The 140,150-nt window shown below is 47.6% G+C and overlaps 10 protein-coding genes across 15 annotated transcripts; 6 read left to right on the forward strand and 4 right to left on the reverse strand.

Moving 5' to 3' along the window:
• The first annotated feature begins 13,845 nt into the window (after window positions 1-13,845).
• On the forward strand, window positions 13,846-26,691 carry LOC117413349 (uncharacterized). Its single transcript, XM_058996663.1, has 8 exons — window positions 13,846-13,925; window positions 15,353-16,362; window positions 16,968-17,146; window positions 20,163-20,465; window positions 22,683-22,753; window positions 23,891-24,867; window positions 25,384-25,553; window positions 26,241-26,691. The coding sequence occupies exons 2-8, from the start codon at window positions 15,426-15,428 to the stop codon at window positions 26,553-26,555; spliced, it is 2,952 nt and encodes a 983-aa protein (XP_058852646.1). The 5' UTR covers window positions 13,846-13,925; window positions 15,353-15,425; the 3' UTR covers window positions 26,556-26,691.
• Window positions 26,692-29,034: 2,343 nt separating this feature from the next.
• On the forward strand, window positions 29,035-33,641 carry LOC117414115 (tissue alpha-L-fucosidase-like). Of its 2 annotated transcripts, XM_034023835.3 has the most exons (9): window positions 29,037-29,211; window positions 29,330-29,711; window positions 30,051-30,185; window positions 30,345-30,482; window positions 31,038-31,143; window positions 31,388-31,588; window positions 31,698-31,888; window positions 32,430-32,529; window positions 32,659-33,641. In XM_034023835.3, exons 2-9 carry the CDS (start codon window positions 29,353-29,355, stop codon window positions 32,797-32,799), a joined length of 1,371 nt encoding a protein of 456 aa, XP_033879726.3. In that variant the 5' UTR covers window positions 29,037-29,211; window positions 29,330-29,352; the 3' UTR covers window positions 32,800-33,641. The 2 variants fall into 2 exon arrangements, with proteins under 2 accessions (XP_058853300.1, XP_033879726.3); XM_058997317.1 differs by lacking the exon at window positions 30,051-30,185 and having other exon boundaries at window positions 29,035-29,211.
• Window positions 33,642-34,080: 439 nt separating this feature from the next.
• Window positions 34,081-40,384, forward strand: LOC117413892 (hydroxymethylglutaryl-CoA lyase, mitochondrial-like). 2 transcript variants are annotated; one of them, XM_034906146.2, is made up of 8 exons: window positions 34,081-34,254; window positions 36,194-36,280; window positions 36,394-36,501; window positions 37,003-37,247; window positions 37,410-37,473; window positions 37,757-37,945; window positions 39,264-39,389; window positions 39,753-40,384. In XM_034906146.2, exons 1-8 carry the CDS (start codon window positions 34,234-34,236, stop codon window positions 39,852-39,854), a joined length of 942 nt encoding a protein of 313 aa, XP_034762037.2. In that variant the 5' UTR covers window positions 34,081-34,233; the 3' UTR covers window positions 39,855-40,384. The 2 variants fall into 2 exon arrangements, with proteins under 2 accessions (XP_034762037.2, XP_034762036.2); XM_034906145.2 differs by lacking the exon at window positions 34,081-34,254 and adding an exon at window positions 34,950-35,152.
• A 939-nt stretch (window positions 40,385-41,323) lies between these two features.
• On the forward strand, window positions 41,324-47,222 carry LOC117413354 (UDP-glucose 4-epimerase-like). 2 transcript variants are annotated; one of them, XM_034022428.3, is made up of 11 exons: window positions 41,324-41,497; window positions 42,651-42,777; window positions 43,306-43,418; window positions 43,634-43,747; window positions 43,868-44,044; window positions 44,986-45,099; window positions 45,192-45,258; window positions 45,399-45,484; window positions 45,741-45,818; window positions 46,287-46,401; window positions 46,748-47,222. In XM_034022428.3, the coding sequence occupies exons 2-11, from the start codon at window positions 42,657-42,659 to the stop codon at window positions 46,810-46,812; spliced, it is 1,050 nt and encodes a 349-aa protein (XP_033878319.1). In that variant the 5' UTR covers window positions 41,324-41,497; window positions 42,651-42,656; the 3' UTR covers window positions 46,813-47,222. The 2 variants fall into 2 exon arrangements, with proteins under 2 accessions (XP_033878319.1, XP_033878318.1); XM_034022427.3 differs by having other exon boundaries at window positions 41,325-41,497; window positions 43,303-43,418.
• Window positions 47,223-50,994: 3,772 nt separating this feature from the next.
• Window positions 50,995-53,757, forward strand: LOC117412846 (platelet-activating factor receptor-like). Its single transcript, XM_058997321.1, has 2 exons — window positions 50,995-51,347; window positions 52,506-53,757. The coding sequence occupies exon 2, from the start codon at window positions 52,508-52,510 to the stop codon at window positions 53,588-53,590; it is 1,083 nt and encodes a 360-aa protein (XP_058853304.1). The 5' UTR covers window positions 50,995-51,347; window positions 52,506-52,507; the 3' UTR covers window positions 53,591-53,757.
• Window positions 53,758-58,929: 5,172 nt separating this feature from the next.
• Window positions 58,930-108,401, reverse strand: LOC117413346 (disks large-associated protein 3-like). 3 transcript variants are annotated; one of them, XM_058997320.1, is made up of 12 exons: window positions 108,173-108,401; window positions 84,945-85,089; window positions 67,504-68,546; window positions 64,594-64,817; window positions 63,966-64,065; window positions 63,344-63,563; window positions 62,229-62,644; window positions 62,058-62,140; window positions 61,443-61,807; window positions 60,948-61,039; window positions 60,478-60,621; window positions 58,930-60,094 (listed from the first exon to the last, which is right to left on the reverse strand). In XM_058997320.1, exons 3-12 carry the CDS (start codon window positions 68,485-68,487, stop codon window positions 59,798-59,800), a joined length of 2,925 nt encoding a protein of 974 aa, XP_058853303.1. In that variant the 5' UTR covers window positions 68,488-68,546; window positions 84,945-85,089; window positions 108,173-108,401; the 3' UTR covers window positions 58,930-59,797. The 3 variants fall into 3 exon arrangements, with proteins under 3 accessions (XP_058853303.1, XP_058853302.1, XP_058853301.1); XM_058997319.1 differs by lacking the exon at window positions 108,173-108,401 and adding an exon at window positions 85,493-85,877; XM_058997318.1 differs by lacking the exon at window positions 84,945-85,089.
• A 7,524-nt stretch (window positions 108,402-115,925) lies between these two features.
• LOC117413760 (gap junction alpha-4 protein-like) lies at window positions 115,926-117,954 on the forward strand. Its single transcript, XM_034023067.3, has 2 exons — window positions 115,926-116,095; window positions 116,739-117,954. The coding sequence occupies exon 2, from the start codon at window positions 116,753-116,755 to the stop codon at window positions 117,659-117,661; it is 909 nt and encodes a 302-aa protein (XP_033878958.2). The 5' UTR covers window positions 115,926-116,095; window positions 116,739-116,752; the 3' UTR covers window positions 117,662-117,954.
• A 5,420-nt stretch (window positions 117,955-123,374) lies between these two features.
• LOC117964608 (small integral membrane protein 12-like) lies at window positions 123,375-125,273 on the reverse strand. Its single transcript, XM_034908646.2, has 2 exons — window positions 125,180-125,273; window positions 123,375-124,149 (listed from the first exon to the last, which is right to left on the reverse strand). The coding sequence occupies exon 2, from the start codon at window positions 124,139-124,141 to the stop codon at window positions 123,866-123,868; it is 276 nt and encodes a 91-aa protein (XP_034764537.1). The 5' UTR covers window positions 124,142-124,149; window positions 125,180-125,273; the 3' UTR covers window positions 123,375-123,865.
• Window positions 125,274-125,624: 351 nt separating this feature from the next.
• LOC117413355 (peflin-like) lies at window positions 125,625-130,506 on the reverse strand. The gene is made up of 5 exons (XM_034022431.3): window positions 130,386-130,506; window positions 128,217-128,646; window positions 127,612-127,767; window positions 127,353-127,496; window positions 125,625-126,885 (listed from the first exon to the last, which is right to left on the reverse strand). The coding sequence occupies exons 1-5, from the start codon at window positions 130,401-130,403 to the stop codon at window positions 126,668-126,670; spliced, it is 966 nt and encodes a 321-aa protein (XP_033878322.3). The 5' UTR covers window positions 130,404-130,506; the 3' UTR covers window positions 125,625-126,667.
• LOC117413359 (gap junction beta-4 protein-like) lies at window positions 128,543-135,110 on the reverse strand. Its single transcript, XM_034022435.3, has 3 exons — window positions 134,746-135,110; window positions 131,946-134,084; window positions 128,543-128,646 (listed from the first exon to the last, which is right to left on the reverse strand). Exon 2 carries the CDS (start codon window positions 134,070-134,072, stop codon window positions 133,272-133,274), a length of 801 nt encoding a protein of 266 aa, XP_033878326.3. The 5' UTR covers window positions 134,073-134,084; window positions 134,746-135,110; the 3' UTR covers window positions 128,543-128,646; window positions 131,946-133,271.
• Window positions 135,111-140,150: the final 5,040 nt, after the last annotated feature.

Raw genomic sequence — 140,150 nt, forward strand, 5'->3', positions numbered from 1 at the left:
GCCTCCGGAAGGTTCCCATGGCGATGAGTTGCCCAGGCGCCTGGCGACGGGCTGGCACCGGGGGCTGGCACTCTGTCACCGTGTCACATCCTGTAGGCAGCCGAATGCCAGCGAAACTGGAGGCTTTGTTGGTCATTTCTATTGTTCTGGTATGAGGCCGATCGAACCCGGGCATGGATTCAATCTAAATGATGGCGGTGCAGCAGCCATAAGGAATAGCTATGGCAGCGCCATAAACGTTTAAGATTAGAATCAGATCAGGAATCCAGTGCTGTTCAGATAAACACACACACACTGAGACACAAACAAGCAAACACACACACACAGACACACACACACCACACACACACACAGACACACACACACACCACACACACACACAGACACAGACACACACACAGACACACACACACACACACAGACACACACACACACAGACACACACACACACACACAGACACACACACAGTTTGTTTTTCTCCCTGTGTCTGAACAATGTCAGGACAGGGTTGCGATGGTCTAGTGTGCTCAGTTTAGTCTCTAATTACGGTGTTCTGTTCTTGCTGATAAACTCTCTGTTTTTCTCATCCCTTGTTCCCCTCCTCACACCAATTCTTTTTTTTTTTTTTCAGTTAAATCCAGTGGATTGAAGATGATATTTTTGCTATACTACAAACGTGTTTTATAAACCTGCATTTTTTAAATTCTGTTATTTAAAAGATGAAAGAAGAGCAGTCATTTGTGACAGCAGCTCTTTAAAAAGAGACTTCAAAAGGTCTTTTCTTGTTTCCACTTTAATAAGCAACTCCAGAGTTATTTTATTGAAGTTTTTTTTTTAAATCCACATCCTCATACCGCCGACAACAACAAAAAACAAAACGAGCCAGTAACTAAACAAAACGAAATGAGAAAAACAAACAGCCGCTTGAGAAAAAATAGAGAGATCTGAGAGGCGATAAAAAGGACAGAGAGAAGAATCGAAAGCTGGACGTGAATGAAAGCGAGAGGCTGAGGCTCAGCTCCCCCAGCCAGCCACTTCAATCCCTTCTGTCCCACAACAAGGGTCTCCTACAATCCGGATTAGCAAATTAATCACACCCACACCCACACACTGACACACACCAACACACACCCACACCCACACACTGACACACACCAACACACACCCACACCCACACACTGACACACACCAACACACACCCACACCCACACACTGACACACACCAACACACACCCACACCCACACACTGATACACACACACTGACACACACACACCCACACCCACACACTGACACACACACTGACACACACACACTGATACACACTCTGACACACACACTGACACACACACACTGACACACACACACCCACACCCACACACTGACACACACACACTGATACACACACACTGACACACACACACTGACACACACACACCCACACCCACACACTGACACACACACACTGACACACACATACCCACACCCACACACTGACACACACATACCCACACCCACACCCACACACTGACACACAAACACTGATACACACACTGATACACACAAACATTTTTTTTATTTGAAAGTTTTTTATTATTTCAAATTGCATCGTTTGCTACATTCTGGGAATGGCATCGCTAGTCCATTCTTTACAACTGCAGGGATGCAAACAAGACTCCTATTGCACAGCAGTGTCACCCATTCCAGGTTTTACAAGTAGCCTGATCAGCCCCAGTGTGCACAGGTAACAAGCTCAGGTGTGTCTCATTAAACTCGTAGTTAAACACGAATGGATCGAACTGCTATGCAAAGGGAGCCTTGTTTCCATCCCTGCAGCTGTGCAAAAAACCTGAATGAACCTGCCCTGCAGAGGGAGGGGTGGGCAGTCCCTGGAACAGCACAGTGCTCTAATACCCATTCTCCACACTGAGACCTGAATGAACCTGCTTGCAGAGGGAGGGGCGGGCAGTCCCTGGAACAGCACAGTGCTTATCGAGAAAGGTAGACACTATGGATTCGTGTTGCTCAGCTTGCTGTGATGCTCAGTGCAGTGTCGCTATGGATTCGTGTTGCTCAGCTTGCTGTGATGCTCAGTGCAGTGTCTCTATGGATTCGTGTTGCTCAGCTTGCTGTGATGCTCAGTGCAGTGTCTCTATGGGTTCGTGTTGCTCAGCTTGCTGTGATGCTCAGTGCAGTGTCGCTATGGATTCGTGTTGCTCAGCTTGCTGTGATGCTCAGTGCAGTGTCTCTATGGATTCGTGTTGCTCAGCTTGCTGTGATGCTCAGTGCAGTGTTGCTATGGATTCGTGTTGCTCAGCTTGCTGTGATGCTCAGTGCAGTGTCTCTATGGATTCGTGTTGCTCAGCTTGCTGTGATGCTCAGTGCAGTGTCTCTATGGATTCGTGTTGCTCAGCTTGCTGTGATGCTCAGTGCAGTGTCTCTATGGATTCGTGTTGCTCAGCTTGCTGTGATGCTCAGTGCAGTGTTGCTATGGATTCGTGTTGCTCAGCTTGCTGTGATGCTCAGTGCAGTGTCTCTATGGATTCGTGTTGCTCAGCTTGCTGTGATGCTCAGTGCAGTGTCGCTATGGATTCGTGTTGCTCAGCTTGCTGTGATGCTCAGTGCAGTGTTGCTATGGATTCGTGTTGCTCAGCTTGCTGTGATGCTCAGTGCAGTGTCGCTATGGATTCGTGTTGCTCAGCTTGCTGTGATGCTCAGTGCAGTGTCGCTATGGATTCGTGTTGCTCAGCTTGCTGTGATGCTCAGTGCAGTGTCGCTATGGATTCGTGTTGCTCAGCTTGCTGTGATGCTCAGTGCAGTGTCTCTATGGATTCGTGTTGCTCAGCTTGCTGTGATGCTCAGTGCAGTGTCTCTATGGATTCGTGTTGCTCAGCTTGCTGTGATGCTCAGTGCAGTGTCGCTATGGATTCGTGTTGCTCAGCTTGCTGTGATGCTCAGTGCAGTGTTGCTATGGATTCGTGTTGCTCAGCTTGCTGTGATGCTCAGTGCAGTGTCTCTATGGATTCGTGTTGCTCAGCTTGCTGTGATGCTCAGTGCAGTGTCTCTATGGATTCGTGTTGCTCAGCTTGCTGTGATGCTCAGTGCAGTGTCTCTATGGATTCGTGTTGCTCAGCTTGCTGTGATGCTCAGTGCAGTGTTGCTATGGATTCGTGTTGCTCAGCTTGCTGTGATGCTCAGTGCAGTGTCTCTATGGATTCGTGTTGCTCAGCTTGCTGTGATGCTCAGTGCAGTGTCTCTATGGATTCGTGTTGCTCAGCTTGCTGTGATGCTCAGTGCAGTGTTGCTATGGATTCGTGTTGCTCAGCTTGCTGTGATGCTCAGTGCAGTGTCGCTATGGATTCGTGTTGCTCAGCTTGCTGTGATGCTCAGTGCAGTGTCTCTATGGATTCGTGTTGCTCAGCTTGCTGTGATGCTCAGTGCAGTGTCGCTATGGATTCGTGTTGCTCAGCTTGCTGTGATGCTCAGTGCAGTGTCGCTATGGATTCGTGTTGCTCAGCTTGCTGTGATGCTCAGTGCAGTGTCGCTATGGATTCGTGTTGCTCAGCTTGCTGTGATGCTCAGTGCAGTGTTGCTATGGATTCGTGTTGCTCAGCTTGCTGTGATGCTCAGTGCAGTGTCTCTATGGGTTCGTGTTGCTCAGCTTGCTGTGATGCTCAGTGCAGTGTCTCTATGGATTCGTGTTGCTCAGCTTGCTGTGATGCTCAGTGCAGTGTCTCTATGGATTCGTGTTGCTCAGCTTGCTGTGATGCTCAGTGCAGTGTCTCTATGGATTCGTGTTGCTCAGCTTGCTGTGATGCTCAGTGCAGTGTCTCTATGGATTCGTGTTGCTCAGCTTGCTGTGATGCTCAGTGCAGTGTTGCTATGGATTCGTGTTGCTCAGCTTGCTGTGATGCTCAGTGCAGTGTCTCTATGGATTCGTGTTGCTCAGCTTGCTGTGATGCTCAGTGCAGTGTCGCTATGGATTCGTGTTGCTCAGCTTGCTGTGATGCTCAGTGCAGTGTCTCTATGGATTCGTGTTGCTCAGCTTGCTGTGATGCTCAGTGCAGTGTTGCTATGGATTCGTGTTGCTCAGCTTGCTGTGATGCTCAGTGCAGTGTCGCTATGGATTCGTGTTGCTCAGCTTGCTGTGATGCTCAGTGCAGTGTTGCTATGGATTCGTGTTGCTCAGCTTGCTGTGATGCTCAGTGCAGTGTCGCTATGGATTCGTGTTGCTCAGCTTGCTGTGATGCTCAGTGCAGTGTCGCTATGGATTCGTGTTGCTCAGCTTGCTGTGATGCTCAGTGCAGTGTCTCTATGGATTCGTGTTGCTCAGCTTGCTGTGATGCTCAGTGCAGTGTCGCTATGGATTCGTGTTGCTCAGCTTGCTGTGATGCTCAGTGCAGTGTCTCTATGGATTCGTGTTGCTCAGCTTGCTGTGATGCTCAGTGCAGTGTCGCTATGGATTCGTGTTGCTCAGCTTGCTGTGATGCTCAGTGCAGTGTCGCTATGGATTCGTGTTGCTCAGCTTGCTGTGATGCTCAGTGCAGTGTCGCTATGGATTCGTGTTGCTCAGCTTGCTGTGATGCTCAGTGCAGTGTCTCTATGGATTCGTGTTGCTCAGCTTGCTGTGATGCTCAGTGCAGTGTTGCTATGGATTCGTGTTGCTCAGCTTGCTGTGATGCTCAGTGCAGTGTCTCTATGGATTCGTGTTGCTCAGCTTGCTGTGATGCTCAGTGCAGTGTCTCTATGGATTCGTGTTGCTCAGCTTGCTGTGATGCTCAGTGCAGTGTCGCTATGGATTCGTGTTGCTCAGCTTGCTGTGATGCTCAGTGCAGTGTCTCTATGGATTCGTGTTGCTCAGCTTGCTGTGATGCTCAGTGCAGTGTCGCTATGGATTCGTGTTGCTCAGCTTGCTGTGATGCTCAGTGCAGTGTTGCTATGGATTCGTGTTGCTCAGCTTGCTGTGATGCTCAGTGCAGTGTCTCTATGGATTCGTGTTGCTCAGCTTGCTGTGATGCTCAGTGCAGTGTCTCTATGGATTCGTGTTGCTCAGCTTGCTGTGATGCTCAGTGCAGTGTCGCTATGGATTCGTGTTGCTCAGCTTGCTGTGATGCTCAGTGCAGTGTCTCTATGGATTCGTGTTGCTCAGCTTGCTGTGATGCTCAGTGCAGTGTCTCTATGGATTCGTGTTGCTCAGCTTGCTGTGATGCTCAGTGCAGTGTCGCTATGGATTCGTGTTGCTCAGCTTGCTGTGATGCTCAGTGCAGTGTCGCTATGGATTCGTGTTGCTCAGCTTGCTGTGATGCTCAGTGCAGTGTCGCTATGGATTCGTGTTGCTCAGCTTGCTGTGATGCTCAGTGCAGTGTCTCTATGGATTCGTGTTGCTCAGCTTGCTGTGATGCTCAGTGCAGTGTCGCTATGGATTCGTGTTGCTCAGCTTGCTGTGATGCTCAGTGCAGTGTCTCTATGGATTCGTGTTGCTCAGCTTGCTGTGATGCTCAGTGCAGTGTCTCTATGGATTCGTGTTGCTCAGCTTGCTGTGATGCTCAGTGCAGTGTTGCTATGGATTCGTGTTGCTCAGCTTGCTGTGATGCTCAGTGCAGTGTCTCTATGGATTCGTGTTGCTCAGCTTGCTGTGATGCTCAGTGCAGTGTTGCTATGGATTCGTGTTGCTCAGCTTGCTGTGATGCTCAGTGCAGTGTCTCTATGGATTCGTGTTGCTCAGCTTGCTGTGATGCTCAGTGCAGTGTTGCTATGGATTCGTGTTGCTCAGCTTGCTGTGATGCTCAGTGCAGTGTCGCTATGGATTCGTGTTGCTCAGCTTGCTGTGATGCTCAGTGCAGTGTCGCTATGGATTCGTGTTGCTCAGCTTGCTGTGATGCTCAGTGCAGTGTCGCTATGGATTCGTGTTGCTCAGCTTGCTGTGATGCTCAGTGCAGTGTCGCTATGGATTCGTGTTGCTCAGCTTGCTGTGATGCTCAGTGCAGTGTTGCTATGGGTTCGTGTTGCTCAGCTTGCTGTGATGCTCAGTGCAGTGTCTCTATGGATTCGTGTTGCTCAGCTTGCTGTGATGCTCAGTGCAGTGTCTCTATGGATTCGTGTTGCTCAGCTTGCTGTGATGCTCAGTGCAGTGTTGCTATGGATTCGTGTTGCTCAGCTTGCTGTGATGCTCAGTGCAGTGTCTCTATGGATTCGTGTTGCTCAGCTTGCTGTGATGCTCAGTGCAGTGTCTCTATGGATTCGTGTTGCTCAGCTTGCTGTGATGCTCAGTGCAGTGTCGCTATGGATTCGTGTTGCTCAGCTTGCTGTGATGCTCAGTGCAGTGTCGCTATGGATTCGTGTTGCTCAGCTTGCTGTGATGCTCAGTGCAGTGTCGCTATGGATTCGTGTTGCTCAGCTTGCTGTGATGCTCAGTGCAGTGTCTCTATGGATTCGTGTTGCTCAGCTTGCTGTGATGCTCAGTGCAGTGTTGCTATGGATTCATGTTGCTCAGCTTGCTGTGATGCTCAGTGCAGTGTCTCTATGGATTCGTGTTGCTCAGCTTGCTGTGATGCTCAGTGCAGTGTCTCTATGGATTCGTGTTGCTCAGCTTGCTGTGATGCTCAGTGCAGTGTCTCTATGGATTCGTATTGCTCAGCTTGCTGTGATGCTCAGTGCAGTGTCTCTATGGATTCGTGTTGCTCAGCTTGCTGTGATGCTCAGTGCAGTGTCTCTATGGATTCGTATTGCTCAGCTTGCTGTGATGCTCAGTGCAGTGTCGCTATGGATTCGTGTTGCTCAGCTTGCTGTGATGCTCAGTGCAGTGTCTCTATGGATTCGTGTTGCTCAGCTTGCTGTGATGCTCAGTGCAGTGTCTCTATGGATTCGTGTTGCTCAGCTTGCTGTGATGCTCAGTGCAGTGTCGCTATGGATTCGTGTTGCTCAGCTTGCTGTGATGCTCAGTGCAGTGTTGCTATGGGTTCGTGTTGCTCAGCTTGCTGTGATGCTCAGTGCAGTGTCTCTATGGATTCGTGTTGCTCAGCTTGCTGTGATGCTCAGTGCAGTGTCTCTATGGGTTCGTGTTGCTCAGCTTGCTGTGATGCTCAGTGCAGTGTCGCTATGGATTCGTGTTGCTCAGCTTGCTGTGATGCTCAGTGCAGTGTCTCTATGGATTCGTGTTGCTCAGCTTGCTGTGATGCTCAGTGCAGTGTCTCTATGGATTCGTGTTGCTCAGCTTGCTGTGATGCTCAGTGCAGTGTCTCTATGGATTCGTGTTGCTCAGCTTGCTGTGATGCTCAGTGCAGTGTCGCTATGGATTCGTGTTGCTCAGCTTGCTGTGATGCTCAGTGCAGTGTTGCTATGGATTCGTGTTGCTCAGCTTGCTGTGATGCTCAGTGCAGTGTTGCTATGGATTCGTGTTGCTCAGCTTGCTGTGATGCTCAGTGCAGTGTCTCTATGGATTCGTGTTGCTCAGCTTGCTGTGATGCTCAGTGCAGTGTTGCTATGGATTCGTGTTGCTCAGCTTGCTGTGATGCTCAGTGCAGTGTCGCTATGGATTCGTGTTGCTCAGCTTGCTGTGATGCTCAGTGCAGTGTCGCTATGGATTCGTGTTGCTCAGCTTGCTGTGATGCTCAGTGCAGTGTTTGTATTTGTCGTCTGTGTTGCTTCAGATGTTTGTTATATATAAGAAACATGTGCGTGTCACCCCCCAGGGACCTCATTGAAAAGGGGATGGAGCCTATCCGGGACATCAATAAAACACAAAGCCTTTCATTGTGCCCCCAGCTCTCTCTAAATTGAGAACATGGGTGAAGTGGGCCCCAAAAAAGAAATGAAAACGGCTCTGGCCAATTTTAGGATTGAGACATAATTGAAAATAATAATAATAATAAAAAATATATGAACATAATTTAGATTTTTTATTTAAGATCATGTAATCAAAGAAACTACAAAAGATATTGCAAAAGCCGGAAGTCATAACAGCAGCACAGTATTTCCTGCTAGATTTCGAAATGTCACGCTTTTCAGTTTTTTGTTATCTACAGTATCTGGTAAACTACAAAGCGGTATGTAATTCAATACGTTATATATGGAGAGATGTCATCTCCCACAGAGCTTGGTAAAGCTCATAGTCCTATTACTGCCATGTGAGTGTGTGGGGAATAAGACTGTGACATCACTGGCCTGTCATCGATTACAGTGATGTCATCACCCCGTCAGAATTCTAAACAAGCCGAGACACACAAATGCATTAAAACAAACATTCATCACAATCCTCAGTAAAATACAGTGTTCAGCTTTACAGTGAATGAATGTTAAAAAAAAAAAATTCTTCAGCTTTACAATGTTGGAATTATCTCTGCTGGGCCCCTCAGCTCATCTCAAGCAAGCCTTCAATTCTCAACCCCCATGACAGCCTGACTGCTGAGGTGGTGGGTCTGTTGACCTTCCCGTCTCCCTAGTCCTTTACTACAATCGAACTGGAAAAGTCAGCGGTAGCGAGTGCTGGGACGTCCTGCAGGAATAATATTTGTGTGTGTGTGGAGGTCAGGAGCATTGTCGTGCTGGTCTGTCGGCAGCCGTAATGGATTGAGCCATTCTGTTTGGCTGAAAAGACAGAAACTGAACCTCCGTGGCCGTTCCTCTCCTCTTCCTCCCTCCCCCTGCGCTGTGTGGCACACACTCAGAGACCCCCCCCCCCCCAGCAGAGACCTTGGGGGGGGGACGTGTACACAGCCGACAAACACAGAGAACATAAATAAAGGAAGATGAAAAGCCAACAAGAGGAAGCAGAAAGACGCTTTGTGGGCCGAAGCGAGGCCTCGTTCAATCCCGTTCCCACAAGACAGGCTGCGGTGACTTTCACTGGTGCCTGATCCCAGACTGAGGGTCCCTCACCACGGAAACCAGAGTCTTCATGCAAGACATGTTTAGTGTTTGTTTTCTTTTTTTATCTCTTTAATGTGGCTCCTACACCCCCCCCCCCTCACGGAATGCCCCCTCTTCCATTTTTTTTTTCGTTTGTAGAGCTGTTTGTTAAGGAGACAGTCGTATCTTTGTCGTCGTGGTGTGGTTTACGTATTGCTGTTTTTTCAGCTTCATGAGGTTTTGGCACAAGTCAATCTTTTTTCAGGGCAACAAAACAAAACAAAACACGAATGCCGTGCGCATTCTCTCGTTCCCACGCTAAGTCAATTTTCTACTTAGGGGTTATAAATTATCTTTCTCTCTCTCTCTCTCACACACACACACAAATCTGGTTATAATTCTGGTCCTGAAACCAAGAAAGGATGCCCCAAAGACACGGAGCAAAGAAAAAAAAACAGAATTGAAAAAAAAAAACAGTTTCTATTTTTAAATGTCACAGAAATGCAGCTCTGTGAAACGACTGAGGAACGGAAACACGATGTTAATCAATTCATTGTGTCTGTGTCCTCCAACCACATCACAGAGAGCAATCTTATATAGACCAACACAGAAAGAAAGAATGCGCTCTGTCTCTCTCTCTCTGCAGCCCACGCGAGCGCAACAACGCGTTTCCCATCCTTTGAAATCTCCTTCACTGTGTCTCTGAGGCACAATGCTGAGGAGCTCAGTATACCCGCAGTAAAAGCACAGCAAAGTGTGGTAAAACATAGGTAAGCACTGTAAAGCCCAGACAGGTATGGTGCAGCATATTAATATACATGACAAATCATGGTAAACTATGCTATTTTTTTAATAAGGGGTTAACTTTGCATTATCAAAGTACAACCGCCAAGCAAACTTTTTGTGAGAGGAATGAAACCCTTTTACTGTCCAAATCCCACCTCTGTCCCTGACTGTGTGACCCTGAGCAAGTCGCTGAACCTCCTTGTGCTCCGTCCTGCGGATGAGATGTTAAGTCAATGTCCTATTGTAAGTGACTCTGCATATAATGCACAGTTCACAGTCTGCCTCAGTAAAGCACTTTGTGATGATGTTCCACTATGAAAGGCGCTATATAAAGATGGTATTATTATTATTTGAGTAGTGGAGGGGGGGGAGACCATGGCGAGGGACCCTCGCACTGGGGGTGTGCTGGTACCTTAGGGCTGTATTTAATACCTGCTGATGAATCCTTCCGAAAGGCGATTAGGAGCACGAGTCAAAGTACATGTATCAGCACAGCTCTCCATCACACACAGAGGAGATGCGGCGCACAAGGCAATCCACATCCACAGCACAGAAAGCGCTGAAGGATTCGGCTGTAGTTCATAATTGACAGATGCGTGCGGTTAGACTGCGTGCAGAGAGAGAGAGAGAGAGTGCTCGGGGCTGCTCTACAGAGCTGTCGCTGCAGCAGCGCTGTGTTTGAATATAATTATAATGCGGCAGAGCTTGATGATGCTGTTGGGTTGTAATTACCAGCGGTGCTCACGCAGCTGCGCTGACAGCAGACACTGAAAGTGACCACAGGCAAACTCACTATCATATTCAAACAAAGAGGAGCTATTTCAAACTGCCCGGAGACCATTGCAATACATACATACGCATATATAATGGCGGTGCATCAGCGTGCAGCGCCAGAGCTGTGACAGTGAAAGCATGCACAGCGCAGAGCAGGAAGGCGAGATGGAGACGAAAGGAGAACGGTAAACACTGTGCTGAAATCATCACTGAATTCATCCTGGGACAGGAACGAACCACCCCATAGTATTTAGAAACTCCAACAGCAATGTGTGTCACTGAACGGTTTTTTTTGGGTGTGTCTTCATGTTCCTGATTTTCAGCGAGCGCGTCTCTGTTTTCCTCAGTAACATTTAGATCGTCCTTTTCATTAAACTGCCAGTCTGTGTGCTGTGGTGAAGTCAGTTAAGATGCCCCCCGATCTGTACATAATAAACCTCATCATCTTCCAGCTGGTCATAATCAGACTGAAGAACGCCGGGAGTTCTAATCGATAATTCAATCTATAGGGCTGCAGACGGCTCCTACTGAAGATCTGTGATCTGTGTAAACATGTCATTTAAAACTGCACAGCGTTCTCCTTTCCACATTCACAGGAATGGGGCGCTTATTTAGCAGTACCGCGTCCATTGGTTTATATTTGATACAAAGTGTCATTCTGTGTGGAAAGCTGCAGGTGAAATGTATCAAACTGAACTCGAGGTTATAAGCATGCATCAAATCTGGGGAGATGTATTCAGATAGAAGCTGCGAAACATCCTGCAACCTCTCTCTCCCATGCTTTTTTTATTCAATGATCTGAAGTAAGTCTAATTTCCCTAGCTGCTACTCTGAAACGGTTTTAATAATGTGTGTTGTGTGCAGCCGTAGTTACAGCGTGCAGCCGGTTACAGGGGATTTCGGAAGCTGGCAGCGTTGGGTCAGCGTTAAAGCCTTTACACACTTCCAGTGCAAACGAGACCGTAACGTTACCCACTTGATATAACATGAGACGGAGTGGAACGACGTCGTTATAAACCAGCGTCGTGCTTTTAAAATCACCGCACTGCACATTGTGGATTTGAAGAATAAAAACGACGCTGCTTGTAAATGACTGCCTGTTGTTGTTTTTTTGTTCTTTCATTCGTGATACTGTTTGGGACACAGAGAGATCAATGTTGACACGACTTTGCCCCTCCTGCCCCAGGATGTATCTGAAATGACGGCCCTGACTCGGACTGGAAGTCTTTCCTTCAGTAAGAGACATTGAGAAATGCTTTTAAATGCATATGGCTGTTGCACTGAAACAAGCAAAACAAAGCAATACGGGTATAAACAGCAATGCAGTTTACTGCAGTAATGATGCGCTCTATCTGTGCAGCATCCCCACGGTTATACGGTGCATATGATTTCAATATGCTTTTCCATTCCTCTCTTTACACTTTGTTATACTATGGGACATTTTTATAAGGGTTAAGTTGTTTTTAATCTGCTTTACCATATCTCTGCTTTACAATGCTTCCCTATGCTTTACCAGACCTCTCTGTGCTTTACAATGCTTCCCTATGCTTTACCAGACCTCTCTGTGCTTTACAATGCTTCCCTATGCTTTACCACACCTCTCTGTGCTTTACAATGCTTCCCTATGCTTTACCAGACCTCTCTGTGCTTTACAATGCTTCCCTATGCTTTACCAGACCTCTCTGTGCTTTACAATGCTTCCCTATGCTTTACCATACCTCTCTGTGCTTTACAATGCTTCCCTATGCTTTACCAGACCTATCTGTGCTTTACAATGCTTCCCTATGCTTTACCAGACCTCTCTGTGCTTTACAATGCTTCCCTATGCTTTACCAGACCTCTCTGTGCTTCACAATGCTTCCCTATGCTTTACCAGACCTCTCTGTGCTTTACAATGCTTCCCTATGCTTTACCACACCTCTCTGTGCTTTACAATGCTTCCCTATGCTTTACCAGACCTCTCTGTGCTTTACAATGCTTCCCTATGCTTTACCAGACCTCTCTGTGCTTTACAATGCTTCCCTATGCTTTACAACGCATTGCTCGGGAAACGTTTATAGGAGGTGCCGTTGAAAATCGTGTTTACAATTCAGATTCTACAGGACAACATTATTTTACAGCATACAATATTTAAAAAAAAAAAAACATTTTAATAATGCATGCATGGTCTAAGAACAGAAACGAAGCGCTTAGCTCGACGCTTTCAACAAAGAATGAAAAACACGGCTCGAATCTAAACTAAAAATAGATAGAAAGGAAAAAGGCAGGAAGTCTCTCTGCGGTGCTGAGTCGTGGGGGGGCTCCAGTCTTGAAAGAGGAGATACCGGCCGGGATGAAAGCGAGCGAGCTTTTCGGTTTTAATGAAAACATTTCTGAAGGAACCCAACACAATAAATCTGAGCTTTCGTCAGTGACCATCGCGACGGAAGTCTGTGGTGCAGACAGGGCTCGCGTTATTATTCCCTTACCCGCACTCTAAAAGCAGCAATCATCTTTCAAGGATAAGAAAGGAAAAAAAAGAAACGTTCCAAATTAGAAATCCAAATTCAAATGGTAATTACAGAGGATTCGGGATGGCGGAGTCTCTGAGACCGCAAAAAGAGAAAAGCGACTTTCTGTATGGGAATGTAATTTAAAGAAGAGCGATGCTGTCTATGAACTTCCTGCCGGGGAACAGACGCTTCATTTACACCCCACCGGGGTTCAGTTATACCATTTATGACATGTTTGCGTGCATTGCACTGCAATATAACCGCGTTTCTTATCTCTGTATTTACTCATTTTAGAATGTATTCATTTTCTCTGTGCAAATAGTAGACCATAATACCGTATATATTTATATTTCAATTAGCCTTCACGCTCATGGTCCCAGAAATTCTTATCGATTATTATATAAACCAAATAAACCAAATAAATAAATAAATAAATAAATATAAACCACACACACACACACACACACACACACACACACAGATATGATACTGATGCGTCTTATAAAGCAATGGCAAATAACGTCAATGAAGTGTCCCAAGACTGCTTTTTAAAATCTATGTTCAATGTTTGGTGCACGAAAGGGTTGAAGCCGTGCTAACGTCCACGGGAGGTCTTTTCAGAGACGATTGCTCCCTCTGGTGGATTTAAATTGTCATTTGAAATTGCAAACACTGGGAAACACAGATCCACGGAGATGCGTTCATTTAGCTCGGGTGGGTGTGTTGCAGCCTCAACTGCATGCATTATCTTAACCCATTGAATCATTTACTAGCTTTCAAAGTTAAAAAAACACAAAAAACTACAAACCCAGAAGCCCCTGCGTCAGTACTCCATGCTGCGCGTGTCCTCAGGCTTTTTATGACACCGAACCGATCACTCTTCTAATCCCGCCCCTTGAGCCCGTCCCTTGTTTTTGATAGGTCCGTGGGTTTCCATTCCGGCTCCCGATTGGTCTGCGGCGTCAGTAGGTCCCGGAGGTCGCGCTCGCAGTGACAGGAAGACAGTTTTTTTTTTTCAGTGTGGAGGTGAGTGAAATCGCGTTGTTATTGTTTGCATTTAAATTTAAATCACATTTTTATTTGACAGTTCTTTTTTTTAATGAAACTTACACACGCCGTCCTGATTACACGCACGTTTTCCTTGTTAGTTATTTAAATACAGGAGGCTTTCTGTCGCGTTATTATTATTATTTTTTTTTTTTTCAGTATCCCTGTCAAGCTCGCTATCGTTACACGGGGCGCTGCACGCATTAGCTCTTTATAAATATATGTATAAATCTAGTTTTTAAAATATAAATAACGCCTTTACTTCATCACAGTGCATCACGAAGTGCGAGATTCGGTGAAAACTGCTTCGTAGAATGAGTGATAAATTGCACTAACCGCATATTGTAATCAAAAACAGCATTCCCTACGGCTTTATTTGAACCAACCGCTTCATGTGATCAACGTTTTAATGTTTAAGAGTTTTTCAGTGTGTGTCAAGTTTGTAAGCTTCTCAAAGTAAAACCATTGCAAAGTGTAATAAAGCACAGCGAAAAGCATAGGGAAGCATTGTAAAGCACAGAGAGTGTGGTAAAGCATAGGGAAGCATTGTAAAGCACAGAGAGGTCTGGTAAAGCACAGGGAAGCATTGTAAAGCACAGAGAGGTCTGGTAAAGCATAGGGAAGCATTGTAAAGCACAGAGAGGTGTGGTAAAGCATAGGGAAGCATTGTAAAGCACAGAGAGGTCTGGTAAAGCATAGAGAAGCATTGTAAAGCACAGAGAGGTCTGGTAAAGCATAGGGAAGCATTGTACATCACAGAGAGGTCTGGTAAAGCATAGGGAAGCATTGTAAAGCACAGAGAGGTCTGGTAAAGCATAGGGAAGCATTGTAAAGCACAGAGAGGTCTGGTAAAGCATAGGGAAGCATTGTAAAGCACAGAGAGGTGTGGTAAAGCATAGGGAAGCATTGTAAAGCACAGAGAGGTCTGGTAAAGCATAGGGAAGCATTGTAAAGCACAGATGGGCATGTCAAAGCGTATTTAAACCATGGTAAATTGCAGAATACTGTGCAGATCTCCCTGTGGTAAACCTGTTGCTGATGCTGAATCACTGGGTGCTTCAACACCAAGACTAGACAAGAGTGTTGCGATCAATCACCTCCTGGGAACTGGGAGCGCTGAGGGGCTGAACGGACTCCTCTCGTTCACAAAACACATGAAACAGGGACAGCGTGCAAACCAGGACTGGTGCTATCAAAGAGGCACGGTGTCAGTTTCCAGGGATGGGAATGAGACTCCTGCTGCGCGGCAGCTTCACCCAGTCCAGGTTTTACTACCAGCTCGATCAGCCACAGTGTGTGCAGGTGTGTCTGATTAAACTCACAGTAAAAGCAGGAATGGATGGAACGGCTGTGCAGTGTTAATGCTGTCTCCGTCCCTGATTTTCTTGTGTTCTCCTTCTCTGCAGTGTGCAGTGTCAGGCTGCTCCCCGCCCCCCTGCTCTCTCTGCCCGTGTGCCCGTGTTCACGCTGGCATCGAGGATGGAGGTCCCGTCGTACCAGTCTCGCCTGCTCGGGGAGCTGAACGAGCAGCGCAAGCGCGACTTCTTCTGCGATTGCAGCGTGCTGGTGGAGGGGCGCCTCTTCAAGGCTCACCGCAACGTGCTGTTCGCCAGCAGCGGCTACTTCCGCGCCCTGCTGGTGCGCTGCCTGCAGGAGCCCGGCCGGCCCGGCAGCACCGCCGTGCTGGACATCGTGACGGCCGACGCCTTCGCTCTCATCCTGGACTTCGTGTACTCGGGCCGGCTGGAGCTGCGCAGCGACAACGTCATAGAGGTCATGAGCGCCGCCAGCTACCTGCAGATGACCGACGCGGTCAGCACCTGCAAGAGCTTCATCCGCTCCTCCCTGGAGATCTGCAGCCGCGAGAGGGAGGGGCTGGCGGACAGCGGCACGGGGGGGGTCTCCGATGAGCCCGCGCTGCCGCCCAGCTCAGAGAGAGAGGGCTCCACCAGAGGGGAGGAGCTCCCCGGCTTTCTCCCCGTGGATCTGGCTCTGAAACCCCCTCCTGTCCCCTCCTCCTCGTCCGCGGACAAGCCCAGCCACTCCCCCCCCTCCTCCTCCTCCTCCCCCTGCTCCTCCTCCTCCCTGCTCCTCATGGGCCTGGCCAACCCCAAGACAGAGTTCGACCCCGACGAGGAAGGGGAGGAGTCAGTGGAGGAGAAGCCCCCGTTCCACGCCCCGCCCCCGGACTGTGACAGGCCCAGCCCCTGCTCCCAGCCCCCCAGCAGCGACGGCTACCCTGTGAAGCAGTTCCTGGAGGCGCTGCTGAGGGGCGGCGGGGGGGAGCCCAGGAGGGAGGAGCTGCTGCAGCACTTCAACCACAGCCTGGGGGGAGGGAGCAGCGGGGAGGAGGGGGGCGGCTTCTCCACGCCGTCCCTCATGGAGATCCACAGTGACTGGTATGGGGAGGACACAGGTGAGGCTGAGGAGAAGGGGAGTGAGGCTGGGGAGAAGGGGAGTGAGGCTGGGGATAAGGGGAGTGAGGCTGGGGAGAAGGGGAGTGAGGCTGAGGAGAAGGGGAGTGAGGCTGGGGAGAAGGGGAGTGAGGCTGGGGAGAAGGGGAGTGAGGCTGGGGAGAAGGGGAGTGAGGCTGAGGAGAAGGGGAGTGAGGCTGAGGAGAAGGGGAGTGATGCTGGGGAGAAGGGGAGTGAGGAGTGAGGCTGGGGAGAAGGGGAGTGAGGCTGGGGATAAGGGGAGTGAGGCTGAGGAGAAGGGGAGTGAGGAGTTGCTACATCTAGTTTGTTTTACTAGCTTAACTTTGTGCTGAAGTAAGAGTTTAGTAATTCTGTCTCATATTCCTGCTCCGGTGTTATTTAGGGATATTTGATTTGACATTGCAGCGTACTAAATGGAGTTGGTTTATCACTGTCATCCGTAACTATAAAGAACACTCAACAGCATGTCACTGAATACAGAATAAAAACACATTTAAACGTTGATTTGACATTGCAGTGCACTGAGTTGTTTGGGGAGGGTTTGGTTTGCAATGCGGTGTATTTAAAGTGTTGTGTGTTGTGCCAGGAGACGGCCTGGTGGCGTCGGTGAAGCTCCACAGGTGCCCGTTCTGCCCGTACACCGCCAAACAGAAGGGCATCCTGAAGAGACACATCCGCTGCCACACCGGGGAGAGACCCTACCCCTGCGAGACCTGCGGCAAGAGATTCACCCGACAGGAGCACCTGAGGAGCCACTCGCTGAGTGTGAGTACAGAGAGGAGAGGGGAGGGGCCACTCGCTGAGTGTGAGTACAGAGAGGAGAGGGGAGGAGCCACTCACTGAGTGTGAGTACAGAGAGGAGAGGGGAGGAGCCACTCACTGAGTGTGAGTACAGAGAGGAGAGGGGAGGAGCCACTCACTGAGTGTGAGTACAGAGAGGAGAGGGGAGGAGCCACTCACTGAGTGTGAGTACAGAGAGGAGAGGGGAGGAGCCACTCGCTGAGTGTGAGTACAGAGAGGAGAGGGGAGGAGCCACTCACTGAGTGTGAGTACAGAGAGGAGAGGGGAGGAGCCACTCACTGAGTGTGAGTACAGAGAGGAGAGGGGAGGAGCCACTCACTGAGTGTGAGTACAGAGAGGAGAGGGGAGGAGCCACTCGCTGAGTGTGAGTACAGAGAGGAGAGGGGAGGAGCCACTCACTGAGTGTGAGTACAGAGAGGAGAGGGGAGGAGCCACTCGCTGAGGGAGAGGGGAGAGGAGGAGCCACTCACTGAGGGAGAGAGGAGAGGGGAGGAGCCACTCACTGAGGGAGAGAGGAGAGGGGAGGAGCCACTCACTGAGGGAGAGAGGAGAGGGGAGGAGCCACTCGATGAGGGGGAGAGAGGAGAGGGGAGGAGCCACTCGCTGAGCGTGAGTACAGAGAGGAGAGGGGAGGGGCCACTCGCTGAGTGTGAGTACAGAGAGGAGAGGGGAGGGGCCCCTCGCTGAGTGTGAGTACAGAGAGGAGAGGGGAGAGGGGAGGAGCCACTCGCTGAGTGTGAGTACAGAGAGGAGAGGGGAGAGGGGAGGGGCCACTCGCTGAGGGAGAGGGGAGGGGAGGGGCCACTCACTGAGGGAGAGGGGAGAGGGGAGGAGCCACTCGCTGAGGGAGAGAGGAGAGGGGAGGAGCCACTCGCTGAGGGAGAGGGGAGAGGGGAGGAGCCACTCGCTGAGTGTGAGTACAGAGAGGGGAGGGGAGAGGGGAGGGGCCACTCACTGAGGGAGAGGGGAGGGGAGGAGCCACTCGCTGAGGGAGAGGGGAGGAGCCACTCACTGAGGGGGAGAGGGGAGGAGCCACTCGCTGAGCGTGAGTACAGAGAGGAGAGGGGAGAGGCCACTCGCTGAGGGAGAGGGGAGGGGAGGGGCCACTCGCTGAGGGAGAGGGGAGGGGAGGGGCCACTCACTGAGGGAGAGAGGAGAGGGGAGGAGCCACTCGCTGAGGGAGAGGGGAGGGGCCACTCGCTGAGGGAGAGGGGAGGGGAGGGGCCACTCACTGAGGGAGAGAGGAGAGGGGAGGAGCCACTCGATGAGGGGGAGAGAGGAGAGGGGAGGAGCCACTCGCTGAGCGTGAGTACAGAGAGGAGAGGGGAGGGGCCACTCGCTGAGTGTGAGTACAGAGAGGAGAGGGGAGGGGCCCCTCGCTGAGTGTGAGTACAGAGAGGAGAGGGGAGAGGGGAGGAGCCACTCGCTGAGTGTGAGTACAGAGAGGAGAGGGGAGAGGGGAGGGGCCACTCGCTGAGGGAGAGGGGAGGGGAGGGGCCACTCACTGAGGGAGAGGGGAGGAGCCACTCGCTGAGGGAGAGAGGAGAGGGGAGGAGCCACTCGCTGAGGGAGAGGGGAGAGGGGAGGAGCCACTCGCTGAGTGTGAGTACAGAGAGGGGAGGGGAGAGGGGAGGGGCCACTCACTGAGGGAGAGGGGAGGGGAGGAGCCACTCGCTGAGGGAGAGGGGAGGAGCCACTCACTGAGGGGGAGAGGGGAGGAGCCACTCGCTGAGCGTGAGTACAGAGAGGAGAGGGGAGAGGCCACTCGCTGAGGGAGAGGGGAGGGGAGGGGCCACTCGCTGAGGGAGAGGGGAGGGGAGGGGCCACTCACTGAGGGAGAGAGGAGAGGGGAGGAGCCACTCGCTGAGGGAGAGGGGAGGGGCCACTCGCTGAGGGAGAGGGGAGGGGCCACTCGCTGAGGGAGAGGGGAGGGGCCACTCGCTGAGGGAGAGGGGAGGAGCCACTCGCTGAGCGTGAGTACAGAGAGGAGAGGGGAGGGGCCACTCGCTGAGGGGGAGGGGAGGGGCCACTCACTGAGGGAGAGGGGAGGAGCCACTCGCTGAGCGTGAGTACAGAGAGGAGAGGGGAGGGGCCACTCACTGAGGGGGAGAGGGGAGGAGCCACTCACTGAGGGAGAGGGGAGAGGGGAGGGGCCACTCACTGAGGGAGAGGGGAGGAGCCACTCGCTGAGGGGGAGAGGGGAGGAGCCACTCGCTGAGGGAGAGGGGAGAGGGGAGGGGCCACTCGCTGAGGGAGAGGGGAGGAGCCACTCGCTGAGGAGGAGAGGGGAGGAGCCACTCGCTGAGGGGGAGGGGAGGGGCCACTCACTGAGGGGGAGAGGAGGGGAGGAGCCACTCGCTGAGGGGGAGGGGAGAGGGATGGAGCCACTCGCTGAGGGAGATGAGAGGGGAGGAGCCACTCGCTGAGGGAGAGAGGAGAGGGGAGGAGCCACTCGCTGAGGGGGAGAGGAGAGGGGAGGAGACACTCGCTGAGGGAGAGGGGAGGAGCCACTCGCTGAGGGGGAGAGGAGAGGGGAGGAGCCACTCGCTGAGGGGGAGGGGAGGGGCCACTCACTGAGGGGGAGAGGAGGGGAGGAGCCACTCGCTGAGGGGGAGGGGAGAGGGGAGGAGCCACTCGCTGAGGGAGATGAGAGGGGAGGAGCCACTCGCTGAGGGAGAGAGGAGAGGGGAGGAGCCACTCGCTGAGGGGGAGAGGAGAGGGGAGGAGACACTCGCTGAGGGGGAGGAGAGGGGAGGAGCCACTCGCTGAGGGAGAGAGAGGAGAGGGGAGGGGCCACTCGCTGAGGGAGAGAGAGGAGAGGGGAGGGGCCACTCGCTGAGGGAGAGAGAGGAGAGGGGAGGGGCCACTCGCTGAGGGGATGGATTTTTGGAGCTGGGAGAGGGAGGTGCCCATGTCATGCTCAGGTTAGGGTTGGAGAGGAGAGTACCGGTACTGACCCGGTGTCCTTGTCTTTATGCAGGTGCATCGCTCCAGCTGGCCCATCGTGTGTAAGGGTTGCCGGCGCACGTTCTCAGGCGCTGTCTCTCACGGGCTGAAGCGCTTCGGACTGTGCGACGGCTGCACCTGCGTCACCACCACGCACGAGGACCCTGCCCCCATCAACCTCAGCCAATCAGAGGGGGCCGAGCGCAGCGACGGGGACGGCGATTGGCCGGTCTACATCGGGGAGTCGGGGGAGGCGGAGCCGAGGGGAAGGGAAGGGGAGGAGCTGGATGACAAGCACCAGCTGCACAGGCAGCTCTCGGAGTGCGAGGGGTTAATGTAGGAGAGCGAAGTGAGGCACGGAGCGGAGAACAGAACATTCATCTACACAACTGTGCCATGTGAACCACTAGAACAACATGGACGGTACTCAGCTCCAAATATAAGAGCAATCTCTGAAAAACGGTCTGTTCAATCCCAAACCTAATAATGAAAAGAGGTTACAAAAAAACCAAATCGTGCTATTACGTGAAAAAGCTGGACACAGTTCTGTTCCCCAACCCCAAAACTACGAGGTGTAGAGGAGAGGAGAGCGAGGGAGGGAGGGGGAGGGGGAGGGGGAGGGGGGGGACGGAGGGGGAGAGAGCTGAGCTGCTCAGGGGTTATGGGATGAGGTACGCTGCACAGCTCTGCCTGCCTGTCTGCCTCTCAGTCAGCTGTATCCTGATTACTGGATGAGGGAAGAGAGGTCCAGGGCAGGCTTGAGGCACAGAGACTGAGCTGCTCCCTCCCTCCCTCACCCCCTAAGAGAAAGGGGGCTCCCTCCAGTCCAGGGCAGGCTTGAGGCACAGAGACTGAGCTGCTCCCTCCCTCCCTCCCTCCCTCACCCCCTAAGAGAAAGGGGGCTCCCTCCAGTCCAGGGCAGGCTTGAGGCACAGAGACTGAACTGCTCCCTCCCTCCCTCCCTCCCTAAGAGAAAGGGGGCTCCCTCCAGTCCAGGGCAGGCTTGAGGCACAGAGACTGAACTGCTCCCTCCCTCAACCCCTTAAGAGAAAGGACAGACTTGAGACACCAAAATTTTGGGAAAAAAATGAAGAAATAAAACACGTTTAAACATTTCTTTTAGGGTGCAAGCCAAAGCTGCACACGTTTGATTTAAATCATTCTAATGAGAAGAGTGACAATGCAAAATGTTTGTGAAAGTACAGTACCGTGTAAACAACATTTAAACCGACTGAAAGTGAGCCTTGTTGTTTTGATATACTTTGTTCTGGTTTGTAATTCCACTGCATTATTCAAGGTGTCAGAGTTGCACATGTAGTTCTTGTGTGTGCAGCCAGACTCCTGCAGCCCGGGCGAGCACAGTGAGGTACAGCGTTATATGTATATACAGGATGTATTAAAAAGGGTCCTTTTGTCCATTTCCTGTGTGTTGGTTTGTCTGGAGCAATTGGTTTTGCACTTTTCAATAAATACAGTACCTTGATAAAACCGACCAGTTTGTGCATTATTATTATTATTATTATTATTATTATTATTAGGAGTAGTCGTATTAATAACTAAGTCTGTGTGCTATTACCCTTAACAACACAACCCACTTGTATTCTGCTTGCTTCCTAACCTGGAAACTTGTTTTGTTAAAATGAAACGAGTGAAAGTGTCCAGCCCATGCGTGGTCGGTAAGCTACTGGACTGGCAGCAGTCTTTACTGGGGACTCTGGTACTGGTAGTAGAATTTGTACTGGCAGTCTAACAAGAGACGAAACGCCGCTGCCCGTGAGAGAGGACCATGAGACGCACCGGAAACGGAGGAACCGCAGAACCCTTTGAAAATATCCGAACCGTTTAGAATGCAAAGAAACGCAAGGAGTTCATGCGAGTAACACAACAAGGACATGAAATAATAATAATAATAATAATAATAATAATACCATGTGTTTTTGTTTTCGTTATGTATGTATTCTGGTTTAACTGTAATGGACCCTTTCATTGTAACGACTCGACTGGGGTCTGTCTGCATGTCTGAGTGATATTTGTGGTTCGTTTTACTGAACTCCAGCAGGTGAACTGGTTATGTACTGGGAAAATAACACTAATAAACACAGTTAAAAAAATACTGTTTAACAAAAACAGTCAAATAAACGGGGCGAGACGTAAATTAAAGTGAAATAGCAAATGTTTGTATTTTCACAACTTGTCAAAAAATACGTTATCGCCATTAACATGCAAATCTCACCTCGTTTAAAAGTTTTTATTGTAATGGTTACAGCTTTACCCATACTTAAAAAAGTAACACGTGATTCTTTATGTTTCCTATTCGAACGAGCTTCTGTCTTAAATAAACAAATTATTCCAGGGCGCGTTTAAAATATTCATTTGGGGTAGTGAGGGGACTGACCGGGTAAGTGGGTGTCGCTGGCCCTTTAAATGGCTCGCAAGCCCTAGGGCGCCCAATGGAACACCCACGTCAGCGAAGATTCTCTTTGTCCGACAAACGGGTTCCAGTCTTTAGGGCTGAACAGGAACTGAAGTGAAAAATACCCTGTGCGCTCTACAGGGAGGACAACAAAAAATGGACATGCTGACAGATATGCGAGGAAAAGGGTCGTCAGGCGAACACGGGCTACAGTAAGCATCGATTATTACAGTCTGTGAGGCGTAATGTATAATAATCTTGGAGGGGGTGTAGGGCGTCAGCGGGTCTGGCAGATAATTAGCGCCTGAGCAGCAAGCAGCGAGCGCCGCAGAGAGTCTGTGCGTCTACCGCTGGGTATGGAACCAGGGCGGACGCGCTGCAGCGAAAGAACCGGGGCGATTTTAATTTTAACTATGGAGGGTGGAGCGGGTGATCTTGTGTAATTACCTCGCTACAGTGCTTGGGAGGCGGCTGGGGGGTTATTGAATGATTCTGCGTGTTTTTCTCTGTCCCTATGTATTTGATACACATTAAGCGGGCGTTGGTTTTGTCTTGATCATACCCACGGGCACCGCCTGCCTGCCTTGCTAAATAATGACGTCGGCTTAAAACATTGTTTTAAGATCTACATATAATATAGGCGCACAGCAATGTTATTAAAACCCCGCTGACGTGGAGCGCATGATGGCGTGTGAGCGCGGTGTTTCCTCGTTGTATTTGAATGTATTATATCTGCCCCGGGTTTATAAATGTGTTTTTTGGTTTTTGGTTTCATGCAGAGAGCGCCACACTGGTGCCAAACGTCGCGCCGCTGTGTGCCTGTGCTTCCGTCTCTAAACTATAACTAACCAAACAAAAACCGAACGCGAGTAATACGCAATAACATTTAAAAAAAAATAGAGAGATGTGCATTTTATTACTGAGCTAAATTTGCAACATAAAAAAACGGCTCTATTTTTTTGATATATGTGTGTTTTATTTGGGCTTGTAATGCTACAGAAGAAGACCCATGCGTCCTATAAATACGCTCCCTATTTTTGCTGAAGACGAGCTGTCTGATCCCAGGAGCCCGACTCTGGCGCGGGTCGGGTGTTGCTGATCCCCAATCAAATATATTTTTAAATGCCTCCTGACTGACAGCTCCAGCAGCCAATCACAGTGGACGCCGAGGCTGTCGCAGCGCAGCGCTGTGTGGGCGGAGACTCGATATTCTCACGTATAGCGTCCTGTGTTGCTGCCTGTGAATGCAGCTCAAACCTGCTTGTGTCAGTGCAGGGTTCTACGAGTGTTCTGGTTGGTCACTTTGTGTATCTGAATATAAAACCTCCCTCCCTGTCTCTCTCCCGCAGGGGGCAGCAGCGTGTGCCCTGCAGCAGCTCCTCCCCCTCTGAGATCTCCTCGTCCCACCAGAGCCGTCTCCTGCAGCAGCTGGACCAGCAGCGCCGGCAGGGCCTGTTCTGTGACTGCAGCGTGCTGGTGGAGGGACGGCTGTTCCAGGCTCACCGCAACGTGCTGTTCGCCAGCAGCGGCTACTTCCGCATGCTGCTGTCCAGCGGGGCCCAGGGTGGCGGAGCCCAGCCCGTCGGGGCGTCCTTCGAGGTCTTCTCCCCGGAGATCTTCTCCATCATCCTGGACTTCGTGTACTCGGGCCGGCTGGAGCTGCGCAGCGACAACGTCATCGAGGTCATGAGCGCCGCCAGCTACCTGCAGATGACCGACGTCATCGGATACTGCAAGGGCTTCATCCGCTCCTCGCTGGACATCAGCGCCAAGGACGAGAAGGAGGACGAGGAGCAGCAGCAGCAGCAGCGCTACCCAGCGCCGTCCTCCGGCCACACGGGGGCGCCGCACGCCTCCTTCTCCTGCGCCACCTCCTGGCGCGTTCAGAACGGCAGCGGCGCCCAGCAGGATTACCGCCACCAGCAGCAGCAGCCAAAGGACCAGCCCCCGCCCCCCTCCAAGCACCCCCTGCCCCAGGAGGGTATGGAGTTCAGGCCAGGGAAGCCCCGCTCCAGCAGGCAGCCCCTGCACACCTCTCTGGGGGGGCTTGAGGGCGACGCGGCGGTCCTCCAGTTCAGTCCTGGTACGGAGGGAGGTGGGGGGGGCACGGCGGCGACGGGGCGGAAGAAGAAAGGCTGGACCCCCGCCCCACCCCCTGCTGCACTTTCACCTCCAGACCACAAGGGGGCCCCCCCTTCCTCCTCCTCCTCCTCCCCCTCTGCTACTTCCTCCTCCTCCTCCTCCTCCAAGCCCAAGGCTGATAAAGCAGATGAGCTGTACGCTACCCTGCCGACCATTGTGGGGGTGGTGGGGCTCTTCAACCAAGGTGAGACAGGGAGAGGAGAGAGAGGGGGAGTGTGAGAGAGGGGGTCTGGGAGAGACAGGGAGTGTGAGAGAGAGGGGGAGTGTGAGAGAGGGGGTCGGGGAGAGACAGGGAGTGTGATAGAGGGAGAGGGGGTCGGGGAGAGAGAGAGGTGTTCGGGGAGAGTGAGAGAGGGGGTCGGGGAGAGACAGGGAGAGTCGAGAGAGAGGGGGTCTGGGAGAGACAGGGAGAGAGAGGGGGGGTCGGGGGAGAGGAGACATCCTACAAATCTTGTAGACCCACAGACCTGTTTCAGGGATGGTAATCAGACTCCTGTTGCACAGCAGTTTCACCCATTCCAGTTTTCCCACTGCATGCTTCATTAGCTTGATGGGAGCTCAGGCGTGTCTTACTAAACTCCTAGTGAAACCAGGACTGGATCAAACTGCTTAATTCCATCCCTGTACTGTTAATTGCACCAGTGAATTGAGTGGCTTGTTTTATGTGGTGGCTCACGCCCGCTCCTCTCTGTCCTCTCAGACGAGTGCCCGTCCATGCGGTTCAAGTGCCCGTTCTGCACGCACACGGTGAAGAGGAAGGCAGATCTGAAGAGGCACCTGCGCTGCCACACCGGGGAGAGACCCTACCCCTGCGAAGCCTGCGGGAAGAGATTCACCCGACTGGAGCACCTGAGGAGCCACTTCCAGACTGTGAGTCTGACAGGGTCTGTGCGTGTGCGTGTGTGTGTGTGTGTGTGTCACTGTGAGTGTGTATGTGTGTGTGTCACTGTGTGTGTCTGCAGCTGTGAGTGTGTGTGTGTCTGCAGCTGTGAGTGTGTGTGTGTGTCTGCAGCTGTGTGTGTGTGTGTCTACAGCTGTGTGTGTGTGTGTGTCTGCAGCTGTGTGTGTGTGTGTGTGTCTGCAGCTGTGTGTGTGTGTGTGTCTGCAGCTGTGAGTGTGTGTGTGTCTGCAGCTGTGTGTGTGTCTGTCACTGTGTGTCTGCAGCTGTGTGTGTGTCTGCGACAGTCTGTGTGTCTGCAGCTGTGACAGTCTGTGTGTCTGCAGCTGTGACAGTCTGTGTGTGTCTGCAGCTGTGATAGTCTGTGTGTGTCTGCAGCTGTGACAGTCTGTGTGTGTCTGCAGCTGTGATAGTCTGTGTGTTTCTGTCGAGGTTCTGAAATACAGTTTTGAGAACGCAGAGCAGCAGACACACACAAACAGGCCTTCAGTTTCTTGGGGCCTGTGGATATAAGACACAAGAGTGTGTGAGTCTACGAGAGATTTATCAATTGACAAAAAACTGTACCATGCACTGCAGCTGTGACAAGCAGTAATGACCGTGGAAGTATCCTCACCTAATAACAGCACTATCAGTAGTAATTGTGACCCCCCTCTCAGATTCACCAGGCTCAGAAGCTCATCTGCAGGAAGTGTAAGCGTCACGTGACGGAGCTGAGTGGGAGGGTGGTGTGCGAGGGGACGCGTCGCTACCGGCTCTGCAACGACTGTCTGCTGGAGACAGGGTGTGACACCCCCGGCTCAGCCAATCACAGCGCAGCGGAGCCCTGCTTCGAGGATGACGAGGGCCTGTCCTGGCCAATGACCGACGAGGACGAGCTGGCCGAGGACTCGGGGGCGGACCTAATCATCCAGGAAGTGGAGGACAGCGATGAGGAGATGGACAGGAAGGAAGTGAAGCCTGTCATCGGATAGAGCGCCCCCTGTCTTCAGGGAGGAGCAACTGCTGAAAGACTGTTCTGTGATTTTTTATTATTTTATTTAATTTGAATTCAATTGTATTTATTTACTTAATATTTAGAGAGGAAACAAAAAGGGAAACCAGCTGGTACCAGACTCTGAACAGAAGAGAAGGGACTTTGTGTTTGGACGATGGAAGATCACAGCACAGCAATGTGCAGTATATATAAATCTAATGAAATGCAATGGTCTGGTGCTGTCTGTTATACATCTCAGTGCATTCAGCTCATCTTTCTGCAAGACCCTTATCAGCGTCCCACAGGAAAAGCACAGCGAAGCGATGAAGCACAGTGAAAGCATGGTAAAGCACAAGCAAGCATTGCACAGGTCAAAGTGGTCTGGTAAAGCATTTAAAAACATTATAAACCACAGTGGAAATGCATAAGAAAGACATTTACCATGGTAAACTTTCATAAGAGGAGAGACGGGACTGCAATAAACAGAATGCATGGAGAGATGTGTTTGAAAAACCCAACGGTCTCAGAGGATGAGGCTTTGTTTGTAACTGTAGTTTTACACACCTGTATATAGTGCTGTGCTACACTGATAAACACTTCCTTCATCTCTGCAGAGCCCGCTCTGAGCGCATGCTTCTCTGAGTGGAGGGCGTGCTTCATTACACGCTGCACTGTGATGCAAACACACACACACACACACACACTGGTTATAGTGCAGGGTCACACACACACACAAGCACACAAGCACACTGGTTATAGTGCAGGGTTACACACACACACACTGGTTATAGTGCAGGGTCACACACACACACACACACACACAAGCACACTGGTTATAGTGCAGGGTCACACACACACACAAGCACACTGGTTATAGTGCAGGGTCACACACACACACAAGCACACTGGTTATAGTGCAGGGTCACACACACACACACACACAAGCACACTGGTTATAGTGCAGGGTCACACACACACACACACACAAGCACACTGGTTATAGTGCAGGGTCACACACACACACACACACAAGCACACTGGTTATAGTGCAGGGTTACACACACACACACAAGCACACTGGTTATAGTGCAGGGTCACACACACACACACAAGCACACTGGTTATAGTGCAGGGTCACACACACACACAAGCACACTGGTTATAGTGCAGGGTCACACACACACACACACACAAGCACACTGGTTATAGTGCAGGGTCACACACACACACACACACACACAAGCACACTGGTTATAGTGCAGGGTCACACACACACACACACACACAAGCACACTGGTTATAGTGCAGGGTCACACACACACACACACACAAGCACACTGGTTATAGTGCAGGGTTACACACACACACACTGGTTATAGTGCAGGGTCACACACACACACACACACACACACACACAAGCACACTGGTTATAGTGCAGGGTCACACACACACACACGCACACTGGTTATAGTGCAGGGTCACACACACACACACACACAAGCACACTGGTTATAGTGCAGGGTCACACACACACACAAGCACACTGGTTATAGTGCAGGGTCACACACACACACACACACACACAAACACACTGGTTATAGTGCAGGGTCACACACACACACACACACTGGTTGTAGCGCAGGGTCACACACACACTGGTTGTAGCGCAGGGTCACACACACACACTAGCCCCGGGTTTGAGCTCAGAAGTCCCCTCCTGCCTTGTTAAGGTATAGGATTGAAATGATCCGATCACACTTCAGGTCCTGAGTAAGTCTCAGCTGTGGGTCTGTGTTCTTACTATCGGGGGGGAGTTATTCATGCAGCTGCAAGGGATTTCCAATGTATTAACCTGTCGTTTAAATAGCGTGTACATTCGAGGGTCAAAGGCACTTCTCTACAATCATAATAAAACCATTCACAACAAGGTCTTCGTCCTGCTTTCCTTCTCCCTGAATGAGCACAGCTGCTCCTCGGACCCACGACTTCACCCCTCCCATCCCATCACAGAAGTGTGCTGTACCTGTGAGACGAGGCGGGGTTAAACAGTTAGGTATTTCAAAGAGGAGAGCCACGCTCCACCTGTCCTGTATGGAGAGATGGACTCGTGGACAGTGCAGTGAGGGAGCAGAGTCCCCTGCAGCACCCCAGAGGAAAAGCAATGCAACTTTGAGCAGTGAAAAAACAAACACACACACACATCACCTGAAGATCACACGCTTTTTATTGTATTGTTTTCCACTGGGTGTGCATGACGTGCGCTCTTTTCTGATTTGCAAGCAGATAGTGAATATTATGTAGTCGTTTCTATAGACTATCATATAGGTGAAAATCAGCTTTATTACACTAGTTTTCAGCTCTTAATCAGTTGCAGATTACAAGTTAGCTAGTCTGTAACATTTGTTTTAAGAACGTCCTTGCTGCACACTGTATTTAAATCGTACCCGGTTCCTTTAAAACACGGGTCACGTGTGAATCACATGGGAGGCGGGTGACCAGGAAGCGGAACAAATCCCCCCCAAAAAATATATCTATAAAAACCATAAATCAGAAATATGAAACAGAATCACAAAGCAGGTGAACTGGGGAAGTCATTTAATGAAACTGTGTGCAGCTGCAGGAAATCTTGTTTACGCAAGTCTACACTTCTTACCGTAAGCGAATAGAGGACGAATACACTTATTATTATTATTATTATTATTATTATTATTTAAAATTTCGGAGCGGTTTTCGTTCCTCTTATTTACTTTTCTCTTTTCTCGCTGTTTATAGGTATTTGCTCTCAGGCTAACTCAATGCCGTCTCTTGCCCAGTTGTTGTTATTGCTATGCGTCTGGGCCTCGGTCGACGCGTCGTGGGGTCCCGGGGTTCGGTACACTCCGGACTGGGACAGTCTGGACTCGAGGCCGCTCCCCGCCTGGTTCGACGAGGCCAAGTTCGGTATCTTCTTGCACTGGGGCGTGTTTTCGGTACCCGGGTTCCGAAGCGAGTGGTTCTGGTGGCACTGGCAGGGAGAACACAACGCGGCTTACCTCGCGTTCATGATGCTGAACTACCCGCCCGGGTTCAGCTACCCGGAGTTCGCCCCACAGTTTCGGGCCGAATTTTTCGATCCGGAGAGCTGGACCGAACTATTCGAAGCTGCCGGAGCGAAGTGAGTACATGGCAAATTGTGTGTGTGTAATTCAAATCAATCAATCAATCAATCGATCACCCAGTCACCCTACTGTCACAGCGAGTGCAATAAGACTCCCATTGCCTAACAGTTTGATCAATTCCTGCTTTACACTATTAGTTTTTAATAAGACACACCTGAGCTTGTTATCTATACAGTGGGGCTAACCCAGCTCACAGGAGTACAACCTGGACTGGGTGAAGCTGCTGTGCAACAGGAGTCTGATGTCCATCCCTGGAGTGTAGATCCAGTAAATGCACGCTTGGTTCATGCAGGTTATGTGGACCCTGTATCAGTTCTGTTTGTGTTGTGTGGCAGGTACGTGGTTCTAACCACAAAGCACCACGAGGGCTTCACTAACTGGGGCTCCCCGGTGTCGTGGAACTGGAACTCTGTGGACACGGGGCCACACCGCGACCTTGTGGGGGACCTGGGGGCCGCGCTGAGGAAGAGGTGAGGGTCCCGAGGCGCTGATCACAAGCGCCTCTCTCTCTGTCTCTCTCGCTCTCTCTCCCTCTCTGTTTTAGTTAACCTCCCTGCTAAGTGTAAAGTATAGACTTGGGTTGATTCCACCATCATTTCTGTCTCTCTGTCTGTCTGCCTCCCCTCCAGGAACCTGCGCTACGGACTGTACCATTCCCTCTTCGAATGGTTTCACCCGCTCTACCTCTCCGACAAGAAGGCGGGCTTTAAGACCCAGGACTTTGTCCGCAGTAAGACCCTGCCGGAACTCTACGACCTTGTGCAAAGGTGAGGCTCCTTATTAGCATTGCTACTGGTGTCCCTTTGAAGAACCCTGTTGGCTTCTTGGCTTGTTTTTTTTCTGCGAACGTCACTTCAGGATGTGTTGCAAAGCTTTCAAATGCAACAGTGTAGATAAGCAGCTGCATCCTGGTGCCTTTCCATGCGGGTCACATGGTCTGGCTGCAGCTGCAGCGTGAGCAGGAGCAACAAACCTGTCAGTCCTGTCCGCCTCGCCATCGCCACGGCTTTACAAATGAGAGCCACCAGCATGATGGCGATGAAGATGAGGAAGATGAGGACCTTGACTTCTATCAACAGCATTACAGAGCAGTGCAGAATAAGAGTTAGCAACGAAATGTTTCATCACAGTGTGACTCGCAAAAATAATACAGACCCCACACCCTAAACCTGCAGAACCTGATGTTCTCAAGTAACAAAGTAATGATAATCGCGTTGCGTTTATACAGAGTGGGACAGCCGCACAATGTAGTAGTGTGTTTTTGCACAGATGGGTGCTCTTTTGAAGGTGCTGCTGCTGCTGATCATGCAGTTGCCTCGCAGGTACAAGCCTGACCTGATCTGGTCGGACGGGGAATGGGAGGCGCCCGATTCATACTGGAACTCCACTGAATTCCTGGCCTGGCTCTACAACCGCAGCCCCGTCAAGGTGTGTGCAACACCAGCCCTGTCAAGGAGGCTGGCTCAACAGAGGGGGGGCGGAGAGGCAGGGTGTGGGGTCCAGTGATTAGAGCTGAGGGACTGGGAGGAAGGGAAGCTGTGTGGTCTAGGGCACACTGACTGCTATATGAAATCTCGCTGTCTGAGGGAAGGAACGCGGGAGCTCGTTCGTGTCTTTATATACAGTCTTTGAAACGCTCGGAGCTACAATCTGAGACCTGAGTTTCTTTCAGGACACAGTGGTTGTGAATGACCGCTGGGGAGCAGGGTGCGCTTGTAAACATGGGGGTTACTACAACTGCGAGGACAAGTACACCCCTGGGAAGCTGCCTGAGCACAAGTGGGAGAAGTGCACCTCCGTGGACACACATTCCTGGGGCTACCGGAGAGACATGAGGCTGAGCGAGCTGCTGGACCTGCCCACCATCATCAGGGTACAGTGGAGCATGTGTGTGTGTGTGTGTGTGTGTGTGTGTGTCTCTGTCTCTGTCTCTGCCTGTGTGTGTCTCGCTGCCTCACCCCCTCTCCCCTGCCTCTCTGTAGGACCTGGTGCAGACAGTGAGCCTGGGAGGGAACTACCTGCTCAACGTGGGTCCCACGGCCGAGGGGACGATCCCCGTGGTGTTCGAGGAGCGGCTGCGTGGCGTGGGGGCGTGGCTGCGGGTCAACGGAGACGCCATCTACTCCTCGCGACCCTGGCACGTGCAGAGCGAGAACAGCACTGTCCCCATCTGGTACTGAGGACGACATACATACTGTGCATTTACAATAGCTTACCCTGGTTTGCAAGGTTTTAAACATGCTTTACCACACCTCTCTGTGCTTTACAATGCTTCCCTATGCTTTACTAGACCTCTCTGTGCTTTACAATGCTTCCCTATGCATTACCAGACCTCTCTGTGCTTTACAATGCTTCCCTATGCTTTACCACACCTCTCTGTGCTTCACAATGCTTCCCTATGCTTTACCACACCTCTCTGTGCTTTACAATGCTTCCCTATGCTTTACCAGACCTCTCTGTGCTTTACAATGCTTCCCTATGCTTTACCAGACCTCTCTGTGCTTTACAATGCTTCCCTATGCTTTACCAGACCTCTCTGTGCTTTACAATGCTTTCCCACACCTCTCTGTGCTTCACCATGCTTGTGGGAATCTCTTCTAATGGAAGTATTGGATGCTCAGGTGTTTCATGGCAGTGCCTTGGTGTCCTGTGTATTCTGGTGCTCCCTGTCGTATCGCACCCCTCACCTGTTTCGACTCCTCTCCCATTCCCAGGTACACCAGTAGAGACTCTCTGGTTTACGCAATCTTCTTCCAGTGGCCAGCGGAGAACATGCTGGAACTGACCACGCCCAAAACGTCTCCCGCCACCAACGTAAGCTCTGTACTGACCTGTACTGTGTGTCTAGTGTGAGCGTCCCTGCAGTGTAAACACCAGGCTGGACCACTGCCTGTCCGAACCAGCCTGACGCCTGGGTTTAACTTTGTGTTCTTGTCTGGACAGGTGACGATGCTGGGGAGCCCCAAACCTCTGAAGTGGACCCCCCTGGGGGTGACGGGCCTGTCGGTGCTCCTGCCCCCACCAGGTCCTCCCTCTCCCACTGCCCCCCCGGCCTGGACTGTGAGACTGCAGGGTGTGGCCTGAGGAACCGGCTGTGTGGAGAGCGAGAGGGGACTGAGCAGAGTGAGAGTGTGTGTGTGTGTCAGTGTGTGTGTGTGTACCTGTGAGTGTGTTTGTGTGTGTGTGTGTGTGTATCTGTGAGTGTGTTTGTGTGTGTGTGTGTGTGTGTGTGTGTGTATCTGTGAGTGTGTGTGTGTGTGTGTATCTGTGAGTGTGTTTGTGTGTGTGTATCTGTGAGTGTGTTTGTGTGTGTGTGTGTGTGTGTGTCAGTGTGTGTGTGTGTATCTGTGAGTGTGTTTGTGTGTGTGTATCTGTGAGTGTGTTTGTGTGTGTGTGTGTGTGTATCTGTGAGTGTGTGTGTGTCAGTGTGTGTGTGTGTGTGTGTGTGTGTGTGTGTATCTGTGAGTGTGTTTGTGTGTGTGTATCTGTGAGTGTGTTTGTGTGTGTGTGTGTGTGTGTTTGTGTGTGTGTTTGTGTGTGTGTTTGTGTGTGTGTGTGTGTGTGCGTGTCTGCGTGTTGATCTCTTGTTTCCAGTCTTTATTTTCTCTTTTTGCTTTCAGATGACTGACAGAAATGTGAACACGAGTATTCAAATTCATAGTTTGATTTAGATTTTTTTAATTTTTTTTTTTTACACGTCGCTTTTTAATGAAATCTTCGGAAGCAATCAAGATATTTCACCAGCAAGAAATAACTGTGATGCACTGATTTGTAAAGATATAGTGGATGTATTAAATGTGAAACGGTCATGGATGAAATCAAGGGGGTGGGTTTGTTTAAAGGAATGTGCTGCCTGGTGCTGATGCAGTGTTTGTTGTAAGTGCTGGGAGATGCTGTTTCTCAATAAACACACAGTGATGCATTGATAGTGTTTGTGAGGGTGGATTTGTTAGGTGCAGAACGCTCTGTACACGCTGGCTGCACCCATATCAAAGTGCGCCCCACTCCGCCCCCCCCCCCCCCCCCCACTCCTCACATTCTTCTGGGGCTGGGCTTCTCCGCACTGCCTGGGTTCACCTCGTTTCTCAAAATATTTAAAAATCCATTTCCCACACTCCTTTTGCTCTTGCGTGACAAGCCCGTTCAAAGACTGTGTTTTTCCTGCTTGCTTGGGATCACAGACTCCTGTTTGTGCATCGCAGGCATATTGTGAAATAAAGGGGTCCTTTGCAACCAGATTGCTGATTACAGATGTAATCTTCGGCATAACTGATGTTCAAGAGTTGACCTAGCCGAGCAAGGTAGCTGGGTACAGCAGACTCCGGTTCAGTCCAAGCGGAATCCAGTGCCGCGTTTTTATCCTGGCCTCTCCTGTGTTCGGCTTCAAGACGCGTCTGTTCCATGGCAGAAAGTTGCATGTATTTATTTAAATAAACATTTCAATGTATATTTATATATACTTAATTTAACCGCGTAACTGTATGTCGACGACCGTTAGGACATAATGCGCTGTGGAAAATGGGAGCAGTTTGCACGCAGGTAAGTTGAAAGAGGTTTTATTTAATTGAGTCCAGTGTCGGTACTTTGTATACAGACAGTATAATTATAGTGTGTGAATACAGTGCTTTAATAATAATAATAATAATAATAATAATAATAATAATAATAATATGCAGTTATTATTTAAAAGGGTTGGCCGTAATAAAATAGGCACTCAGCATGAACTATAGCAGATTGGCTTTCCTAGTGTAGCTAATACAAGCATTGTTTCTTTGCGAGATGATGTTATTTTTTAAATAAATGGACATTATCTAGTGGTTGAGACGAGTGCTACATTCATTTACACGCAAAACCTCATATTTGTGTTGTTTTTTTAAATAAAATGCCAACGCCAAAACTCGCACTGTGAACTACAAACAGTACAGTTACTCCATAACGCGGAAACACTTCCATATATTAAAAAATAATAATAATAATAATAATAATTACACTCAAGCGATTACATTTATACATGTGTTTCAGCCGCTATGCTAAATTGAAACGGCTACGTGCATAACGTATTACCTGTTTTGGTGTGTTACTGTATTGTTATTATTATTATTTATTTATTTAATACTAGTCGTTTTATTGATCCAAAACTAATAAAAAAAAAACCCGTTTCTGTGCCTTTAAATAAAGCTTAAAGCCCCGTCCACATCCTCCTCCTGTCGGTGTTTGTTTGGCTGTTGGAGCTGGGTTCTGATTGGTCAGTCCGCTGCCAGTCAGACCGGCTCTCCAACAGGAGATGGGGGAGTTGCTCGATGACGTACTTGGAGGCGGGTCTGGTGGACTGACCCTGGTAAAGATGGCCACGGCGATGCGGGTTTGCAGAGCGGTGTATCCGTGTTGGGCGCTTCAAACCCGGGGACTGAGCGCCGCCGCGACCCCACCCGGAGCTGTAAGTCGCTCCGCTCGCCTGCGGATACACAGTATTGTAATCACCTGACATCAGAGGCCGTGTCGTGATTGCCGTGGACTATAATCGACTGTGGAAAGTGCCGTAGAGAAAGTTCACATATATACAGAAATAGTACATCCATTACTAAATACAATAGGAGGGGTTAGGATTGATAATCGATTGTGTGTATACAGTGCAGCAGTGTGGAGTAGCGGTTAGGGCTCTGGACTCTTGACCGGAGGGTCGTGGGTTCAATCCCCAGTGGGGGACACTGCTGAGCAAGGTACTTTACCAAGATTGCTCCAGTAAAAACCCAACTGTATAAATGGGGAATTGTATGTAAAAATAATGTGATATCTTGTAACAATTGTAAGTCGCCCTGGATAAGGGCGTCTGCTAAGAAATTAATAATATATATATATGCAAAAAACGTATTGATGTTACCTAGCGGGTGTACGTGTCTGATAAGCAACCAGGAAGAGAGATGGAAATCAATAAACCGCCTGTGTATTTATTTTTGCTTGTTTATTTTTGGTTTAGTTTTTTATTTCAATAGCCAGTGTGCTGCACAGCGCCCCCCTGCTATACATTTATAACATCGCAGGAATCCGCGAGTTTGTTTTTATCAGGGATCCCTTACCTGCAGACCGTTAGCACCACGGGTCACAAACACGAACCGCTGTTCTGACAAATACTGACCCTGCCAAAACAGAGTCTCCTGCAGGGTAGCGGTCGATTACTTATTTTCAATTCCAATTCCAATTCCTTAATACTGTCTCCAGCGCGACCGTGTCCCATTGCAAATTAAACTAAATACCAGTGTGCGATATATGGACTTGTGTTGCAGACAGCGCGGTACAGCAATCGCCGAGGCATTCGTTTTCAGTTCTGGTTCTTGTTGTCCTGTCTCTCCTTAATGAAGAAAATAAAAGCGAACAGTGAGTGCATCGGGGTGCGAGTTCTGCTCATTCTGTTGAGGGTAAGCAGGTTTTTGGTTGACAGAAACACTGATCTCCTGCTTCGTGTGTCTCTCCCGCACAGTCCGGCGTTTCAACCCCTTTGAAGCGGCTCCCGGCTCGGGTGAAGATTGTGGAAGTGGGGCCCCGCGATGGGCTGCAGAACGAGAAGGTACCGCAAGGGAGCGCTGTGTGTGTGTGTGTGTGTGTGAGAGAGAGAGAGAGACTGTGTGTGTGTGTGTATCTGTTTATGCCTCTCCCCTCCTCTCTGCTCTCCCCTCTCAGACTCTTGTCCCAGCTGAGGTGAAGATCCAGTTGATTGACATGCTGTCGGAGGCGGGTCTTCCTGTCATCGAAGCCACAAGCTTTGTGTCGCCCAAGTGGGTCCCTCAGGTATGCAGTGGGGTGCGGTGGGGGTTGGGGGTCCAATGAGAGAAACTCCCATTATAAAGGATGAAGCAGTGAGACAAAGTCCATTCTAAAAATGAAGCAATTTCAATGAGAATAAAAAGATTTTTTAGTTGAAAACAAGAAAATGCTTTGCACAGGTCGAGTCAGCTCCAAGGCCGCCTCGTTGCTTTATTGCAGAAACTGTTTGCAGTTGTGCTGCCTTCAGTGCTGCAGCACAGGGATGGGAATAAGACTGCATAGCAGTTTCACCCAGTCCAGGTTTTACTAGCAGCTTGATTAGCCTCAGTGTGTGCCGGTAACAAGCTCAGGTGAGTCTTATTAAACATAATAAAACCAGGACTGGAGTGAAAGTGCAAGGGGAGTCTCGCTGCCATCCCAGCTGCATGTCATATTCCATTCAGAGGACCGCAGGGAGCCCGATCCGATCCCAATGCAGCGTGCAGACAGTGCATTATTTCATTGCCTCTGTTCTGAGCCCCTCAGATGGCGGACCAGGTGGAGGTGATGCGTGGGATTCGGAGGCGCCCCGATGCCAGCTACCCCGTGCTGACCCCCAACCTGCAGGGGTTCCAGGCCGCGGTCCGGGCAGGGGCGCGGGAGGTGGCCATCTTCGGGGCGGTCTCGGAGCTCTTCAGCAAGAAGAACATCAACTGCAGCGTGGAGGAGAGCCTGCAGAGGTTTGAGGAGGTGACCCGGGCTGCCAAGGAGCAGAGCGTGCCAGTGAGGGGGTGAGAGCGGGGCGAGAGAGGGCTACAGGAGAGCGTGCACTGGTGGGGGTGCGGAGATGGTGGAAGGTGTGAGGGGGTGAGGGGGGGGGGGGCGTGGTTCGCTGTTAGGATGAATGTATTGTTTGCTCTCCAGACCGTTTAACTCTTCCTCTCTCCTCTCAGCTACGTGTCCTGTGTGCTCGGCTGCCCCTACGAGGGGAAGGTCTCTCCAGAGAAGGTCGCCCAGGTGAGTCGTGTTTTGTAACGATGTCCATGTAGGATAAAATAACAGAAGGAAAGCGAGACACAGGAGAAAACCAGAAAAACAAAACAAAACACCTAAAGGGTCTTAGTTGTACCTTGATTTATATAATGGTTGATTGATCCCTCTCCCTCTCTGGCCCCGCCCCTCCCCCTCTGTCTCCGCCCCTCCCCCTCTGTCTCCGCCCCTCCCTCTCTGTCTCCGCCCCTACCTCTCTGGCCCCGCCCCTCCCGCTCTGTCTCTGCCCCTCCCTCTCTGCTGCCCCCAGGTGGCGAAGCGGCTGTACTCCATGGGCTGCTACGAGATCTCGCTGGGTGATACGATTGGTGTGGGCACGCCGCGGGGCATGCAGGAGATGCTGACGGCCGTGAGCCGCGAGGTGCCGATCAGCGCCATCGCCGTGCACTGCCATGACACCTACGGGCAAGCGCTCGCCAACATCCTCGTAGCACTGCAGGTACACTGCCAGGGGGAGCGAGTGCGACAGAGTGTGTGTGTGTGTGTATCAGTGTGTGTGTGTGTGTGTGTGTGTGTGTGTATCACTGTGTCACTGTGTGTGTGTATCACTGTGTCTGTCTGTGCCAGTGTGTGTATCAGTGTGTCTGTGTGTGTGTATCACTGTGTCTGTCTGTGCCAGTGTGTGTATCAGTGTGTCTGTGTGTGTGTATCACTGTGTCTGTCTGTGCCAGTGTGTGTATCACTGTGTCACTGTGTGTGTGTATCACTGTGTCTGTCTGTGCCAGTGTGTGTATCAGTGTGTCTGTGTGTGTGTATCACTGTGTCTGTCTGTGCCAGTGTGTGTATCAGTGTGTCTGTGTGTGTGTATCACTGTGTCTGTCTGTGCCAGTGTGTGTATCAGTGTGTGTGTGTGTATCACTGTGTCTGTCTGTGCCAGTGTGTGTATCAGTGTGTGTGTGTGTGTGTGTGTGTGTGTGTATCACTGTGTCACTGTGTGTGTGTATCACTGTGTCTGTCTGTGCCAGTGTGTGTATCAGTGTGTCTGTGTGTGTGTATCACTGTGTCTGTCTGTGCCAGTGTGTGTATCAGTGTGTCTGTGTGTGTGTATCACTGTGTCTGTCTGTGCCAGTGTGTGTATCAGTGTGTGTGTGTGTATCACTGTGTCTGTCTGTGCCAGTGTGTGTATCAGTGTGTGTGTGTGTGTGTGTATCACTGTGTCTGTCTGTGCCAGTGTGTGTATCAGTGTGTGTGTGTGTGTGTGTGTATCACTGTGTCTGTCTGTGCCAGTGTGTGTGTGTATCAGTGTGTCTGTGTGTGTGTGTATCACTGTGTCTGTCTGTGCCAGTGTGTGTATCAGTGTGTCTGTGTGTGTCTGTGTGTGTGTGTATCACTGTGTCTGTCTGTGCCAGTGTGTGTATCAGTGTGTCTGTGTGTGTGTGTGTGTATCACTGTGTCTGTCTGTGCCAGTGTGTGTATCAGTGTGTCTGTGTGTGTGTGTGTGTATCACTGTGTCTGTCTGTGCCAGTGTGTGTATCAGTGAGTCTGTGTGTGTGTGTGTGTGTATCACTGTGTCTGTCTGTGCCAGTGTGTGTATCAGTGTGTCTGTGTGTGTGTGTGTGTATCACTGTGTCTGTCTGTGCCAGTGTGTGTATCAGTGTGTCTGTGTGTGTGTGTGTATCACTGTGTCTGTCTGTGCCAGTGTGTGTATCAGTGTGTCTGTGTGTGTGTGGTCTCTCCAAGTGGTCTCTCTTTTTTCAGACGTGTCTGAGTGTGTGTGTGCACTCTCTAACCCCCCCCTCTCTCCTGTCCCGCTCCAGATGGGTGTGAGTGTTGTGGACTCGTCCGTGGCTGGGCTGGGCGGCTGTCCCTATGCTCAGGGAGCCTCGGGGAACGTGGCCACAGAGGACGTGGTGTACATGCTGCACGGGCTGGGCATCCACACGGTGAGCCACGGGGCAGGGGGAGGGGGAGGCAGGGGGGCAAGCAAGCCACTACCAGTACTGGGCAAACAGCAGACACTGATCAGTGTTGGAAGTGAGACTCCTGTTGCACAGCAGTTTCATGCATTCATGGTGTTACTACGAGCTTGATTAGCCACAGTGTGTATAAGTAACAAACTCAAGTGTGTGTCTTATTAAACTTGTAGGAAAACCAGGAATGCATCAAACTGCTGTGCAATTGGAGTCTCGTTTCCATCCCTGCTGTTTCTCACCTGCCAGGCAGACCGATCACCACAGCAGACTGAATCATAATAATAATGATAGTGATGATAATAATGATTCACCCTCTCTCTCTGTCTCTCTCAGGGGGTGGACCTGCAGAAGCTGATGGATGCTGGAGTCTTTATCTGCCGCGCTCTCAACCGCAAAACCAGCTCCAAAGTGGCTCAGGCCTCCTGCAAGCTGTGAGGGAGTTCAGCATTGAGGCATATTAAAAGCAACTTCACTTCAGTGACAAACGGCTCCACTAGAAGCCTTTCTCAATGTCTTATACAAAAACAAGAGACGTGCAGGTAGTCTTTGACTAAAGACACTGAGAAAGACTTCTAGTGGAAACGTTAGTCATTGAATTTACACTGAAGACTCTGAGAAAGACTTCTAGTAGAAACGTTAGTCATTGAATTTACACTGAAGACGCTGAGAAAGACTTCTAGTGGAAACGTTTGTCGTTGAATTTATGAAGTTTCTTTTAGTGTTTCTGAATTCAGCTCTGTTGAGTGTTTTGATAGTTATGAATGGGAATAAAACACGTGAAGGAAATTCAGAGGCAGCAATGGTTTGAATTCTCAATCCCAAGTTAAATGTGCTTGTATTGAACTATTCAACCCTGTCTGCAGTGTGCTGTCCTCCTGTGTCCGAATACTCGCCTGGTTTGAGTTTGTATTTGTTAATTTGTATCTCTTAAATCCTAAATAAAATAATAATAATAATAATACAAATCTATCTATTTACTTTGATATGTGTTTAAGACTCTTGAATTGTAAAACCATATTTCCAGCTGTACTGTGAAAGCCAGTCTGTGAAATTCAATCTCATCTCGTTCCCAGTATCAAACTGGGGCTGCAGCCGGTCCCACCTGGAATCTGCAGTGTGCAATCCATACAGCCTGCCTGCATGCATCACCGTCTTGTGTAGTTGCTCTTTCTAAAATGAATTCACCAACCAAACCTCCAGTATTTCACTGACAGTAAAATATATGCAAACTAACTATACCCTAAAGTGATTGTTGGTTTTTTTTAAAATGTTTTGGTGGATTCATAAAGGTTTATATTCGTGAAACGTGTTTCTTTAACGTGGGTCAGCTGTGCATGTTTCACTTCAAAACGTTATGTCACGGTTCAAAACCGACGCTTTAGTTTAATTACAGTTGTAGAAATTGTGTATCTGTTTTAGAGAGAATTCCATAATCATCAGCTCTCTCTGTGCGAGGAGAATCGGGATGAAACAGGATACTCAGCAATCACGAGAAACACTCCATGGAGAAGGGGCGCCATTGAGAAACGGCGTGGCTTTCAGTTCATCGATTACTCTTCCTTATTAATTGCTTGATGTTTTCACGCCATGTCTTGCAGCCTGTTACATTTACACCGTTGTTAAAAGCGTTTTACATATGCAATAACAGGATGTGTTGATGTTTTGGCACGGTACAGGAACGCATTGTAATCGTATATAAACACAGCAGCATTTCCCTGTATAAAAACACTCGCGAATTACAGGTTTAAAAAACTTGCGATCACAAGACCTGCGCTGAACCCGACGGGCCGACGCGTCGCCATGGGCGCAGTTGCTATGGAAATAACAGCAAGAGCAACGTCACAGGGAGCTGGAGCCAGCGATCACGTCACCAGAGCCGGGATTCCACTCCCCTTCCACGTGTCCACGGAACAGGAAAGCCGAGTTTCTTAAAGGCGCAGGGGCACCCCTACCCGTCCACGTACTGGAATAATAACTGCGAGTCCATCCGAAGCGCCGGCTCCACACGAACTGACACGAAGGCAGAGAGAGGCAGCTGCACGGGAGCGAGCACAGCACAGCAAGGGCTAACTAAACAGGTACGTTTAGAGGCAGTTTAAAAGCAGGAGGAGGTGTATTTGTAAGAGCACTAAAGCGGTGTTGCAGACAATAATTTAATATAAACGAAGATCACTTCAGTGGGGTCTGCAGAACAGTGCAGTGTCAGCCGATCAGCCCTGATTTAGATTCGTACCCGGAACTGCATTCATGCATTAGACCTAAATACATCACGGTGCTGCTCATGTTATACAGCGTGCGGCAGGGAAGGGTTTCACCAAAGTAAAGACACTGTTCCCCAAAGGCTGTCTGCTTAAGGGTTACGTACTGTGTGTTTTTTTGTTCAGATTTCAAGCTAAGCACTTGGTAGTGATTGTGACGTGCTGGTTACGTATCCGATCATTCCGGTTTGAATGTATTGTTCACCGTCCGGATAGTAAGAGCACGGTAGATACTGTACGCGTGTACCTCTAGTGTCACTAGCGTCGGATCATATCGAGCTGTACCCCCTGCCTTTAGGACAGTTAGGACCCCAACAAATTAATACAAAGATAAACACAATCATTAAAGTTTAAGTAAAGACAACGTTAGCCTTCTCGTGCCCTGCAGTGGTGTATATAAACCAGCCACGCTGTATATATTGTGTGTGTGTGTGTGTGTGTGTGTGTGTGCTGCTAGTTTAGTATAAGGCAGTCATTGTATGGACTGTTTGAATGGCGCTGTGTTCTGTCTGTGCAACGCGACATAGGAGCTGCAGACGATTTCCTGTTTGTAGAATATCCTCAAGCCAAGGGGAGTGTGCGTGCGTGCCTGCCTGCGTGCGTGCGTGCGTGCGTGTGGCAGTGCCCTGCTGCTGTGATCACACACTGCACAGAGCTGCCATCGCTTCCAAACCAGTGCAGACAGGGTCCGTTTCAGCGCTCTGAATCCCACAGCGAGAAGGCATGCCAGTCACGTTAATATGATCCTGCGCACAGATCTGTCCCCCCCCTGCACAGGACACAGGACACAGGGCGTAGGTCTGCAATGTCTTAGCAACATGCGTATGGAGTCAGTGTGAGCAGCTCAGCTTTGCTGTCAGGTCCCTGTCGCCTCCAGACTGCCTCGGATGACGTGTGTGTGTGTGTATGGAAGCTGTGTGGAGCTGATAGAAGCACGCTGTGTTAATGAATGCCTCCCCGCGTGCTCCCCCAGGGCAGCATGGCGCAGAAGGTTCTGGTGACAGGGGGAGGGGGTTACATCGGCAGCCACTGTGTGGTGGAGCTGATCCAGGCTGGATACACGCCCGTGGTGATCGATAACTTCAGCAACGCCATCCGAGGTGAGAGCGGCACACCCTGCACCCCTAAACTCTGCACCCCTATACTCTGCACCATACACCCTACACCCCTACACCCTACACCCCTAAACACTGCACCCCTAAACTCTGCACCCTACACCCTGCACCCTATACCCTGCACCCTACACCCTACACCCTGCAACCCTGCACCTGCACCCCTATACTCTGCACCATACACCCTACACCCCTAAACACTGCACCCCTAAACTCTGCACCCTACACCCTGCACCCCTAAACTCTGCACCCCTAAACTCTGCACCCCTAAACTCTGCACCCCTACACTGCACCCCTACACCCTGCACCCCTGTGGCCAAAAGTTTTGCATCACCAAGAATTTTCGGATTGAGACACAATTAAAAAACAAACCAAAAAAACAACCCAACAATTTTGATATTTTATTTAACCCTCATGCAATCAAAGAAGTTATAAAATGACGCCTCTCTGTCTCTCGGAGAGGGGGGCGAGTGATGGATGATTAGGGTGCTGACTCTCTCTGTCTCTCTCGAGGAGAGGGTGGTTCCCCGGAGAGCCTGTGTCGGATAGAGCGGATCCTTCACACCCGGATCGAGTTCAGGGAGCTGGACCTGCTGGACCGGGCCGGGCTCGACGCCATCTTCAAGGAGGTGAGAGAGAGAGAGAGGGAGCTCTGTGTGTCTGCCTGTCTGTCTGTCTGTCTGTCCGTCTGTCCGTCTGTCAGCTTCTCTGCCCGTCTGCCTGCCAGTCTTTGTCTGTCTGAAGTCCATGTCAGTGTGTCTTGATGGCCTTAGCATTTCTGTACCTGGCTGTGTCTGTCTCTCCCCTCTCTCACTCTCCCTCTCTCTCCCCCTCTCTCTCTCAGCACCAGTTCTCAGCAGTCATGCACTTTGCTGGTTTGAAGGCTGTGGGAGAGTCAGTCCAGAAGCCTCTGAAATACTACCGGGTCAACCTGACTGGAACCATCAACCTGCTGGAGGTCAGTCTGGGGTTCCCCGGGTTATCTAAGGGTTATCTAGCTCTGCATTACATACACTTGCATTGCTCCTGCGTACTGTGCTCGCTGCGTGTTGACTGCGTGTCGTCCCGTGTCCCGCAGGCCATGCATGCTCACGGCGTGCTCAACATCGTGTTCAGCAGCTCCGCCACGGTGTACGGAGACCCCCAGCGCCTGCCCATCGACGAAGACCACCCTGCGGGGGGCTGCACCAACCCCTACGGGAAAACCAAGTACTTCATCGAGGAGATGATACAGGACCAGTGCAGGGCAGAGAAGGTGACGAGAGAGAGGGGGGGGACAGTGGAGAGAGACGGGGGAGTGGAGTCTGGAGAAAGGGGAGAGTGGAGATGGGGGAGTGGAGTCTGGAGAGAGGGGAGAGGGGAGAGGGGAGTCTGTAGAGAGGAGAGAGGAGAGGGGAGATGGGAGAGGGGAGATGGGGGATGGGGGATGGGGGAGTGGAGTCTGGAGAGAGGAGATGGGGAGAGTGGAGTCTGGAGAGGGGAGAGGGGAGATGGGATATGGGGGATGGGGGAGTGGAGTCTGGAGAGAGGAGATGGGGGAGTGGAGTCTGGAGAGAGGAGATGGGGAGAGTGGAGTCTGGAGAGGGGATGGGGAGAGTGGAGTCTGGAGAGAGGGGAGATGGTAGAGTGGAGAGATGGCGGAGTGGAGTGTGGAGAGATGGGAGATGGTAGAGTGGAGAGAGGGGAGATGGGAGAGTGGAGTCTGGAGAGAGGGGAGATGGAGGAGTGGAGAGAGGGGAGATGGTGGAGTGGAGAGATGGGAGATGGTGGAGTGGAGAGATGGGGGAGTGGAGTGTGGAGAGATGGGAGATGGTGGAGTGGAGAGATGGGAGATGGGGGAGTGGAGAGATGGGGGAGTGGAGTGTGGAGAGAGGGGAGATGGGGGAGTGGAGAGAGGGGAGATGGGAGAGTGGAGTCTGGAGAGAGGGGAGATGGGAGAGTGGAGTTTGGAGAGATGGGAGATGGTGGAGTGGAGTGTGGAGAGATGGGAGATGGGGGAGTGGAGTGTGGAGAGAGGGGAGATGGGGGAGTGGAGAGAGGGGAGATGGGAGAGTGGAGTCTGGAGAGAGGGGAGATGGGAGAGTGGAGTCTGGAGAGATGGGAGATGGTGGAGTGGAGAGATGGGAGATGGGGGAGTGGAGAGAGGGGAGATGGGAGAGTCTGTCGTGTTTGCTCAGTGCTGTGTTTCTCCTCCAGGGCTGGAACGCGGTCCTCCTGCGCTATTTCAACCCGATCGGAGCACACCAGTCCGGGCAGATCGGAGAGGACCCCCAGGGCATTCCCAACAACCTGCTGCCCTTCGTAGCACAGGTACCCAGCCAGGGAGAGGGGAGGGGGGCAACTCATAAGAGGAACAGCAAGAGTGATGAAGTAACCTCTTCCCTTTCCTCTCTCTCCCGCAGGTGGCTATCGGACGCAGGAAGCACCTCAGTGTGTTTGGGAAGGACTACGGCACCCCCGATGGGACAGGTAGGGTTCTGCTAACCCTGCTAACGGCACAAGCCAACTCGTTTGTTCTGCGATGCATCTGACAGATCTTTACATTGTGTGTTTTGTTAAGGAACGAGATTGATGACATACGTCTCTCCCCTCTCTCTCTCTCTCTGCAGGAGTGAGGGATTATATCCATGTGGTCGACTTGGCGAAGGGCCACATCGCTGCTGTGAAGAAGCTGGAAGAAAAGTGTGGCTGCAAGGTAGTGGATGGACCAGACCAGAACGAGCACGCTTCTGTCTGCATTTGAAATGTTCTCAAATGCTATGTTACAAAAAAAATCTAATACTGTAGGATGCTTTGTGCAAGCTGCTCTTACACCCTCTCAAGGTCGGAGTGGCCAGTAAGCCCACTGGTGGCAAAACCACTCTGACCTCTCGGGAGGTGGGGTGGGTAGTGGCTGGTATGGCACAGCACCCTTGACGATGCTCTGTCCTCTCCCCTCTCCCTCGCTGCAGGTGTATAACCTGGGCACAGGCACTGGCTACTCGGTGCTGGAGATGGTGAAGGCCATGGAGAAGGCTTCAGGGAAGGAGGTGAGTCTGTGTGTCTCCCTGTGTGTGCCTTGCTCGGCCGTGCTCTCCGCCTCTCTGTGTTTCTGTGTGTCTCCCTGTGTGTGCCTTGCTCGGCCGTGCTCTCCATCTCTCTGTGTTTCTGTGTGTCTCCCTGTGTGTGCCTTGCTCGGCCGTGCTCTCCATCTCTCTGTGTTTCTTTGTGTCTCCCTGTGTGTGCCTTGCTCGGCCGTGCTCTCCATCTCTCTGTGTTTCTTTGTGTCTCCCTGTGTGTGCCTTGCTCGGCCGTGCTCTCCATCTCTCTGTGTTTCTGTGTGTCTCCCTGTGTGTGCCTTGCTCGGCCGTGCTCTCCATCTCTCTGTGTTTCTGTGTGTCTCCCTGTGTGTGCCTTGCTCAGCCGTGCTCTCCATCTCTCTGTGTTTCTGTGTTTCTGTGTGTGTGTCTCTGTGTCTGCTCTGTGCCCTGCTAACCCCTGTCCTCTCTCCCCTGCAGATCCCGTACCAGATCGCTCCCCGCAGGGAGGGGGATATCGCCTCCTGCTACGCGGACCCCAGCCTAGCTGAGAAGGAGCTGGGCTGGAGAGCCAGCTTCGGACTCGACAAGATGTGTGAGTGCCGGGGCTGATACTGAGAACACCTGACATTACAAACCTTACTCTATACCTGACCTCACCTGCACATACCTGTATCAGTACCTGACCTCACCTGCATAGCACACACCTTTATCAATACCTGACCTCACCTGCATAGCACACACCTGTATCAGTACCTGACCTCACCTGCATAGCACACACCTGTATCAGTACCTGACCTCACCTGCATAGCACACACCTGTATCAGTACCTGAGTTCACACACAGCAGGTGAGGAGCTGGATTAACACATGTTGCGTATTTTATAATCTTGGTTTGTTTGTTTTGTTTGTTTGTTTCTGAACTCTCTGTCCTGTTCCCAGGTGAGGACCTGTGGCGCTGGCAATCCCAGAATCCAACTGGCTTCAGCAAAGGGGCGGAGTCATAACACAGGCCCCTCCCACCCTCCTCGCAGCCAATCAGAATGTAGGGAGGCAGCCTCCACAAAATCATGGCTTTGATGACCGATTGTCGAAACTTGAAGGAAGAAACTGGAATAATAAGAAAATAATTTAATACGATTTGTATCACTTTGATTAATTATTATTAATTGTTATTAATATAATACATTTTTAAACAGTGCCATTGTTATACTGTACTGCTGAAGCAAGAATATAGAAGGAGAATTTAGCAAGGGACCTAAAAGGACTTTCTGTCTGTCCGTCTCTCCGTCTCTGCTTGGGTGTGGGGGATGAGAATAGGGACTCCTAATGGGCAGACTCTGTACGTGTCTGTGTATCACTACAAATGATTGTGAGCTTGTCTACTTCTTTCTAATTAAACACTGTGTTGACAGTATGACTTGTGCACCGTGGGTATTTCTACAGACTCCTCTTCCAATGTACTGTAGGCTGAATCTGTTTCTGTTTTAGACCGATGCAGCTCCGTTCACACACTAAACAATGCTTGATATATTTTATGAGGATCAGACAGGACCGTCACTCGCAGTTACAGCAAAAGGCCGTTAGGTGGCAGCATTAGAATCTTAAAAGAAGGTCTTCTTCAAAGCAGAGTGGGTTTGTGTTTGGTAAAGCAGAGTGGGTTTGTGTTTGGTAAAGCAGAGTGGGTTTGTGTTTCATAATCCCTCCTCTCTTCAGTGGCATGAAACTCTGCAGTAAGATCCTGGATTCTGAACTCCAGCAATGTGAGCTCTGAAAAGGGAAGCTCATCTCTTATACAAGGTTAGACTGCTAGGCTGTCGCAAAAAGAGAGGTGGTGCAGTGGGCTAGTTCACGAGCATGCTGTGCTGCTCCTCCCCGGAGTACCGGGTTCGAATCCAGGTGAGTTCTTTGTTTTCAAATACTTTGTTAATTTCTCATATAGACAATGAATTGTATACTTTCCTATATAGAGCATGATAAAGCAAGCGGTGAGGTGGCACAGGGGGCTGATTCACTCGCATGCTGTGCTCCTTGGAGTACCGAGTTCAAATCCTGCAAATTTCTTGCTTTATTTTCAAAAAACGGGTTCATTGACCTCATAGCCAGCGTGCAGCAGAGCTTTCCTGTGGGAGCTTGTGGCGCAGTGGGTTACACCCACGGCCTCCTCTCCCTGAAGACGACGGTTCAAATCCTGGTCCCGGAGGTGAGTTCCTGAAGGTAAGTAATGATGTTGGTTGTGTTTCCACAGGAGGAGGAGAAGAAGAAGACCTGCCCTGTGGAGGGAGGAGGAGAAGAAGATGGAGAGAAGGTAGGAGAGGATCGAATGGGGGGGGTCTGGCCCCCCCCGCCTGGGAGGAGAATGTCAGGTGGCAGTGTTGCTGCCTGCGACAAGTGGAACTTTTGCTCTGAAAGTCTTTTTGTAAAAGTTACTTACTTACTTACTTACTAAATAGCTTTAAAAAAAACTTACATTATATCAGTGACTTGATAGTAAGTTATTTAAGGTCACTGATACAATGTTATTAGTTTTTTTAAGTAAGTGACTTTTACAAAAAGACTTTCAGAGCAAAAGTTCCACTTGTCGCAGGCAGCAACACTGCCACCTGACATTCTCCTCCCAGGCGGGGGGGGCCAGACCCCCCCCATTCGATCCTCTCCTACCTTCTCTCCATCTTCTTCTCCTCCTCCCTCCACAGGGCAGGTCTTCTTCTTCTCCTCCTCCTCCTGTGGAAACACAACCAACATCATTACTTACCTTCAGGAACTCACCTCCGGGACCAGGATTTGAACCGTCGTCTTCAGGGAGAGGAGGCCGTGGGTGTAACCCACTGCGCCACAAGCTCCCACAGGAAAGCTCTGCTGCACGCTGGCTATGAGGTCAATGAACCCGTTTTTTGAAAATAAAGCAAGAAATTTGCAGGATTTGAACCCGGTACTCCAAGGAGCACAGCACAGCATGCGAGTGAATCAGCCTCCTGTGCCACCTCACCGCTTGCTTTATCATGCTCTATATAGGAAAGTATACAATTCATTGTCTATATGAGAAATTAACAAAGTATTTGAAAACAAAGAACTCACCTGGATTCGAACCCGGTACTCCGAGGAGGAGCAGCACAGCATGCTAGTGAACTAGCCCACTGCACCACCTGTCTTCTTGTGTGAGGTTAGCATTGCAGAGAAGATCTTATATCAGCCTCTTCATATTATTTTTAAGCTTAAGACCACCAACCCCTTAGACTTGATTTTACAAAAAGGCCAAGTCTTTGAAAATGAATTGAAAGCACAGGCTCCTAACATGGGGTTTGAAGCCACTAACCTGGGCATCAGAGTCCCATGCTCTACCAGCAGAGCAAGCAGCCAGCTGGCTCTCCTGCTGCACGAAACACATTATTACATTGTGTGATGTGGACCTGGGGAGACACACTGATTCAACATTTCATTTGTGATTTGAAATGGAAGCCAAACCTTATAGGTCTATATGGTAAATGAAACAATAATTTGGAAAATTAGGGATTAACACAAACATCTCATGTGGGACCTGAACCAACTACCCTGCGAAGCAGAGTCCAGTGCTCTATTAACTGAGCCAGCGAGAGAGCTGCTTAACGGTGTTGTAAAATGCCAGCTAGTACTTGAATGAATTATTCATACACTATATAAAAAACATCCTCCCAGTGCACAGATTCTCAGAAGGGAGCCCCTGCCAGTGAACGACGCTCCTACAGAGAAGCGGGTAATGCACACATTGAAAGTGTAGGAACTATACCCTGTAAAGGGTCATTTGAAAGAACTGTTTAAAACGAAGACTTTTATGACTGTTGCAGGATATTACACTCAAGACAGAAACGGCGTCTATAATGAGAACAGTGGAAAAAGAGATTTCATTCGACACATCGAATATAATAAAGGTGTCAACCACACATGATATGTGTTAACACCTTGCATTTAACTTGAAGAGGCCCAGGACGCAAGGAATGCAAACGAAACAGCTCACGTGAGGACTAAAGAAAAGATAAGATGCACATCCTGACCACGTAGAGACACAGGAAACGACACTGAAAACAGCAGTTTAAGTTAGTAAGTTCAAAACTTAGAAATAATGTAACTCTGACAGACAGAAAGAAATGAAGTTCGACAAGAAGAATGAAATGAGGACTTCAAGTTAGTGAGACAGTAAGAGTGAAGCCCTGAGAGGAGGGGCACTGGCACAGTTTTTAAAGTGGGGGTGCTGAAAGCCATTGAACAAAACTGTAACCCCTGTATATGATGGAAGCCATACAAAGCCAAGGGGGGTGCTGCTGCACCCCTAGTTCCAGCGCCTTAGAGAACACATTTAGACAGTAAGTTGGAAAGAAACAACAGGTAAAGAGCGCTAGACAGTTAGGAGTCTCAATAATATGTGGTCTGAAATCTCTAGACTTTCAATGCTGTGACACAAAACAGGATCCGGGGGTGGGAGGGTTTGTTTTCTGAATGAAACCTCAAATCACTAAAAACTAGAAGAAAAAAGTTAAAAATTTCAACGTGTCATTCTTTCAGTGTGGTTAACCCTGCGGTGGCCAGGGAGAAGTGTGAGAGAGAGAGAGAGAACACCATCCCCATGCACATTTCACACACTCCCCTGCTCCCTCTCTTCTGTCTCTCCCTCGCTCCTTAATTCGAAGGCTCTAAGCAGAAATCACTCCTCAGAAGCAGGATTAAAGCAGGTAAGATATTTAACATTAAGGTGATGCAGGTGGCAAGGTAACACTTTTTTTCGTTGAAAGTTTATATGCAATCTATATACATCTTATAACCTTACAATGCAGTTCTGTTTTTTTTAATAAGTCAGTCTCGGAAGCTATTTAAAGACTTTTGTTTTTAATGAAACGAAATGATGTAGCAGGCTATTTTACATTTTGAAATGAGCAGCTAGTTTACTGTCAGGAGAAAGCTACAACCATCTGAAGAACTCGGCACAAACCCAGAGTAATACCATCTGAAGAACTCGGCACGAACCCAGAGCCGCTCAGGGCTGTGATTCCCCTCAATCTCGTTTTACTGAAACAGAAACCACTTGTGAATCGTACAGATTATTATTATTATTATTATTATTATTATTATTATTATTATTATTCCTGGCAAACTGCAGCTCCACACGCATTTGACCTCAAGAAAGAAAGTACCCAGCTTCCCCAGGCTGACCCAAGCTAAAATTCAAGGACCCTTTCCATGAAGTGTCTGTAATGACTGTGGATTTACACTGTAGTTACTCAGCAAATACACGCGCACTTACATGCCAGTGCTGTTCTACATAGTTGCAATGCACTTAATATGTCAATCTGTTTGCATGATATATGTAAGCACACGATTGTATCAGAAAAGGATTAAAGCTGAAACATTAGCAGCCCACATCCTCTGTAGTGTCAGAGGAGTGTGAAAATGAAGAACTGCTACACTCTCACACTCACTTCCACTCTCTCAGCACCCTGTCAAGCTGCAGGACAGAGCAGGGGATCAGAGAGCAGCGCTCCAAGTCAGACGAGCAGCCAGCAGTGAGCCGGTAAGCATACCCTGTCCCACACCTCGCTGTTCTACAGTGCTTACCTATGCTTTACTATGCTTATTACACTTTACTGTGGGGAACTTGTGCAAGGGTAGAAAGAGTCTAAATCTCATTAATCACATCTTTAAACGGGCACTGTGCGTGCTAGCCTATGTTTATTTAACTTTGATTCCCAAATTATCAGCAAGCAGTAATTGGTATGTAGTTATTTTTTTTCTTCTCAGGAGGATACATTGTACTGTGTTTTAAAATGATGTATTTTATAAAACAAGAAGCACCATTATTATTGCAGCTGCGTTTCAAGGACACATTGTGCGTTTCTTATAACTGTCTCGGGTACAGGTTCTCACACTGTGTGGAGCTTTATCATGGTTTACCTGTCTTCTATCCTATATTATTTCTAACATCATTTCCAGATGCATTTTTGACTTGACTTTTTACAAAATATGAACTAGCAGATATAAAATAGGTTAGGTACTTTGAGCTTCAAAAACCAAAATAAAAACAGTTAAAAACGTTTGTGATTTAAATTTACTAATCAATGTCTGCAACAAAGACTTGCAGACAGACTGTTTCTCATTGAATTTATTCAGTGCCTTGTAGTGTTTCTATATGGTATTAGACAGTTCATTATAAATACTGGATGCACAGCAACATGGTGCTTTAAGGATGTTGAACCAAGGTGTTTAAAATAATCCCTAAGATGACTTTATAGCGAGGTTATAATGAGCACAATGACTTTATAACAAGGTTCTAACGAGGACAATGACTTTATAACAAGGTTCTAATGAGGACAATGACTTTATAACACGGTTCTAATGAGGACAATGACTTTATAACAAGGTTCTAATGAGGACAATGACTTTATAACAAGGTTCTAATGAGGACAATGACTTTATAACAAGGTTCTAATGAGGACAATGACTTTATAACAAGGTTCTAACGAGGACAATGAGTTTATAATGAATTTCTAACGAGGACAATACAGTATTTCTCAATGTACTACTATTGAGCAGTTTTTTTTAATTACGGATGAGACACGATAGCTGTTCAGAACACAGTCTCTGTTTGGTGGCGCTGTGTATTAAACACAATCAGCCTTTTTCTCTTTTCTCTGACCCCCTTTCCTTGTCTTTCCTCCTGTGTGTCTGTCAGAAATGAACGACAGCGCTCTCGTGGAATTGGGCTCCATCGTGGTGACGCAGCCGAGCAGGGGGCCCTGTCAGGTGAGCCACCCCGCGGAGTTCCTGCTCCTCCCGCTGGTCTACACCGCCGTGTTCCTCCTGGGGTTGCCGGGCAACCTGACGGCGCTGTTGGTGTTCTGCAGCCGAGGGACGCGCATGAACAGAGCCATGAAGACCTACCTGGTCAACCTGATCATGGCGGACGTGGCCTTCAACCTGACGCTGCCCCTGTGGATCCACTACTACTTCAACCGCGGCCACTGGGTCTTCACAGAGCTGGGCTGCAGGCTGGCCGGGTCTCTCTACTACCTGTCCACCTACAGCGCCATCACCTTCATGACCCTCATCAGCGTCAACCGATTCCTCACAGTCACCGCGAGTCGGGGCCAGCTGTTCCTGGTGACCAAGAGAGGGGCTGGCTGGACCAGCCTCTGCGTCTGGGCCTTCTGGCTCTGCTGCTCCATCCCCTCCCTCTCCGCGGATCAGACCTTCGAGACGGACCGCGGGGTCATCACGTGCTTCGAGATGGTCTCCCAGGACCGGACCTACGCCTTCCTGGCCTGCCTCTTCTTCCTGTCCTCCTTCCTCACGGTCCTGGGCAGCTACCTCTCCATCCTCCGCACACTCGCAGCCCCAGGAGCCCCCAGGGCCCCCTTCCGCGGGCCACACCGGCGGCTGGCCAGGTCCATTGTCCTGGGCATGCTGCTGGTTTTCGTGGTCTGCGTGGCCCCCTACCACGTGACATTGATCGCCTGGGTGTTCAGAAAGACGTCGGTTTTCAGCTGCGCCCCTCCATCCCTGGTGGACGTGGTGCACAGAGTGAGCACGGCCCTGCTGAGCGTGAACAGCTGCATCGACCCACTCATCTACTGCTTCTCTCTGCAGCACTTCCGAACCCAGCTCCGAGGGCTGTGGAGGGCGTCCGGGCAGTGCCTCTGCAGGCAGACTCCCAGGCAGGCAGCCTCCAGCAGCTCCAGCAGCAAGGGGCTCGCCGTTAAGTGCAACAGAGAGGATCCACACTCAGGATTTAATCGCCGTGACATCTCTGTCTTGTAAATCCTTAAGAGGGTGCACAGCCCCAAAGCATTGCTGATTCGACTTGTGTTCAATTTTCTATCTTCATACTGCAGAAATAAAAAGTAAAAAAAATATGTTTTGGTGAACAAATCCCGAGCGAGGATACCCTTTGTTGAGTATATACTCCATTTATCCAGCACCTGGACTCTAGCGAGCGGCGCGAGGCACCTTGACTTTAAAATGGTACTTTGTAAGCCCCTCTGGTTTGTTTCTTGCTGATGTGAAATTATCTCTGTTCACAAAACAGGAGATGGATTAAAGACTAAGAATAAGATAAACCGTGTTTGTCAAGTGTTGTTTTTCTAAAATAAAAATATGTGATATGACTATAAAATGGGCTTGACAATAATTGCATTACAGAGTTCCTATTGCATCTATGAAGATGTTATAAGCAATACTAGATGATGGATAGTAATGACATGCTATAACATTGTTATAGCAGTGTGATAAGAACATGCAACTAAGACATTTATAACAAACCTTATAACTACTTATTAACATTAAAATGGCATTGCAGTCAACACATGTAACACTTTAGATTAGGGATCAGTTATATATAAGCAATTATAAAGAATAGCAAAAACAATGGCAGAAGTTTATAATACTAGTCTTATTATTTGTAATCATATTCTAGAATTATTAATAGCATAATTAATAACATATTTATAGATTGTTTATAATCACTTATATCGGATCCCTAAAGTGCTACCAAAAAATATCCTTGTTTATAATACTCAGAAGCTATAAAACACATTTAATAAATGAAACTAAGGTGTGTCTATATAATCCAACATGAACACTGTATACCTCCACACAAGCCTTAGTATTACAGTGAGTGCTTACCAGCCGCGTGTGCAGCTTGTGAGAGTGGCCGTGTGATAACAGAGAGAGCTTGTGTGTTATGAGGTTTGTTTGATCACACAGCTCCAGACACACCGGCTCACAGTGATTCATTCTGATTCTTCCTGTCACGCCTCGTTCAGTCTTCACTGGGCTGTTTGGTTTTACTGTTTATTTTCCTCGTTCTTAACCCCACCCTGTCTGTCTGTCACTCCTCTTAACGGCATTGGGCAGCCGTTATACAGACCCACGAGACAGACTTTCACACACACACACACACACACACAGTGTGATGGAGAGGGAACAAACAAAAGAGAAACTCCAACACTATTACCTTAAAAACAAAAGGGCATTCTTCTTCATATTGCTGTCTCTGTTTGTAAATGTAAGAATAACACATTGCTTTAAAAACAACCGCACCTGGAGGGGGAATGATGGGGTGTGGTTCCTGCTTCGCTTTGTAACCTGCAGAAGAGAGGAAAAAACCTAACAGCTGTGACCAACAAACTGGGATACCTACCACTGTAAACACACACGATGTTGTGGATGAAGTACAGTTTGTCTTGTTCGTAGAGATTATTGACAGCTTACCATTTTCTGATGTTACATGAGTCAAGTTTTCGTACGTGTACCACTTTCTGACGATGTACCACTTTCTGACCCTGCACCAGCAAACACACACACACGCACCCAGACACACAGGAAAACCCACCTGGTATTACACAGACTTCCCATTCAGTGAAGAAGAGCAGAATTCTACTTTTGAAAACGATAAACGGGAGTCCCTCCATTTATTTACCCAACATTCCCGCACCACATTTTAAAACAGACTCCCTTTCAAACAGAAGAATAGTGCGCTTTGTTTAGAAAGACGCGAGAGAAAAGCAGGAAAAGAGAAACAAACAAACACAGGCCACATGTCGCTAAAATAGCTTTATAATAAAAAAAGAGTTTGCAACGTCAACAGTGTTCCATTCTGACTGATAAAACACATCACAGTGCCTTGTCTAAGGGTGGCAGGAGCTAACATGGATTTCTTTAGCTAAGTGACTCTGCATTTACTCGGTAGCTGCTTTTTAAACACAGGTGTGCTTTCACAGAATCGCAATGCTATTATGCACTCTAATTCTTTCTAGAACTCTGTTTCCTGTTTTCTGTTTTCATTAAAGAATTCTGCACTGAAGGCAGCTGCGCGTGTGTTTGGTCGGCCTGTGGTTGTTCTCTGATAGACAGGCTCCAGACCTCGAATGCTCTCCAGCACGACTGGAGAAGACAGTGTATGAACACTGCACGGGTGCCTCCTATTAAAATAACTAGCATAATAGTTCATTTACATGATAGCGCACATGAAGGTGTAATAACTGGATGACTACCAACATTGCTGCTCTTGCACAGTAACTATTAGTGTACTACACGTGTTATTACACGTCTCACGTGTTACTGTGTAATTACACCAGGTCCATAGTGTCATTACCATGTAATTACAAAGCAGTTCCCATGTCAATAGCAGGGTCCACTGGTAATTACATAGCGATTCACATCCTGTAATCTGAAACGTCCACACTTGAGAAGGTGACACTGAGCCCCCTGCTGCTGTGTGTGCATCATTCCGTTTGCACAGCGACATGATCCAGTTTTAAAATAAAACCCTTCAGCGTGCTGCTGTTTGGTTTCTGTTTGGGATGTGCTTTACCATACCTCTCTGGGCTTCACAGTGCTTGCCTATGCTTTACCAGATCTCTCTGGGCTTCACAGTGCTTGCCTATGCTCGTCCATGCTTTAGTTACTGTGGGAAACTCTAAGGGTCGGGTAGAACAAAGCGCTTTTCCAGGACCCTCAGTCTGGCTCTGGCTTGTCTTTCCCTCCCGTTTGCAGAACCGCAGCGACAGTAAGACGAGGACACAGGATCCTCCAGCTTGGGGGGCGGGGGGGCGGGGGGACGTTACAAAAATCAAGCAGCATCTTCAACCAACCTAGCATTAACGCGACAGTCATTTAAAAAGCATGCTGCCTAGGGTTAGCAGTTTTACAATGAAAAAGAGTAAAAAGCAAGCCACACAAACTACTGCCTCGTGGGCATGACAATATCAGAATAATCACAATAATATAACACTGTACTTACAAAGTGTTGTCAGTCATCTAGTGGCTGTGTCCACTGTTCATCCCACCATTGGGATTTTGCTACATTAAAATATTATTTTTTTGCAATTTTATATAATAATAATAATAATAATAATAATAATAATAATAATAATAATAATAATAATATCAGACAGCTCCCTCTTAGGCACATTTTATTTGCTCAGTAGAAAACTGTAAAACACGACCAGCGTCATTGGTGCTCTGTACTGCAGGCCTGTTCACTTCTTTGTTCTCTTCCCTCTTCTTTCCCAGTTGTTTGCAAGCGCCCAGCAGGCAGCGAGCGGGTCCGTTACTGGGGTGTAAAGGGGTGTAATGACGGCAGAGCTCCGGGAAAGGATTTGAACGCTCCTGTTGTGCTGTGGATGGAAGCGTAAGCCGCTCTCAGATCGACAGCCCCTCTGACACCGCGCGCTCCTCTCAATGCTGAAGCACTTCTGAACAGACCTCCTCTTATTAGCAGCCTGTAAAGACCGGACCACGTTTCCACTTCCACACAAGCAGCCCCCGGTCTGAAGCTGCTGCACTGTTCTCTGCCTCTTAGATTTTTCATTGCAGACGCTGTTTAGCGTTACAAGGTCAGTTTGTTTGATCCCCTCACTGTTCCAAACCAGAGAGTGAATGCATGCATAGGGAAGCATGGGCAAGCCAAAGAATGGGAGCGAAACCCTTTTTCTGGTCATTTCAAACACATCCGGCAGCAGCAATGTTAAAATAATCCCATGAACACACACACACACAAACCTCAGCCTGCTGACTCTGCCTCTTATGAGGAGGCAGCGACTGGAAAACACAGCAATAACTGGCTTTAGTTCAAGGATCCATTATGAGGAATGTGTTATAAAGGATGTTATAAACAAATTCAACAGTAACACTGCTATTAGTGTTAGTAATAAGAGGCTACAGCAACAGTGTTATAAGAATGTAACTAAGCATTTATAACACAGTGCATTACTGCTTTATGACAAGACAATAGTAATGTGTCACTCAAATGGTATTGTAATAAACAGAGTTCTGTATTAATAATTGTTAAAGCCTTTACTAAGTCGTTTCTAAACGTTTTATGAACGGATCCTTAGACTAACGGGTGAGCAGACAAAGAGGATGATTGGAGTGAAAGTGCTGGCTCCCCGAGCCTACCTATAGGCTTCTATCTGTCTCTCTCAATGAAGCGTGTGTCACTGAGCTTGCTAGGGTCCTGGAAGGCACTGAGAAGGACAGACTTGTACAATAAAACAACTTTAAACAAACTGCATTAGAGGGAGTGTGGCACGACGCAGCTTTTAAACACAGTAACAGAGCAGCTATAGTGTTATTCAACTGGGCATACTTGCCCCCTAGATATAATATAATATATTTATCGCTATAGATATAGATATATTTTAGATCGCATGTCATTTGTAATAAAATATACTTCAATTTTAAAATATGAAGATTTATTATTATAAATTAAAAAAAAAAAAAAGAAATCTAAAAAGGTAATAAAAAGCCTATTATTGTGTTTAAACGGTTGTCATGTAATGAAAAAAACAAACAAACGAACAAACAAAATAAAAACGACCCCTAGTCCCCTGGCTCTAGCTCCCTGGCTCTAGCACTCTGCTGTCCAGAGGTCCTGTGCAGTTTTAGCAGCTTGACGCAGTAACAAGGCAGGGTGTCTGTTGCTGGGATGTCCAGCAGGGGGGGCAAGAGTAACGCAGTTGAGCTCCCAGCTCACTGCTCTGTGAGTTGTGTTGTGGGTCTGTCAGCTCCCAGCTCACTGCTCTATGAGTTGTGTTGTGTGTGTGTCAGCTCCCAGCTCACTGCTCTGTGAGTTGTGTTGTGTGTGTGTCAGCTCCCAGCTCACTGCTCTGTGAGTTGTGTTGTGTGTGTGTCAGCTCCCAGCTCACTGCTCTGTGAGTTGTGTTGTGGGTCTGTGGGTCTGTCAGCTCCCAGCTCACTGCTCTATGAGTTGTGTTGTGGGTCTGTGTGTGTCAGCTCCCAGCTCACTGCTCTGTGAGTTGTGTTGTGGGTCTGTGTGTGTGTCAGCTCCCAGCTCACTGCTCTGCGAGTTGTGTTGTGGGTCTGTGTGTGTGTCAGCTCCCAGCTCACTGCTCTGTGAGTTGTGTTGTGGGTCTGTGTGTGTCAGCTCCCAGCTCACTGCTCTGTGAGTTGTGTTGTGGGTCTGTGTGTGTCAGCTCCCAGCTCACTGCTCTGTGAGTTGTGTTGTGGGTCTGTGGGTCTGTCAGCTCCCAGCTCACTTCTCTGTGAGTTGTGTTGTGGGTCTGTCAGCTCCCAGCTCACTGCTCTGCGAGTTGTGTTGTGGGTCTGTGTGTGTCAGCTCCCAGCTCTGTGAGTTGTGTTGTGTGTGTGTCAGCTCCCAGCTCACTGCTCTGTGAGTTGTGTTGTGGGTCTGTGTGTGTCAGCTCCCAGCTCACTGCTCTGTGAGTTGTGTTGTGTGTGTGTCAGCTCCCAGCTCACTGCTCTGTGAGTTGTGTTGTGGGTCTGTGGGTCTGTCAGCTCCCAGCTCACTGCTCTGTGAGTTGTGTTGTGGGTCTGTGTGTGTCAGCTCCCAGCTCACTGCTCTGTGAGTTGTGTTGTGGGTCTGTGTGTGTCAGCTCCCAGCTCACTGCTCTGTGAGTTGTGTTGTGGGTCTGTGTGTGTCAGCTCCCAGCTCACTGCTCTGCGAGTTGTGTTGTGGGTCTGTGTGTGTGTCAGCTCCCAGCTCACTGCTCTGTGAGTTGTGTTGTGGGTCTGTGTGTGTCAGCTCCCAGCTCACTGCTCTGTGAGTTGTGTTGTGGGTCTGTCAGCTCCCAGCTCACTGCTCTGTGAGTTGTGTTGTGGGTCTGTGTCTGTAGAAGTGCTTTCCTTGTTTTTTCTCAGTGCAGCAGAGATAACGATGAACGCGGTGAGGAACACGCCCACAAAAAGCAGCTGATATATAAAATGGCCCAATTTACTAAGCCTTCGCTGGAGCACACCATTATTTACTGGTGTTGAAACAAGAGGTTGATTTAATTCTCTTTAGGAGAAAAAAAATAATTAAAAGAAATGGGAGCATATTTTTGCACTGGTCGCAAATACAATGAAACAAACCCACGGAATGAAATGACATGAAATGTAAAAGCGAGCTGGGCAGGCTGGTCGGCTGAGGCGCTGTGCTGGGGGAGAGAGGGGGAGAGAGAGTGCCGAGGCTGGGCTGGCTCCGTGGCTCCGAGGCTCTGTGGTTCACAGCCTGGTCTGGGCCTCCGGGATGTAGATCTCGATGCTGTCGGCGCTCTCTGTGGCTGAGTTTTGCCGGAAGGACGCGGTGTGTTTTCCAGCTAGCAGCCTCCACCTGGCCTCCTGCCTCTGCCGGTCCCCTACCAGGTCCAGGGATCGGTCCTGGGGAAGCAGCACCTTCCCCGCCCGGGACCCCAGGCTGCCCCCCATGCTGAGGCTTCCCAGACTGACACTCGTGACAGCACTGCCACTCACACCACCCGCTGACTTCTTTGGTAACAGAGGAGGAATCTTCTTATCCTCCTGGAAAGGGGGAGAAGGAGAGGAGGGGAGAGAGAGGAAGTGTGGGAGTGGAGGGGGACAGAGAGTGGAGGGGGAGAGAGAGGGAGGGAGAGTTAGGGGTGAGAGAAATAGTAAGCTTAGTCATTTTTAAATGACTTTGGTATGATGCATTTTTAACCATTTTTTTTATATGAACCCTTTATTCTCCTCTGTTTTCATCTCAATACAATACTGCAAATTTTTTCACAGATTCCTGGCCATTTCATCTCGGATTCCTCTCTTTTTCCTCTGGTTTCTCTCAGATTCCTCTCTCTCTCCTCTCATTACTCTCTCTTTCCTCTGATTCCTCTCTATTTCCTCTCTTTTTCCTCTCTGATTTCTCTGATTCCTCTCCCAGTCCTCACCTTCCTCTCAGGGATTTTCCAGCCTCTGTCCTTCAGTCTCTGAAGCTCCTGGAATTTGAGCCGCACATCCTCGATAGAGAGCTGCAGCTGATCCCAGAGTCCAGCCAGGTCCTGAGGAGTGGGCTGGGGGTACGCAGAGGGGTCCTGGGGACAGGGGACAGGGGACAGAGTCACACACACACAGACAGACAGAGAGAGAGGAGAGTTAGAGATTTTTTTTTTTTCTCTCCAAAGACTGAATAAAACTTTAGACAATGGGGCTTGAGTATAGTCAGTGTGTTTACTCAACGTTCCACTGCTAATGATATAAAAACAAAAACGCCTTGAAAGCTCTTCAGCGATCTCAAGCGATGTCCACTCCACTACAACCAAACCCATTACAACAGGAATTTACCACTCAGGTATTAATAATAATAATAATAATAATAATAATAATAATAATAATAATAATAATAATAATATTCGCTTACCAAGCTCTGCTGGCACAGTCTGAAAAACTGCTGAATCTTCTGAGTCATCAGAAGCTGGGCACTGCCCACCGCACAGCGGACCATCTCAAGAACTGCGGACACACGGACACACGGACACAGACACACGGACACACGGACACACGGACACACAGACACGGACACACAGACACACACGGACACACAGACAGTATCAGTGAAGTCTGTTTTTTGGACTCTGCTGTAAGTGCTCATATACAAGCTCCTTTCGGACAACATGGTGCCCCATTTGGAGCAATAACTTTGAGAATTTCTCTAGAAAGTCTAGGGTGTCGACTGTGTATGTATAACTGCAGTGTACAAAAATATATTTCAGGACGATTCAGACAAAAGCCCTTCATCAGCCGTGTACACTGTGGACCCAGGGCATGAGGGGCATGCATAAAAGAAAATTAAATTAATGAAATGAAAACATCCACCCATTCATCGGGGAAACCCAGAGGCGGCGTCTCCACTCACCCTCCTCCCCCAGGTCGCTCTCCTCCGCCTCTCTCTCCATGGCCTGGCACCATCCCTCCATCCTCTCCACCTCTGCCTGCAGCCTCTTCAGGAAGTGCTCCCCGTCGCGGGCGGAGGATGGCCGGCTGGGGGGCCCCTCGCTCCAGCCGCTCTCCAGGGGCTGGCAGTCCTCGCGGTACGCCCACTCTCCCTGCGTGTGGACGGTCCGGTACACGCCGTACTGGCCCACGGACTCGGGCTCGGAGGAGTGGCGCTGGAAGGAGTGTCCGAACTGCAGCCCCTTGTCCGCCGTGGCCACGCCCTCGCACCCGAGATCCGCCTGCACGCTCGCCGTCACGCTGTTCGAACGCTTGAACCGCGCCCGTCTGAGGGGGGAACATTAAGACTTTCATGTATGAAATTTTCAAAACAGATGCATCATCAATATACCTCGTCATTGAAAATGTTTTATTTCATTGTTCATATGGGGGCTGTCATGCATCTGCGTCTTCCATATGTCCTTATATAAAGACTAGGTGGCCATGCATGAAAGTGTTAGAATGTACCCACATCCATTGTCATGGTTTCCTCTGTAACTGTTAAACCCTGTGGTGCTGAAATCAGCAGCAGGCTCACCTCCTGTCCTCCTCCACCTGCACACCGATGGAGTGGAACTCCCTGAGGGCTTTGCTCTCCGAGTCAGAGTCCGAGCTGTCCACCTGCACAGAGACACAATGAAACACACTCAGCACAAAGCCCAGAGGGGCTGCTGAACTCGAGGGGTACAGCGCCGGGACCCGGACTGACCTGCACTGCGATGGACGGCCTCCACTTCCTCCCCCTGCTCTCCGACTTGTGCTCCTGGCTCCCGGGCATCTTCAGGCTGTTGTTTTTGGGGGTGGCTGGAGCCCTGTCCAGCACGCTGTCTGCGGAGCTGCTGTGCGGTGGTTTGGGGCGCCCCGAGGAGGGGGTCCCCTGGTAGCCCCGGACCCCCTCCAGAAGGTTGTCCGCCGAGTTGCTGTGCAGTTTGCTGCTCCGGTCCGCGGTTCGGGAGAAGCGCCCCACGTCCAGGCTCTCCGTTGAGTTGCTGCGGGGTTGGGGTTTGGGATGGTCTGGCGGGTAGCTGTCCTGCTGTGACTCTGTGCTGCTCTGGGCTGTGATGGAGATCATGGGTTTGGAGATTCGAGGGGGGACTGGAGGGGGGTGCTTGCGGTGCGGGAACACTGTGAGGGGGGGTGGGGGTGGGGGAGGGGGGGGGGGCAGAAGAACAGCACGAAAGAGTAAAGAAAAACTTAGCTTGACATTCTTATTGACAAAATAAGTAACTTTACAACTTAGTATCTTGTGATGTGATGGATGGTATTTTATGAAAAGCAATGTAAATAATCTACAATATATGGTCCATTATACAATTGAGAAGCTTGGGGAATGTGACATAAGAACATAAGAAAGCCCATCTTGCTCGTTTGGTTGTTAGTAGCTTATTGATCCCAGAATCTCATCAAGCAGCTTCTTGTAGGATCCCAGGGTTTCAGCTTCAACAACATTACTGGGGAGTTGGTTCCAGACCATCACAATTCTCTGTGTAAAAAAGTGCCTCCTATTTTCTGTTCTGAATGCCCCTTTATCTAATCTCCATTTGTGACCCCTGGTCCTTGTTTTCTTTTTTCATATATACATACATGCATGCAGACATATACAGTAATAGTCCATTCTACAACTGAACAGCTTAAATATATATATGTTTAAAATATGTTTTGCAATTGATTTCTACAGTAACAGGACTGTATATCTTAATAATGGAACAGTCCAACAGACATACAGATGGGTGCACTCACTGCCTTGCAGTGGCCCCTATGGGATGGACAGGTTGAATATGGACAGGCAGAGAGACAGACAGACGTACAGACGGGTGTACTCACAGTTGCCTGTCTTGCCGTGGCCCTGCGGGTTGGACAGGCTGAAGACGGACAGGCAGTCGTCGTCCTGGGAGACCCCGGCCTGGATGGCGCGGACGTAGCTGGGACTGCGCGTGCGGAAGCAGCCGGGCAGGTCCAGAGCGTCCACAGCCTGCGACTCGGTCTCCCCGTAAACAGACTCATACATCCCCTCGAACTGCCGCTGCATCAGAGCCTCCCCGAGCTGAACACAAACCCAACACAGAGTCACACATCCCCTCGAACTGCATCAGAGCCTCCCCGAGCTGAACATAAACCCAACACAGACTCACACATCCCCTCGAACTGCATCTGAGCCTCCCCGAGGTGAACACAAACCCAACACAGAGTCACACATCCCCTCAATCTGCATCAGAGCCTCCCCGAGGTGAACACAAACCCAACACAGAGTCACACATCCCCTCAATCTGCATCAGAGCCTCCCCGAGGTGAACACAAACCCAACACAGACTCACACATCCCCTCAATCTGCATCAGAGCCTCCCCGAGCTGAACACAAACCCAACACAGACTCAAACATCCCCTCAATCTGCATCAGAGCCTCCCCGAGCTGAACATAAACCCAACACACGTGTAGCTTCCATACCTGCGTGGCAGTCAGGGAGCGGCTGTAGCTGCATGCCCTCAAGTTGACCTTGGGCGTGGTGCAGCTGGGGTAGTCGGAGCACTGCTTACAGGAGGAGTAGCTGGAGAGGAGGGGGGGGGGGCAGTCAATCGCACATCACATGACAAGGGCAAGCATCTCAGCTAAATAACTAAACACGCTTTTTATTACTCTAGTGAGTTCATTGTTTTTTTGAAAGGTTTCAAAGTTTTGGATGCAGATCAGGTGCAGTCAAGGTGTGATACTTGCTTGAGTTTGCACACAGCAGATATAAACCCCCCTTAGGCAGTGTGTTCAGCCTGCAGCACACGCTGTTATTATAGATGTTAGTACTGCTAAATAGATTGGATTCTGTGTCATGCACCAACAACGTGCCTGCTCTGTTTCCAGAAACACAAACCAGGCAAGCAACTGATTGCAAGAGACATTTTCAAGCAGTTCATCAAAAGCAAATAGACGAACGACACAAGGCTGCCTGACTGACATTTACTGGGTCTTGCTTGGTATCTTTATTGGGGATCGCTCTCAGATCAAGCGGCAAAGGGGCACAGCCACCCCGTTTCTCAATCTGGATGGCCGTGGTCCCGTGGCTCTCTCAGTGGACACTCACTTGCTGGAGGGGCTGCGGTGGTCCATGCTGATGGAGCGTCGGAAGGCCTCTCTCTGCGTGCTCGGCCCGGTCTTGGGGGAGGGTTTGGGGCTGGCGTCCGAGTCCCCGCTGTCGTCATCCCCCATGGCCTTGATGTAGCTTCCGCTCCGCATGCGTCGGCACGGGATCTCCCCCCCCAGCTTGCCTCCCGTGGGGTACCCCCCACCCCAATCGTCCGAGGGAACCTGAGGAAGAGGAGGAGAGGACAACACAAAGGGGTCACAAAAGGGGCTTCGCTGCCGTACGCTCCCCTCACTCCTATACACATTGGCTTTATTATCACAGTGGAACCGTTTCCAGTACCCAGACTGGATGACTGGCAATGCTTTGATAGTCTGACTGTCGTGTGGTTTTGTGTGTTAAAAAATACTAAGCAGACAGCCAGGACACTTCTGTCTCAATGAATAAAGACATTCATTTTTTCTTTTTGTACTATATTTTAGCGCATATTAATTTCCCAGTTTTTGATTGCAGGCTGCAGGTGGGACCGGCTGCAGCCCCAGTTTGATACTGGGAACGAGATGAGAATGTATTTTACAGACTGGGTTTGCGGCACCGAAGGAAACGTGGGGTTATAAAAGCACTGATGTGGTCCCACTTCAATTAAGGGATCCATCAATAATCCTCTATAAACAAAAAAGACTCCTATGATCAGGGAGCCAGAGAGTGGGGTTAGTCGACCACCAGGCAAGGCAGCTGATCAAGTTGCCCTGGAGCAGCAAAGCAGCGTCTGCGTGATATTTATCTCAGGAGCGGCTTCTCGTTGCTCATTAGTCAGAGGTGACTCCAGCGTTTCATTTAGCAGCTAGTTAACATCTCTCTCCTGGCGGCCGAGACAGTAATAAATGAGCTGCCTGTGCCGGATCCCCTCCTCCTGCCAGCACTCACTGCCTTCGATTCCCTGATACAAGCAAACTGCTGCAGAGCTGCAGAGAAATGCAAGGGGGGTCAAAGAGCTCTGGGGGGGTCAAAGAGCTCTGGGGGGGTCAAAGAGCTCTGAGGGGGTTAAAGAGCACTGAGGGGGTTAAAGAGCTCTGGGGGTTGTTAAAGAGCTCTGGGGGTTGTTAAAGAGCTCTGGGGGGGGGGGGTCAAAGAGCTCTGGGGGTGGGGTGGGGTGGGGCGTTTATCTTCTGATCCTCTGATGAGCGAATGAGACGTGTTGAGATTGTTTCGCCCCTCTCAAGGAGAGTTGTGTTACTTCTTGCTGTTGCCAAAACTAAAAAAAAACCAGAAGCAATTGTGTTATGAAATCGTCTGCATCCTCACCACCTGATCCCATACCTTTGGTTAATATAAACCTGTCACGTTGTGATTTCTGCTATTTACAAAAAGACAAAGAAACCGACTCCCCCCCCCCCCCCCCCCACTTATAAAACCAATCATGCCAGTAATAATAAACACACAAGACGACAAGCTGTTCTTTCAAGAGGAACACGGCTCACAGTTTTCCAAACGTATTATTTGAATGTTATAAAATCGGGTCTGCTAACGTGAGCGGCTGGTTTGCCAACACGTCCGCTCCTGCTGCTCACGCTGCTTTGTTTGTGCAGTTTGTACAGAAGACTGCGCTGCAGCGCGGTTTACAGCTGCAATCTCCTGGCTCCTGGCTGTGCTATCCCCATCGCTATCCTTCCACAGTCACCTATTCAGAAATGTGGATCCGAAACAAATCAAACCCTCCATTGTGCCGAGTTTAGAAAGACTGAAATAAACAAAATGCTTTAGTATTTTCTACAGTGGTCATTTTTGATCTCAGATAAGAGTTATTTTATTAGTTGCCCTACATTATATTAAACACATTGAAATGACACTTATAAAAGTTTACCACACTCCCTTGTGTACGGTCCTTTCTCAGTTTCCCCATGCATTTAGTTTACCATGTTTTTCAATAGGCTTTATCATACCTCTCTTGGCTTTACAATGCTTGTCTATGCGTTACTGCTCTAACAATGCACTGTGCTGTGCTTTTACAATAGGACACTTTGCTAAGAGGGCACAGCATGCGGTTTCTGCTCCACGTGTTATCTGTCTGGGGAGCACGCACAGCTGCTGCTGCTGTGAAATTGCATTCAACGGGGACATGCACTGAAGATGCACTTCAACTCAAACTACAATGAAACTGCAATTTGGGCTCACCGTGATTACATGGGCAATTGTGTTTTTTTTACATCAGCATTGTAATCTGCTGATCGGCAGTTAAATTGCAGACAATTCCCTCTCCCAGTTATTTATCTCAATTGAACACACTTTTCACTGCACTTGTATTTCAGGGAGCAGGAATGAAGCTGCTAGATGGAGTCCGATCGATACATTTCGATACAATGAAGTTTGAAACCAGCGAGGAATACCCATTATGAACCCAGGAGCTCATGGGAGTTCGTGGCTCGTCTATAAGCTCTTTCTCTCTCCAGCCCTCCTTTCGCCCCATTCTTGCTCTCTCTCTCTCACTTCCCCCTCTCTTTTCCACCCGCTCTCTCCCCTTCATTCCTATTCCTTCTCTCCCCATCTCTCTCCTTGTTTCCCCCTCTCTCCTCCTCCTGTCTCTTCTCCTCTTCCCACTTTCCTTTCTCCCCTCTCCCCCTCTCGTAATCTCTCTCCAGTCGAGGAGCGGAGAGTTCAGCTGTTTTCTTCACTAACAAGGTATTTGGTGTTTTGCACATGCACATCTGAAAGACAGAATCCGTTCACCGTGGCGTCAAGCATCTGCTGAGCAGATGTGGGATAAGCCGAGAGCCTTCCGACCTGCCACAACAACCCCCAAAGGGACAGGGGTTCAGAGACATACACATATTTACACCCTAGTAAATTTCATATCATTTAATATCCCCCCTCCAGTGTGTGTGTGTGTGTGTGAGAGTGCTGACACAGTACCTGCAGGAAGTGGTAAGCCCGCTCCTTGGTCTTGCCGGGCTCGTGCAGAACCAGCGCCTTGTCGTAGCCCAGTCCGGACCCGGGGTACCCCTCCCGAGCCTGGCTGACCGTCAGGGATGACCAGTTGTTCCTCTTGAGGGAGAGCCCTCCTTCCCCTGCCAGTGCCATGCTGCTGCAAGCCATGCACTCCCCCTGCAGCTGCTGCAGCGCCTTCCCCTTGAGGGACTTCAGGGTCGGGGCGCTGCTGTCCGGCCCCTCGGAGCCCGGCGGGGGCCCCGCCCTGCTGCCCCCGGACCCTGACACCAGGTAGCTGCTGTCGCTTTCCAGATTGTCATCCGAGCTCCACCAGCCGGCCGTCCTGCTGCGCTGCCGGAGCTCCTTGCGATCGCGGCTCTTGCTCCGCCTGTGCTGGCGGGGGTAGTGCTGGGGGTGCGGGGGGTACCCCTCCTCTCCCCTTGGCGCCACCCTCGTCCCATTGTACTCCCTCTTTAAGGGCGCCTCCAGGGAGTGGGACTTGGCGAAGAGTCTCTGGACCGAGTTGACCAGGTGTCGGATCCGGCTGGGGCTCTCGCTGCGCTGCTCCCCGCTAGCGCCGCGCTGGTACTGCAGGGTGTGGAAGCCTTCGGGACGGAAGGGGAGCTGCTTCTCAAACTGGTCCAGCAGCGTCGGGGGCAGGCGCTGGATCTTCCCCCCTCCTCCCAGCGAGAGCTGCAGAGAAGCAGGGGGGTGGTGAGAGGCCAGGCATTCCTCACAGTCGTAGCTCTGGCTGGGCAGCGAGCGAGGGAAGGTGCCCCCGCTCAGCTCCGCGGGAGGGGGGTAGTAGTGGTGGTGGTCCCCCAGCCCCGGGTAGGGTTCGAAAGCAGCGCGGGGGTCCTGGGTCAGGGGCATGCATTCGGGGGGAAGGTCACAGTCCTCTGGTATGCAGTGGCATGGTCCCGGAGCGGAGTGCTGGGAGAGGCTTCTGCTTACATGGTACCCCTTCATTGCCTCCTCATACTGGACTGGACAGTGGGGGACAGACGTGTGGGCTCATCCAGGATTACCTGAGAAGAAAACAGGGAGAGAGAGCGAGAGAGAGCGAGAGAGAGCGAGAGAGAGAGAGAGAGACAGAGAGAGAGAGAAAGAGCGTGAGAGAGAGAGAGAGAGAGAAAGAGCGTGAGAGAGAGAGAGCGAGAGAGAGAGAGAGAAAGAGCGAGAGAGAGAGAGAGACAGAAAGAGAGAGAGAGAGACAGAGAGAGAGAGAGAAAGAGCGTGAGAGAGAGAGAGAGAGAAAGAGCGTGAGAGAGAGAGAGAGCGAGAGAGAGAGAGAGAAAGAGCGAGAGAGAGAGAGTTACAGACAATTTGTGACAATAAACATTCATACAGTTCGTTCTAAAGAAAACCAGTCCATGATACTCCATCGTCTGTTAGAAGCTCTTTTAAAGCTAACATCGCTCTCAATGGCCTTTATCTTGAACTATTCAAACTGAATGGCATATACGAGTGAGCCTTCTGATTCCTTACACACATTAGCGAACAAAGAGGTGTACAGGAATTCTGGAGGGTGATTTTATTGATTCCATCATTAAAAGAGATCTGTTGCTCAAAAATTGAAATTAAGAGGGATTGGAAAGAGGTCTGCAAAGAGGCTGTGATTGTTTATTGTTACTTATTTGTTTGGCAACACTATCTGATGCCCCTCCCAATCTCCCTCGCCTCCCTCCTCTACCTTCCCTCCCTCCCTGATCTCTCAGCACACAACAGACTCGTTCTCACAGCCAGCTCTTAATGCAAACCCCAGCGAGTGCCTCTCTGACTCCACGAGCTACGGCGTTTCAATTCTGTTTTCAGGTGGGGCGCTGACCTAGCTGGGTGATGAAACACTGAAGCATCAAAAACGTGCAAGCGCTGAACCCAACCCCCTCTCGGAGGAGAACTGGAGAAAGAGAATCGGGAATCACAGAAACAAGAGAGGCAAGAACTCCAGACAACATGAATAAACACTGCAGTCCGATCCGGGGGAGGGGGGGAGAAACACCAGGAAATCAAAGGGTTAAGCCCATTACACTGCACCGTGGAGACAGGCTGGAGAATGACAGTACCCCAGTCACTGCTGGCATTCTGCAGGGGCGTCCTCCCTGCCCTCCCCCCTCCTTCGATCTCCCTGCCAATTCATTGATGTGTTTCACACTTTAGAATCAGGATATTACTCACCAGGCCACAGAGGGTTGTTTTTAATGAGATTCCTTGCATGCCGCAGCAAAGCAGACCAGAGAAGCCCCTGCTGAGAATACTGAAGACTGCAAAGATGTATCTGGTAACCAGCGGTAGGAGAGATGCGGGTTCAGGGAAGGTTTGACTAGAGAGACACAGCTTAGAAGAGGATCAAACTGGACCGGGTCACAGCCCCTCCTAAAAGAACCCAGCTATACCGAAGCAAAGAAGGACACAAGAACATCTACCAACGAGAGGAGGATCGTCCAGTTCCTAGAAGCTGATTGATCCCAAATACTGTCAAACCAGGATTAATAATCAAACAGCGCAGCTCGGTAACCCTTGGCAACCCATTCCATCGCCACTCTGTCCTAAGTTAATTTAATTTTCAACTGTGTCTCTCTGGTCCTGGCTTCTGCGTTTAAAGTATGTGATTGCGTTCTTCAAATCCTTTTAGGATTTGAAAAACGTGAACCAATCCCCCTTAATCCTTATTTGTGGGCTCCACAGACGCAGCTCCCTGAAGCCTGTTGCAGGGCCAGCGCAGTGACTGCTGATGCTCACACAGGCAGACACAGGTAATACTCTCCGTGATGCAAGCAGCAGAGTCACGGATGAACCCTGAGCCACACCGACAGGTCCTGGCAGTTCATTTATTCATTCCTGTAGGACTGCAGAGCCACGAGGCTTCGCTTCAGTGCACCAGGAGGTCATAGTCACCCTGTGTCTTTATAGGACTACCGCTACAGGAAAGAAAAGAATAGAATGATATAGCTGTGCCACACAAGTTTAATAAACCCTGAACACGAAAGAGAACCAGCTAACTGTGTACATTAACTGAGAGACGTCCTGAGACCCCAGCACGGCCGAGACAGGCTGCAGTCCCCCATGGCTATGCAATGCATCTACCATGGTTTGGCACGGTTTTTATTTTAATGTGCTTTACCAGACCTCTCAGGGCTTCACAGTGCTTGCCTATGCTTTACCATACCTCTCTGGGCTTCACAGTGCTTGCCTATGCTTTACCATACCTCTCTGGGCTTCACAGTGCTTGCCTATGCTTTACCATACCTCTCTGGGCTTCACAGTGCTTGCCTATGCTTTACCATACCTCTCTGGGCTTCACAGTGCTTGCCTATGCTTTACCATACCTCTCTGGGCTTCACAGTGCTTGCCTATGCTCGTCCATGCTTTAGTTACTGTGGGAAACTCTAAGGGTCGGGTAGAACAAAGCTCTTTTCCAGGACCCTCAGTCTGGCACTGTCTTGTCTTTCCCTCCCGTTGCAGAACCGCAGCGACAGTAAGACGAGGACACAGGATCCTCCAGCTTGGGGAATACAGGACAGTTACGCTCTGCTATGCTCTAAACCCAGAGCAAACCCCTCTCCTTCGTAAGGTATTTACAGACTCTCCTATTTTCTTTCCATTCCTCAGGAAGGTGCTCACCCGCCTCGCCGACAGCAAAAAGCACAGAGCCGTTACCTTTCGAGAATCTGCTGCGGTGCATTTTAAACAGCAAGGTCTTAATCTCCCGTGTATTCAAATACAGAAGCACAGGAGCTCCACTTTCATAACTAAAGGCTTTGGCCACCCTCGCACTCTGGGAGGGGCAGACAGCAGGGGGGGCGATCGATACCTCATTATATATATAGCGAGAGCGCCGGCTGTTATAACAAGCTTTTTTTTAAAATATTTGCTTGCAGAAAGAATGGACTTGGGAATGAGGTCTTTGTTACAGTACAAAAGCAGTTTACAAATATTCCCCACACAGCTCACAAACACTGGAGGTGCAGGAGACGTCCTCCTCTCCCAAAAGAAAGCCAGCTTCTCTTTTACACCAAGGAGCTTGAGAGAGGTACTGGAGAAACAGTCCCTGCGAAGACCAGCGACTTCACACAGCCGGGACGGTCCCCCGAACCCCCCTGAGCCCCCCCTGAGCCCCCTGGACTCTCCCTGCATGCCACACGCCTGTGCTTTTACCAGTGGAGACACTCTGGGACCCTCACTGTATTTTCCAATCGAATCCACCTCCTGAGTGCTCTACACCGGGTAAAAAGCTTTGCTGCTTCCTCGGGCATCAATTCTGACCTTTTTATCCAAATTGACACACACTGACTTTTAGAAAAACCAAATGTTAGAGCTTGAAATTGACATTTGGATGCTTTTAACAGAGCGCGTACCCTTTCCTTTTTTGAGACGTTTTCACAGCACAGGCACATCTCTATTAATGGTCACCCGAGTATGCCGCCCACAACGCCCCAGGACTCATCAGGTCGTTACTCTCTCAATACAAGCGAGTGACAGAGACAGGCCTGACCTATACAGAACACTCTGCGGAAATGAGAAGAGGAAGCCCCATGCCACAGGAAAAGGTATAACATACAACACTAATGTTTTAAAATAATGGCGAGGCATTTAAAATGAACACTGGCTGAAAAGACCTGAATATCTTCTGCACTTCCTCGGAGTTCTGAAGTCATTCATTTTGAAAGCAGCCCTGTTAATTCATGTGGATTTAAATCTTACCCGTACTCATGTCGTGTTCCTTTGTAACAAATGACGCTGCTCACATGTCGAAGGCTTGCATTGATGCACGAATGAACACTTCTCACAACGGCAGGAATGCAAGCCTTATACATGTGATCAGCATTTTAGAAATGTCAGTTTCTACAGTTTTCAGCCCCAGATTTCACAGGGACAGCCACTCAAACTGTCAGCAACCACAGGTAACAGAAGCAGATGAGACACTTCTCAATCAGACCCCCTGTTACTACCACCAATATTCACCTGCGAAATTATTATTATTATTTATTTCTTAGCAGACGCCCTTATCCAGGGCGACTTACAACTGTTACAAGATATCACATTATACATTATTTCACATTATACAGATATCACATTATTTTACATACAATTACCCATTTATACAGTTGGGTTTTTACTGGAGCAATCTAGGTAAAGTACCTTGCTCAAGGGTACAACAGAAGCGTCCCCCACTGGGGATTGAACCCACAACCCTCCGGTCAAGAGTCCAGAGCCCTAACCACTACTCCACACTGCTGCCCTAAATGAATGAATCAACTGCACGGATTTTCACCCTGTTTTTTTTTTCTTAAATAAAAATGTTATACATAATCTAAAAATGAAAACACTGAAGAGCCTTGCTCATCAACAGCTTGCTATTAACTATCAAGTATTAACAAAACATGAACATCAGCAGAGCAGTCTGAGTGCAGCTGGAACCCGTTACTCCCTCCTTCACACTTCACACTGTTTGCCTTGTTAGCGAGAAGCTGGATGCCTGGCCTCTAATCCTCGCTGCTGCTGCTGCTGCAAATAAGAAAATGAGTGATTTCTCCAGCCCGCTGTGTAATCAGCGTGCTCATTAAGAAGCTGCCCCCCCCCCCTGCCGGCCTTTCTCAGCTCATTAGCACTTTTTAGACAAGAGAATTAACACACGGGGCGCAGTCTTTATAAAAATAGGGACGCGTTCCTGAGGGCTGAGGGACTGACATTCACTTTATTATTAAAACCTGATGGTCTCTCAGTACTGAGGTAGTGTGTACGGTGCAGTTCCTTATGAAATACACTAGCAGTTCCCCCCCATGTTTTGCCCCATAGTTTGCCATGGTTTGCACGGTGCTTTACCATACCTCTCTGCGCTTCACAGTCCTTATCTAGTACCACGGCTCCCATCTGCCCCACAATGCCATTCCGCTGGCACTCTTATTCTCGTAGGGCGGAGCACGATTTGAACGACCTCGTACCTCTGAAGCAGGGTACAGTGTTATAAACGGGGGGCACCGCACAGTACATGCAAGGGTTTTTTAAAACGAGCTGCCCCACGGGTGCAGTGGTACCCTTTGGGGCAGAAGATTGTGCCTGTCCTTGATACTGGAGCTCAGCTTGTGTAGGAAAGGAACCTCAGGCTCATGAAAACTGTACTTTACTGTTTCATTTCAGTTCTATTGTAATGAGCAATGGGTAATGACCCCGGACTCGTCGATTTGATCCATGCACAGCAGTATAAAGGCTCAGAGGAACAGCACCTATGGTTACTGCTTCATAGCTACTCTATATTCTAAAAAGGTCATTAAAAACATGCGAAAAGAAGGGGGTGTAATGCTGTTTCCCCCTTAAAGTGTGATTTATTTAACTTTGTTCGAATGGTAATAACAGAGCCATGGTTTCAAACCAGTGCAGATCTCTTTGGCTCCCGGGTCACTCAGGATTCACAACGACCAGCTGGGAGGGAAACGCTGGTCTCCAGCCCCCCAGTGCGAGCTGGGTAACCTTGACAACAGCAACACAAAGCTCTTTACACAGGAAGGACCAGTGAGCCGGGGAGACAACAGAGGAATTGCATTACGAGAGAGGGAGAAGAAGAAAGAGAGAGGGAGAGAGAGAAGAAAGAAAGAGGGATAGAGGAGAGAGAAGAGAGAGGGAGGGAGGGAGGGAGAAGAAGAGAGAGAAGAGAGAGGGAGAAGAGAGAGGGAGAGAGAGGGAGAAGAAAGAGAGAGAAGAGAGAGGGAGAAGAAAGAAAGGGAGATGGAGAAGAGAGAGAGAGAAAAAAGAGCGGGAGAGAGAGAAGAGAGGGAGAGAGAAGATGAAAGAGAGAGGGAGGGAGAGAAGAAAGAAAGAGGGAGAAGATAGAGAGAAGAAAGAGAGGGAGAGAGGGAGAAGAAGAAAGAGAGGGAGAGAGAGAAGAAAGATGGAGAGAGAAGAAGAAAGAGGAAGGGAGAGAGAAGAGAGAGAAGAGGGAGAGAGAAGAGAGGGAGAGAAGATGAAAGAGAGAGGGAGAGGGAGAGAGAAGAGGGAAAAGAGAGATGGAGAGAGGGAGAGAAGAGAGAGGGAAAGAGAGAGAAAAGAGAGGGAGCGAAGAAAGACAGAGAGAGCGAGAGAGGGAGAAGAAAGAGAGAGGGAGAGATATGTATTTATGTATTTATGATGCATTGTATATATACATGTATGTATTGTATAATTGCTTTGGCAACACCTGCTATTGTAAGTCATGCCAATAAAGCACCATTGAATTGAACTGAATTGAGAGAAGATGAAAGCGAGAGGGAGAGGGAGAGAAGAAAGAGGGAGAAAGAAGAAAGAGAGGGAGAGAAGAGAGAGGGAAAGAGAGAAGAAAGAGAGGGAGAGAGAAAATAGAGGTAGAGAGAGAAGAGAGAGGGAGAGAGAGAGAGGCTGGCAAATTAAAATGCGAGGCCCAGAGGAGGCTGGACTCTGTAAGCAGTGAGACAGTGGAGAGATTGAATCAGAGACACGTTTTACCCATTACTGTACCAAACACACAGAAATGTGGTTTCTTGATGAAAGGGGATGAAGAAATCTGTTTTTGGGGGGAAAGAAAGGAGGTAGAAGAAATCTGTGTGCAGTATAATATTGCATCCTGCAGCCTCCTCAGTGGAAGTGCAGAGTAGAGACCTTTTAATATTAGTAGATGGGGAGAGCGAGAGAGAGAGCGAGAGAGAGAGATACAGGTAGGTGACCTCTCATCACTGCCTCTGGGCTGAATGAGCAATAAATAAATAGAGCTTTGGAAGCAGTCGTAGGAAAGGTACTGCTTTGGATGACAAAGGTTGTGCAGTAATCAAAAAACAAAAAAATAAGGCTGTGGGGTTTTTTTCTAGCAAAGGATAGCTAGGTCATTAAAAGACAGCCAGGTCATTATTCTGTTAACATGAATACACACACACTGCTGTGCAAAAGTCTTAGACATGTTGCATTTTTCTACTCTGATGCATTATGAGCATCAACAATTTACTCAAAGCCTCCACTAGTGTTTTCTGCTATTATAACTACCTCGACTTGCATAAAGAAGGAAAAACATTGAGTGAAATAGCTCACATCACTCGATTTTCAAGGTGTGGTATCCGAAGCATAATCAGCAAGTACAGAGAAACATCATCTTTGACAAACCCAGGACTGGAAGAAAAGCTGTCTAACAAGGATGAGCAATACTTGAAGATAATATCCTTAAGGAATAGAAAGAAGAAGAGTGTTGAATTGACAACAGAACTGACAGAAGGCACAGGTGTCGTTGTCCATCAAATCAACAGTACGAAGGTCACTCTTGAAATCAGGACTTGAAGGATGTGTTGCAGTAAGAATACCTCTGTGAAGAAAGGGGAACAAGACTAAAAGGCTAAAATATACACAAGAACACAGAAACTGGACTATGGAACAATGGTCAAAGGTGCTTTGGAGAGGCAGTGTTTGCAGGTTCGAGCGGTGTGCTTGCTGCACAGAGATGCACGCTGGTATTATTAGTCCCGGATTTCAGAGGAAAACAAATATGCTAATAAAGGATTGCAGCATGCAGAGCGAGTATCTACAGGCAAGGACGCTTGGATTCCGCTAATGCAGCCTGACGCTTGCAATCCTGTAAAGCACGAATACATTAGGAAGAGCGGCGACCGCAGGGGTTTAGTTTATATTACTGTTTTTTTTTTTTTCTGATGTTCCTTCCAGGTAGCGAGTGAGTTTCCCGAAGGTTTATGAAAATTCATAGCGAAGCATGCGGCTTTGAACTCTGATGAACAGCACAATCAATGCAAGCACAGGCGTTCTTCTTTATAGAGAACAAAACTTTTCAGTATTCCGCCACTCCAATGCACCTCATCCAGTTCAGACGAGAGCTGGCTTGGTTTTTAATGGGTTGCTTTTGATTGGTTCAGCTCACACCATGACATTGCACATGGAAAAAATGGCAGAGCCCCGGATTGCTTTTAAAAACACTTACTGTTGATTGGTACTCAATTGCTAACATGAAGGGGGGACCACTTGTTTTGAAAATCGACACACTGCTGACAGCCCTGAGGGTGTGATTGCAGGTCCAACGTGCTGAAGTAAGTACTCCCGTCACATCGGGTCCATTCCACCTCAGGCGGACCACATTCTAGGGAGGTAGTGTAAAACAGTTTAAAACGTTGATCAATTCTGGTCGCCTCTAAAGTAACACTTCCATCGCTGGCTGGTGAGGAGAACGTGTCTGAAGATTGCATCACAATGGATGACCTCTGACCTCATTTTCCTGGGAGTGTGCCCAAGACAAATAAGGTTCGCTTTAATGCTTGCTGCAGAGGTTCCCTTGAGCTGGAGTGAGCAATCTATTGGATAACAGCATCACACGAGTCTCTCCAGAGAATGTGCGATACAATCGAAGGAAGGGGGCTTTCAAATGAAGGGTATGAATCACATCACAGCATCAACCACCGTGTAGCTACACATACTGTACCAACAGGCAACTGGAGAATTCAAACCCCACATGCGACAAAAAATACAAAACGGGCTTCTAATTGTGTAAACCGAAAATTCTTTCATCTTGGAAAATCTTATTAAGGCTGGACAGTGGAGTCCTCAATTACAGAAGGGAGCGGGTTTGTTCTCTATGCTCTCTCTCCCTCCCTCCCTCTCCCTCTCTTTCTCTCCCTCCCTCTCTCTCTCCCCCTCTCTTGTGCAGTACAGCACGGCAGTGCAGTCATGTCATTAACTAATGCCTACAGCTGGGCAGCTCTGTTCTAGTAGATCAAACAACTTGTCGGAGGTTTCAAACACAGCAAAGGATCTTCAAGGGCTTGTCTGTAAGTCGTTCCTTTAAAGTGGGCAAATCTACTTTCATTTGAATGAACTGAACAGGTTTAGCAGCCGAGCTCTGGGTTTATTGAATATAAATGTGAAATAATGTAAAGTCTGTTTCTCCCGCTCCCCCCCCCTAAGCTGCTCAATACTGATTCCTCTTAAAAGGAACACACCAAGGCTTGGAAATGCATTTCTTACCTCTTATAATCACCAGCACCACGATCGGCGATTCCCTCTTAGCGGATCCCTCTTTCATGTGTCATGGGGCTGTCAGTGCCTGGTGCTGGAGAACGCTGTGGAGCAGAACTAGCCTGACAGCTTCAAACGGGCATTGACAGCAAGCGCAACTCACCCCAAAAAAACCACACACGGCACACAGATAATAGCAGCGGCAAGCACGGTTATTTATTTACAGAAAGACGTGCTTCCATGCTTCAGCCTTTCTTCATTTAAAATGTCCTGCATGATATATAGGCCAGGCACGCGGAGTCTCTTCTCCGAGTCCTTCCCAAGGGGATCCTGGCAGTTACGCTGTCATTCAAAGCAATCAGATGCGCAGTCATCTCATCTCCACTTCGGGGAAGCATTAAAGGGGAAGCATTAAAGGACACAGAATCGATTCACACCTCAGGAGGAAGTGCAGCAAGCCCACAGTCTTGCCACAAAGGGTAACCGCACTTGGAAGAAGTGAAATCTTTAACGTTTCGGGATTTACACAGAAGTCAGTAATGTAAAGGACAGCAGCACACTCTCATGTAGCTAGTTGTTCTTAATTATTACACCAATACAGCACCATATGCTCACAGAGAGCCCATCGATACCAATTACATCTGCAAGAAATTCATCTTTAACATTGCACCTAAAAAGGACAAATCGCCAGTAAAGCAAATATATTAATTTACTACAGAGCTACCAGATATCACAGGCTTGAAAGAACGGAGAAAACATGGCCCATATTTACAAAGCTTTAACCCATGCCTTATTCAAATAACATCAATCTTTTAAAGTGTGTTTCTAATCACTAAATAATTTATAGCAGCTTTAAAATAAAAACACCTGATGTTCCCAACATCATGATGACATATTCACAATCTTCAAATAAGAACAAGCAGAGAGGCAGAGAAAGGGGTCAGGTCTGAAATACACATTACAAAAATACACTTCACATTTTCATACAAATTGATATAGGAGTATCTCACTTTCGATTTCACAGCCCTTAACAACAAAACGCATGGATACCCAAAATACTTTACGCCATCTCTGTCCACGACCAAGCTGTAATTGGAATAGCTATATCTATATCTCTATATATATCTATATATAATCTGAGTTTATACTCTGGAGGGAAAAATAAATAAAAACCAGCTTGGCTTCAAACTGTATCACTGGGAGAAAAAGACAAATAACAACGAGAGATTGAAACACAGACCTGTCAGAAGTGACTAAACTGTGATCGATGTGCTTCATACAGTATAGGACTACCATACATTATAAATGATGCCTATACTAATTTAGACAAAATTGGAAAACGTCTCCCTTTGTATTCATTTCCTGTTTTCTTTTTCTTGGATTATTATTATTATTATTATGTATGTATTTATGTTATTATTATTATTATTATTATTATTATTATTATTATTTTTATTATTATTATTATTATTATTATTATGTATTGTTACTTTGTAATGTTTCCTGCTTCCTGATTTTGCAGGCTTCTTTCTGTTTTGAGACAGTGCAGTATAAAAGGTGCTATATAATTAAAACGCTTTGAAAATGAAAGCGTTTCACCTTCTATGTGTGGTTCCCCACTCCACTTACAGGCTAAGATGGAACAGCGGCTCAAACACCAAACATGCCCACCGATCCCATCCGAGCGCTGACACTATGACATCATCAATGACATCATCAACGGCATCCTCCCACTGCCCGGAGCACAGAGTCAGCCCAACGCGAGGCTCGGAGCTTCCTCATGGATCACAGTAACGCCACTCTGATCCAATACGCTTTGGTATGCGTTTAATGAAACATGCGTCGAGTAGCTGAAGCAGAAGCAGCATCTCTTAAAGAGTTTGCTTATTCCTGAAAGGTAACAGGAGCAGACGTTTGCGATTCCGTTTTAAAAGGAGAAACGGCTCCATTTTGGGCTGCAGCGTGGAAGGTAATTGGTTTGAGTTGCACGGTGATTAGGGAAAGAAAGGCGCTGGGCTGCAGTGTGGAAGGTATTGATTGGTCATTAAAACTGCAGCAGAAAATAGTTAGGACAAAAAAGCTTTGAGCTCAAGTGCTGTGTGAGAATCCACTACTTGGACAGAAGATATATTGAGACACTGATCTGGACAATGCAAGAATGAAACCATTAAAAGCGATCGTCTCTCTTCCAGCCCTATTTATCCAGAGCGCTCTCTGTTATCTGAGAGGTTGCGAGTGGCTGTGTGATTTCTGTGTAATTAATTTGCCTTCCTCAGAGACACACACACACTACGCAGTAACAGACAGCCTTGGATTCTTACAGTGAGGTGATCTGAGGACAAGGGAATTAAATGATCAGTCAATGAGAGAGAGAGAGAAAGAGAGAGAGACTGTCTCTTTGTGTGTGTGTGTGAGACTGTAGATTGATAGATTCATGTTTACCATGGTTCATTCGTTGCCTCTCCTTTTCTTAAAACACACATCCCTCCATGTTTGGCCATGGCTTTGACAATACTTTCCCATGCTTTCAATTTGCTTTGAATGACCTTGGTCAAGCTTTAGCTCTTAATTACACGGTGCTAGCACAGTTATTATTATTATTATTTATTTCTTAGCAGACGCCCTTATCCAGGGTGACTTACAGCTATTGCAAATATCACATTACAGATAAGAGCAGTTATAGAACACTTAAAAATATCTGCTTATAAAGAGTAAATTCCATTAAGAGCAAGCAGTAAGTACGATCAATGGAGAAGAACGATTTCAAATAAGAGCAATTGCAAAAATAAACGTGCACACGGTTTCCTTTAAGAGTGAAATCCAGTACAGGATACAGAAAGCAGAGTTGTGATTGAGAGCAGGAGTAGAATACAGCAAAGTGTGGAGCAGATGAGTGAAGTGCAGGCTGATGCCAGTAGTGGTACAGTTGGGTGCCAGATAGCCCAGTATAATTGAGAGTTGTGAGGGTTACAGGTGTGTCTTAATTGCTGCTGCAGATGCTGCACTTTGCAATGCTTTTACTAGAGAGAGCGGACCCAAATACACACAGATTATTATTATTAGTTTACTATACTACTGCAAAACGAGCTACAGATAAAATACCCACACGCTTTCACATTACGACAGGAAAGCCTTTTATCAACTGGAAAGAATACGGACCTGAAATAACAGACGTCCTTTCCTGTTATTAATTATTTATTTCGTTTGCTTTTCTAATATAATAATTCCAGTGTGTGCACAGCCTCTCTGTGTGTGTGTGAGAGAGAGACACAGTGAGAGAGAGACACACACACACAGAGTTTGATATTACACTGTGGTTCTGCTGCAGTGTGGCTCTCCAATCTTCAGCACACAGACCACTCTTTTTTTTCCAATATAGTATCTTATTATCTCTATAGCCACAAGGAAATAGGCCTGGTGCTTATTATACAGAGAAAGACAGTGCTGTTTCTGCTGCCTGCTTCTCTGGTTATTACAGGCTATGGCAACTCTGTGTTATAAGAGCTTGTGTTATGAGCCCAGGCACTACAAGAAGCTGTGTACTTACTTTATGAAACTCTGTAATGCCTGAAGAAAATGGCACAGTGATCAAAACCTTTTTCCAACACACCTACAGATGTTTGGTATCTGGATTCTTAAAGAGTAAAGCTGTCTAATTGTTCCAAATGAGTTCATTAGCAGCTCAACCATTTCAGAGCGCTGCCTGCCTGCCTTAAATAAGGCATCGCATTTATTTGTCCCCTGCAAAAAAAGAAAACAGGCTTCTGAAAATACTCCTCAAGACTGACGGTGGGAAGCATATCGGTGTTGCACACAGGCTTCAGTGCACAGCTAATATGCGTCCCCGCTTCACTTTGGAAAATGGAATCAGCCCGGAGGAGGTGTTTTCAAAAGCAATATCCACTGGAATCATTAGTAAATAACGCTCCACGGTACGGAATCCTACAGGACACACGTAACAGGAAACTACACAGAAAATCATTTCCAGTGTTAATAGATTGTAGAGCACTCCGGCATGGCAGGGTCTCCTCGCTGTGGCTTTTCTGCCCGTGTGGATTCACTTTTGAGTTGTCACGGAAACCGTACCTGAACTTTCTGACTCCCCTGTGTAATGGAACTGCCTACGTTGTCACGGAAACAACAACAGAAAAAAAAAAGCCATTCCCACGTCTACAAGCTTTTAAGCAGCGGCTTTTTCATGAGTCGAAGAAGGTCAGAAACACAGATCAGAGATTGAACTGATACGGGAAAGCGCAACACAGCAGAGAGCTGTGAGCAGCATTTCTGGACCTGCTTCAACAAGAGCTGTGTTTTTTGTAACATTGGGAAGTTGGCTCTTCTGAGCAAAAACTCACACAGAACGAATGTGATCAATAAGTAATACACCTTGAGAACAAATAGGGCTGCATGTGTTTCATTGTGCTTCAGATTACAGATCACTTTGGTTTAGCACAGGACAGTACAGCGAGTCTACTGTAAGTAAATGAAAGGGCTTCCAATGTACCACGACCTAAAGAACCGAGTGAATCTCCTTATCACTGCCGGTCAGACAAACAGCAAAAAACCCAAATGAAGCCCTGGAAGGAGCCAGCTGGCACCTCATTACACCTCTCTGGCATGGTCTGATATCCGCACACTGGAAGCTCTTCAGCAGCTGATGAATGCTCTCGCTATGGAACGCAGGCAGGGCTCCTGGGAGGTCTTGGCGTGCGGAGATGGAAGGAGGGGACAAAACGGGGGTTCAAGATGAGGTTTGGAGTGCAACGTGGAAGCATACGAGCAATGCACAGGCTTCTGCGTGGCATGCAGCACCTGCTCTCTTACAAACGCTTCCCCACAGCCCCACACTCAACCTGGAGGACTCTCTTCAGGAACAGTAATGCTATCTGAATAGCTAGCGTGGGAAGCATCGACACATACTGCACAAGGATATGAAACAAGAACAACAGAAAATAGCAGACGCCTGTCTAAACAGCAGCCCACAACTCAGTTTCTTATGAAGCTTTCCCTCCGAGTGAGTGATTATACTGCCCCCTGTATACAGCATATCCACCCCAGTCCTAGTTCTACAGACCCTGAACCCGGGGATCAGGGATCCTGAGCTCAGCGGAGCGCACACACCCACCCCTCTTTCCACCTGCGAGACAGACACGCGGCTCTGGTGAAGATGAAGTGTTGCAGCGATGGTGTAATTGTTCAGCCCCTGAGAAGCGACACACCTAATGAGGTGGAACTGTTAACTACAAACGCACCGAGCTGCTAAACCTCTGCCTCAGTGTGTATAGCGCGGGAGCTGCCACTGCAGCGATGGCTTTACTCCCGGTCACTGATTGGTCCTGCCCTGGGTAATCCGGCTCCTTTCATCTCAATCTCAGCCGCACTTCAGGAGCTGGTGTCTGCGCTTGGCTGCTTGTGAACTGTGGGCTGGAAGGCAGATTCCCAAAGCGTTTATATTGCAAGCAATATTGTTTTCTGAATGAAAAAAAACAAACACTCGCAATTAAAAAAAAAACTATTAAGAATCAACTAGTCTATGTACTGCACATGTCCCTAAATGAGAGTTGTCCCTTTCTGGAAGGTGAATCCTAATAACGCCAGAGAGCTTTGAGAATCTAGCCCAGTTCCACCAGTTTGAAACGGATATCGGCACGTTTCTAAGTTTGGCACGGGTAACCTTGCGTGGTAATTGTCCCACGCATGTAGCACGGGTTACCACGCTAGCGGACGCTGGATCTGCAGAGAGAGAGAGAAAGAGAGGGGTCTGAATCGCCTTCCCTGCAGACCTCGCTTCCATCCAGTTCCACGAGCAATGAAATATTAAACAGCCCAAACGAAATCCACTCAGTACGTACTGCTTGAAATAAACTGGTAAATGCAATATTTATTCCACCTGACTTGCAAGTTCAACTACACCGTGCGTGCCATTAATATTGCAGTGGCGGTACAGGGCTTTTAAATGTGTTTTTAGGGAGCTACAAAGGGTCACGTTATAATGATCTAAACAGGGGCGGACCTTAATATCGCAGCTCTCCGACTCCTACAGGAGGTGTGAATTCCCTCTGGGTGATTTAACAGCCCAGTTATATATTATAAACTACCCTCCCACTGCAGGCAAACGTTTCTGTAAGAAAATAAAATGAGAGACTAAAAAGAAACGAAAAGAAGTCGTCTCAAGATCTGCTCTTCTCGAGGAGAGAGGGACACAGTTCTATCTTGATTGACCGCTTTTTTTTGCGGTTCTGGTGTTTCTCAGAGGGATTCGCGGGATCCCGCTCAGCCCAGAAAGGACCGGATACTAGACTTGAGTTCTCTCAGTTTCTGACTAACACGTGGCTAACACGTGTTGACAGGCGGTCGGGGTTGCAGACGGAGTGCAGCCAGGATGAAAAGCTCCTGTTACAGCTGGGACAGAGCGGGCTGACTCGAGCCGCTGAGTAGGGTTGTGTGCCTCCATCTCTCACCCCTTTGCTAATCCAATCTGTGCAGGAGTTTTTTTTATAAATGCATGTTTCTTTCTTTCTTTATTTCCCAACTGGTTGTTAATAAACCCTGCAATAAAGACGAAGGGAGTCCTGGCTGGAGTTATTGCAGTTCTCTGTTTATTGGTACACAGGCTACAAAGAATGGCCCGTCGGGGCTGGCTGCTGTAAAGAATGATTGAATTAATAATAAACTCATTAGAACGGCTCTCCCGAGGAGGGAGGAGGGTGTGTTTGTGCTCCTGACTGCTAGGGGGCTGATGCACCCTGTACAGCACCATTTGTTGCCCTCTCCAAATAAGTTAAAAAAAGGGCCAGTGGCTTCTGTATCAAATGCATGTTTATCACGTGTGTGTGTGTGTGTGTGTGTGTGTGTGTGTGTGTGTGTGTGTGTGTGTGTGTGCAATCGCACCGCAGTGTGTGTGAAGCATCTGCTTTACAAACCCGTGCTAGTCACAAAGCTGGAGCAGCGTGCAGCAGCAGCCCGACAGTTCTTCATCCAATTACCTTCCAGAGGGGAACGGGGCTCTGATTCCCTAATTAATGTATGCACGGCTGCTTAGCAACAACAGAAGATTGAAAAGTGAAAAAGAACTGTAAAGAAGGGCAGGATGTTCATCAAGACGAGGTAAGAGGGTCGGTCTAACTTCCCCTTTCCACCCAGCCCTCCCTGCTCAACACGCTCGATACAGGGAGCTGCTTACAGTTTTGCACAATACATGTTACCGTACTTTTTAAAATTTATTTTTATTTTTTACTCTAGTGTCAGCTCAAATAAGGTTCATCATTGTGGTGATTTACGGTCCACTGCTGTTAGCTCATTGTAATGGACCACAGGGTGTCCGGGGGACAGCGAAGCCATCACAGAGAGTAGGACGCGTAAATAAAACTACATACGTCACGTTAAAAAGTGCAGTCACCAATTATAGTAAAGAATCCTCACATTGCCGTGGCAGCTTAACCACCGAGTCTTCTCCACACAAAACATACCTGACGGGACAAACGGGCGTGCACGCAGCGGAGGGCTGCGGTTCCTCTCTGCTAGCCGGCCCTTGGGGTTCCACGCTGTGATTGGCTGTGTGCTGAGCTGGAGGTTAATTCATTCGACCGGAGCAGTGTGGGAGGGGACAGTATGCTAATGAGACGAGAGAGAAGAAAGAGGTCACGGGGGGGGGGGGGGGGGGGCTCACTGATCTCAATACAGGTGAAGGAGAGGTTACTGAGGGTGTAATCAGACTGCTTAGAAGTAACGCTAGCGGTGGAGCTGAGGGACTGGGAGGGACTGGGAGGCACTGGGAGGGACTGGGAGGGACTGGGAGGGAGGCAGTGTGGTCAGTGGTTAGAGCTGTCAAATGTTGCGATTGCTTGGGTTGCTCAGGTAGGGGACAAATGATGTGTTTATTTTAGTTGCAAGCTGTAGCCATTATATTAACACATACGAAAGACTTGAAAAACGAGGTAACTTCAGAATAATTGTACCTACTGCAAATGAAATAGATCTCCGGGGGACAGAATAAAAATGCAAACCAGATACAAACCTGCTGATCCCTGGTCATGCTTTCGTTGATGAGCCCTCAGATGATATCTGCTCTCTTTTTTTTCCCCACAGAAAACTCACCGCGTAGCAAAAGACTCCTTCAGACTGCTTATTAGCGTGAGTGATACGATTGCACATTAAATTAAGCAGGCTCGTCTTTTCTGAACGCTACAAGCTTGTCTCGCTGCGTCGCGTTAACTGCAAAAACGCACGAAATAGTGTGAAATACACCGCGTAGACTGTCAAACAGCTGAACCGTGGCGCTAATTGGAAACATTTTCTTAAAAAAAAAAAGCGACGTCTCCTCTTTCTCACAAGTATAAGGCTTGCATTCCTGCATGATTCAACACTTCTCACAATCCTCTGCAAGGCGAGGAGGGCATGAATTCATCATGATTTATGCCTTACGCATGTGATCCACATAATTTGTTTTAAAAGGGACATGGCATGAATACGGGTAATATTAAATCCACGTGTATTAACAGGGCTGCATTCAAAATGAATGAATGAACTCAGAGGAAGTGAATGAGATATCCACGTATTATTCATTATCAATTTGCGGCGTTATTTGTTAAAAGTGTTAACAAAACTTTACTATGAAATAAAAAAAAGGATGAAATGCAGAAAAAGCTGCTGTAGAACAGCGGATCGTTACCAGAGGGACGGATACCAACTAGACGCTCAAAGCTGAATACAATCCCTCGCTGGAGGAGATGCAGAGCGGGCAAATTGGCTCCTGAATTGCTCCGACCGCACAATCTGTGTCTCCAGGACCCTGGGGACGCGGTGCTCCCGAACAGAGAGCAATTAAACTCACACAGCAAAATAAAAAACAACAAAAGTCTGTGCAGAAAGTTTAGAACCGGAGATCGAGGCATTCATGTGCATCTCTGGCAGTGTACCCACAATAGCTGACTGGATTCATATCTCTCAATAGATAGACACACGTCTTTTGTTTTTTACCTACTTCGGGTCTACCTAAAAAGACAAAAGACATTTTAACATTACAAAGGAAGTTGGTACAGAAATATAAGTTGTGACTGTCATAAAGCCTTAGATTCAGTCTTGGGTTTACGGTTAGGGATAGGATTAGGATAAGTGTAAGGGTTCAGGGTTAGGATAAGTGTAAGGGTTAGGGTTAGGATTAGGTTAAAGTTGGATTCAAATTCAGATGTCCATAAAAGCCTACCATGTGAAAGCTGTGGCAATGCATCCCCAGTAATCCTGCAATACTGCCAGCACCACACCGGGACCCTGCAATACTGCAACACTGCCAGCACCACACCGGGACACTGCAACACTGCCAGCACTACACTGGGACCCTGCAATACTGCAACACTGCCAGCACCACACCGGGACCCTGCAATACTGCAATACTGCCAGCACCACACCAGGACCCTGCAATACTGCCAGCACCACACCAGGACCCTGCAATACTGCAATACTGCCAGCACCACACCGGGACCCTGCAATACTGCCAGCACCACACCGGGACCCTGCAATACTGCCAGCACCACACCGGGACCCTGCAATACTGCAATACTGCCAGCACCACACCGGGACCCTGCAATACTGCCAGCACCACACCGGGACCCTGCAATACTGCAATACTGCCAGCACCACACCGGGACCTGCAATACTGCAACACTGCCAGCACCACACCAGGAACCTGCAATACTGCAACACTGCCAGCACCACACCGGGACCCTGCAATACTGCCAGCACCACACCGGGACCCTGCAATACTGCAATACTGCCAGCACCACACCGGGACCCTGCAATACTGCAATACTGCCAGCACCACACCGGGACCCTGCAATACTGCAATACTGCCAGCACCACACCGGGACCCTGCAATACTGCAACACTGCCAGCACCACACCGGGACCCTGCAATACTGCAATACTGCCAGCACCACACCGGACCCTGCAATACTGCCAGCACCACACAGCCCTGTTTGATTGCAGAGAGAGCTCATGAAATATTCAGGGGCAAGGGGGACAGCTGCACATGTTGAAAATGAACATTAAAGAATCGCTCTCAGAAATGGGTCACAGATTGGCGATCCCCTCAGCATCTTGCGAGACAGCACTTTTGCTCCCGGTTACAGTATTTAGTTTTTTAAAACATTTATTTGCTGAAACTTCAAACTGTACCAGCTGGTGGGGGGCAGCACTAGCAAACAAGATGACATCAGCGTCGACGATGAACTGTGTGTGCGATCTATTCTGCAGCAGCCATATGTTACATTTCTTTATTCCTTGACATGTTTATTTTCTTACAGGAAATCAAAACACAGCAACACCCCTCCTCTATATACAATCCCCTGCACCTCACAGTCCCATCATCCCTGACCCCCCTCCCTCCCCATAATCTAACAGAACACCCCTCCTCTATATACAATCCCCTGCACCTCACAGTCCCATCATCCCTGACCCCCCTCCCTCCCCATAATCTAATAGAACACCCCTCCTCTATATACAATCCCCTGCACCTCACAGTCCCATTATCCCTGACCCCCCTCCCTCCCCATAATCTAACAGAACACCCCTCCTCTATATACAATCCCCTGCACCTCACAGTCCCATCATCCCTGACCCCCCTCCCTCCCCATAATCTAACAGAACACCCCTCCTCTATATAGGTCACAGTATGATATGGTTTGAACCAACACTAACATTGCAGTTACACAGGGAGCCAATGCAGTCAGGTCCCCTGTGCAATACATGTCCCCTGGATTACCTTAGCCTTGGTCTGAGATGTGGTTCTGTTAGGCTTTGTCAAGGTAACACGTCTGCATTTTAATGGGATCCCAGCTACGTTTTACAATCTTTTTGTGCGAGCGTTATCCGCAGAGAGTTTCCAAGCTGTGAATCCTCGACGCCTCGTCCAGCGAGGGAGGGCAGCGTGACCCTGTAACGAGCCCATTCCATTGGGGAAGCTGTCCTGCAAATGGCTTCCTGTGTGTGTTTTTATTCTCCAGGATACAGAGCTGTTAATTTGAGCTGGGCAGTGAAAGGCTGAGCCTGTGTGTTGGGATATCACACCTCTGGAGCTGTGCAGGACTGCTGTGCGCTCTGCGCTGGTCCTCCCCTCACCTCCCATCACTGAGGGAGCTGCTGTGCTGCCGGCACACGGACCACGATCCGAAAATGAGGCAAGCTGCTGCTTTAGTTATTATTATTATTATTATTATTATTATTATTATTATTTCTTTCACTCGGTCCTCTGGTATTGTAATACTTCCTGCATGCTTTCAGCTTTCCCCTCCTATGTCAAACGTTTTAGCTCAGTGTTTTGCTCATATGTTTCCTGTTCTTCACTGCACAATGCTTTAGGGGACTTTATCAGGCTTCACGTGATAAATAGCACAGTGAAAGCATGGTAAAGCATTGTAAAGAATAACAAGGTATGGTAAAGCATTTTAATAAACATGGCAAACCAGGGTAAGCTATGATAAATGCATTTTATAACTAGCATGGGAAAAGCATGGGAAAACTAAAACAGTGGTAAACTTTAATAAAGAAATAGCAAAAGACCATTGGAACTGCTTCAATAAGCAGATACTAATAGGTACATTCTGAATACCCCAGCTGGCCTAAACTGGCTTCACAGCCTGTTAAAAACCAAACGAAGTAATGAAGCAGCGACTGTATAATATTCACAGACAGGGCGATGCAGAGTAACCCATCTGGTACTCATTGTGTCGTGACACGAGGCCTCTGTGAAGCAGAACTCTCCTCTGAATGTGGGGACGCGCACCTGGGCTTCTGCGGACCCTTCGTTACCATTTCAATCCTGACCCGCGGCTATGCTAATCCTGAACTTCATCTGCCAGGAAATAAACAGCCAAGGATATACGGAGACGCAGCGGTACAGAAAGAATGGATGGGAATGAGCAATTCATGTGCTAACTTGTGCTTAATAGAGGCGCGCAGTGCCCCTTGTCAATGACTTCCTCTCTCTCTCTCTCACACACACGCACGCACGCACGCACGCACGCACGCACGCACACACACACACACAATTAGCTCCTAAAACAAGGCTCATGTGATTTTTAATCTTTTTTTTTTTTTTTTCTTGAACTGATCCAAATTAAAATCTGGATTGAATGGACTGCTTCCCTTCTGGTATTACAGCGGAAGCAGTACACTTCAACCTCAATTATTATTATTATTATTTATTTCTTAGCAGACGCCCTTATCCAGGGCGACTTACAATTGTTACAAGATATCACATTATACATTATTTCACATTATACAGATATCACATTACTTTTACATACAATTACCCATTTATACAGTTGGGTTTTTACTGGAGCAATCTAGGTAAAGTACCTTGCTCAAGGGTACAACAGCAGTGTCCCCCACTGGGGATTGAACCCACAACACTCCAGTCAAGAGTCCAGAGCCCTAACCACTACTCCACACTGCTGCCCCATCCACACTGCTGCCCCATGGAGCTTCGCTTTGATTCAGCCCATATACCTGTACTGTAGTCCCCAGTATCCAGCACTGCACTGTAGACCTAACTACCAGGACACGCCCTCTGCCTCCCTTCATCACAGTCCGACAGCTCTAACCACTACACCACGCTGCCTCCCAGTCCCTCAGATCTAACCACTGGACCACACTGCCTCCCAGTCCCTCAGATCTAACCACTACACCACACTGCCTCCCAGTCCCTCAGCTCTAACCACTGGACCACACTGCCTCCCAGTCCCTCAGCTCTAACCACTGCACCACACTGCCTCCCAGTCCCTCAGCTCTAACCACTGGACCACACTGCCTCCCAGTCCCTCAGCTCTAACCACTGGACCACACTGCCTCCCAGTCCCTCAGCTCTAACCACTGCACCACACTGCCACCCAGTCCCTCAGCTCTAACCACTACACCATGCTGCCTCCCAGTCCCTCAGCTCTAACCACTGGACCACACTGCCTCCCAGTCCCTCAGTTCTAACCACTACACCACGCTGCCTCCCAGTCCCTCAGCTCTAACCACTGCACCACACTGCCTCCCAGTCCCTCAGTTCTAACCACTACACCACACTGCCTCCCAGTCCCTCAACTCTAACCACTGCACCACACTGCCTCCCAGTCCCTCAGCTCTAACCACTGGACCACACTGCCTCCCAGTCCCTCAGTTCTAACCACTACACCACACTACCTCCCAGTCCCTCAGCTCTAACCACTACACCACGCTGCCTCCCAGTCCCTCAGCTCTAACCACTACACCACGCTGCCTCCCAGTCCCTCAGCTCTAACCACTACACCACGCTGCCTCCCAGTCCCTCAGCTCTAACCACTACACCACGCTGCCTCCCAGTCCCTCAGCTCTAACCACTGCACCACACTGCCTCCTAGTCCCTCAGATCTAACCACTGGACCACACTGCCTCCCACTCTCAGCTCTAACCACTGGACCACACTGCCTCCCAGTCCCTCAGCTCTAACCACTGCACCACACTGCCTCCCAGTCCCTCAGCTCTAACCACTGCACCACATTGCCTCCCAGTCCCTCAGTTCTAACCACTGCACCACACTGCCTCCCAGTCCCTCAGCTCTAACCACTGCACCACACTGCCTCCCAGTCCCTCAGATCTAACCACTACACCATGCTGCTTCCATCCCATTCCTCTCAGAACACACATTCTTAAAAATAAATCTAAGCTCTGGAACTTTAAATTCTAGCTTCATTATAATTATAATGAAGATTTTTTTTTTTCGTTTACTGTTCCAATTCCCCAAACGCCCTTCCCCGAAAAATGTGTGCAGTTTTTAATAAAACACACGGAGGATGGATGGGAAATGAACAGTTTTAATATCGTGGATTTCCATCAGGCCAAATTAAAACAAAAAGGATTGTTTATTAAACAGAGGAGAGACCTGGGCCAGAGGCCATGCTGCGCACAGAGAGACTAACCAATCAAATTCGATGAGTTTAATTGGAGAGAAAAAATAAATAAATAAAAATCTGAAAACTAAAAAAATGAATCTCCTTGCACACCTGAGAACATTCAAAGATTATGAAAATGATTTCCCCATACAGAATAAATCTTAAGCACAACTTACACTAATTCAAGTAAGACAACTGTTTTGGCTCGTGCCTGCTCAAGTGCTGCTCCGTCGCATGCAGTCCTGCCCCTGCTGTTTCTCCTTCTCCCTGCAGACACTGCGAGCGGGGGCTGTGTGTTGTTCAGGGGAGGGGGGGCCAGTTACTCACAGCCTCTCCCTACATGTTTAATAAAAGAGCACAGCAGCTTTCAGCGCACCCTGGCATTTCCAACACTCTCTCAAACCGGTAATTTATGCTAAAGGTCGTGGAAGGTTTTCTGCCGTTTGCACTGCGGCGGCTGACTTCAAAGCAGGAGCCGAGAGAAACGTCTTTGTCTCCGCTAATAACCGAATAAGTGGAGAGAAAGAGATTCCTCGCATTGCGAGACGCTCTTTGAAGCTTCATCTAGGTCTGCAGGCCTCCATGGCTTCCTTCTCACAGCCTGTTAACATACTGACGTATTCATTTATATATTTTACTTGGAGAAGCACACTGGCTCTGTATTAATCCAGGGTGATTATTGGCCTGCTTACTGCCATGGCTTCATACAATAAAAATGCAGTTCATTTTAGAAATACTAAAAATGAAAGTTCATTGACAAGCGTTTCGAGTAAAAGTCTTTCTCAACGTCTTCAGTGTTGGCTGAGTTTCGGTTCACGTTCTCTTATCACTGGGTAGCGAGGTCTCAGACCCCCCTGTAGGTCACAGAGAGGAGACGTGTGAAGGATCTCCTCATGCTTCCTCTCAGAGGAATGTGCTTGTGCTGATTTTGCACGGATCAGACTCGGAAACAAGATAAAAATGGACAAAATCGATGTGCAAATCCAACGAGGAGGATCTGCAAGAAAAATGTGCATGATGAATTATAAAGGGGTGGCGTTATGATCCACCACTGTTTACATGAACGAAACCCCGCTGTCACCTCGTTTTCAAAAGAATAGCTGTAGGTAGATCACACATTACAAACCGACACAAAACATCACAGGAAACCATGGAGAAATCGGGATCTCTACAGAGCGTCGCTCATACCTACAAAGAGGAAATTCAATAGCACATGTTTCAACTGAACGCCTTCCTTAGTGTCTTCAAGTGAATAGGGAGACAATAAAATATTTGTCACTTAATTTACTTTGAAGTTCCTTTTAATAATATATTGTAGCCGTGGATGAGACTCTAAGCTCTACCCTGTTATGTCTATATGCATGGTGAAAGCATAGAGAGGTATGGTAAAGAACATTGAAAAACAAACCATGGTAAACTAAGCCTTATAAAAGTTTCCCATAGTAAAAGCATAGTAAAGTGTAAAAGCATGGTAATGCATAGGTAAGCATTGTAAAGCACAGGGAGGAATGGTAATGTATAATAAAAACTAAAAATGCATGGTAAACCGTGGTAAACTATGGTAAATGCATAGTTTAACCGTGGGAAAAGCACGCAAAATGACTGTGCAAATGTACTGTGGTAAACTTTTGTAAGGGGCTGTGTATGTGAGAGAGAAGCACCGGTTTAGCTTTGAGAGAAATAAAGCAGCCATCAGAAACAGCTAGAGAATCTCATTGATGTGCACAGTGTGGGTCACCTGACCCCTCGAAATACCTGCCCGCTAGCAGCTTCCTTCAAGTGATGTCATCGTACGAGCGCGTGTTAGCCCTGTCAACTCTTGAAAAAATGATTCAAAGTGTTTTTTTATTTTAAAGCCGAGTGCTTTAGGCAAAAACAAGCCCTACCATCTGTTCAGAACAGCCGGCTTTCCCTCACATGCTGGCGTTTCTTTGTTAATTCGGGGCGGGTGGCGCCCCGTTCTTTCAGTTTGTTTGTTTGTTTGTTTGTTTTTGGAGGGGTGTTTATCGAAGCTCATTAAACGTGGAGACGATGCCAGCTAGATCAACGAGAAGCTCTCAGACAGTATATCCCCGAGTCCCGTGCCAATGGCTTCTGTGTGGAGGGGTTTATTTTTGTTTTGTGGGTGTAGAAGGACAGGCCAGGCTTTTCAGCACCAGCCCAGCAGAGAGAATCCCAATACTGAGATTTTAAATCGGATGAACCCTAACCCTGATCAAAAGAATGTCTTTCTGCACCCGGTAAAGCACGCGGCCCGTCTTTCTGCACCTGCGCCTTTTATTTTCAGATTGAAAATACATTATTTTACTGTACGGCTGGAATTCGAGAGTACACTGCAGCCTCTAATATTAGATCTGAATGCAGCAATGCTGTTTGTGGTTACAGTATGGGGGTTTATAGGGGATGCAATTGTTTTGCAGAAGCGACTGTTTTAGCATCAAAATGTAAGAGTTGAGCACCGAAAGTCGTCTCGGATGCAAGATGGTGCCAATGCCAGGTGTTTTTGTTACTTATGTTTTTAAAGCCAACTGCTTTGGGTAGAAAAGGGAAAATGACAGCGGCTCTGCCACGGGTTATCTTGCTGAAATCGTGCCCGTCACAGACTGAGAGTCAGCGCCCTCACTCATCACGAGCTTCACCTGCAGTCCCATCTGGGGCGCCAGACTGATGGTCTGTGGTGAATTAATCCGACATGTTGAAAGACACAGTGGATTAGGCAGGCGAGTCTACCTGCGTTAGATCACTACTATGAAATCGTGAACACACTCAATGAAAACACCATTTCAGAACGCTCCAGCACATTTTGCCATAAGTTTCGTCTCGTGCAAGGCAGACAAGCCACTGACAAATTCTAAAGACACAGATAACGGCATTCACTTTAAAGTGTGCTCTTTTATAGAATGTAACCAGGATTTCTGTAGGTTAATATGTGCGGTTCACCCCGTCTCTTATGGTATCAGGGTGTCCTCTCACGAAGACGCTAACTGGAAGTAGACTATCTTACACAACATGTATACAGAAATGCACAGTGGCAGTCCAATACCTTCGGGTCACCCCTTTCAGTTTTCATCCATGGAGCTCCAAGTCAACTGAGGCTGAGATCCAGCTCAGTAAAGCTCTTTGCCAGTTTTGCAAGCCACCCTACATCTGCCCTGAAAAGAGCCATTTCATATTCCTTCAGATCTCCGATATCAAAACCAGCCTCAGCTGCATTGGACACAGCACTCAGGGCTTCATTTAAGACTCCTACTGCAGAGCGGTTTGGGTTCTTGGAGTCTAATTAGATACAGCTGAGGTTCATTAGACACACTATGCATCTTTAACAGTGGAGTTAATTTATCACTCCACTTCCTAACGCACCGAATGACCGATGATGCAAGCACAACTTCCTGGGCCCTTGAGGTTATAAGCGTTTCATCGTGGTTTGCTCTGCTTGTCAATAACATTGGGTGTTTGCTTTACCAATCCCTGCTCCTCGTTCCACATTTCTGTAATGCAGTTAGCTCTGTTTCAGCAGCCCTGAACGCAGTGTTGTAAAGCACATACTAAGTATGAACATTGTATTCATGTCTTTGGAGCTGAAGGAGACGTTTTGCATTTTAAGACTTAGATTTATTGACTTACTGGAGTAATTAATAACTTGAGTCTAGAGGGAAAAAAAATGCACAAAAAAATAAACCTCAAGGCTTCAGTACAGTAATTCAGTTTATTTATTTATGCATTTATTTTTTTTAATATTAATTGCAGAAACATGGCAGTTCATCGCTTTTTCAACTGCTCATTCTTCAAGGGAATGGCAGAGTAAACGAATGGTAATTTGTGCACAGTATTTGTGAGCACATTGAGGTGTGTTAGTTTGCAGCCCTTGAGGTCAGCTCCTGATTTCACAGCAGCAGTGATTCGACTGAACCTCTAAACGCTGCTGTTTATTAAATTCAGGCTGATTACCCGGTTACTGTCCCACCGCTGCATCCCATTACGGAGTTCAAACAGTCTAATAAAGTTTGCAATCCCCAATCCCAGTGCAGCGCACTTGTAAAGCAGGACTCTGTGCGCTCGTGCATCACTGAAGGGACTGTTAAGTCTTTTAAACACCCCTCTTAAGGTCACAGCTTTAGATGAAAAAGTTTCCCTTTCAGTATTTCTATCTGGTGAAAGCACAGATTCTGATTACCTTTATAAAACTGACTTGCAATTTTCAAATCCAGATGGTTTTGATTGGGGTGCTGTACCCTGCAGGATAGGTGAATCCAATCACCCCTGTGTCAATCCAGACATTTCATTAGAACGATTGTGCTGCTGTAATGCTCCGAGCTCTCTTCATTTTTAATGAGAGCTGGTGATGACAAGCAATCTCTCACACATTATTACCCCAGATTACTGTTCTGCTCAGCTGGGTCTCTGGCTGCCTGCATTAAGGCTCTTTATAAGCAATTCTGCAACGATCAAGCTGCCGTGGTATCTTTAATTCAAACAGTATTATTATTATTATTATTATTGGTTGTGTTATTATTGCAGAGATTTTAATCATAGCACTCGTGTGGTAGTAAATCAAGGTATGCAGCTATCCATTGAATATGCCACTGCCTGGGGAAAATGATAGAAGCATTCTAATGATTTCCTACCCTTCGCTGTGGTGGGTTTGTTTGCATGTAGTTTCTGGTACAATATTCACTGTGCCTCAGTCCCACTCAAGCTGTACAATGAGCCAGGGCAGCCAAATCCCCTGCTGGTAACAACATCTCAGATCTGAGCTTCATCCCGGAGACTATGGGGCTATCCTGGGGAAATCGCATCAAATCACACCAGTGCAAAGAAATCACATCAAATCACACCAGTGCAAATAAATCACATCAAATCACACCAGTGCAAAGAAATCACATCAAATCACACTGTTTTCCAAAGTGTGTTCTAGTTATTATTCGTGTTTTCCGTTGAAAGTTGACAAAGATAACCTTATCCATTAGCACTGAATCCAGGACCATTGGGCATTAAGGCTAGACTTCAGACAGAGGGTAGGAGACACGTCTTCACACAGGAGAGTGGCGAGGGGATGGAATTGGCTACCAAGGATTACCTAACCATGTTGTTGATGCTAAATCATTGTGATCCTCTAATACCTGACTTGACAAAGTTTGGAGATCCATCAGCTGCTCTGAACGGGATGCGCACTGACAGCTGGAACGACCTCCTCGTAAACTATGTTCTTCTGTTACGTTTCGACTAGAACTCTCACTTCACTGTAGTTTTTCTGAATTCAGCTCTATTGAAATGGTTACAGATCACACTGAATGCTGGACTGAAATGACTCGCATACAAGGAGCAACGCAATCTTTTTAACTGGACTGGTATTCACATGGGAATCCTGAACAATGAAGAGGTCTCTTCTGATATCTTTCTGAATTGTGAGAGGCTTGCAGAACAAGGGAGCTCTGAGCTGAGCCGTGCCCCCTCTCTCCCTGCTCCGTGTTATCTCAATGGAACAGACGGACTGGGCTTTTTCAATCGCGGGATTATCACAAGAGGCTCCTGCTTGTCATAGTGAAAGGCGAGGGGCCGAGTGTGATCTCCTTGTGATTACATTAAGAGAGTCGAGACTCAATGGGAACGCTCTCCGTTGCTCTAGATCTTTTGTCTCTTTTTCACTCTTTTCTGTATCATTTCAATCGCTGAACCATCTTGCTCTCTGTCGACAAGCAGGAGGGGAGGTTTAGAATATTTTAAAAGGCCAGTCGGTCAGCAAGCGTTTCTGAAGCCCTTCTCTTGTCATGAAGCATGGAGGCCACAGCTGCAAGAAAGTAACAAAGTCTCCTGTGATGGTGTTACAAACGCTCAGAGGGGGTACTCTACCCAGGGAGCGCAGTTCAGACTATAGCAACTAAACTCAATTCCACAAAAAATGAGGGGCTCAGGGGATTTTGCCACTGTGTAGTCCTGTTTGTCTTCATGTGATAGTGTAAGTTTTTTTAAATTTTCTTTTGCAGCTGTCTTTGTTTTATAACAGCAGTTCTGCATTCAGTATGTAAAGAGTATTGAGGCGTCTCCATACAAAACGGGTTTTAAGAAAGGACACATTTGTTTTTAAAAATAAACTTTAATACAGTCAAGGAAGCATAACACGTCTGTGGTGGTTTATTCATTTAGAAAACAACGTTGCTACTTTCAACAGCACGGTCTGTTCTGCTCCTCCGAGTCACGTCATTAAAATAAAACAAGCATCAGCAATCTCCTTGATTAGTTATTCTGGAGGAGTCTTCAGGCTTTGCAAATCCACAACATGAAAACAGGGACTATCTACTCTAAAAAAATGAGCGGAGGAGCCAATCTTGTGCAGCGCACGCACCCAAAAGAGCAGCCTTCTAAATATCTTCTGAAAAGATAAACGGGGACAGTGTAATAAAAAAGATACAGAAACCAGAGAGTTGTCACTTTGCACAGGTAGCAGGAGCCTGCTGAGAATCACCATGAGGAATGAATCGAGAAACGTGTACAGCGACGAGACAGGAAACATTATACTGCTCCTTTCAGAGCTGCACATTTGTAGGTTATTTCAAGGGTTACAAGGAGTGCATCTACTCCCATCTACCTCGTCAGTAATTAATAACATTTGGGGTTGACTGATAAATCATTCAAAATATGACCTGATTATCTTTCAGGGATACCAAGGTGCTGAGTGAGAGAGGAAGCAAACGGCCCGAAAGAGATCAAATGAGCCACGCCCGCCCTTACCCCCAGTCGTTCTGCAGCTCCTGTCACAACAGTGTTTATGACAGGTAGCAAGGGGAGCAGAACTGGCAGCGTTGCAGATTGATGACAGGGAATAGCTGTTATTGCTGCAGGACAGACAACTTGTCAGTAGCGGTTGGTGGTTGTGCAGTTTCTAGAGTATCTACTCTGCAGCACCTAGCCCATCTCCCCAGTCAGCAATCTGTTTTAGCAGCTTCCCCTCCCCTCCTGTAATGAATTTACACTGGAGGCATAGATCTTCAGAGACAGGTTCTGCTAGCTCTCTTGTTTTTTAGTTTTTTTCTCCTCAAAACGAAGGAGTTCAGAACTCAGAGGAGGTGCAGAAGATATTCAGCTGTTATTTTTGTGCTCTTCTGCAGCAATTCATTCTGAATTTGCGGTCGTTATTTGATGGTATTGAGAATCTAGTTCACAATCCGATTTCCGCGCATACGTGAGGTGCTTCTTGTTCTATAGATTTCTGCGACGGGGGATGGGTCGGTGCTGGATCGTTTACCTCCGAGAATCGATGCCTCTCCTCAGCCTTAACTCTGCCTGCACCAAAGTGAAATCTGCCCTCAGTACTTTGCTGTTCATTTGCTGACTCCTTGATGAGGGACACTGGCGATCAGACACACTCGGCTGACACTGAGTCAGGCTGGCAGAGAGACTGGGAGACTGAGACAGACAGAGAGAGAGCTCCTTGGGAATGGGGTATTGTGTGCTCTCTGTACCCTCTCATTCTCCACACCCCTGCCTCCCTCGCCCTTTCTCCCCACATCCCTCACTCTCGGTTTCTCTCTCTTTCGGTCTCCTAACCTCATTATCACTTTCTTTCCTCTCCTCCCCCTCCTTTCTCAGCCCCCCATGTTCCTCTTTCCCCCACTTCATTTCTCCACCACACTCCCTCCCTCCCTCTCCCAGTCTCCTTCTCTCCGGTGGATTCCTCCTGATTGCCTTGCCCGGTAGTCTGAAGTGTTTCCCCAATTATCAAAAGCTACCGTTCTGTGCAGATTTTACCAGATATGAGCAACTAGCAGCAGCGTTCAAGGTACACATGCATCCAGCGAGGTCATCAAGCCTGCGTTTCACCAGGACAGGACCCTGCAGACGGCTGTGACGTCTCATTTACAAGAATGTCCCTCAGGGGGAGGGGGCTCCAATCGCATGCAAATACCTTTTCAATAGGGTCTTCAAAGAAACAGAGGGGTCCGACAGATTGATCCTTCAAAATAACGAGTACTTAGTCAGCAGGGGTAAGAGCAATTTGTGTCCCGTCTTAGAATACAAGAGCTAGTGTAATGGCATTATGGGCAACTGTGAGCCACAGCCATACTGCCTTGTAACTGTTTTGAGGTATAATGGGTTGCCTTACAACGAGGGAGCACTGCATTATCCCAGACAAATCTGAAAAAAAAAACAAAGTATCGTTTTTAATGTCCTTGTCTCCGCGTTACATTCGACAGTTTGACACGCTGCGTCTGGGTAATGATATGGTGCTGAAGTGCAAGACCACGTCCCTCGACGCCAGCCTGATCACTTCAAGGACGGGATGCTGGCCGCTGTTCACTTACTGTCAGCGCTTGTGCCAGTAATTAATACCGGCTCCTTCTAAATGGACACCGAACTCCAGGAGCAGGGAAATGGATTCTGTACTCCATTAAGAATGCTCCATCAAATTGGAAATACAAGAAAGCTATTTAGAGTGCTGATTGAACGAGATAATAGATCATACAAGGCATACCAGTACGGAGTGCACTGATGAAGATCGAAATAATTTTTTATTAGGATACAGAATATGAAATATGACTCTAGGAGCCAGATTTTCAAAGCTTTTGTTACAGTCTCTAATTGACTTCTATTTTTCTGAAAGGAGAACATTCCATGTAAATGATATAAAAGTGAGAAGCAGTGTCTATAAAAGGCCATGAATAGCACAGGAGTATATGCATTGTTCAGTTCTTGGTAGTTTAGGTATTAAAGCCTGGAGTGAACGCTTTGAGCCCCAGGTATGGATCAATGTGCTACTGTTTCAGGACTATGAAAATGTCGTCTTTAAACTGCACATGAGCAACAGTGTAGGGCTTGAATGACTTCCATAATAAAACATGACAGAGTACCACAAGAAAAATGACTGAAGCGAAGCAATCCGATTGCTCACATTCAGAAGGACCAATAGTTTTTAATTACTTACTTTAATTAAATATGTTTTGAATTACTTACAGAAGGAAATGCGTTATTTGATTGAGTTAGTTGAGCAAGTCAAACGGTTTCATGCATTTTTGTTTTGAGGGTTTGTATTGCGTAATTATAATGATCAATGACTTGCACAGAAATGCTAGACTCAACCGCCACACTACCAGCAACAAGACAATGAAGGTGGAACAAGCCCAGCATTTCCAACACTGCTGCACCGTGCCATTGCGTTAAAAAGGCTGCCAGTCTCTATTGCCACATAGATCACCTCTGAACACCACCTGCTAATAGTGATTACCATTGCAGAACATCTACTTCCAGCTCTTCACACAGGACAGAGATACTGAATGAAGCTGCGTGTCTGCGCTGAATGGGGTCACAGCCGTTCAGTCTCGTCCCAGGGGTCAGTGCCTCCGTGCTTCCTCTGGGTTACATTAGAGACCGAAACACTGAAAATAACTAGACTTCTGGACACACAATTTAAAATGTTTATGGGGGACAAATGGCAGCTGACTCATGATGAGGTCATCATGCATTTGCGTCTTCCACGTGCCCCCATGTAAAGTCTTTTTTTTTTCTGTATCTGTCCCCTTCTGAGGTTGCCGTGCATGAAAGGGTTAAGAAGATCAATCTGTAATGCATACAGGCAATTAGCTTAATGAATGCACTGCAATACTGAGATATCATGAACCACATGGGTCTTATCTTATTACATCTGAGCAAAAAATCTCTACAGGGCAGAAATACATCCCCGACTCCCCCCATCCCACATGAATTGAATTAGTCAAAGCGTTCTCATATTTCAGATCTCACTATTCTCCTGCACCCCCTGCCCCACTTCACCCTCAATCTTTTAAAACTGATTGCAACACACTATGCCTGATTTGGTTTAGAGTTCTACTCCTATGAACGAGCTGCTAGCTATCTTGCATACAAAACCCTAAAACAAAGCCCTCGGGGCGGACCCAGCTGGATTGCGCAGAGTTGACTAGTATTAAAGGGCAGGTATTAAAATGAGCCTCGAGTGCTGTAAACAGCTAAAGATTGTCGTGATCTGCTCGCTCTTTTGTTTTTGTTCGCTCTGTTCTTTAATATATCACTTTACTCAGAAGCCCAGACCTCTGACCAAATGACATCAGGGACTTTAGGGTTGCCATGGTGACTGCTGGAATCCTCTCTCTCTCTCTCTCTCTCTCTCTCTCTCTCTCTCTCTCTCTCTCTCTCTCTCTCTCTCCTGAAGATTTTATTCTGGTTATTATGATTTCTTTTCTCCAGGTATCCGTTGGTTATGAAAAGGGTTTCCTAATGGCACTGACTGCACTGCTGCCTGGCTGGTAAAGGAGGGGAGGGGCTTGTGTTGTCAAGGACACGCCTCTAGTTCACTTCTGAGCCCTGTTAGTTCCTGTGGATTTAATATTACCCGTGTTCCTTCCATGTTGCTTTGTAACAGATGATGTTGATCATGTGTGTAAGGCTTGCCTTCGTGTATGAATGACTGAACACTTCCCATAATCCTTCCCAACGTGCTTCATATATTTCACTACAATCGCCGGTCTGTATCTCTCACACATGCCATGACACTTTATCATTACCACTGAGCCCACATACAGCAATCTATTTTGAACCAGGTGCAAAGGCAATTCTCTTAAAAGGAATAATATTGAAATAGCAATGGTTTTATTCACCAGGTCGGTGCTGCACCCTGTCTTCCTAAATGGTTCAACTATAATAATAATAATAATAATAATAATAATAATAATAATATTTTTTTTAATCAGCGTGTTATTTTAAGGGCCACCATGTACAGTTATTTTTCACTACCGTCCTCTTCCCCTTTAGAAAAAAAAACGGTGCACATCTTAGCAGTGGAGTGTTCGATTGAAACGTCTGTTATACATGAAGTCTTGCATTTTTCACTGTTTAGCTGGAGCCAGTCCGGATCTGCACTGTTTCAATATTACATCATAATGCTGCTGCAGTCTTCAGTACCCGTACAGCAGGATGTAATTAGAAATCACAGCGCAGGTCAAACACAGGCATGGAGAGAGCCAGAGCTTCACTGCCGTGGAGCTCCCTGACGTGCCAATGTGCTGCTCAGTTCAATATACACAAAACTGCAGAGAGCAGCACAGACTACACGGCAGCTCGGAGCTACGCTAACAATTACAATCAGAGCAGCGCTGCTTCACTGTGTCAGAAATGCTACAGCTTTACCCCAGAGACAGGTATTTAAAACAGGACGATGCAATGCAGCTGGACAGGAATGCTAAGGTACACAAGCACAGCGCATTGCAATGGCACCTGTAATTAAATACAAATCATAACAAACATGCAAACGTTGGAGCAAAACCTGTTTGAAATGCATTCAGAGGCAAAAAAAATTATTTGTTCATATAGCCGAGTTTATAAATGTCTGTAGCAATCAGACATTGTGCTTGATTAGCCCCAGTGTGTTCAGGTGTCTCTTATTGAACTCATAGTAAAACCCGGAACAGGTCAGTCTGCTCTGCAATGGGAGTCTTATTGTTTGACCCCTGTAGAGTCCATGCAGTTGCTCATTACCTGCACATGCTTTGGGAGTTGCTCTGAGTCTGGCTAGTTGTTGTGCGCAGTCCTGATTGACAGGGGCTCCCCCCGCAGAGGGTTTACCTGCGGAGGAGGAGGGGGGTTCTGATGACACAGAGAATCCTCGGCTTTGTCACGACGCCCCCTCGCTGCGGAGACCACGCCAAGGTCAGCTTCCCCGGAAAGCAGATGGATGAGAAATCCAGAACTGCACCGCATTCCAGCTTAAAACAAAACAACTGACTGTCTTTATCTCGCTTCATTCTGACTGCAAAGGGCTTCTGCAGGTGCAGTGGGTTCACACGCTTGCCGTTCACAGATTGGCCTTGTCTAGCTCACAGTGGAGATTCTGCACCCTCTCCTGTCCAGGAGTTTGATGTATCCAAGATGACAGCTCAGATACAGAGGGAGGGGAGGGAAACGTCTCCCCTGCACGGAGGTCAGGGTGACAGAGCCGAGGGTCCAGACCCCAGGACAAAGACTCTGGAGCTGGATACCACAGCTGCTGTTCCAGACCCCTGCTTTCCAAGATGTTTGCTATCTGTTACTTTCCACATATACAGGACTGGTTTTATCAATTATATACAGGCCTTTTTTTGCAGTCCATTGCTTTCTTTCTATCCTCGGTTGTCTGTTTTCCTTCAGACAGCAGGATATCTCCTGGATGATTACACGCAGTTTCAAATCTAAGTAGCTTTCTTAAAGCATACAGTAACAACAGTGCCTCCTGCAATAGCGTGCTGTTAAATACGGTAAACAAGCAAGCTTCACTCCTGGGTATGAAGCAATCTGAAGAGTAACAAGTCTTGTTCAGAGACGATATGCCTCACGGGTGACTCAGTTATTCATGAGAGAAAATATTTTTCCTGGAAAAACAGAAGACACCGCTGTGAAGCCCAGAACAGTGAGTGTGTGTTTTGTTGCATCGCTGTACATCTCTTTTTAATAATTCAGCGCTAGAGAAACCCTGGATAGCAATTATAAATTCAAATCTTTGGGTCTGTCTTCTCCCTCTAGATTTCATCCTCAAAATGGGGGGTATAAAACCATACTTCTGTGGCTGAACTAAAAGAAAAAGATTGCACAAGAAGATTAGTTATTTCTCCTTTATTGGTGTTGATTTTAATTCTGTGCACCCTTCATCACTCTCTCTCTCGCACCCTCTATTTCTTCTGAATGCACTACAGAACAGACTGCTGATAACGAAGTCCATACTAAATGAGCACTTCCTTGGCAACAGCTGTATAACAGTTTGAGGGACACCGTGGCTCAGTCATACTGGCCGAGCCTGCGTCTGGATGCACCAACAAGCAGAGAAGGATGAAACCTGCCCTGAGATCCTGTATCGGGTCTGTGCCATCATCTCTGAAAAAGCACAACACAAAACAAGAATCTCAAGGGTACAGTGGAGGTGTTGTAGTCGTTCAGACACACAGCTGCTGCACACACAGGCGCTTTCTCCATCTCTTGTAATATGAAGTGGTGCAGTTGGGTTGTAAAGCCTGCACTGTGCAGCTCCTGTGGGAAGCCCTGCAGTGTGAGAGTCGATTGAGCCTCCCTCTGGTCTCGTTGATGCATGCTGAGGGCTGTGCTCGGAGCTGGAGTTGGAGCTGCACGCGTGCTCCGCACACATTCCCCTTGCTCTCAGGTTTCAGATTTCTCTGCCTGCCTGCTCTCTGCTGTGCCACTGCGGCTTCCTCATTACCCAGGTCTGACCTCAGCCCAGAGCTGCAGGGAGAGAGCAAGCGAGCCTGGGGCGCGCGAGCACAGAGGAGAGGGTAGCAAAGCAGCACAAAGCGATGGAATCACACTGCTCTACAGCAGGAGCCACAGCCCCTCTGTATCTCAAACTAGACCCCAGACACTGCTCGTTCTACCTGGCTCACATACTGCACATGCACAAGCTGGTCAAATTCACAAAAAAGTCCTACCCCAGTCTAAACACAGTTCATGTGTCCTAGTGCTTTGAAATGGAAAAATGCAGATCGGTCATATATTTTTTACATGAACTCAAAGTGGCCCATTTCCAAGATGCATAAAACTGGTTTCATATGAGGCATAACATTACATTTTAGTTTAGACAGAGCTCCCCCTTTTAGATCGCTGTAGTGGGGAGTCACAGGTGAGAAAGCATGCAATTGGTAATCTGCTTTATTAAGAGGATGCAAGTGCTGGTGCAATGGTATGATGAGGCAAATGAGCCATGACAGCCTTAAATGTTCTGCAGTGTAAATGACTGCCTTATAACAACAGAGCACTGCGTTACAAATCCCTAAACTAAAGTGTACTTTGCAATATACAGGATGTACAGTGCAACGTAAATCAGAACAGATCTCCAACTCCCAGAAGCCATTTCAACTGCACCCTTCAGCTCCCTCCCTCTGTCAGTTAGTTCAAATATTGTAATTGAACCAAAAAGGAACAAAGCTATACTGAGACAGTAAGCCGACGGAGAGGATAAGACATGGATTTATAACAACGAGACAGTGATCAATGCATGCCATTTACCTGCTAATAGAAAACAGATTTGGTGGAATGACTGTGTTCAGTAGGTTATATGATCCTAATGTCCCCGGCAACAAGGGAAGACTTTAGCCCAGTGGATTTTGAGAAACAAGATTCAAATCGACACACAGTGACTGATGCATGCCATTCACATATTAATAGAAAATATATGGATTTTTTTCTGTGTTTGGAAAAATAAATACACTAATATGGAAAAGAGCAGTATTTTATTTTGACATACCAATATAATGCATTACGTACATTTCAACTAGCATGAACAGGCACGAGAGTACACCTTTCATACAGTATATACACATGTAAGGGAAATCTAATTAAAATCCACATACATGTATATGTGCCCTGCATTAAATACGTGTCATTTACTGGTGGACTGCTTCTCAAAAAGCTTCATGCATATCAAATTCATGTTACCTTTTAAACAGCTCATGAGTTCATGCCTTTATGAGGAGCACATGCAAGACAATTGAATCGTGAAAGACTGTGCATTATATATACCTGAACCAAGCAGAGTCTCTCTTAGGAGCCAGTAAAGCTGATCAGTTAATGACAGCAGGCTCTCTAGTGTGCGGCTTGACTCGGGTCACACAATCCTGCCATGCTAGTGTTTCACACTCAGCACAGATTCAATACAACTGAATGCTTGAAGCTTTATATTACCATTAATTAGAGGATAGAAGTATAAAGCATTTCATATTTAATGAGGTTAACATTCATACTGAACCAGTTGTATAAACTCCCCCCCCCAATCCATGTTGTAGGAAAGGTTCCTTAAAGAAAGTAAACCACCTATGACCGTGTTTCCATTACACGGTCACGCAGTGTTTAATTAATGTCTTACTGTAGACGGGGCGTCTATTTTTACTGCGCGGGCAAGGTTTGGAAAAGAACGCTAAAAAACAAAATCAACCAGCTGGCAAATGGTTCTAAACCCATTTAAAAGCACACGAGGCACTTCAATGAAGGCCTGTACATATTTAAACTTTTAATGAACAGAATCGAGGAATGTGCACAGAGCAGAACTAGAAACGAGGCGGGTAAGGAAGAATGCAATTTACATGCTTTTAGAAAATATTAAAATATATACATGAAATATCTATCTGTATATATTTCGGACAAAAACCCTTCAGGTGTGTGTGTGTTATTGACCCGAACCTTCGCCATCATCAGAATTGGCCAAATCAATGTTTATTCGAGTCGGTTACCGCCACATTGACGCGCTGCCTTTCTGTTTGCTTTGCAGATTTCACTTGATTTCACGCCTGCTAATCCCCAAGCCTGGTCTGAAACCAAACCATATCACTATTTATTCATCCATTCATTTCTCTGTCCTGAAATGAAATCAATGAATCGTGGCAATTCAAACTGCAACAGAATCTATCCCAGTTTGAAGAACCCTTTGTTGAGATCTGTCTGGCTTTCATATTGAACCCATTAGTTGTTGCAAGAACCATTCTTTATAGAGCCCCAGCCATCCGTGTTCCCAAGAAATCAAAACGCGTGGTTCTTTTAAGAACGCCCCGGGACCCTCTTCCCAGTGTGCCCAATAATGATGAACACTCCCTGTGAGCGCGCATCTCATTACCAAGGGAGTCCCTGTGAGCGCGCATCTCATTACCAAGGGAGTCCCTGTGAGCGCGCATCTCATTACCAAGGGAGTCCCTGTGAGCGCGCATCTCATTATCAAGGGAGTCCCTGTGAGCGCGCATCTCATTATCAAGGGAGTCCCTGTGAGCGCGCATCTCATTGTCAAGGGAGTCCCTGTGAGCGCGCATCTCATTATCAAGGGAGTCCCTGTGAGCGCGCATCTCATTATCAAAGAGTTCCTGTGAGCGCGCATCTCATTGTCAAGGGAGTCCCTGTGAGCGCGCATCTCATTACCAAGGGAGTCCCTGTGAGCGCGCATCTCATTACCAAGGGAGTCCCTGTGAGCGCGCATCTCATTGTCAAGGGAGTCCCTGTGAGCGCGCATCTCATTATCAAGGGAGTCCCTGTGAGTGCGCATCTCATTATCAAAGAGTTCCTGTGAGCGCGCATCTCATTGTCAAGGGAGTCCCTGAGTCCATCAGCCACGATTTATCACTGGTTATGAAATACACTAAGCGTATGCAAGCAAATCAACCAAAAAAAGCACAGTATATACACACTACAATATTGGCCGCACACATATCCAATCTTATTTGTCATAATCATACATAGTAAAGGAAAAATCTAAACCTAGTAGCTTTTCACCTGGTTCCGCGGCGCTGTGGCAGTCTATCGCTTCATCTTCCCACTGAAGTGCCATGGAACTCCCGTGTGTTCAATTAAAACACACACACACACACACACACACACAACATTGCCTGCCAGTTGCGCTTGAAAAACCGCTGCTGCTGCTGTTCATATAATGAAACGGGAATCCCAAAACACTCTCACACACTCACACATTCACACACGTCAAACAAGACAACTTATTCTGCAAGTTGCAACGCAAGAGCGGGGTGTGATTCGCATTATACGCGGTACTGCGTGCACTCAGCCATTCGATTCAAAACCAACAATGACAACATCAAAACAACTTGATATTACCGTCGTAAACACACTGCAGGCTAATCACAATACAATGGAATCAGAAACCCTGCAGCCCTGCCTCATTTTACTGTCAACTCAATGTGGGTAGGGTTATCACAGATATGAATGAAGTCGCTATCGCAGTCTGCTGTGCCAAAGGAGAATAGTGCGGTGAAGTTATTGAAGACAGGTGTACGCATAGCACTAGACGCAAATCCTTACCTTACATGTGCAGTCTTCATTGGCTGATGATAAATCCCTTTTTTTTTATTAAGTCCGGGTGTTCTTGTTCTAAGAAAGTGCTTTTCTCACATGCACGAAGTGAAGGAGGTCGGGAGGAGAGACGAAAAACAAATCCGCGCGACTGAATGCTGTCTTCCCCCTCGCCTCGCTGCTTCTCTCGGTGCTGTGTTTTTGAGTGGAGCTCTTTACCCCCCCAAGTCTCTCCCTGCACTGCAGTTTGATTGGTTAACGCGGTAGCGGCGAACTCTTCAAAGCTATACCCCCCCGCAGGAGCGCCGGGGGCTGCTAACAAAACGCGGAGCTGGATCGGCTCTACATTGGAGTCTGGATTCGGAGATTCGCATACCCAGAGTGGGATTCCTTTCATCTGATCTCCACAGGACAGAGGAGCATTTTCTATAGACAGGGGTCGGAGTGTCTCCGAATTGAGGAGGAGATAGGAAAGAGATAAGAAGGAAAGCGATTCATTCAGAGCTGTTTTTTTTCCCAACAGATCTGAGTAAAAGGATGGGGTTTATGCAATAATAACATTAATACTACTACTACTACTACTACTACTACTACTACTACTACTACTACTACTACTACTAATAATAATAATAATAATAATAATAAAGTTTCCGCGTGTCAATAGATCACGTATGAGTTCAACCATAAAACTATATCGCCAGTTCCAAGCAAGCAGAAAACGCGTCACCAGTGGCTGCACTGTGTGTTCATAATGGGAGCCTCTAAAAGTGTTTGTAAGGGTTGAGTATGAAACGCTGTAATGGATGGCCAGGTCTGGAGATTGTATAAAGCTACTCAGGTACTCGTCTCATTTTTAAATAAATCATAGTCTGGCCACTTTATTGGGTTTTGGGACCGGTTTGCCCACAGCAGCCTCAACTCTGGAGATTACCTGAAGGAAATGTAATTCTCTGATCTCATGTCATGAGTATAGCTATTTTTATAGATTTTAATTGGAATGTAGTATTTTTGAAGCAGGTTTTAACACTAGACGTGTGCAGCGGTGCCCTCCGCTGCCAGCTGAGCGCTGATCGCATGCCCGTCTCTGATTGATGTTAACTGTTCTTCGTGTAGCGGCAGAGCAGAATACATTAAGGATTACATTATTTTAAACGCCTCCCGAAGTTGAAGCTCTTCAGCGCGCCCGTCTTTCATTATTAATAAAGGTGACATCCCTAATCATTCAGCAGGAATCCGAAGCACATTAAAAAATACCTTTGTTTCACTGCACTCTCTGCTCGTCCACCCCCCTCCTTCCCTCCCCCGCACAGCTCGACATTGATTTAACAAGCCGGCCTTGTGCGGGGCTCTTTGTGCTGCTTCCCGCGGCCTGGTTTAAATACCCCGAAATAAATGGACTAAAGTGGATGCCTTCCTTGATCTCAAGTTCTGTGAGCAAACCAATACATGCGGAATCTGTGTTAGTGGCATATTAACAAAGAAAGAAAGAAAGAAAGAAAGAGATGGAGAGATGAGGAGAGAGAGAGAGAGAGAGAGAGAGAGAGAGAGAGAGAGAGAGAGAGAGAGAGAGAGAGAGATGGAGACGCACTACCCCACTCTTACAACACAAGCGAGTTCTTTAATATCTTTGAATGTATTCATTGATTGCATCGATCCGCTGACCATCGCTGTGCAAGGAGATCCCAATGTGAACTGTGCATACGTCACTGTGTAGCAGACTTGGCGCTTTTGAACAGCACTGACCGGCGTTTGATTTTCAGCACCATGGACAGCGGTCTGTCTGATTCATTCTCGCGTGAGTTCTGTTTTTGGGGTGGTGAAACTCCACGTGGTTCCTTGTCTATCGATGAACGAAGAAGCACGTGGCTTTATCTGTGGATGAAATTCTCTATTCTTCCTCGCTTCTTTACACAGAAAACCAACGCAGCGAGTCTATCGCGAGACCACGAGGTACTTGAGCTGTCAACAAACCTACTTCTGTACGCAGTTTACCATGCAGACCTCTGAAATCGATGGAATCCGGCCTCATTTAATTGAACTACAGCAGCTGAGTGTACTCCACACACTCAGCTACTCCACACAATCCTGTGACTGAAGAGTCCAGTGCACACTCGCGGCACGATGAGAGCCATCCAGCACCCATCCACTGCCTCTTCATCGCCTGCCCCTCTCCTGGTAACACCGCGCTGCGCTGCTACTCTGCAGACTCGTTATACTCTATTATTTCATATCAGAGAACACACCCTTGCTGCTTCTCCACAGTTCAAGAGCCGGTAGATTGAAACTGGGCTAATGTACTTCTGTTTGCAGATGCTTATTTATGTATTTTGGCGACTCGCACTTACAGTTGCAAACCCTGCAAAAAAATGTACTTACACCAGAGCAGTTTCACCCATTGCAGGATTCACAGTGCGCAGGTAACAAGCTCAGGTGTGTCCTATTAAACTCAAAGTAAAACCAGGAGTGGATCAAACTGCTATGCACTAGTATTTCTTATTTCCACCCCTGCTATCTATCTTTCTCTCTCTATCTATCTATAAGAGATGGAAAGAGAGAGAGAGAGAGAGAGAGAGAGAGAGAGAGAGAGAGAGAGAGAGAGAGAGAGAGAGAGAGAGAGAGAGAGAGAGAGCTGTCCAATGTTTCAATGTGGTTCACATGCCTGTAATGTATTCCTTTTTATCTGGTGTGGCTCAAACCCTTTATGGGATGTTAATCATGAATCATGCAGTAACTACAGTATATATAATATATCTATTATATATGCAGTATCTTCTCTTTCCTAGTGTGGAATTCGTTCATGACACAGTCACAAGGTCAGGTCTCATGACAAGCCTCCCCTGTGTCGTCCTATTCAAGATAACAAGACAGAAGTGTGATTTAATCTGTTGTGAATCTGGGAGAACAGACTCCCTCTCACTGCGTTTGTGGTGCTGTGCTGTCCCGGGAGGCTGGACACGACTTCCCTTGACGCTGTCATGAGGCCCTGGGGCAAGTCAATTAAATAATTAAGGAGTCGGCTGAAACAAAGTCCTGCAATGGATTGATTCAATTCAGTTGTTCTGGGAGGGAAGCGTGACACTTCCTCAGAGATAACCGCCTCACAATCCTTCAGGGAGAGACGGTGCTCAGCAGCAAAACCTGGATACGGAAGCACCTGCCAACCAAGCGCCTCTGCTGAACCCTCTGCCGAGCTCGCTGAGATCTGAGCTGCTGTACATTGTGATGCTCTTTCAGCAGGGGGAGGTGCAGCTTCTCTGTAAATTGTGATGCTCTTTCAGCAGAGGGAGGTGCAGCTTCTCTGTCCATTGTGATGCTCTTTCAGCAGGGGGAGGTGCAGCTTCTCTGTATGATGCAGAACCTCGTGTATTCTTTTGAAGGATTGCCAGGGCTGTGATGGAATTGTTCTTATTCTGTAGTTTCTTGTGCTGCTGCTGCCTGGGATCCTGACGGAGATTCCCTGCCCCTTGCTTCGCATCGCTAATGCCCTCTAAATATTTCATCAAACACTCAGAAAGAGTTTCATGAGATATGAAACCCTGACACACACACACACTCGCTGATTCTCATACATACTGTACACACTCATAGTGTTACACACTGACACACACTCACACACACTGACACACACACTCAGTTGTTATGTGGAGATATCTGCTAAACCTTTAATAGTCTGTCGTCTAATCTATCTATATAAAATCTGATCTATCTATATAGCTGTTTGCTGCTTTTGAACTCTCTCTTTCTCTCTCTCTCTCTCTCTCTCTGCTGTCAGGGCTGTCTTCAGAATCAAACACACTCACACATATTGTTTGAGCCTCTGACAGCACAGAAAGGTGCAGAAATTCCCAGTAAGAGAGAGCGAGAGGAAAGGAAAAGCAGTTCCTTATCTTCAGAGACTCTATCACAGATTCAGGGACCACAAAGGTTCTGTCTGTCATTGTGTTGTGATGATAAGGCAAAGACTACAACCTAGAAGGGTCTTTTTTATTTTCTTTATACACTCTGGTATTTATCTCAAAGGGAAATATTCAGAAATATTTATCTCAACTGAGGTGAAATATTCAGTCCTTGATTCCTTTGTCCTTTAGGTTCTGTAGCCAAGCATTCTTGCACACGGAACCGCAGAAGGCTCTACAGAACGGGTTCCGTGCATGAGCAAAGGGTTCTAGAACAGAACCAAATCAGAGGTTCTGAATTCTGAAATTCTGAAAAAATGAAGCAGCTTAATATGTGATAGGCTTCTGTGAATGAATGAAAGATGAAATGCATGCAGGGCTTGTCCCCAAACGAGCTGACAGTCTTCATCTATACGCTTGGTATCCTGTCTTTAATTCGAGTGTCGCTCTCCTTGTTTAAATTTCATCTTCCTGCGAGCTGAGCCAATCTATTCCAATTACTCTGAGAGCCCTCATCATGAAAGTGATATTTATCAAACTGGAAGGAATGTGACCTGCAGCCCTCTGCATTTGATACCTAGCAATCGTGTGCTAATGCCAAAGCAAACAGCTAATTTCAGTGCATAAGGGGAAGGTGCTGGCTGTTACAGATACATTGACATTCTCTCACTTACACGTTCTTGTCGTTTCTTTCTTAGCAACATCTGTCGAACCCGCCCCTTTTCTATCTACTTATTCCACTCAGCTCCTGGTCCAAGCTCTTGCTCTTTCTAGATGGGATTATTGTAACTCTCTCCTCGCTGGTCTCCCTGCTTCGGTTATTCACCCTCTTCAAAGTCTGCTGCTGGCCTGGCATTCTCCCAACCCCACTGCTCTCACTCTGCCCCTCTGCTTCACACTCTCCACTGGATACCTAGCTCTGCTCGCATCCACTGTAACACCCTTGCCTATCGCAGTATTCATCATATATTCAATATTCATCATACTGCCACTGCCTATCTCCAACCCCTCGTGTCTTCCTTTTTTTCAGTTTATTTTATTTATATAGCACCTTTTATACCGCACTGTCTCAAAGTGCTTTACATGTCAAAACAGAAAGAAGCCTGCAAAATCAAGCAGCAGGAAACATTACAAAGCAGCAATACATAATAATAATAATAATAATAATAATAATAATAATAATAATAATAATAATAATAATAATCTGTTCCTAGAAGCAACAGACACAAAACAAGGAGCACTGGCGACATCAGTTGGCCACCAGGTGAACTACAAACTTACACTGAGAGCCAACACTATTATTATTATTATTATTATTATTATTATTATTATTATTATTATTATTATTATTATTATTATTATTTATTTATTTATTTATTTATTTATTTATTTATTTATTAGCAGACATCCTTATCCAGGGTGACTTACAGTTGTTACAAAATACCACATTTTAAAATATTACAGTGCAGAATATTACAGTGCAGAATATCACAGTGCAGAGTATCACAGTGCAGAATATCACAGTGCAGAATATCACAGTGCAGAGTATCACAGTGCAGAGTATCACAGTGCAGAGTATCACAGTGCAGAGTATCACAGTGCAGAGTATCACAGTGCAGAATATCACAGTGCAGAATATCACAGTGCAGAGTATCACAGTGCAGAGTATCACAGTGCAGAGTATCACAGTGCAGAATATCACAGTGCAGAATATCACAGTGCAGAGTATCACAGTGCAGAGTATCACAGTGCAGAATATCACAGTGCAGAATATCACAGTGCAGAATATCACAGTGCAGAGTATCACAGTGCAGAGTATCACAGTGCAGAGTTTCACAGTGCAGAATATCACAGTGCAGAATATCACAGTGCAGAGTATCACAGTGCAGAGTATCACAGTGCAGAGTATCACAGTGCAGAGTATCACAGTGCAGAGTATCACAGTGCAGAATATCACAGCGCAGAATATCACAGCGCAGAATATCACAGCGCAGAATATCACAGTGCAGAATATCACAGTGCAGAGTATCACAGTGCAGAGTATCACAGTGCAGAGTATCACAGTGCAGAGTATCACAGTGCAGAATATCACAGTGCAGAGTATCACAGTGCAGAATATCACAGTGCAGAGTATCACAGTGCAGAGTATCACAGTGCAGAATATCACAGTGCAGAATATCACAGTGCAGAGTATCACAGTGCAGAGTATCACAGTGCAGAGTATCACAGTGCAGAATATCACAGTGCAGAATATCACAGTGCAGAGTATCACAGTGCAGAGTATCACAGTGCAGAGTATCACAGTGCAGAATATCACAGTGCAGAATATCACAGTGCAGAATATCACAGTGCAGAGTATCACAGTGCAGAATATCACAGTGCAGAATATCACAGTGCAGAGTATCACAGTGCAGAGTATCACAGTGCAGAATATCACAGTGCAGAGTATCACAGTGCAGAGTATCACAGTGCAGAATATCACAGTGCAGAATATCACAGCGCAGAGTATCACAGTGCAGAGTATCACAGTGCAGAATATCACAGTGCAGAATATCACAGTGCAGAATATCACAGTGCAGAGTATCACAGTGCAGAATATCACAGTGCAGAGTATCACAGTGCAGAGTATCACAGTGCAGAATATCACAGTGCAGAATATCACAGTGCAGAGTATCACAGTGCAGAGTATCACAGTGCAGAATATCACAGTGCAGAGTATCACAGTGCAGAATATCACAGTGCAGAGTATCACAGTGCAGAGTATCACAGTGCAGAATATCACAGTGCAGAATATCACAGTGCAGAGTATCACAGTGCAGAGTATCACAGTGCAGAATATCACAGTGCAGAGTATCACAGTGCAGAGTATCACAGTGCAGAATATCACAGTGCAGAATATCACAGCGCAGAGTATCACAGTGCAGAGTATCACAGTGCAGAATATCACAGTGCAGAATATCACAGTGCAGAATATCACAGTGCAGAGTATCACAGTGCAGAATATCACAGTGCAGAGTATCACAGTGCAGAGTATCACAGTGCAGAATATCACAGTGCAGAATATCACAGTGCAGAGTATCACAGTGCAGAGTATCACAGCGCAGAGTATCACAGTGCAGAGTATCACAGTGCAGAGTATCACAGTGCAGATACGAGCAGTTATAAAGTAGTAAAATCAGTAGAAAATAAGATCAAATTCAAATAAGAGTAAGATAAAGAATAAATAAATAATTACATTGAAGGGCGCGTTTGACAGAGCAGTTAACATGAGTGTGATGGGACTGTACTTATCTGTGATGGGTTTGGAGAAGCGAGGAGAACAATCTTCTCAAACAACTGACGCCTCAAACAAAGGATGGTTTTATTACATTTGCCCGTGTGGATCTTTTTATGTAACGTCAACATGTGTTGTTGTTGTTGCGACTATTGCTGCTGCATTACGTCAGACTGTTTATTTCATGACGTACACGTGAAATGTTTTACGTCATCATCAGCACAAACCGAACACGTCCCAGACAATAAACCAGTGCGATTCTCAATAATCTGAGCAAATCCTTCAGATCGCTTTCTAACTCTCTAAAAGACAACACCACACAGCATCCCATTTCCCAAACATGCCGAATCACAGTAAGAACGACTCTGTGGCATGGGTGTATCAACATGAAACTTTTAAAACTTCCCTTTGCTTTCTGTACTCGTGAAAGCGCTGTGCTCGTTCTCCAATCCTGCGAGGCAGGACTCTTGGATTTATGCGCTGTTGCCGAAAGCAGGCTGGGAAAATAAAAAGTTATTTCTGACTTTATCCTGCCCCTTTCCCGTGCCGGTTTCCTGTGACCTCCCCTTTAAGCAAGCTTGGGAAAAAAAAGAAAAGTTTGTACCTTCCTTGGTATTCGAGTGCAAACCGCACACTCAAACAAACCCTAGTGCGCAGCTAGAGCTCCCAGTCAGGGACAGGTAGCGGTACACTGGAGGCATTTTCTGGGACTTGTTATCTACTAGCTGGGATCAGAGCCGGAGCGGAGCGGAGGATCGGCAGGTGAGATATACGACGCAGCTGTCTGCCCTGTTATCAAGGCACATCTACAAAGTGCTCTTAACACAGATCCTCCATACAGTAGACGTAGGCCATAGCGACAGTTTAGGTCTAGTTTTCTAATTGTTTCTCGTTTTTTATTAACATTTATTAGAATGTTATATTGTGTATGGCCATGTCACTCACACACACACACACACACACACACACACACACACACACACAACTCTCTTTTATCTTGATGTGTGCGCTTGTTTCATTTCTAATTGAGGAATTTAGAGAGAACGTAATCTACTGTCAGCCAGAGGAATAGCAGCTGTTTAAACTTCTTTAATGTAGGTTACTGAGAAAGACCGAGCTTTTGAGAGCTTGGGACTCCCGCCTTTAACCTTTAATGTGAGACTACACATGTGCTTGCTAAGTCACTATGATGTAAATACACAGGAATTAGAGACACTTCATGGAAAGTGGTACCGATATTACTTAGCTGTTTGTTTCTAGTTTTGTAAAAGCAGTGGACGTTTTTACCTCTTTCAAAATAAAAACAGGAGTTAATGAAAGCTGGGAGTAAAGGCTTTGTAAAGGCCCCTGGGTTTCTCTGAAGGATTTACCTCAAGTGAGACTGAAGGGCTTCCTTGTGTTGCAGAGCGATTGAGAGCGATGGCGGACTGGAGCTTGCTGGAGAAGCTGCTGGGGGAGGTGCAGGAGCACTCCACGGGGCTGGGGCAGGCCTGGCTCACCGTCCTGTTTGTGTTCCGCGTGCTGGTGCTGTGCACGGCCGCCGAGTCTGCCTGGGACGACGAGCAGGCTGACTTCACCTGCAACACCCTGCAGCCAGGCTGCCAGCCAGTCTGCTACGACCGCTGCTTCCCCATCTCCCACTTCCGCTACTTCGTGCTGCAGATCATCTTCGTGTCCACTCCCACCCTGCTCTACCTGGGGCACGTGGCCTGGAGAGCGGGCCGGGCGAGGAAGAGGGGGGAGGAGGAGGAGGAGGGGGGAGCCGAGCTCAAAGGGGTGCAGATGTTCCCCTACACCCTGAGCGTCGTCTGCAAGGTGATCTTAGAAACAGGCTTCCTCCTGGGGCTCTGGTTCCTCTACGGCTTCACCATCCAGCCCCTCTACGTGTGCCAGGGCTTCCCCTGCCCTCACCAGGTGGACTGCTATGTGTCGCGCCCCACCGAGAAGACGGTCTTCACCATCTACATGCAGGGCATCGCCGTGGTGTCCCTCCTCCTCAACCTGATCGAGCTCCTCCACCTCCTGGCCGGGGGGCTCATGAGGAAGGCTCGCAGGCTCTACTGGGGGGGCAGGCGGGCCGAGGAGCCAACGCTCAAGCCAGGGCTCCCCGAGAACGGATTCGTCTGCCTGCCCGCCAGCGGACCCCCCGCCGGTCCCCCGCAGACCTGGGCTTGCCAGGCAGAGCAAAGGACCGCAGCCCCCCAGTTTGACCAGCTGCCCCAGTACGGGGCCTGCGTCGGTCCAGTGAAGGCAGCTACCTCTAATAAGCCTGCAGATCGAAGGTCAGCAAGCAGGGGCTCCGAGGCAGAGAAGAAGCAGTATGTTTAAGGCACTCTGTTAGGGGGGATGTGAAAAGGGTTTGCAATGCTGCCAGCACTGTACTGTACTGTACTGTATAACACAGCCTTGCTATGGGGATTGCATGGGCGTGTTGTACAAGGCTGTGGGTGGACTGCCAGACAGACAGACAGACAGACGTTGGGTCAGGTCCTCTGGTTATCTCTTCTCAAGGGATTGCACTGGCCTGGGAAGCAGATAGGTGTAGTTCCTTGGTTTGGTCACCAAGTAGCGCTGTGTGCTAGCAAAACAAATGAATCAATAAAAGTCCAGTTTGAAAAAAAGGGATAAAAACAGCATTAAAGGGGAGGAATAAAAACAGAGTTAAAGGGGAGGACAGATGGCAGTGTTTTTGAGTTTTTTGCACATTCCTAGTAGCAGTTTGGTAATGAATCCTCTAAAGAAAGCATTGCCAAGCATTGGAGGACTGCAGTCAAGCATGTTCTGTACTGTAAGTATTTCTAACCCAACGATTCTTAAAGCATTGTACAGTTGCAGTGAAGGTCTGAAAGATAAGCTGCTAACACTCATAAAGCTATCCCAGCTCGGCACCACACCGTGGTATTGCCAGTTTAATACTAAATATAAGGATCTTGGTACTATATTCTGTACAGCTAGTGGAAGGAGGATAGGGTCTGAGTTTATAAAACGATCGCTCCTTCTAGGGCAGAGTTTAAACGCATTATCTGAGTCACCTCAAACAGAAGTGGAGGCTCATTATAGGACAGGAAGAGATTGAAATAAATCGAGGATATCCTGCAGGTTTAGGATCACACACACACACAGAGCTGTCCCGGGTGTCTCCCCTCTGTCCAGCGGTACAGGAATGCATCTCAAAGGATGTGCAGCTGCTAAAGACACCTGCTTCTGGTTTAAACTGAACATGGAGAATAAAACAGACCACAGGTGACAGTTAACATCCGGACTGAACGTAAAAGAACATTTGGGGACCCCTGTCTTTAGGGTAAGAACTGGGATCTGTTGTATTTGTTAATAATGTTATTAAATAAAACGATGGAAGTGAAACAGTTGCTTTGCCGTTTGTCTTTCTCTCTCATGAAACCTCTCTTCTTGTGAGCGGATTGGTTAGCAACAGGAAATGGACCTATAAAGCACATGGGATATTCATGGTCCAGATTCAGAAACAGCAACAGGACACTCATCAAACAATAGAAACACTTCATGAATAAGAAAAGCAGCCGAAACGTTGCAGCTAATTAGTAAAACAGCGAGCAAGTTTGCCAGTTACATATATGGCTATATATAGCCATTGTTTTATTAAGATTTGAAAAGTTTGCAACATGCTGACAAGATGTATAGAAACTACCTGCAGAATACTCCCAGTGGCAAACGCAGCTTTGCATACCTGCCAAATCTCCGGGAGACTCCCGATATAGAGGGTGAATAGAGGGTGAGCCTAAAAAAACTCCAGATCATTTAGATTGCCAATTGTAATGCATTATTACCGGAAGTAAATGCTCTCTAACAGCCAACCTAAGATAACGTCTTCATAATCATTAATCAGCGTCCAGGCAGGATTTTAGCTTCGATGAACCTGTAAGCGTTCTCGAATGAGCACAGGACTATTGATTTCCAGGCCTTTCCCAGAGTCCCTGTGCTGATCACAGACTGCTGTCTGCTTTGAGCAAAACCACTGGCATTGCCTGGCATCTGAGGGGGTTTGTTATTCAACTTTTTATTATTTTATCATAACAAAGCAAATTGTAATGTTCTGTGCTCACGACAGCTGTGTTAGTGTTGGCTTTGGAATCCGCAGTGCTACAGGTAAAGAAACACCATCTGATCCCAGGGTTAACGACGCTGTCTTTGGCCGCTGGCATCATTTATTTGGACTGCATGTTTTGTTGAAGTCAGCTGTCTCTGTTTATGCTTGGCCAGCTCTGTGTCTGTCTTTATTGTTGTGGTCAGATTAGCCTCATCCAGCGTTCTTGCTGTCAGTGCAGATCTCACAGGTTAGCGAGGTGTCTCCACAGCTGTGAACACAATGCCGACTCGTTTCCTGAGCTGAGGCCTCGTCCCGGGGTCTGCGCTGGTATCTGTGGGTATTATCAGCTGGGCAGGCCCGTTGCTGTTATCCTGCACAAACACGCTGACATGTTTCATTCCACTGCTCATGTTTTCTTAGGAGAAGCGGAGGTCCAGTTGAGTAAATGAAACGCTGTTCCAGCCCTGATAAGAGTCTCTGTTAGGCTGGCGGTAGCAGTTTGATGGGCTGAAATAATAAACACACATCCAGTAGATAAAGGGGTTCAAGCCTTGTATCCGTGGCCTGCAGGCTGCGTTCATGTGCAGGATGAAGTCAAGCATCGGGGGTTTCACTGTTCTTACCGGCCATCTCTCTGTTTCTGTCAAGGTGAGAAATGCCTTCCAGCAGAGAGGAGCCAATTCATTTTGATGTGGGATGCAGACAGACTGAACAGACTTACGGAACACCCTGTAGATTTTTGTATTATTTCTATTGCAATGCCATTATAATTATACTGTTATACCAGTATTTAAAAGCACACACAGGCACACACACACACACACACACACAGTCTAACACAAGCAGGACTGGGGGACTCTAATAACGCAGAGGGGAAGGCTGCTCTGTAGTGCTGCACCTGCACAGATGTTTCAGATTCTTTCCAAGCTTGGGTTCCTTTACTCTGCAAGCGACTGGTTTTTCGCAGAGCTGCTGTTCTAGGTGATCAGGTGACTGCAGCCCATGCTGCGTCGGAATTGTTCTCAGATCCACTGTGTACGAATATCACTGCGCTATTTTTGAAACCACATAGAAAAAGAGGTGATTTACTGGAAAATACTGAAAGGGTGAAGTGCAATTACCAGGGAGGTTTGAGGAGCTGGCTTGGCAGAGGAAATCAGTGCTGAGGTCGCACAACAATGTCAGGATACAGGAAACAATAACGAGGGACAGCCTGAGGTTTCCTCTGGGAGAGACTTTCACACAGCGAGGGGGAGACTGGCAGAGAGACTGGGAGATGGGGACGGCGCTGACCGGAGACTGGAAAAGACAATGAGAGACAGGGGAGCCTGAACGAGGGACTGGGAGAGAGCATCATGAGACTGGGGGAGGAACTGGGCAGACTGGGACAAGAGGGGCCATTGCTCAGAGGAGACTGGGAGAGCCGGAGGGCTTGAAGACAGATCGGGAAGGGAAAACTAGGAGACAGGGGAGACATCTCCACTGTGCTGGGCTGCAGGTATTAAGTCTCCCTGTCTGTGAGTGGCTGAGTGTGTATTTGTCTATTTGTGTGCTTGTGTGTGTGAGGGAACGGCAGCTGGACTCTGTTCCCAGGCTATTTATTGTTATCCTGGGTAGCACCTAGCAGAGGATCATCAGATCTCAACAATGGAGCCGCGCTGCTAGCATTGTGCTGCTGGGAGCTCCATTGTCTCCACAGCGCTTATCTGAACTGAGGGGGGAGGGCGGGGGGGGGTCCTTTCCGACTCTGTGTGGCATTTATCATCCGCAAACACACACACACACACCGAGACACACAGAGATACACACTGATACACTGAGAAACACAGACTCACAATCACACACACCGTGCGCTCTTTTGTCCAGAGGCACTTATTCAGCTCCTCATCAACTCGTCTTGTGTTTCGTGTTTCGAATCAGTCAGATGCCATTGAAAGCCTGCAGAGGTTTGTTTCTGACCCTGTGGAGCTCCTGGGTGACACTGGAGTGTTGCTTTCCCTGAAATGATCACGTTATTAATCAGCAGCTTGATTGTGCTGCCCTGTACTGCACACTTCCTCCTGGAAGTCCCTTGCCAAACGAACAATTCAGACATCAGAACGGCTGGCTGCCGTCACGCTGTCTCAAGGGCTTGCGTTAGGGCAGCAGCATTCTCACAATGAGCCACACACTTTATCTGTGTCCTTAGCTCTCTACTGAGCCTGATACTGACACTTCCTTCCCTACAAATGAAAGAGGAATACTTATTAGAACCCGCAGAACTTTCATCCACCAATCAGAAAACTCCTTTGGACACACAGTCCTGGTCTAACACTGAGCCTGTCTGCTCTGTTCAGGAGCGCCTGTGCTGGAGCAGCGCACACACAGTCCTGGTCTAACACTGAGCCTGTCTGCTCTGTTCAGGAGCGCCTGTGCTGGAGCAGCGCACACACAGTCCTGGTCTAACACTGAGCCTGTCTGCTCTGTTCAGGAGCGCCTGTGCTGGAGCAGCGCACACACAGTCCTGGTCTAACACTGAGCCTGTCTGCTCTGTTCAGGAGCGCCTGTGCTGGAGCAGCGCACACACAGTCCTGGTCTAACACTGAGCCTGTCTGCTCTGTTCAGGAGCGCCTGTGCTGGAGCAGCGCACACACAGTCCTGGTCTAACACTGAGCCTGTCTGCTCTGTTCAGGACAGCCTGTGCTGGAGCAGCCAACACACAGTCCTGGTCTAACACTGAGCCTGTCTGCTCTGTTCAGGAGAGCCTGTGCTGGAGCAGCACACACACAGTCCTGGTCTAACACTGAGCCTGTCTGCTCTGTTCAGGAGAGCCTGTGCTGGAGCAGCACACACACAGTCCTGGTCTAACACTGAGCCTGTCTGCTCTGTTCAGGAGAGCCTGTGCTGGAGCAGCACACACACAGTCCTGGTCTAACACTGAGCCTGTCTGCTCTGTTCAGGAGAGCCTGTGCTGGAGCAGCTGATTCCAGAAGAAAGGCAGGCAGTGTTCTTGGCAAGGCTGAAAGTTGGCACAGTGTTCCTGTCTGCTGAATATCCAGGTACTACATTAATAACAAGCATGTGAGTAATATACACAGGCTGGCCAAAACAACAGACAGCTCACATACACAGCGAGTCTGTTTGAGTGGTAACAGGTGTGTCTTGCTGCCTTGCCCAAAGGCTATAGTGGCCACTGTCACCTCACCTTTGTATGGCGTTTGCAATCGTCAGTGGCTCTTACTGCATTCACCACAATTTGTTTACTTTTCGATGCAGTCTGTTTTGCCTTGAATGCTAGTTTCCAGCTGTAGGCTTGTGTAACACACGCTAGACATATCTTTATGTTAGTGCCAGCGCCACCTAGCAAACATCAACTGAGGATAACAGTTTCCATTTGTGCTTCCAGCAACACAGAGCAGTGCACAAGATTACTACACAATGCCACGACCATAAACAGACACTGTGGCTGATCAGGGCTGCGTTACTCCAGACTTCCTCTGGCAACTGGAGCCGAAGAGCAACGTGGAGGCTTGTGAAGGCAAAAGAAACAGAACTTACAAAACGAAAATGCACACTGAAGCTACTCCCAGATAGAGGACAGAGGACAGACAAGAGACAGACCCTGCTTTACTCTCTCCTGGCTGGCAGCGCCTGATCCTGGCTTGATGCCTGCCCGTCCAATCGTCAAGATGAAGTACCAAATACAGTGGAGTGAAGCCCTCGAAGCTGGGCTCCGACCCAACGCTGCTTACACCATGAGCGACGGAGCCCTGCAGAACTCAGCCAGGGAACTCTAAAAGACTTTGCAGTGCCAGCTAAAACAGCACAAGAAGCAGCAAAGCCTTTCTACTTCAGAGATGGAAATCACTCCCATTGCACAGCAGTATGAGCCATTCCTGGTTTTACTAGGAGTTTAATAAGACACACCTGAGCTTGTTACTTAAGCACTGTCGGCATTAAGAAATAAACTATATAAAAAAACAAAAAAAAAAAAACAGCTTTATTTATAAATTGCTTTTATTTATTTAATACTTCTTTCCAGATCACCTGTGATGCCAGCATGGGTGTCTGTTGTTCGGCTTTGTTTCTTTACTGTACTTGGAGACACGGCCGACTAAACAGGACAAGCTTAACACAAAATAAAGCTGAAAACACGTTTGAAAGGCATGAGTTCCGGATCGTTATATACGGAGTCCTTTCATCAACGCAGAGCAGGCTGGCTTATTCAACAGCAGGATGCTCCGCTCAACACTTACATCCTCTGGGGGAGAAGTCACTTGAACACAGCAAAGTGACTGCAGGGGGATCCTGCTGACCGGGGACCTTCTTAGTGAATGTCGGCAGGCAGCGTTTAACAATAATCAAGGCTCTGAAAATGTGCGTCCTGGAAACAGCGGCCGGCTGTTCTCTTCATCGCAGTTTGGGTTTGTTCTCCCCAGACTCCACAGTGATGCTATGCTCGCAGTTCTCCCCGGTCCAGCCCGGTTCCCCTAGCTCTTCTCGGGTCGGTTGCGGTTCAGCGCGGCTTTCGGGGTGAACTCCAGCTTGTCTTTGAGGCTGGTGACCTGCGTGCCGTCGCCCCCCCTCAACTCCTCCAGGCGTCGGTCCTCTCGCAGCTCCGCCACGCTCTGCTCGTCCGCGGGAGGGGGAGAGGTGCCGCGGATGAACCACTCCAGGTGGTACCCCACCGCCCCGACCACGAAGGCCACGGGGAACGTGATGTAGGGAGCATAGGCACGTGCTGCTGTCCAGAACACAGGCCACATGGTGAGGACTGGGAGGGGAGAGACAATGTGTGGATGAGGTGAGGGGAGTGGGGAAGAGAGGAACAGACTTATTTATTATAAATAAAAAAAACTACGGATTGTTGTACATATATCGTTGTATGAGACCATTTTGAAGTAGTTTTGGCTTAGTAGCTTAGATCTATGTTGTTCAGATATTGTGGGTTGAACTGTCTGCACACACATGGTGAAAACCCTTCAAAACTGTCACCAGCAGAAGTTCCTTATAAAGTTGCTACCAGAAAAAGTTGCTTGTTTTTTTCATGGCTATAAAGTTTGGTAGGAGGTAGCTCCACGTACTCTTGTTAAATCATAAGAGAAAACGACACTGATGTTACCCTGCATAAACTCAAATCTAACATTTAACAATGTTTTTAAAACTTTATTTATATGACTTCTTGACAGAAGAACTGATTCCACAGTATACGTGGAGGGCTAGTCCACAGTGGTCAGTAGGCAGCTGCGTTACTATTAATGCATGAGACGCTTGTGACATACCGGTAAACTGTCACGTACTCACTGGAACCGGCTGCTTTATACAGACCAGGGACTGGTCTGATGCAAATCATTCTGCACGCATAACGCGACACACATGACTACAGTGGACTTAGTCGTGCTATGCGGAGTTTCGTGCATTGCTTTTGTACGAGTTAATTACTTGCACGGCTGGTCGTGATAGTTTTAAGATTCCTTCTCCTCGTAATACATCACTTTAAACTTGATCTAACGCTATGCGAGGGGCAAACAAACCACACTAAATCTAGAAACGCTTCTTTGTCGTGTTGCTTCCTAATACTCGTTACACGTTCTTGCATTTGCAAAACAGAGTTAAGAAACAAGACTTTGCTGCAGTCGAGTCATGCACGGGTTTTACTGCGGCTTAAAACACAACATTTTTAAATACAGCTCCCGTTCATTAAACTGCCCTGATAACTTAGACTTCCACGACATCATTTGTGCCATAATTAAAACGATGAATATTTTTTTTCCCTGACCCGTCCTTCAATGTCATTTACTCACCTTACTGTTTATAAAAACTGAACACAAACTTCCGGTCTCTGGCCCCGCTTCTGCTACGAGTTGATTGGTCACAGCTGCGAGCTCCTAACTTTTTCATTGGTTTTCCCTCCTGCTAATTTTACAACTCCCGCCCCGCTCCATGTCCACTCAAAGCGTACGAGCGCCACCCAGTGGCAACAAGCACAAACTGAAAACAAAAATCCGGTCACTTTATTGTAGAAAAAAATAAATAAATACAAACAAACAGTAATGTAAGTAAGCTGCAGACCGTGAAATAACGACATGTGGACAGTAAGTGCGTGTTAGCAAAAATACAGCAACTTTATTAACTCGAAAAACACACTGTTGTTACTATTTCCATGTTATTTACTGGTGTAAAAAATCATTTGATTACAGCACAGCATATATTTGGACCACAAGAGTAAGCCAAGCTGTTTGCAACATCATTTATTTATTTATTTATTAGAAACCTCATTATGCACGACAGTCAGGGCACATTAAGCAGTTTCACATGCACACAAACGTTTTTAAGATAGGTACCAGTTTAGCATTACACTATTATTCTATGGTCGAAATGCACACTGCCACAACATCTGAAACTGAGGCTCCAGCACTGCTACTGCAGACGCTGTGTTCTTGCACACAGTATACATTTTTAGCAGGTAACATGAGCAGTATTTGACACGCTTCCAATAGTTTGCAAGCTAGATGCACAGATCTCTCTGTGTCTGGGTGCTAGATGCACAGGTCTCTCTGTGTTTGGCAATTTTGAAACCCAGATCTTATTTGCTGCTGCACTTGTACTTGGGTTTCAGTTTTTTTTTTAAATTTCATTATTTAAAAGGTTTATTCCTTCATTGCTCATTTATTAGATGGCACTACCACCCCCCAAAAGTGACCTCTGAACATTCATCTGCAATGACTCGCTTTAAAAATAACACAGAAACAGGGAATACAAAGGGAAATACAATCTGGAATTATATATTTGAAATGAGTACAATGACAATACAGGTAGTGTTTCCCTCTTAATATCACTAAAAGCCCCTCGCAGTGCTATGGTGTTAACTTGGTAGCTAAACCCTGGACCATGTGCAAGGAGTGGCAATTTACATGATTGTTTAAAAGGTCAAATTCTGCTTTGCCAACTTGAAGGGGACTGGAAGGGTATAGAGAGGAGGGGACCAGTCCTCTCAAAGGTGAAATCAATCTCAAAACAGGAGATATTTCTGTATGTAGGGGAGCAATGGGGAGCGACCTGCAGACCTTTGTACCCTCATATAAAACAATAGTAACTCATGCTTGAGATATCTGCATAGCCACACCTGCATTACAAATATTTGATTCCCTGCACTACTCAGAAGTGTGTTAATGCAACAGCCCCCCCCTCCCCTCCCCTCCCCGCTGGAGCGTTCCCGTGCTGGTCCCCTCGCCCCCCAGTCCAGTCCTGAGGGATCACACACACACACACACGCGCACGGAGCCCAGCTCTCACAGCAGGCGGGTGATGGAGGTGCACAGGAAGTCCTCGTAGCTCATCCTCACGCTGCCTGTCATGCCCGTGTCTTTCTCTCGGAAGGCCCCGGTCATGCTCTGCAGCTGTGTGCACACCTGGATGAAGCGGTCCAGCTGCATGGAGGACTGCCTCCCCCGGGACACCAGGCTTTGCGTGAACTGAGGGCTCAGGTTGTACCCCATCTGGGACAGGGCTGGAAGGCAAGGGGAACGGGTTTAGGTAGGAACCAACCGCTCAGGGTAGAGCCTCTTAAAATGAAACTTTCCTAACCTCATTATTATTGATTGATTGATTTATTATTATTAATAACTTCAAAATGCTCAATCAGAATTCTAAAGTTAAAAGTGTAAGAAACCGAGACAAGTAAACTAACGTTGAGGCGCCAACCTGATTTAGTTTCTTATACATTTTACCTTAAATTATTTGAGGAATACAAACACCTGATAAACTATTACCATGCCTGCTGCGTGCGCCTCCTCCAGGGGTGGTGATCAGACTCCTTTTGCACAGCAGCTTCACCCATTCCAGGTTTTACTGCAACCTTGATTAGCCACAGTGTGCATAGGTAACAAGCTTGGGTGTGTCTCACCAGGAATGGATCAGACTGCTATGCAATGGGAGTCTTGTTCCCATCCCTTGCCCCCTCACTCAGTCACTCACCCTGGTGCAGTTCGTTGGCGCTGATGGTCCCTGAGCGATCGCGGTCGAACTGCTGGAACATAGACTTCCACTGCTGCATGAACCCCCACAGACCGGAGAACCCAAACAAGTCCATCTTCCCAGTGTTGCTCTTATCAAACATGTCTGCAACAAGAAAACAAAACAAGCAAGGCTTTAAATAGCAAGGGCTGCCCTGTTACCATCACAGAATCCCACCCAGGAGTGGCGGCTGACTCTCTCGTCGTGCAGCGGTACTCACTGATCATCATGAGGCACGTCTCGTCGTTGAAGGCTGACCAGTTGGAGTTGACCAGGGCCTGCTTCAGCTCCTTCAGGGTGATGGAGCCACTGTGGTCAGTGTCCACGGTCTGGAACCACTGGAACGCTTCGGGGTCGACGCCAGGGGGGACGTTAGCTGGAAACACAAACACACAGAGACATGTCTCTCTTGCCTCAACAAACACAGACAGGAACGGGTTTATCATCCAAGCATACAAGCGTTCTGACCACCGCCTTAAAAACATTAGAAGGTTTATGAACGAGAGGAGGCAGTTTGGCCCATCAGTGTTCCTCCCGATCTCAAGTTGAATCCCAGTGATTCGGTACCAACAACTAAGCATCCTCTGGTCCTGGTTTCTGCACTGTGCTGTGCTGTGCGGGTTGATTTCATTTGTGCAAGGGTCTTCCAGGTCCACACTGCTCATTACGGGGCATCCTTCTATACCATGAAAGAGATTATAAGGCCCCACTAGCCCTTGTCTTCTCATTATAAGAACTCAAATTGCAGGGTCTTTTACCTAGGACTCCCGACTACAGCATTAAAAAGGTTGGAGCAGAGTTAGAAATAAATACATATAATCTCACCTCCTCCAGGAGCTTGCTGTCCCTGGGGCTGGCCATAACCTCCATAGGGGGCGCCAGGGGCTTGCCCTCCGAAGTGCCCCCCTCCTGGTGCTGCCCCTCCGTATGGGGCCCCCGGGGCCACTCCCCCTGGGCCCCCGTACTGCCCCCCAGAGCCAGGAGCAGGACCTCCATAGTACTGCCCACCACCAGGGGGAGCCGCTCCCCCGTACTGACCCCCCGCAGCTGGAGGAGGCGCAGTGCCCCCGTAATAACCACCAGGGGGAGCTGATCCCCCGTACTGACCCCTGTGTGGAGATGCAGTACCGCTGTAAGGCCCACCAGGGGGTGCTCCAGCTCCATATTGACCTCCCGGAGGTGCCTGTCCACCAGCAGGGGGCGGTCCAGAGTAATAACCCCCTCCCGGGGCCGGACCTCCTGAACTGGGGTAACCCTGAGAAAGAGAAACGAAAAGGAAAAAGAAATCCTGCTTTAAAATATCCCAGAAAGGCTTTACAGATGACATTTCAACTGCTGGTGGCTCTTCAAGAGTTCTTAATGGTTACTAATTCACAGACCCCGATTAGAGCTAATCTTGGACTCCCTAATGATATAAGGAAGTCCACAGATCAATGCTAATAGAGTTCTGTGAAACTGGTCATTAGACTCGACGTCGTCAAGTATTTTATTTGAGGTATATCCTTTTACAAACACAGTAATCCGTCACGTATCCGCCAGTCACATATCCTAACCGTTTATCTGGCAGGATCAAGCTCTTCAGCAACATCACCCACAGGTGTTTTATTTATCCGTAAACCTATCCATTTTGCTGATGCCCAGCAGGGCATTAGGAATTAAAAAGCTTCCATTTATTCACCTCAGGGCTGCTGCAGAACCAATGCCAACTGGGTTAAAGAAGCTGAAGTTCACTGACACGTGCGTGCGTCCGTGTGTGTGTGTGTGAGAGAGAGACACAGAGGTTGGATATGGAAGAGTGAGTAAGGAAGTCAAAACCGCTGACAGCCGGGTGAGTAGCTGGAGTTGGTTTATTTTTGAACAGAGAAGATTAGTCCAGAGATTTTAGATCCCACTACAGTTTTCTCACGCTGTGTTGTATGTACTACCACTGCTGCTGTGTTGATATGTAAATAAATCGTGTTCGCCTGCGGGGGGCGTATCAACTTCAACCCCAGCAGCGAATGCACGCACCCACACGGCAGACGGCTACCGGCACAAGCATTAATACCCTGAACCTTTCGAAACAAGGGATTTAGGGGAGCTCTCTAATAAAAGCTGAATCTCAAAACAATAACTGTGTGAATATAGTAACTGTTACAGCTGTGTATAATGGTATTTAAAACAGGATTAATTCATCCGACTTTACTCTGGTCACACCGCAGTCAGACACACGATGGACTACTGTGTGTGTGTGTGTGTGTATATATATATATATATACACACACAGACATACTAATATGTCATTGTAGATATAACTTGTTGACATCCTAACTTTTTACACCCTATTTCACATTGTATTTTAACAGTATTATTTGCACTTGCTGTTAACTGCACTGTATTTAAATCTGAATCTTGCATTGTAACCCTGTGCTGCCCTGTAACACCTGTAAATCGCTTTGGATGAAGGCGTCCGCCAAATAAATAAATAACAATGGAATAAGAAATGTGTTTAGACGTGCTTCATGTAACACTGAAGCCTGGCTGTTTACTGCAGTCTTCCGAAGAGGTTTCTCATTGCTGTCCACTCCACACCACAAACCAATCCGTGTTGGCTTTGCCTTCGTTAAACACGGACCCTGGACCCTGGAGCACCGGACGTGGTTTCCATCCATGAAACCAGTACACCGAATAATCTGTGTAATATGCAATGGGAGTCTTGTTCCCATCCCTGGCTAGATAAGCGACTTAAAATCTCTGCAAATCCACTGAAACCGAAGCCTAAGAATTCGTATCTTACACAACATATACAAGAACATAAGCTTCCGTGAACTCGTCTTTACAGCTTAAAATAAACACACATATTCAAATTTAAGTTTCGTTGTTTTTTTTAAAAGCAGAAGTGGAATATAACTCCGGGCGTTTCATGTCGTCTATAAAAAGTATCAAAAAGGACATTATATTATTTCTAAAAACAACCTGAAAAACACTCGACCCCGGAAGCTGCGCCGCGCTTACCTGTCCGTAATTTGCCATTTCTGAAGTGACGTCACTGCTGACGCACCGGGACAGTAGATCTACAGACGCCACGCCTGCTGACACTGGATTGGTCAGAGGGAGTGTCAATCAGGTTCGTTTAAATCCCATACAGCCTTACCCGGATTGGTGCAGATGATCCTTTACGCATAACCGGATTGGCCGGTATTCGAGACGGCCGTGTGAAGCTATGTACTATCATACTACGAGTTCAGTTAAGGTCGCTTAGCAATACATTCTTTGGTGTTGCGGTTCGATTATCCAGCCCGACCGACCCACAAAATGCCACCCTTGACAAAGCGGAGGGAGCGGCGATTGTGATTCATCGCATGGAAATGCAGATGATGACGTACCGTATGGAAAGATGGGGACGTTTTGCGAAAAGAGATACATTCTGATCTAAATAAAAGAAACGCTAATTTTAAAACCGGTGCTAATAATAATAATAATAATAATAATAATAATAATAATAGCTGAAACATCCAGGCAGAGTTCATCGAGTCCTCTCTGTGCTTCACAATGCTTGCCGATGCTTTCCCAGGCTTTCAGTACCCTTTATTCCACTTTGATTTTACTGTAGTTAGCTTTGGCAGGGGTTTTGAAAGCGCAGCGCGACGTGTGACCTCTGATTTTCATGACGTTTCATTTTCTTGTTGTTATCTGTTTACTGTCCCATGGCGTGTGTTCTTCTTAATCTTCAGTCCTTTGCTGTTTCTGCACTAATGGATGTGTGGTATGTTCTATCAAACACCCAGCACAGGCTACCATTGGGGTCTCTGAGCGACCTTTCTGCAATGAGGCCAGTGTAAAGGGAGGGCACATGTAACTTCTTCCTCCTTTGAAACATTGAGTTTGTCAGAGGTTTTCCGTTTCAAATCTTGAAGTCACTGTTTCAGTGTTTCATTGATCAGGCTTGCCGAGACTCGCTCAGAGACTGGCACTCAGAGGAATAGTATGCTGGCGACTTTAACATGCAAATATCCAGCATGAACATCACACATGGTGGGTTAATAAACACACAGTATAAAATAAACACCACGCAGATTCCTTTCATGTCCGCTGGGAGTTGTTTTAGGAAGTCGCAGTGCAGACTGATTACACTGTTGACCATCACAAGCTCCTAACATGCTTAGAGTGGATGTTTCTACTGATACAGAAAACACGCCTCTCAAAATACATAAGAACCAGCCAGGCACAGAACTGCTACGATCACATACAAAACAAGTACACAGAGAGGCAAGCCAGGACATGCCGGGATGTGCTTGTGTGAGTAGCAGTGAGTAAACAGACACACACATTGTACAGTGCAGTGTTACATTTACATGAACAACAGCATTAATAACAGCAATAATCATCATAATTTTTAACTGTCACTGCTGCATGGCATCCTTTGTAATTAATTCACAAGGGTAAAGTCTGGACTTTCTTACTTCCAGGATACTTTAATAGTGTTACATACAATGACTGAGATAACGTTTTGCAAATTAACATATATTGAAATACACGTCTGAATCCTCAACGGATATCTGAACATGACAATACCCTGTTTGCTTAAAATGTGAAAAGCAGGAAATAATGGAGGTGCTCCCGGAACCTCAGCCCCGGCTCCAAGCTCCAGAGCGCTCCAGTGACCCAGCGCCAGCTCTGCTCCGGTCCAGCATCCTCAGCGCCAGCTCTGCTCCGGTTCAGCATCCTCAGCGCCAGCTCTGCTCCGGTCCAGCATCCTCAGCGCCAGCTCTGCTCCGGTTCAGCATCCTCAGCACCAGCTCCGCTCCGGTCCAGCATCCTCAGCGCCAGCTCCGCTCCGGTTCAGCATCCTCAGCGCCAGCTCTGCTCCGGTCCAGCATCCTCAGCACCAGCTCCGCTCCGGTCCAGCATCCTCAGCGCCAGCTCTGCTTTGGCTCCAGAATCCTCAGAGCCAGCTCTGCTCCGGTCCAGCATCCTCAGCGCCAGCTCTGCTCTGGCTCCAGAATCCTCAGCGCCAGCTCTGCTCCGGTTCAGCATCCTCAGCGCCAGCTCTGCTCCGGTCCAGCATCCTCAGCGCCAGCTCTGCTCTGGTCCAGCATCCTCAGCGCCAGCTCTGCTCTGGCTCCAGGCCCATGGCTAACCCTGCCTCTTATCTCCGTTGTGCATGCCTACTCAGTACAGTCCAACAAAAGAGCAGTGTGGTGCATAAACCATCCACCAGGGGGCAGAAGGGCTGCTGAGAGTAGTTCCGCCTGAGATGCACCCTGCTGAATTATTGTGTTTTGTTTTTCAGCCATTGGCACAATGTTTGGTATTGTAAAGACAAGCCCACCTCGCATGCAAAACCGAATCCTTTGAATACCAGACTGTGAAACCTCAACCACAAACTAGGTAGCTAAAAAGCTAAAGGTGACTACAATGAATAAAATAAAAAATAATAATAGTAACACAAAATAATGGTGCATTCGTTGAAACATCAAACAGTGGCACATCTGTAATACAGGTGCTTTTTAATTCCATTTAAATCCAGTTTCAATTGAGCCACTTTTTTAACATCCAATCAGAATAAAGTGCACTGGGGTTTAGAAATGTTAGGCTGGTGGCATTAAGACCTGTCGCGGTTTAGATCCTTCATACAGAACCCAACGACTAACACCTTCAAATAAAAAGTGCTGGATGGAGCCATAACTTCCAAAAATCAAATAAAAATCACTAACGTATTTTTCTGGTTATGTAAATATTTCCACCCAGATCGTTCCAGTTTCAGCTGCGTTAAAGGTGTGCTGAGCAGCACTTTAAAAAGGTGACGGAAGGTTTGCTTGAGTTTGGTGAAGCAGGTCCTGCAGTGCAAGATGAAGTGGACTGGGAAGCACCGTGTGGCACACTTAAACCGGTCCCAGTTTAAAGGGTGGAATTGTTGACCTGCGCTGGCACCTTCACCACCTTCTTGCCTTCCTTGGCGCTGCTGTTGTTGAGCGGAACGGGCTGGTAGAGCTGGATGAATCCAGGCTGGCTGGACTCTGAGATGAGATACCTCTCGTTCTGCTTCCTCATCCTCATGATCTTCTGGCAGCGCTTGCCTACCAGGTAGAGCATCTCGATGACGCACATGAAGATGCACAGTGCCGAGGTGACCACCATGAAGATGGTGAAGATCTTCTTCTCGGTGGGGCGGGAGATGAAGCAATCCACCACGTTGGGGCAGGGCTCCAGCTCACACTTGGAGAGCCGAGGCATGTCATAGCCGTGGTAGATGTAGAAGAGGATATAGAGGAAGGCTGCGTCGAAGCCGGCCTTGAAGACCAGGCTGAAGAAGTAGGTCCACCAGAGCCCGCCACGCTTCTTCCCAGGGTTGGCGTAGAAGTGGGAGCCCTTGTGGGCTTTGGCGTACTTCAGCTCCTTGATCTCGCGGTACTTGACGTGAGCCACCACCAGCAAGGAGGGGCAGGTGACGAAGATGAGCTGCAGGGCCCAGAGGCGCACGTGGGAGATGGGGAAGATGCTGTCGTAACAGACGTTGGTGCAGCCGGGCTGCTTCGTGTTGCAGACGAAGTCCTTGGACTCATCGCCCCACACCTTCTGCGCCGCCACCACGAACACCAGCACTCGGAAGACGAAGACCACCGAGAGCCACACGCGGCCGAACACCGTGGAGTACTTGTTGACCCCGCTGAGCAGACCTTCCAGCGCCGTCCAGTTCATCACGGCACAGCGCTGCGAAGAGGGAGAGCGGGAGAAGAAGAAGAAGAAGAAGAAGGAGAAGAAGAAGAAGAGGAGAAGAAGAAGAAAGGACATTAGCTGAAACATTTGTCATTTGTACTGACAAAATGCCCGAAATGAAATTAAATCAAGTGGATAAGTAAAACAAAAACACACAAACATGTACAATAACAATACATAAAAACATAACTAAAACCTTTTATTCTGAACCGGAACTATTGTGTCAAAAAAAACTTGATATGTTCTAATAAATGAGGCATAAATTTATAATTGTCAGTAATATATAATGTAGATGAACTTGAAGTATAGTAATATATTTGCATGTGTGTGTTTGCATGTCTCTGTCTCTCTCTCTCTCTCTCTCTCTCTCTCTCTCTCTCTCTCTCTCTCTCTCTCTCTATATATATATATATAGATGTTCTTGATACACAAACTAGCAAATCAGAATGTCAAGTAAAAGCCTCCTGGGTACTTATTATTTCTTATTCCATAAACACTGAGAAACATAAAAGGGCTTGATCATTTCCGAACCAATATCAACTTTCACACCAGGGTACAGTGATACAATCTGATTACAAACCTCAAATACATACAGAAATAAATACAAAGCAAAACAACAAAAAAAAAAACCCAGAAAGGTTGATTATAATCTTACCTGCTATCTGACAAGTTCAATAAAGAGCAGCGAGGTTAAACAGCTGCTGGATTGCCAGTCTCCGATGAACAAAAAGAGCTTCTCTGGAATGCAGACAAACAGGAATGCAGTAGAAAGCACTCACACACCTTTGCATGGGCGGGATGGCAAAGCACTGACTGCGCATACCTAGAGACAGCGCAGAAACCTGCTGCACATTCAGACACACTGCAAGCCACGGTCACCTGATACCTGTGCCTGTGTGACGGCTCGGGGCCGGACGGTACAGCAGTGTCACGTTCTGCTGTTTCATGTTTCAATGTCATGAACCCCACCTGTGGTCTGCACGTCCCTGCACCACACAGGACTCGCATGTGAAGTTTGGAAAGAAACACATGGTACCGCAAGCATGCCTTTATACAGTCTGAGAGGAGGCAGGGCTGGCAGAGACATTTCCCTGCTTCATTAATATACCATACCTCGCTATTCTATGCTTTATCATGCTTTGACTGTGCTTCGGAACTTCTATAAGGGCTTCTAGGCCAGTTGCGTGCATAATGTTAGTCTATCCAAACAAATGAAATAACTGACCGACAAGTTATAGCGTTGTGATTGGATCCCCCCTGGCGTATTTGTTCACTTTCTTAAATACACAAACGGTTGGTTGAAAGACAGAAAAGCAGTCAAAGTAAATGCAGTTTGTTTGTCACAGTCCTGGAACACAAAGGACTGCTGTCATTGGTGGAAATTATTTAAATCAATTAAACAGACTGGTTTGTCTGGAAAAAAACTGCATCTCTTTCCTTTGGGCTGGGAATGAATGGCCTGTGGGCGGGCCTTCGTCAGAGCGATGTCACCGACTTGTTCATTCACGTGGTTTAAACAAATCAAAACAAAACCTGTCAGTGGTCATGATGACTCATCAAAACCTTTTGCATATTGGAGAACAGACAGTACTAAAACCATTGTGTAAAATTACAGAACAGACAGTACTAAAACCATTGTGTAAAATTACAGAACAGACTGGACTAAACCATTGTGTAAAATTACAGAACAGACTGGACTAAACCATTGTGTTAAATTACAGAACAGACTGGACTAAACCATTGTGTTAAATTACAGAACAGACTGGACTAAACCATTGTGTTAAATTACAGAACAGACTGGACTAAACCATTGTGTTAAATTACAGAACAGACTGGACTAAACCATTGTGTTAAATTACAGAACAGACAGGACTAAACCATTGTGTAAAATTACAGAACAGACAGGACTAAACCATTGTGTAAAATTACAGAACAGACAGGACTAAACCATTGTGTTAAATTACAGAACAGACTGGACTAAACCATTGTGTTAAATTACAGAACAGACTGGACTAAACCATTGTGTAAAATTACAGAACAGACAGGACTAAACCATTGTGTAAAATTACAGAACAGACAGGACTAAACCATTGTGTTAAATTACAGAACAGACTGGACTAAACCATTGTGTTAAATTACAGAACAGACTGGACTAAACCATTGTGTTAAATTACAGAACAGACTGGACTAAACCATTGTGTTAAATTACAGAACAGAAACCACTGCCGTGCTTCTGCAATTATGGGATCCAACAGACTTTGAACTTCAGTGCAGTCCTGATGTAGATGTGAGGGCCGATGTTAACAGCTGAAGAGAGTGGTCCACTGACCACGACCATCGTGGGACTCCTGTCTTAACAATTACAGTCTCCAACATCCCTTCTCTGTCCTCTCTCGGGGCCCTCGGAGAGACTGGGGGGAGTCCTGAGGTGTTAGCACAGAGATTCGAGGTCACATTCCCGCCCACTCCCTCTTTCTCCACACTCTCGTGACTCATGCGTTCCTGTGGTCACGGTTGCAACAAGAAGGATTTTTCAGGGAAACAAGGTTTGGTTGTGACTGATCCAAGCCTACGTTTAAGGAAGCTAGACACATAATCCTTTGGAATTAATTGTGAAACTGACTTATGTAGCAATGGCAGCCAGACAAAAAGACTAGTATTCTTTAACCTGAACAAAACAAACAAACAAAAACCAAAAAAAAAAAACAATAAATAAATAAATACAGTAAACGAACCACTGCTTCCCTTTTCTATAATCAGATGTGGACAATACAGCATTCCTCTTAGGTAGTCACATTTCGTTTAATAGTTCAAGCATTCAAACCGCTCACTGTGTGAAAGCAACTGCCGGTACCGATACAAACACAAAGACCAGGCTCGGATCAAGCAGGGAGTGCGAGACCGTCAATGCAGCAAGAGCTGTGCAAAGAGGATCCAATGATCAGCACGGATCACACGCCTGCGCAGTGCAAAACATGCCTGGGTTCTGCAGGGATGAGGCAAGGGATACATGCATGCATCAAATAAGCAATTTGCAAGATTTGAACACCACGTTATTATTAGTGGTAGCAGCAAGGATTATGCAGTTGAACTGCAAAACATTAAAATCCTCATACAAAGACATCTGCTGTCTTATTATATCATAAATATGGCTCTGAAATTAAAACACGGTAAAAGCCTGTTAAGATCACGATCAAGCTTATTGGAGGCTGATGGACAAAGCATGTTACAGGCATGGTAAAGTATGCCTGAAAGAAATGCAAACTTTTACAAGAGTCTAGTTCAGAAAGTAGCGCCGAGGGCTGTTTTTTGTATTTGTAATATAAGAAGTTGGAGATGGCTTTACCCCTCCCCGTTCACACACAGGTACATCTAAACGTCGTATCACTGCAGTTCAATCTGAATGCCTGCAATGTGCCTCATTAACAGCGCTTGTGAAAACGCTTCACACCGCGCACACCCGGAGAACTCCTGCAGTGACGTCAGCTTTTACACAGCAAGGACGGCAACGTCATCTCCCTCCCTGAGATAATTAACGTCTCTTTTCTCTCTCCCCACTCCCTCTTTCTTTCTTTTTTTTAATAAATCCTCTTTTCTTTGTTGCTGTGCCATGACAAGGGACCAACTGTGCTATAATTATCTTGGTTTCATTCCTAATGTCGCTATTCATTCAGGATATTTTAATTGTAATTGGAGAGAGAGAGAGAGAGAGAGAGAGAGAGAGAGAGAGAGAGAGAGAGAGAGAGAGAGAGAGAGAGAGAGAGAGAGAGAGAGAGATTTTTCTAGCCTTCATATTCTGAAGGTATTCTTTACCACTAGAGGGTGTAAATACACTAGGTATTGTTACTGTTTCATTGCATCACACAGTGCATTGAGAAAAGAAAATTGAACTTCTAACCCTGTCTTCACCAGGTTTCATGAGCTGCAAGCACCATTTAATGGGTCATGTTTTCACGAGATGATTTATAGAAAAGTAAAAAAAAAAAACAGCAACAAAAAGTCACTAGCTTTTGTTTTTAGCAGGCGTTAGTTAAAGACTGGAGTGAACGCTGGAGTGAAAACATAGCCCACAACATCCGAATCTCTGTGTAAGCCTTAATTAATTGCTCATTTAGTAATGAATAATTACAAATAAATTCTTAACGCAACACCTTTGGTTGACTGTGTCTTTAACTTATTTCCTTTGTCGCCCCCTCACTGATTAACTTGAATGTTTTTGGACCTCTAGTGTAGACTCGGGTCATCAGTGGCTCTCGTTAAGAGCTCTCAGCAGGGATCTTAATTAGTGTGGTTAGTGGAAACGGCGCAATCAGAGCAGCAAGTTAATTGACACGAGGTAATTAGAGGCCCCACGGCGAGCGCACCGCTCACGGTATTTGAGAAAGCCCCCAAGGTTTTGTTTCTTGGTTTTTCAGTGAGTGGAGGGTGTCAACAAAGCCGGAGCATGGGAGGGCTGACAACCATCCACGCCTTCCCTGGCCTTCAACCGTGACTGCCTTACACACGCCGCTCAGGGGCTAGACACTTTGATGAACGACAACAGCTTGAGCTTTATTTTAAGTTACAAAATACGTGTCTTTAGATATCAATCTTAAAACTGTAACGGATCCGTCTATTATGAGAGAGTGCACATAAATACTGTCACATTTTGCTAATCAGATTGCATTCTGTTTCCTGCAAGGCTTGACCAGTCGAAGTCGGATTTCAGCTCCCGGAGTTGTGTGCCGTAGACCAAACACGCTGCTGCTGAAAGATAAACCATTCGGAGCTTATTACGGGAAATGCCAGGCCTGTGCATGAAGAGCGCTTTCTCCTCTGTGTGGCAGACCGCGCGGCTGTCATCAATGACAGGGAGAAACAACTGAGTCGCAATCAGCCACTGTCTGCCAGAATCACTTTGATCTGATTGCTTTTTTAAAAGAATCTGCAGGAAGCGGCTTCGGGGAAGGAAGGCTGCGATCGTTGCTACTGTAGTTTTGCAGCATTTATTTATCAGAGAACGCGAGGACACAGTGTTGATGCACTGTGGTTTCTGATTTTCAATTATTCAGTGGTCTGTTACTGCACGGCACACTGCACACTGTGAACAGCAGAGCAGGGGCTTGCTTGTCTTGTTAGATGTTGAGGCTGAGAGATGATACATTTCAAACCCCAGGGGTGTGGATGTTGGACCATAGTTTCACACAACAAAACAAACCAAACAGAAGGAAAGAATGATGCTCACCCAACTGTGCGTAATAAGACTCTAATTCCATTGAGGGGTTCAAGTGACATGATAAACTACAAGAACTGTAAGATGATTCTACAGCTTTGCATGTCTAGTTTTTGGAGTTTGGGGTTCACAGTTTGCATGCGGTGAGGTGCGCGCATCATTTTGTTCCTGAGATGCTAGTGTGAGATTTGAAGGCCAGTAGTGTTCGAGTTGGAGGCTGTGTGACAGCACGACCATGCGTGTAGCACCTGCTTACCTTCCCCGCTGTGCAGTGCCTTCCTGTCCATTACTTACAGTCAGAACCCGTTTGTCACATCTGAACTGTTTCAGACAATTCAGGGGAGCCACTGATGCATGAGTTCTAGTGCTGTGCCGAGGGCTGTGGGATTTGTGACCCTGCACAGCAGTAATACTGTATATTATTATTATTATTATTATTATTATTATTATTATTATTATTATTATCTACCAGTCCTATCCAAGTATAATACCAGAGCATTCACCTAAACAAACCATATCTATATTTCTTTACAATCAAAGTTTTCTTTATAATCGAAGTTTAACTTCATGTCAAAATCAAAACTAACTAAATAAACGGGGAGGGTTTCCCTGGAGGCAAAATGTTTGTTGCTCTGTGCTCCAACCCTGTAGAGATTATAGTGAGAGAAATGCAAGTGAGGTAGCAGATATGCAGACAGACAGACAGACAGACAGATAGATAGATAGATAGATAGATAGATAGATAGATAGATAGATAGATAGATTTGTTTTATGCACTAGATGGCAGTAGAGTCTCTTCTTCACAATGTTTTTGATGGTGCCCTGAAGGTCTACATGCTCTTTCTAAT

Source organism: Acipenser ruthenus, chromosome 23, assembly GCF_902713425.1.
Source record: "Acipenser ruthenus chromosome 23, fAciRut3.2 maternal haplotype, whole genome shotgun sequence".
Classification (NCBI taxonomy): domain Eukaryota; kingdom Metazoa; phylum Chordata; class Actinopteri; order Acipenseriformes; family Acipenseridae; genus Acipenser; species Acipenser ruthenus.

Excerpts from the sequence above, each read along its gene's own strand:
- LOC117413349 (XM_058996663.1), top strand. The coding sequence starts at position 15,426 with ATGGAGGTCCCGTCGTACCAGTCTCGCCTGCTCGGGGAGCTGAACGAG. Across the intron at positions 17,147-20,162 it reads TGAGGAGCCACTCGCTGAGT|GTGCATCGCTCCAGCTGGCC; the intron begins GTGAGTACAGAG and ends GTCTTTATGCAG. Across the intron at positions 25,554-26,240 it reads TGAGGAGCCACTTCCAGACT|ATTCACCAGGCTCAGAAGCT; the intron begins GTGAGTCTGACA and ends CCCCCCTCTCAG.
- LOC117414115 (XM_034023835.3), top strand. The coding sequence starts at position 29,353 with ATGCCGTCTCTTGCCCAGTTGTTGTTATTGCTATGCGTCTGGGCCTCG. Across the intron at positions 31,144-31,387 it reads ACAACCGCAGCCCCGTCAAG|GACACAGTGGTTGTGAATGA; the intron begins GTGTGTGCAACA and ends AGTTTCTTTCAG. Across the intron at positions 31,889-32,429 it reads AACAGCACTGTCCCCATCTG|GTACACCAGTAGAGACTCTC; the intron begins GTACTGAGGACG and ends TCCCATTCCCAG.
- LOC117413892 (XM_034906145.2), top strand. The coding sequence starts at position 35,000 with ATGGGGGAGTTGCTCGATGACGTACTTGGAGGCGGGTCTGGTGGACTG. Across the intron at positions 36,502-37,002 it reads CGCCCAAGTGGGTCCCTCAG|ATGGCGGACCAGGTGGAGGT; the intron begins GTATGCAGTGGG and ends TGAGCCCCTCAG. Across the intron at positions 39,390-39,752 it reads ACGGGCTGGGCATCCACACG|GGGGTGGACCTGCAGAAGCT; the intron begins GTGAGCCACGGG and ends TGTCTCTCTCAG.
- LOC117413354 (XM_034022427.3), top strand. The coding sequence starts at position 42,657 with ATGGCGCAGAAGGTTCTGGTGACAGGGGGAGGGGGTTACATCGGCAGC. Across the intron at positions 43,419-43,633 it reads TCGACGCCATCTTCAAGGAG|CACCAGTTCTCAGCAGTCAT; the intron begins GTGAGAGAGAGA and ends TCTCTCTCTCAG. Across the intron at positions 44,045-44,985 it reads ACCAGTGCAGGGCAGAGAAG|GGCTGGAACGCGGTCCTCCT; the intron begins GTGACGAGAGAG and ends TTTCTCCTCCAG.
- LOC117412846 (XM_058997321.1), top strand. The coding sequence starts at position 52,508 with ATGAACGACAGCGCTCTCGTGGAATTGGGCTCCATCGTGGTGACGCAG.
- LOC117413346 (XM_058997318.1), bottom strand. The coding sequence starts at position 68,487 with ATGAAGGGGTACCATGTAAGCAGAAGCCTCTCCCAGCACTCCGCTCCG. Across the intron at positions 62,645-63,343 it reads CCACGGCAAGACAGGCAACT|TGTTCCCGCACCGCAAGCAC; the intron begins GTGAGTACACCC and ends CCCCCCTCACAG. Across the intron at positions 61,040-61,442 it reads GAGCGACCTGGGGGAGGAGG|TTCTTGAGATGGTCCGCTGT; the intron begins GTGAGTGGAGAC and ends GTGTGTCCGCAG.
- LOC117413760 (XM_034023067.3), top strand. The coding sequence starts at position 116,753 with ATGGCGGACTGGAGCTTGCTGGAGAAGCTGCTGGGGGAGGTGCAGGAG.
- LOC117964608 (XM_034908646.2), bottom strand. The coding sequence starts at position 124,141 with ATGTGGCCTGTGTTCTGGACAGCAGCACGTGCCTATGCTCCCTACATC.
- LOC117413355 (XM_034022431.3), bottom strand. Across the intron at positions 127,497-127,611 it reads GACGTGCCTCATGATGATCA|ACATGTTTGATAAGAGCAAC; the intron begins GTGAGTACCGCT and ends TTCTTGTTGCAG. Across the intron at positions 126,886-127,352 it reads CGCCAACGAACTGCACCAGG|CCCTGTCCCAGATGGGGTAC; the intron begins GTGAGTGACTGA and ends CTTGCCTTCCAG.
- LOC117413359 (XM_034022435.3), bottom strand. The coding sequence starts at position 134,072 with ATGAACTGGACGGCGCTGGAAGGTCTGCTCAGCGGGGTCAACAAGTAC.